Genomic DNA, 144179 nt, shown 5'->3' with positions numbered 1-144179 from the left:
TAAAGCACATGGGATTGGTGGTAATATACTAGCACTGATTGAAAATTGGTTAACAGACAGAAAACAGAGAGAAGGAAGAAATGGATCTTTTTTGGGGTGGCAGGCAGTGACTAGTGGGGTACCACAGGGATCAGTGCTTAGGCCCCAGCTATTCACAATATATATCAATGATTTGGATGAGGGAACCAAATGTAATATTTCCAAGTTTGCTGACGACACAAAACTAGGTGGGATTGTGAGTTGTGAGGAGGATGCAAAGAGGCTTCAAGGCGATTTAGACAAGTTGAGTGAGTGGGCAAATACATGGCAGATGCAGAATAATGTGGATAAATGTGAAGTTTGGAAGGAAAAACAGCAAGGCAGAGTATTATTTAAATGGTGATAGTTTGGGAAATGTTGATGTACAAAGGGACCTGGGTGTCCTTGTACACCAGTCACTGAAAGCAAACATGCAGGTGCAGCAAGCAGTTAGGAAGGCAAATGGTATGTTGGCCTTCATTGCAAGAGGATTTGAGTACAGGAGCAAGGATGTCTTACTGCAGTTATACAGGGCCTTGGTGAGACCACACCTGGAGTATTGTGTGCAGTTTTGGTCTCCTTACCTAAGAAAGGATATACTTGCCATAGAGGGAGTGCAGCGAAGGTTCACCAGACTGATCCCTGGGATGGCAGGACTGTCGTATGAGGAGAGATTGGATCGACTCGGCCTGTATTCCCTCGAGTTTAGAAGAATGAGAGGGGATCTCATTAAAACATATAAAATTCTGACGGGCTAGACAGACTGGATGCAGGGAAGATGTTTCCCCTGGCTGGGGGGTCCAGATTGAGGGGCTACAGTCACAGGATACGAGATAGGACATTTAGGACTGAGATGAGGAGAAATTTCTTCACTCAGAGGGTGGTGAACCTGTGGAATTCTCTACCACAGAAGGCTGTGGAGGCCAAGTCACTGAATATATTTAAGAAGGAGCTAGACAGATGTCTAGACACAAAAGGCATCAAGGGGTATGGGGAGAGAGCAGGAATATGGTATTGAGATAGAAAATCAGCCATGATCATATCGAATGGCGGAGCAGACTCGAAGGGCCGAAGGGCCTACTCCTGCTCCTATTTTCTATGTTTCTATGTTTCTATAATCACCATCCTGATGCAATGGGATGATTGCCATATTAGCCAGCTCCTCAGCTGGTAAATGCTTTTCATTTTAATGCATGCAGTTGTCTGCATTGAGAGTTTTGCTTGTTTGAACTTGTCAGGGCCATTTACTGATACCGTGGTAGAATGCTTGAGGTTCTAGCATAGCTGACTTGAAATTATCTCACTTTGGCAATCGGAAAAGCACGGAACGTTCGGCCTCGTCTCTTCTTTTCTGTCAAAATGGCTGCACGCCATATGTCTAACTCTTTTGTGGCTTCTCGAGGTTTTACAATACCTTGCCTTGCAGAGCTGATCAATTTAGCTTCTATGATTAATAAGGTTCAGATTCCAAAAAATTCTTGTAAAGGCAGGATTATGTTGTAATGCTACTGGATTTAAAGGAGAAGACGTTGACATCTCTTTATGATATATGCCCAGACATAAATAAACTTTATATTTATTGAGAACGGCTGACATTTCCAACTTATTCAAACCTATACTTTAAAATACCCTGCTTCTATATCTATATATATGAAGTACAGTATCAGATAATGTTAGCAAAATGAGATTCTCATACTGCCAAAATCAATCCCATACAATTAATTATTTCTCATCCAATTGGATGAATTACATTAACACACCTCCCCCCTTTCATATAAACACCTAGAAATTGGGCTGCAACCATTTATCGGCGCTAGGGGTGGGATGGGGGCTGGGAAGGGGGGGTAGTTCTTTCCACCAATGAAGGTAGGGCCATTTATAATGCAAATTAGAAGAGTGCATTGATACCCCTTTGCAGATTTTGACTATAGATCCATTTTTCAATGCATTGTGGGTGTTGCCACAGTTTGGCATTCTTGGCCATTTTTTCCACGGAAAAGCCACTGGCATTTCGCCGCAATTTACGCGTGTAAACGCTTTCGGTGAAGTTACGATGCGGGAGTGGGATTAACTCCGAGGCATTTCCCAGCCCTGGATATAAGCGGTTTTGATAATATGTATTGTGAGCAAAAACTGCCTAAAAGGGCGTTAGCTTTTCAGGGCGGCCTCCATGCTGAGTGGTGGACACATAGAGAGATGGGAGGTATTTAAAATACAGGATGGGCAGTCGTTTCGCACAGATCCCAAACAATGACCAATTCGATAGCAACCTCTGGCCATTCGAGAAGGTATCAAGCACCTTGGTGTTGACCAACTCTTTTGACCGCCACTAGTCTTTGAAGAAAAACTTTTAAAATTCGGGACACTGACACCAAAGAAGGAGCAGTAAACTTGCAAAGGGGAGAGTACCTCTGCCCTGGGCCTAAGGACAGTATGCAGAAAGAGATTGTTCTTTTACGTTATGTAAGATACCCACCGAAGTGGGCGAACGCTCGTGTGTCCTTTACTTTTGTCACAGTATGCGAACAGAAGTTACACTCATTGTGCCAAGTGTCTCGCAACATACTCAGCGTTCCGTATGTCTCGTCTACTGCGGATTGAAGCAGCTTACGAATTGAATTGACCATCGTTTTGCCTAGTGCTAACTCGGCCCCGCTTTGGAGTTATTGAAGGAGTACGCGTGTAAGTCAAGGAGATCCAGTCCAGAACACAAGGACGTAGAATTACATAGAATGTACAGCACAGAAATAGGCCATTCGGCCCAACTGGTACATGCTGGTGTTTATGCTCCACACAAGCCTCCTCCCACCCCTCTTCATCTAACCCTATCAGCATTTATTGGTAGGGTATGACTTGTGTGTGCATTCCCACCACCCCTGCCAGGGTTGTCTCTTGGTAGTTTTCTTTCACATGTCTGGTGTTTATGACTTGGAGTATTTTGGGAGCTGGCATTGTGTCCTGGTTTTGGGATTTTGTGATTTTCCTGGATCATCTACACTGTAGGAAGCAAGGTGAACCATAAACACTGCACAAATCAGATACGATAAAGATAAAGATCTTTTTAATTGTGTCCCTCAGAACAGTTAAAAAACTAGAATGTCCTTTGTGCCCGAACCTTTCTGAATCATTGTACTGGAAAACTGGCGAAGAAGCACTTTTCTATAATGCTAGTTGAACTCTTGTGGTATTGCACAGGGGGAGTTGAGACCAAGCGTAGTGTACAGATAAAAGGGGTCAAAGAATATGGGGTAATTGGACCAGGGTAATTCAATAACCATTTTTAAAATCATATATTCTGTCCTTATTTATTTTTGTATAATAATTTGAAAAATATTATGGCAGTTTGGGAAGCAGAGAAGTAGAGTTGGTTCAACAAAGGAGTTTCTCTGCAGTACAGGCTCAGGAGTTAGGAGATGCAAAATTGAGGTGCCAAAGCGCCACCAGTGGCGGGAGGGTGTAATTGCAACGTGACAAGTTTACATAGGAATTTCTATTGTAAAAGTGGACATGGGAATGTATCATGGGAAGAGCTGATAGAGGAAGTGTGTGCAGATGTAGGATATTTAATATATTATTGAAGTACCTGTAAAATGCATACACCACCAATAGTTCCCCAAAACTCCCGTAGTACCAATCCAATAATACAGCTGCCAACGACATAGTGAACGTAGTCTGGAACATCAGTCTTGTTGATGGGACGGTGGGGAGATTCCACAGTTGCAGTGTGCAAGAAAATAAAAATGAGATACTTTCCATTACCCAAATGTACAATGATATTTTATAAACAAAATACTCCACCAAAAAAAAAATAAGTGCACTGTAATTGCTAAAGGCAACTGAGTCCTGTTCTGCCAGAACTTGTCTGCTGTAACAAATCAAAATTGAACAGTGCGATAATGTTTTTGAAACTCACCCTGCTCATTTTGTGCATGGAATGTGAGCTTCATTTCTAGCAGATAAATGATTCATTCAGGAATCTTCGGAGAGGGTAATTTTAAACCTAACTCTCTGGGCTGAAAACCCAGTGGATCGGGTGGAACGCCGATTTTACACGCCGTCCATTATTACTCTCTGCTGACTTCAATGGGGAGTAAAATCAGGCTGGGCATAAAACCAGCGTTGCCCCCGACCCCGTCAGTTTCTCGATGGGCGGGTTAGGTTAAAATCGCCCCCTTCAATACACTGGGAATAGTGTAAAATGCGCTGCTCTGCTGGCATGTGAATCCTCGTACCAGGAACAAGGGGTCAACTTTCCGCCTGGGCGCAAAACAACAACGACAACAACAACAACGACAACGCCTCACATTTATATTTATTGAATGGCGGAGCAGGCTCGAGGGGTCGTATCATAGAATCATAGAAAGGTTAGAGCAGGGAAGGAGGCCATTCGGCCCACCGAGTCCGCGCCGGCTCTATGCAACAGCAATCCAGAAAGTCGCACTCCCCCGCCCTATTCCTGTGGCCCTGCACATTTTTTTTTACTTTCAAGTACTTATCCAGTTCCCTTTTGAAGGCCACGATTGAATCTGCCTCCACCACTCCCCGTGGGCAGTGCATTCCAGATCCTGACCACTCGCTGTGTAAAAAAGCTTTTCCTCATGTCACCTTTGGTTCTTTTCCCAATCACCTTAAATCTGTGCTCTCTGGTTCTTGACCCTTCCGTCAATGGGAACAGTTTCTCTCTATCTACTCTTGTCTAGACCCTTCATGATTTTGAATACCTCCATCAAATCTCCTCGCAACCTTCTCTGTTCTAAGGAGTATGGACTACTCCTGCTCCTATTTCTTATGTTTTTATGTATATAGCACCTTTAAAGTGATAAAACATCCCAAGGTGCTTTGCAGGAGCGTTATCAAACAAAATTTGACACCAAACCACATAACGAAATATTAGGTCAGGTGGAAAAGCTTGGTGGAAGAGGTAGGTTTTAAGGAACATCTTAAAGGAGGAGAGAGAGGTAGCGAGATGAGGGGATTCCAAAGCTTAGGGCCTAGGCAGCTGAAGGCACGACCGCCAATGGCGGAGTGCTGAAAATCGGGGATGCACAAGAGGCCAGAATTGGAAGAGCGCAGAGGTCTCGGAGGGTTGTAAGGCCGGAGGAAGTAACAGGGATAGGAAGGGACGAGGCCATGGAGAGATTTGAAAACAAGGATTAGAATTGTAGAATCGAGGCTTTGCCGGACCAGGAGCCAATGTAGGTCAGCGAGCACAGGGGTGATGTGTTGTGTTGCAGGTTGGCTACCCGTTATAGAAATTTAAATCGGATAGTTTCTATAACGGGTGGTCGATCTGCAAAGCTAGTTTTACACCTGAGCGACAAGTTGAAAGTCTACCCCATGGAATCTACCCCCAGATTCCTTTGGCACCTTTTCTCATCTTACAGATAAAGAAACATTTTATTTGTAAGCTGAAGAGGAATTAAATAAATACAGCAAGTGCTGGAAAGAACCAGTATTTGAACAAGTAAAGGCAGATAAATGTTTTGGGTGGAGATCCTTCTTAAGTACTCAAAAGAATGGAGTGAGTATGATGGCTGGGAGTATATAGAATCATAGAAAGTTATGGCACAGAAGGAGGCCATTCAGCCCATCATGTCCTTGCCGGCCAAGAAAGAGCTATCCAGTTTAATCCCACTTTCCTGCACTTGGTCCATAGCCCTGTAGCACTTCAAGTGCACATCAAAGTACTTTTTAAATGAGTTGAGGGTTTCTGCCTCTACCACCCTTTTAGGCAGTGAGTTCCAGACCCCCACCACCCTCTGGGTGAAAAGATTTCTCCTCAGCTCTCCTCTGATCCTTCTACCAATTTCTTTAAATCTATGTCCCCTGGCCACTGACCCCTCTGCTAACGGAAATAGGTCCTCTCTATCCACTCTATCTAGTGCCATCATAATTTGATATACCTCAATTAAACTCCCCTCCGCCTCTTTTGTTCCAAAGTAAACAACCCCAGCCTGTCCAATTTTTTTCTCACTGCTAAAATTCTCCAGCCCTGGCAACATCCTCATAAATCTCCTTCGTACACTCTCTAGTGCAATCACATCTTTTCGGTAATGTGGTGACCAGAACTGTATGCCCTACTCAAGCTGTGGCCTAACCAATGTTTTATACAGTTCTAGCATAACCTCCCTGCTCTTATATTCTATGCCTCGGCTAATAAAGGAAAGTATCCCGTATGCCTTTTTAACCACCTTATCTACCAGTCCTGCTACCTTCAGGGATCTGTGGACATGCACTCCAAGGTCCCTTTGTTCCTCTACACCTCTCAGTATCCTCCCATTTATTGTGTATTCCCTTGCCTTGTTTTCCCTCCCCAAATGCATTACCCCTCACTTCTCTGGATTGAATTCCATTTGCCACTTTTCTGCCCACCTGACCAATCCATAATAAAATATTAAGCTTATCATGACTCACTAAACTGCAAGACCAAGGTTTCTGTGTTAAGACAGAAAGAACATGCATTTATATAGCACCTTTCACATCCTCAGGACATCCAAAGCATCTTACAGCTGATGAATTACTTTGTGAACTGTAGTTACTGTTGTGCTGTAGGCAAACGCAACAGCCAATTTGTCCCACAAATAGCAATGAGATAAATAACCAGTTAGTCTGTTTTAATGATGTTGGTTGAAAGACTAATGTTAGTCAGGACACGGGGAGAACTCCCCTTTTCTTCTTAGAATAGTGTCACAGGATCTTTTACATCCACCTGAACAGGGAGATGAGGCCTTGATTTAACGTTTCGTTCGAAAGACAGCACCTCCTACAATGCAACACTTCCTCAGCACTGCAAGTGAGGTGTCAGCCGAGATTATATGCTCAAGTCAGAGTCAGAGGCACCGCTGAGTCAAGTTGACACTGAAATTATATAACCAAAGCAGCCTCAATTTTATTAGAGAATTCCAGAACCCCATTAATAAGTTTCTACTCAAATTCGAATGTCTTTTTGAAGTATGCACACATGCTTTGGCCATGTAGTGATGCCAACATGGAAAACTCGACATGTCGTATGAATAAACGCACGCACAGAATAATGGTAAAACATTGAGGCAAAATCACAAAAACGTCCGCTTGGTCAGAAAAGATCAGAAATCCCCACCATCGTTAGTGACTGCCGGTCAGAAAAGATCAGAAATCCCCACCATCGTTAGTGACTGCCAGATGTTAATTCCAGCACAAAGTTAATGTTTAAGCCTTGTGCCTGTACTAAGAGGTAGCCACGTGAAGTCAATCCCAAAGGTGATATTTGTGCAACTGTCATGTAGCAATGAATTAACAGTGCATTTTAAGCTGCACTGACAGTCACACACTTTCCTAAATAACAAATCACCTGGATAGAAGCCATGAGAATAAGAAAATTTTACCCCAATTTGCATAACCAAAACAATCTCATCCTCTCTTCCCAAAATGTGGTGTGAACCGTAAGTGTTTGAAGCTAAGGACAGTGCATGTTCTGAAAAGAGGCGCTATATTCAGAGGTTTAACAAACTTTTCTTTTGTTTGGAAGAGGGACAAAAACTGAACGAATTTGCATTATTCTTGTTATGCTAACAGCCTGCACAAATTAGGTTCACTGTACATTGAGACCTTTGTGTTTGGAAATAAAAGATCACAGGTTTGCCCAATAGTTTTTCATGAGCACAATGATGCTTTAACAGGTGCAACATTAAAGAGTCAGAAGCAAAATACGGCAGATGCTGGAAATCTGAAATAAAACAGAAAATGCTGGAAATACTCAGCAAGTCAGGCAGCATCTGTGGAGAAAGAAACAGAGTTAATGGGCTCGATGTTACCAGGGCTGCGGGTTCGCGGCGGGGGGGCTATTGGGCGTGTGGGTAACGCACCCGGTGAAATTAGTCAGCCACCCGCGCGATCGCAGCCCAATTGGATCCACTTACCTGGTCTTCCGGGTTCCCCGCTGCTGATCTGCGCGTCGGGCGGGCTGCGCATGCGCAGTAAGCTCTGTCAGCTGGAGGAGCTCTATTTAAAGGGGCAGTCCTCCACTGACAGACGCTGCAACAAATAGAAAAAATGACAGCATGGAGCAGCCCAGGGGGAAGGCTGCTCCCAGTTTAATGATGCCTCACTCCAGGTATCAATACATGGGGTGAGGAGGAGGGGGAGGACAGAGATCTTCTCCCCGGCGGGCGGGAGGAAGCGGCCTGCCTCTGCCACCAAGAAAGCCTGGCTCGAGGTGGCAGAGGAGGTCACCTGCACCACCAACATATCGCCCACCTGCATACAGTGCAGGAGGTGCTCCAATGACCTAAGTAGGTCAGCCAAAGTGAGTACACTTACTCATTCCCCTACACTCCGTCTGCCACATCACCGCCCCCACCCCACATCTCCTTCTGCACTGCCAGCACTACTCTGTCACATCACCCCTCATACCCACTCAAAGCTCATCCTCATCTTACCTGCACTTACTCACCTCGCCAGTACTCATCCCGCCACTACCACTCAACCCAATCCTCATACAATCTCATGGCTCTATCTCATACTCACCCTCTCGTGCATCTCTTTCACGGTCAGCCTCACTCAACCTGCCACTACCTGTGCTGCAGCCACAGGGCATGCATCACATATGTGCAGTAGGCAGCGTAAGGCAAACGTGTCGTGAGCATGAAGGGGATGCACAAGGGTGTTTGAGGGTTTGTCATGGTTGTTACTTATATTGAATTTCTGACCAACTCACAGTACATATTATATTGGCACCACTACTGCCATGTCTTTGCGAATCTCGTCTGGTTTGTGCAATAATGCCCTTTCCTGAGGATCACAATGAAGACCCACAACTGATGCCACCCATTGTGTCACTGCAGAGTGGGTGTAGGTGTATTTGCAGGGCTCTTCTGTGCAGACGGCTGAGAGACGTCGGCGATGTCCCCGGTGGCACCCTGGAAGGATGCGGAGGAGAAGTTGTTGAGGGCAGTGGTGACTTTGACAGCGACAGGTATGAAGATGGTGCTCGGGCCAGCCGGGAGCAGCTCGGCATGAAAGAGGCTGCAGATGTCCACGACTACATGTCGAGTGACTCTGAGCCTCCGTGTGCACTGCTGCTCAGAGAGGTCCAGGAAGCTGAGCCTCGGTTTGTGGACCCTGTGGCGAGGGTAGTACCCTCTGCGACGCATCTCTCTCTGCGGTAGCCCTCCCTCCTGCTGTACAGGTGGATGTGTCACAGCACTGTGTTGTGGAGCTCCACGTGTCAGAGGTGGACGGCGAGGCTGGTGAGGCTGGTGATGCTGTTCGCCCTCCGAGGAGGTCATGACTGCAGCTACGGCGGCCCCCATCCAGAAGATGTACATCTGAGGGGGTCCGCAAGGTAGGTACATGTCTCTGGACCCCGGGGTAAGTGTGCAAGTTGGTGAATTTGATTGTCAGGAGGAGGGTGGTGGAGGCCAAACTTTGTCCCAAGTGACAGAGTGGTCTCCTGCAATGAGTGAGGGTCTCCCCCCCCATCTGTCAAATGGGCCTTTGCAGCTGCCACAGGCTGACAGCTGCAACACGTCCATTTGAACTGGGAGTATGGGAAACAGTCCCAGTTTTCTATAAAATCCCACCCCTCCTCACATAATCCCTTAATCAGGTCAGTTAATGACCTGAACAAGCAAAATAAATAGCTTCAAGTGGAACCCCGCTGGCTTTAATTGCCTGCGGGATTCCCACCAGCGGGGGCTGCGTGCGCACGCCGGCGCGTCAGTGGGGAACCCGGAAGTGGGCGGGTTGGAGCCGGGCTCCCGACCCACTCCGGGATTCTCCGATTTTCGGAGCCCCCCCCCCCGCCAGGAACGCACCTGATAGCGGGTGCTAAAATGATGCCCAATGTTTCAGGTCATCGACCTGAAATATTAACTCTGTTTCTTTCTCCACAGATGCTGCCTGACTTGTTGAGTATTTTCAGCATTTTCTGTTTTTATTAGAGAGTCAGAACCTTATTTAATCCTTAACTCTAAATTACATTCAAACTATTTTATCTCAGGTGAAATCTTCCTGACTTTTTATGCCTCCCTCCCCCTACCTGCCCCCACCCCACCCCCCGAACCCTCCAACTTTTTGGTGGTAAAACATTTCTCTTTAATCACTTCCTGCCTGTCTAATGGTATTAAAAGCTTTCCTCTACAATGTGGGAGAGAAAAATAGACAACTGCTGGCAAGAAATATATTTTAAATGTAGCTTTAGGTCTTTTGATAAGACACTCTGCCAACTATTTTGCATTGGTGTTATGAACTCAAGTTGCTTACCTGAAATTTGGCCAAAAGTTTGTCCCATCTCTTTCCAATAGACAGTCTTCTTCCCTGCCACTCTTCTGGCATCTAGCCCAGTTAATAAAGTTCCTCTGATGTATGTGGAAGAAATGTGTTGTTCTTCGTCAAGGGAAGGTGGAGTTTCCTGTAGAACATAACAGAAAATCCTGATTAGCAAAAACACCAGACGCTGATTTTGATACCTGAACATGTTTCAGCAAGAGATTAAACTAAACAGTGCGTGTAAATGTTCCTTAGGCACACTGTCAAATCAGAGTAACAGCTTCCTAACGTAGGCAAGCAAAAGTTGTGGGTGATTTTGAGATTTTAATCTCTCTGGCTTACTTATTGCCTGACTGTCATAATTATTGACTTATATATATGTTCAATTGTATGCCTTTTTAGTTAAGAACATAAGAAATAGGAGCAGGAGTAGGCCACACGGCCCCTCGAGCCTGCTCCGCCATTCACTAAGATCATGGCTGATCTTCTGCCTCAGCTCCACTTTCCCACCCAACTCCCACATCCCTTGATTCCCTTAGTGTCCAAAAATCTATCGATCTCAATCTTGAATATACTCAACGACTGAGCATCCACAGCCCTCTGGGGTAGAGAATTTCAAAGATTCACAACCCTCTGAGTGAAGAAATTCTTCCTCATCTCAGTCCTAAAGTCACCCAGCTTAACTATATTCTCTATCCTGTAGAGTTGGGGAAGTCGAACTGTATTTGTTTAATGTGTCAGATTTGATTCATGTAGATGTGACAACTGATCCATGTATGTAGGTCATGACTAGGATTCTCCATAAAAGCAATACTTCTTCCACTGCCTGTAAGAATTCTGGGAATTCCACCTTTTCCCTGAATATGGAAAACTTTGGCCATTGACTAAAATCCTAAGATGGAAGGATAGGTGAGAGGTCACCAGACAAATCAACAACACGCACAGTGGAATGTGGGAGAATTACTGCTTCAAGACATGTCTCTGTTTTAATGCAAAACCTACAGCAGGTGGTCAACGATCAGAAAGGCAGTAGGCCATTGAAAGAGGCAACTGCTCCAGACATGGTGGGGCTATGTCTTTGTTTTAAAGCAAAACCGATCAACACCTAAGACGTTGGATACAAAAGGAAGCCTTGTGTGGCAGGTACTCAACAAATCGGAATTAACAATGTCCCATCGAGAAAAGCAATTGCAACAAGATGAGAGACCATCAAAAGCCATCAAAGATTCTTAAGGATTTTGTAAGAACTGTTTAAACTGACATGCAGTGCCTCATTTAAGTGACGAAGACCATTGTAAGAGGAGGGGTATATAAGTGGAAACTCGAAACCCCTCTCTTTCTTGCTTTTTGCTCTTGTTCTGCCTCTCTCTTGTTTTGCTCGCTTGTTTTTGCTGTCTCTTGTTCTGCTCCTCTTGTTTTGCTCTCTTGTTTTGCTCTCTTGCTTTTCACCCGAGCTCTCCAGGGAGGAGAGCAGCTTCCAGCGAAACCAACAAACCCTACATGAGAGAACCAGTCAGCCAGACCTGCAAGTGCAAAGGATTGGTGAGCCTCGACCATATGTGTGCACATGCAAACACACATACGTGCACACTTATGCACATGCACACACATGCACACACACACAAAGCAGAGATCACTGGATAATAATCTGAAGAGATTTTTTTGCTCCTTTGCCAGAACCACTGATGCCAACTACAGTGGCTCTGCTGCCCATTTTAAATCAGCTAACTCAGTATAGGCTGGGAATTGAACATCCCATCAGCCATCGGGAATGTTCCCACTGTGTTTGCTTTTAATTGCTACACAATGGCTTTTGGACAGGTTCCGTTCACTGCGAGATGCTGAGAGTACATTCTGATAAGCAATGGAATACAAATCAGCTTCATAAATCTCAGCTAGTTTAAATTCACTGTGTCGGTAATGCCCAAGTAAAAGCTAAGTTTGCTTAGATTGAACTCACATACTGTTTTTAAGATGAGCTATCATGCTGTAATTTTGCCTCAAATTTCAAATCTGTGATAATTTTTTCTACCTTTTCTGTGCATGTATATCTGTGTACTTAGAATCACACAGCACAGAAGGAGGCCATTTGGCCTATCGTGCCTGTGCTGGCTCTTTGAGAGAGCTATCCAATTAGTCCCACTCCCCTGTTCTTTCCCCATAGTCCTGCAATGAGGAAAGTTGGATATTTACCATGTCTAACCAACTGCAGGAATTATCAAGAAGGCAAACAGATTTTTCTATCTCCAAAAAACACTATAGAGATAACTTTAGATGCTTACACCACTGAACAACCGCTTCCATTGCTGATGCTAAAAGTGCAAATTGCTAGATCCCATCAAAGGCTTTGAAGAAATTAAAGGACGATGACTAATGTTCAAGAGTTGAGTTCGGAGGCTCATTACATAAAAAGAGCGCCAATGGAACAGCCATGTCGAAAACCATACCAGTGACTGTGGATTAGGCCAAAACTTTCAAGATGAGCAGCGTAACTTTAGAAATACGGATTAAGGATAAAGGGAAACACTCTTCTCTGAGGTAAGATGAACGCAAGGACATTTCAAAGAAGAAGGAAAATCGGATTCAGGGTCACAGACATTGAAGAGAGGGCATAGGATGGGATAAGTATGGAGGCACGCAACCTGAGGAAGATGGGAGGATTCGAAGTCTCACTGGATACCAGACAGAGGAGGATCTGACAGACACAGCAGGGATAAAACTGAATTTTGGTTATAGTGGACAAACAGAATGACGAAACGGAGGCTCTTCCAAAATAACAAGAATAGAATTGGAGGGGGAAAGATAGTCAAAAAAGATTGGCGTTGTCTTTAGGAGAGCTAGCAACAGGACAGAAAAGAGCTGGAAATAGGATTCATAGAATTTTCTAGAGGCAGCTTTGGCAAGGGTAACAGTAGGAGTCAGTTGCTGGAGAGGTCAAAACTACTGCTATTCATTCATGATCCTTATATCTGTGCCAGTGAAATGATTGATGATCTGGGAATTTCACTGTCTGCATCTAGGAAGGTACTAAATACTTAAAGTGATTGATGTTATTCTAATTGGTAGCCATGATGTGGAGATGCCGGTGATGGACTGGGGTTGACAATTGTAAACAATTTTACAACACCAAGTTATAGTCCAACAAATTTATTTTAAATTCCACAAGCTTTCGAAGGCTTCCTCCTTCATCAGGTGACAACGAAGGAGGAAGCCTCCGAAAGCTTGTGGAATTTAAAATAAATTGTGGAATTTAAAATAAATTGTAAATTCTACACTGTTCACCTGACGAAGGAGGAAGCCTCCGAAAGCTTGTGGAATTTAAAATAAATTTGTTGGACTATAACTTGGTGTTGTAAAATTGTTTACAATTCTAATTGGTGAGGAACATTTCATACTTCACTTTTCGATCATCAGATCTATTACTGCATCGTAGTCCAATCATATGTGTTAGCTTGTAGAAAAAGTCTGCCTCTTTAAGAGCACTGCGATCACTAAACCCATAAACTGTGTAAGGAACATTAATCAAAGGGTAGCAGATGAACCCGTAACCTTAACCTCTTCACCTTAACCCTTTCACCTTCACCCTTTCACTTTCACCCTTTCACCGTAATTCCTCGTCAAAGAAGCATTATAGAATTTCACTCTCCACATCTAGGGCAGTACTAAATACCTAAATTTGGCTCACCTGAACAGTTTTACATCAACCAATGCAAACACTACCAACTGCCTATTAGAATTCATATAAGCTACTTAGTGAATGAGTCAGACCACAAATTCACAAATTAACATTTCTTTATTAACACTTATGATAATACAATTGGCAGCATCTTATTATCAAATAATAAGAGTACTCAAAGTACTTAAGTACTTTCCCACATTACAACAGTGACTACACTTCAAACAGTACTTCATTGGCTGTAAAGTACTTTGGGACGTCCTGAGGTCGTGAGAGGCGCTGTGTAAATGCAAGTCTTTCTTTCTTAGGTAGATATCATTAATTGACAGAATTAATATCTGAGGTTAGAAAGGCAGGTTAAGAGTATGGTAGTAAAATCATCATCAGCTGGGCTCTAATGACAAGTTAGCAGCTTTTAATAGCGACTCTATTGGCTGAATTAAAATCTAGTCAGTTCAGCTCATTGCTCGTAAGCTTGCAGTTTTAGCAATGATTCCAGAAATTTGTACAACCCCATTGTTCCGAGTTGGTGCAGTAGAGCTTCATGTCTCACCTCCCTCCAGAGTGTGTGTGCTTGTTTCCGGGGAATTGGCATGATGAATCTCAGTTGGTCATTGTGGGTTTTCTTCTTTCTCCTTCTGACGTCTGCCTGTGGAACTAGACTCACCTCTGTTCTCAGAAATTTAAGTCTCACGTACGAGTGACGCAATGAATTATTTGCCTATCCCTAGCTAGTAGAGCACTTAAACATAAAGGGCTCGGTTTTAACTCCCCTCACCTAGCAGAAACCAGGTGGGGAGGTGTGACATAAGGGTGAACTGTATGAATTATCACAAGTGTTGTCAGCAGCTAAATGTGTTTACAACGCGCAAGACACCTCAAGGCCACCAGCTGTTTGACTTGGCCGTCCGCCACACGTACACTTGTTTACGCCCGAGTATAAGTATCGAGGACTTTCCAGACTCGGAGGACTTAGCCGAGGACTGGGAAGTGCGTACGGTGCCTTGGAAAACTACAGGCTCAATTACCAGCCTTCAGGGGTCCACAACGGGCAGAAGGACGTGAGCTTGTGATTGATTGTTTGTTTGTCTGTTACAGTACTTGTATGTTTTAGGTGTTACAATAAAGTAGCACCTTTTGCTTTCGCCTGTGTACTACATTGTCTCAGATCCGGAACCTGTGTTTAAAACAAAACACTACAGGGGGGGCCAATTAAACTGGAGTGTGGGCCTTACCCACTTCGTCCCTGCCCCGATCGGGCCAACTGCAATTTTAGGTTGTAGGCCCAGAAGAGGTGATTTAAAAACATTTTTTTTTTAGTTTCCTCATGGAAACCTTGCACCACCGTTGTCCCGGGCTTCCTCCCCCCACCCCTTGATGGGGATTCCCATTCAGAGCCCTCCGACGGGCTTTTTTAAAAATTCGTTCGTGGGATGTGGGCGTCGCTGGCGAGGCCAGCATTTATTGCCCATCCCTAATTGCCCTTGAGAAGGTGGTGGTGAGCCGCCTTCTTGAACCGCTGCAGTCCGTGCGGTGAAGGTTCCCCCACAGTGTCGTTAGGTTGGGAGTCCCAGGATTTTGACCCAGCGACGATGAAGGAACGGCCGATATATTTCCAAGTCGGGATGGTGTGTGACTTGGAGGGGAACGTGCAGGTGGTGTTGTTCCCATGTGCCTGCTGCTCTTGTCCTTCTAGGTGGTAGAGGTCGCGGGTTTGGGAGGTGCTGTCGAAGAAGCCTTGGCGAGTTGCTGCAGTGCATCCTGTGGATGGTACACACTGCAGCCACAGTGCGCCGGTGGTGAAGGGAGTGAATGTTTAGGGTGGTGGATGGGATGCCAATCTAGCAGGCTGCTTTATCTTGGATGGTGTCAAGCTTCTTGAGTGTTGTTGGAGCTGCTCTCATCCAGGCAAGTGGAGAGTATTCCATCACACTCCTGACTTGTGCCTTGTAGATGGTGGAAAGGCTTTGGGGAGTCAGGAGGTGAGTCACTCGCCGCAGAATACCCAGCCTCTGACCTGCTCTCGTAGCCACAGTATTTATATGGCTGGTCCAGTTAAGTTTCTGGTCAATGGTGACCCCCAGGATGTTGATGGTGGGAGATTCGGCGATGGTAATGCCGTTGAATGTCAAGGGGAGATGGTTAGACTCTCTCTTGTTGGAGATGGTCATTGCCTGGAACTTGTCTGGTGTGAATGTTACTTGCCACTTATCAGCCCAAGCCTGGATGTTGTCCAGGTCTTGCTGCATGCGGGCTCGGACTGCTTCATTATTTGAGGGGTTGCGAATGGAACTGAACACTGTGCAATCATCAGAGAACATCCCCATTTCTGACCTTGTGATGGAAGGAAGGTCATTGATGAAGCAGCTGAAGATGGTTGGGCCTAGGACACTGCCCTGAGGAACTCCTGCTGCAATGTCCTGGGACTGAGATGATTGGCCTCTAACAACCATCTTCCTTTGTGCTAGGTATGACTCCAGCCACTGGAGAGTTTTCCCCCTGATTCCCATTGACTTCAATTTTACTAGGGCTCCTTGGTGCCACACTCGGTCAAATGCTGCCTTGATGTCAAGGGCAGTCACTCTCACCTCACCACTGGAATTCAGCTCTTTTGTCCATGTTTGGACCAAGGCTATAATGAGGTCTGGGGACCGCTCCCGCCCATCGGCCATGTGGTGATTGCTGCCGGGCGGGTGTCCGAACTTGTGTGTAAATGAGACTCGGGAGCTAAAATCTCTCTGGCCCTCTGCATGTGCATTTGTTGCCCCCACTGGCACCAACCCCCTCCCCCAGCCCCCCCATGCACTGATTCCGCCCCGAATTAAAATCAACGCCTTTAAAGTATCTGTGAACTCTTGCAACCTCCCATCTTTTCTTTTGCTTCTTTCTTTCTCTCTCTCTCCCTCTTTTACTGATCTTTTTGTGTCAAAGCACCAGCTTTTATATGTGATTCTTTTGAAGTGAAAGGCTCTATTTTTGCCACCTATTCATACACTGACCAATCATGAGTGATACACCCATGGCTAAGATTTTTTTTATTTGGTGAGAATATCGTAGACATGCACATGACCAGCACTCATAATGAGCTCATTTTTAATTGCTTGATTAAAGCCAGATCTGTTCTTTAGTTCTGAAAACTCCTTTCATTATTTCCGACTTTAATCACCAATGATAAAATAATCCAGATAAGGATTAAGTTTCTCTGAGGTGTCATTGCAACAAGACTTCTCTTTTTCTCTGGCTTTAAGTTACAATGATAAGACAATTTAGATAATGTTTTTGGTCACTCCCAGATTTCTTAGCTTGTCAACAAAAGACGGCTCTTCATTCAACCTGGACAAACCTGGGTGTGCCTAACTGTGAAAAAAGCCTTTATCCTCACTGTGCCATCTAGACCATAATAAGACCATAAGAGATAGGAGCAGGAGAAGGCCATTAGGCCCTTCGAGTCTGCTCCGCCATTTAATGAGATCATGGCTGATCTGATCTTTACCTCAAATCCACTTTCCCGCCTTTCCCCCATATCCTTTGACTCCCTTGCTGATCAAAAATTTGTCCAACTCAGCCTTGAATGTGGAATACTTGAATCTGGAAGTATTCACCATTTTTAGCGTTAACTCTTTCTATTTTCCTAGAGTTCAACAGGATTCCTGAAAACTCTATTTCAAGGACCCTCTCTGGGCATTATTAGGTATTGCTGCCACATACCTGGCATCCTGATCAATCTAAAACATTCGGAATTAAACTTTACTCCTGCTCATAAATTCTAAATCTACTGTTGGAGCTGCCAAACACAACTTGCAAACAAACTCACATTTATATAATGCCTTTCATGACCTCAGGACGTCCCAAAGAGTTTCACAGCCAATGATGTACTTTAAAAATCACATTTCCATTAAAAAATACACTTTCAAACAATGGTTACAAAATGTTTTAATGAATCTTTCCCTTGGAGGGGCTGTTGATTCCATAGAAGTGAGAAGCAACACTAGTATTCCAGCTGAATTCTTTTTGCAAAATTTTAGTACTGCAGGTTTATCACTTACCAAATCCAATCCTTTCTGCCCAGGCATTTATATTATTAATTATTTCAGTGTCTCATCAGGAATGTTACACACAGAGCATCATCAGTCAATCTATTTAATATCATTATTTCACTGCGATCATATCTGGTGCTCAAATTTATTATTTTTAGTTTTAGCGCTGAGATAAAAATATGACGCCCTTATTGTGAAGTGCTTCTCCTGCAACAGAGTCTGATGCTTTCGGAATGCAAACTAGCCAGGGCATCAAACAGTGGGATTTTTTTGCTTCTCGGCCTTTTGGACAGGGGGGGTGAACACCTGCCTGATCAGCCTGGACCAGGAGAAGGCCTTTGACAGAATATCCCACACGTACACGATGGACGTGCTCTCCAAAATGGGGTTTGGGGAGGGAATCCGCAATTGGATCCAACTGCTCTACACAAACATCAGTAGCGCCGTTTCAATCAACGGGTGGGAATCAGAAAGCTTTCCGATCAAATCTGGAGTCAGGCAGGGCTGTCCTCTCTCCTCCGTCTTGTTCGTGTGCTGCTTCGAACCCTTTGCCGAGTCCATCAGGAGGGATGCGGGCATAAGAGGGGTGACGATTCCAGGCAGCGGAGGCACTCAAGTCAAGGCCTCCCTATACATGGACGACGTCGCCGTCTTTTGCTCAGATCAGCTGTCGGTCCGCAGACTGATGAGCATCTGCGACCAGTTCGAACTGGCCTCAGGGGCCAGGGTAAATCGTACCAAGAGCGAGGCCATGTTCTTTGGGAACTGGACCGACCGATCTTTTGTCCCCTTCACCGTCAGGTCGGATTACCTGAAGGTGCTGGGGATCTGGTTTTGGGGGGGCCGGGGCGTGCACCAAGAACTGGAAGGAGCGTATTTCCAAGGTGAAGCAGAAACTGGGACTGTGGGATCGACGATCCCTCTCGATCGTGGGAAAAAACCTGGTCATCAGGTGCGAGGTGCTCTCGGTGTTGCTGTACTTGGCACAGGTCTGGCCCATACCTCGCTCCTACCCGTGACAGTCACCCGAGCCATCTTCCACTTTATCTGGAGATCAAAAATGGACCATGTCCGCAGGGATACGATGTACAAATCTCTGGAGAAAGGGGGGAAAGGCGTGCCCAACGTGGCCCTCATCCTGATGGCCACTTTCGTGTGCGGCTACATCAAGCTGTGCGTGGACCCTTGGTACGCAAACACAAAGTGCCACTACGTGCTGAGGTTCTACCTGCTCCTGGTGTTACAAAGGATGGGCCTGGCCACGCTGCCACGGAACGCTCCGTCCAGTTGGACCGTTCCGCCCCACCTGTCCTTTGTCAAAATGTTTATGCAAAAAAACACTTTAACCACAAGGCGATCAGCAAGTGGTCCGCACGTAACGTCCTCGAGACCCTGCGGGAAAAGGATGGATCCTGTCGGTTGGTTCCCCGAGCAGACTGTCAATGTCATTTGGCAGAACGCCTCATCGCCAGAGCTTTCAAACAAGCACCAAGACCTAGCTTGGCTGGTGGTGAGAAGGGCCCTTCCCGTCAGATCCTTCATGCACTCCCGGACTCTCAGCGCCACCGCGCGCTGTCCCAGAGGAGGCTGCGGTGGAGACGAGACCGTCACCCATCTCCTTCTGGAATGTGCCTTTGCAAAGAAGGTCTGGAGAGACATGCAGTGGTATCTGTCCAGGTTCGTCCCGAGCAGTTCCGTAACACAGGATTCTGTGGTCTACGGGCTGTTCCCGGGGACGCACACTGAGACGGACATCAACTGCTGCTGGAAGACCATCAACTCAGTGAAAGACGCCCTTTGGTCTGCCCGAAACTTGCTGGTCTTCCAGTACAAGGAGCTGTCCTCGACCGAGTGTTGCAGACTGGCACATTCCAAGGTCCAGGACTACATGCTCAGGGACGCACTGTGGACGGGTGCGGCCGCCGCAAAGGCTCTGTGGGGGAAGGCAACCGTTTAGAGCCTTCCCGTCACTGTATACCGAGGGGCTGCAATCAGGGAAAAACCCCCTCGGGCAGAATGTAAAATTCAAATTGATGTAATAAAATGTAATGTACCTGTAATTAATCTGTAATGAATCATCTGTATTGATTGTGATGCAATCAGGCACCCCAGAGTGTCATGAACTGTAATTATGTCCAATGTGTTCATTGAACTGTACTTGATGTAACCTGCAAATTGTACAATCTGTATTGTGCATGTTTAAAATGTGATATGACAACTGTATTGTATGTATTGTTGCAAATTTTATGAATAAAGTCTATTTTTTGAAAAAAAAAAATTCAGTTCCATCAACTGCTGCTGGAAGACCATCAACTCGGTGAAAGACGCCCTTTGGTCTGCCCGAAACCTGCTGGTCTTCCAGTGCAAGGACCTGTCCTCGACCGAGTGTTGCAGACTGGCACATTCCAAGGTCCAGGACTACGTGCTCAGGGACACACTGAGGCTGGGTGCACAACCACGAGACAAGGCTCCTCACTGGCAGCGTAGACTCGTAAAATCCCCTCCCCCCCTCCCCATCATCGTCTCGAAGTACATCTTCTGGTTAAAAATCGATCACACTGCCTGTACCTCAATGACTTGAAATTCAAGTGAAAGAAGTTTCACGTCACTGAAATGTGAGCAGTGTGATCACCATCACAGTGATAGGCAGCCTCGGTATGTGATCTGTACCAATGAAACTGACCACAAATTAGATCAGAAGTGTTGATTCTTTCTCTTACATAGTTTCCCCCTTGTAGTGACTCCAACATTATTTGTGCTGTAGAAGGAGAACATTCCTGATCGTGTGCCTTTAGCAATGCTGAGCGCAAAGAATGTCTGTGCATTCCTCCCATCCAGCATTGTCCAAGGCGTCGGACGCTGGAACTTTGTTGAAGGCCTGAGCAGCAATTGATCACAGAACCATTGACTCCGATCGATCACGGAACCATTGACTCCGATTAATCACGGAACCGTTGATTCCAATCGATCACCGAACCATTGATTCCAATCGATCACCGAACCATTGATTCCAATCGATCACGGAACCATTGATTCCAATCGATCACCGAACCATTGATTCCAATCGATCACGGAACCATTGATTCCAATCGATCGCAGAACCATTGACTCCGATCGATCACGGAACCATTGACTCCGATTGATCACGGAACCGTTGATTCCAATCGATCACCGAACCATTGATTCCAATCGATCACGGAACCATTGACTCCGATCGATCACCGAACCATTGATTCCAATCGATCGCAGAACCATTGACTCCGATCGATCACGGAACCATTGACTCCGATCGATCACCGAACCATTGATTCCAATCAATCACCGAACCATTGACTCCGATCGATCACCGAACCATTGACTCCAATCGATCACGGAACCATTGACTCCAATCGATCACGGAACCATTGATTCCAATCAATCACCGAACCATTGACTCCAATCGATCACGGAACGATTGATTCCAATCGCTCACGGAACGATTGATTCCAATCGATCACCGAACCACTGATTCCAATCGATCACCGAACCATTGATTCCAATCGATCACCGAACCATTGATTCCAATCGATCACAGAACCATTGATTCCAATGGCGACACCGGCCTATTGAAAAATAGCTGGGAAGTTATTTTGGGCCATTTCTTCCCCCCATATTGCAGATATTTCCCCCTCTAATTTCCTGAGGCGGGCTCCAGTTGTGTCAATATAGTTGAAGGTGCCCACCTGTTTTGTGTAAATAGCCCGGCACCAGGAATTCTGACAGGGTGAAGGACGGCCTGGGGCCAGTGGGCAGAAATCTCGCCTCGCCATGAGGGCGATGACACTGCGGCTCATGAGGAAATTTGGGATTGAGGCTTTTAATATAACTCCAGTGCAAAGTTGGCCAATATCAAATTTAGGCCAATCAGCTTGAGGAGATGATCTCACAACACCTTGGCTCAACATCAGTTGAAGAATAGTTGCAACCAGTGAAAAGTGAACATTGACAAATTCACAGGAAGTCTAACTAAACACCTAAGAGTTTTTGGAATCATAGAATCATACAGCACAGAAGGAGGCCATTCAGCCCATCATGCCTCTGCCAGCTCTTTGAAAGAGCTATCCAATTTAGTCTCAGTCCCCTGCTCCTTCCCCATAGACCTGCAATTTTTTCCTGTTTAAGTGTTTATCCAATTCCCTTTTGAAAGTTACTATTGAATCTGCTTCCACCACCCTTTCAGACAGCGCATTCCAGGTCATAACAACTCACTGCGTTAAAAGAAAATTCTCTTCATCTCCCCCTTGGATTTTTTTGCCAATTATCTTAAATCTGCGTCCTTTGGTTACTGACTCTCCTGCCAGTGGAAACAGTTTCTCCCTAACTACTCTATCAAAACCCCTCATAATTTTGAACACCTCTATCAAATCTCCCCTTAACCTTCTCTGCTCTAAGGAGAAAAATCCCAGCTTCTCTAGTCTTTCTCCATAACTGAATTTCTATGGGCCCGACAACATCCCGGCTGTAGTGCTGAAGACTTGTGCTCCAGAACTAGCTGCGCCTCTAGCCAAGCTGTTCCAGTACAGCTACAACACTGGCATCTACCCGACAATGTGGAAAATTGCCCAGGTGTGTCCTGTCCATAAAAAGCAGGACAAATCCAATCTGGCCAATTACCGCCCCATCAGTCTACCCTTAATCATTAGCAAAGTGATGGAAGGTGTCGTCGACAGTGCTATCAAGCGTCACTTATTCACCAATAACCTGCTCACCGATGCTCAGTTTGGGTTCCGCCAGGACCACTCGGCTCCAGACCTCATTACAGCCTTGGTCTGAACATGGAAAAAAGAGCTGAATTCCAGAAGTGAGGTGAGAGTGACTGCCCTTGACATCATAGCAGCATTTGACTGAGTGTGGCATCAAGGAGCCCTAGTAAAATTGAAGTCACTGGGAATCAGGGGGAAAACTCTCCAGTGACTGATACCTAGCACAAAGGAAGATGGTAATGGTTGTTGGAGGTCAATCATCTCAGCCCCAGGACATCGCTGCAGGAGTTCCTCAGGGCAGTGTCCTAGGCTCAACCATCTTCAGCTGCTTCATCAATGACCTTTCCGCCATTGTAAGGTCAGAAGTGGGGATATTTGCTGGTGATTGCAGTGTTCAGTTCCATTCGCAACCCCTCAGATAATGAAGCAGTCCGTGCCCACATGCAGCAAGACCTGGACAACATCCAGGCTTGGGCTGATAAGTGGCAAGTAACATTCGTGCCACACAAGTGCCAGGCAATGACCATCTCCAACAAGACAGAGTCTAACTGCATCGCCTTGACATTCAACGGCATCACCATCGCCAAATCCCCCACCATCAACATTCTAAGGGTCACCATTGACCAGAAACTTAGCTGGACCAGCCACATAAATACTGTGGCTACAAGAGCGGGGCAGAGGCTGGGTATTCTGTGGCGAGTGACTCACCTCCTGACTCCCCAAAGCCTTTCCAACATCTACAAGGCACAAGTTTGGAGTGTTATGGAATACTCTCCACTTGCCTGGATGAGTGCAGCTCCAACAACACTCAAGAAGCTCAACACCATCCAGGACAAAGCAGCCCACCTGAAACATTCGCTCCCTCCATCACTGGCGCACCGTGGCTGCAGTGCATACCATCTACAAGATGCACTGCAGCAACTCGCCAAGGCTTCTTCGACAGCCTCTCCCAAACCCGCGACCTCTACCACCTAGAAGGACAAAGGCAGCAGGCACATGGGAACAACACCACCTGCACGCTCCCCTCCAAGTCACACACCATCCCGACTTGGAAATGTATCGCCGTTCCTTCATCGTCGCTGGGTCAAAATCCTGGAACTCCGTACCTAACAGCACTGTGGGAGAACCTTCACCACACGGACTGCAGCGGTTCAAGAAGGCAATTAATGCTGGCCTTGTCCACGACGCTCACATCCCATGAATGAATACAAAAAAAAATTCCCTCATCCCTCGCACTATTCTGGTAAATCTCCTCTGCACCCTCTCCAAGGCCTATGACTTCATTTTGACTTATCATTTCAAATGATAAGTGTTAGCAAAATATTAACGTTAAAACTTGGAATTTGGTGCCAACTGAAGCTTTGTAGGTTCAGATCATGCACAGAGCTCCACTATCCCTGACCAGTGAACAATGTGGATCTTAGATTGTAATGTGGGTTTGCTCATTCTGCGTTGCTGCGAGAAGGTAATGATTTCAAACTTGTGCCTGTCATTGGAACTGCTGCCTTAGAGATTGCTATCAAGTGTAGTCATCAATATTACACACATACTACAGTCAGATTTCACAAGCTTTGTACTTGATCAGAAAGGACTCCTTAAGCCAATACAGTTTTTTTGTTTTTGCCTTGCACTAACTTATCCCATTAGAAAACTTCCAAACATGTCAATCAATGGCTGCAGAATCATTTTCCGAATCATGCAATCAGCTCAGCAGAGTTGATAAAGACAAGCTTATTGACGTGTCTGATCTTAGTCAAACTTCAAATGAAATTAGTGCTGAACTCAATGAGTTGCCAGAAACTGTGAGGCAAATTTGCCACCCCCAAAATCTGAATTGAATCGAAAATGTAGTAAACAGCGAGGAGGATAGCAACAGATTTCAGGAGGACAAAGACAGACTGGTGAAATGGGCAGTCACATGGCAGATGAAATTTAATACAGAAAAGTGTGAAATGATGAATTTTGGAAGGAAGAATGAGGAGAGGCAATATAAACTAAATGGTACAATTTTAAAGGCAGGAACAGATAGACATGGGGGTTCACATTCACAAATCTTTGAAGGTGGCAGGACAAGTTGATAAGGCTGTTAAAAAAAGTATATTGGATCCTGGGCTTTATTAACAGAGGCGTAGAGTACAAAAGCAGGGAAGTTAGGCTAAACTTTTATAAAACACTGGTTAGGCTTCAGCTGGAGTATTGTGTCCAATTCTGGGCACCACAATTTAGGAAGGATGTCAAGGCCTTGGAGAGGGTGCAGAGGAGATTTACTAGAATGGTTCCAGGGATGAGGGACTTCAGGTATGTGAGAAGACTGGAGAAGCTGGGGTTGTTCTCCTTAGAACAGAGGAGGTTAAGGGGAGATTTGATAGAGGTGTTCAAAATCATGAAGGGTTTTGATAGAGTAAATAAGGAGAAACTGTTTCCAGTGGCAGAAGGGTCAGTAACCAGAGGACTCAGATTTAAGGTAATTGGCAAAAGAACCAGAGGGGAAATGAGAAGATTTTTTTTTGACGTTGTGAGTTGTTATGATCTGGAATGCACTGCCTGAAAGGGCGGTGGAAGCAGATTCAATAATAGCTTTCAAAACAGAATCGGATAAATACTTGAAAGGGAAAGCATTGCAGGGCTATGGGGGCAGAGCAGGGAGTGGGACTAATTGGATAGCTCTTTCAAAGAGCCAGCACAGGCACGATGGGCCAAATGGCCTCCTTCTGTGCTGTATGATTCAGGAAATTGAAATATTTTCAGATTCATCACAAAGTGAGTTTGAAGCTGCAGTAAATGTAGATTATTTCCTACCTCCATAATTGAAATTGTTTCCATTTAATGCCTTGCTCAGCTGCTCCTCTCACATATCCAGTTCCAATTTGGCTGAGCTCGAGTTTTGTTACGCTCCGCCCCCCTCACATTGAGAATAAGTTCGCTGGCTTGTCGCTGGACAAAGCATTTAACCAGCCACAGAGAATGCTGGCTAGCCTGTCCTATGTTACATAATCTCTATGAAAGGCACTGCTGTAATAATACTTAAATCATAACCAAATTTCTGTTTGCAGCTGCAGTCAGTCTACTGTGCAGAAACTCATCTGATCAAATACTGTTAGAGCAACATTTTGGCATAAGGAAAACCCTTATTAAGTCAGCAGCAGCTTTGGAGTCCAAGTGAAGAGCAGGTAAATGAGTTTTCCAGACTTATATGCACTGTAATGATGGGATTTAAAAAAAGGAATTGTTACATGATGATGTGAATTTGGTCATTTTTGTCAGGGCTGAATTTTCTCAAGAGCATGTTGAATTAAAAATTTGCATGTCAGTCATTTCATTCCAGGCCAGCTTGGATCCTTGTTCTAAATGTGACAGAAAGGTTTGGAATGGTTTAATTTTTTCACTACATGAGGACAGGTTAAAACCTGTGAAGATAAGCCCCCCGCCCGTGAAAGTGTCCTTTTCCTGTGTATGTAATCGGCCGGGTTTCTGGTCATCCCGCTCATTCACCATTGGGTACAAGTCTGCTATGTTCTGAGCTGTGAGCTGAATCCCAAGTCTCTTAACTCTTTACTCCCAAGTGCAGGGAAACTTCTACCTCTGTGGGATTTCTGCTTCTGTTTGTTTCACTTGCTGTCACACTGAACTAAAGATTGACACCGAAACATAGGAACAGGAGGAGGCCATTCAGCCCCTCGAGCCTGTTCCGCCATTCAATTAGATCAAGGCTGATCTGTATCTTAACTCTGTCTACCCACCTTGGTTCCGTAACCCTTAATACCCTTTTGCCTAACAAAAATCTATCAATCCCAGTTTTGAAATTTTCAACTGACCCCCAGCCTCAACAGCATTTTTGGGGGAAGAGAGTTCCAGATTTCCACTCCCCTTTGTGTGAAGAAGTGCTTCCTGACATCACCCCTGAACTAATCTTAAGATTAAGTCCCCTTGTTCTGGAAATAATTTCTCTCTATCTACCCTATCAATTCCTTTAACCATCTCAAAAATCTCAATTAGAAACCCCCTTAATCTTCTACACTCGAAGAAAATACAAGCCTAGTCTATGCAACCTGCCCTCCTAATTTAACCCTTTTAGCCCCTGAAGTATAAAAGTCCTGAAACTTCAGGAATAACTTCATTAGGGCAATATTAATCTCATGCAACTCGAATATATGCTTCAACCAAAAATAAAAGAAAGCGGTTTAGAGATAATTTTTGGATGGCAGGTTTGGGAACGAACACTGAAATTTCACTCTCGTGTGCCGGTAGTGTTGGCACATGCTGGGCTCAGAAGTGGTAAAAAATCAGAGGCGGGCTGACTGTGACTGTTCACATCAACGTTTACCCCAGCATAATTTGAAAGTACTGCATACATAATTGATCAACAACAACTACTTGCATTTATATAGCGCCTTTAATGTAGCACAAACGTCCCAAGGCGCTTCACAGGAGCGTAATCGAACCAAGCTTTGACACCGAGCCACATAAGGAGATATTAGGACAGGTGGCGAGGCGGAAAGGTTTAGGGGAGTGAATTCCAGAGCTTAGGGCCTAGGTCGCTGTAAGCACGGCCGCCAATGGTGATGCGATGAAAATCGGGGATGCGCAAGAGGCCAGAATTGGAGGTGCGCAGAGATCTCGGAGGGTTTTAGAGCTGGAGGAGGTTACAGAGAAACAGAGGGGGAGGCCATGGAGGGATTTGAAAACAAGGATTCAATATCTTTGGTTTACATTCAATGCAAGTCCAGCAATTCTTTTCAGTCAGAAACATCTTATATTTGCTACCACTTCCAAAGGATAACTAAACTCTAGAATAAATTTACCTGAGCCATCTATTGGTTTGGACCAATATGCCTCCGTCTGCTCCAAGTTAATGTTTATGTCAAAGAACTAACTGAGGTTGACAGATATATCCTGATTTTTTTAATATATTGTGTTATGTTTAATCCCTGACAGGTTTGAGCATGCCAAACTACAAGTTAACTTATTTCAAATTGAGAGGGAGAGCCGAGACTGCTCGTTATATTTTTGCATACAGTGGAATAAAATATGAAGACGACACAATTGAAAGATCAGACTGGGCCAATTTAAAACAAAGTAAGTAGCACAGATTAAAAATGACCTCTGAAACAATTAATAATTTGAGACTTTACTTTTCCACTTTCTCCCATTGCATTGTCTCTTCCCATAGATGGAATCAGAATTTGGATTCCACGTTGAAATCCATCCTGCCCTGGATGGGTGGACTTTGTGTCAAAAACCAATGTTCAGAAACTAAATGAATTAAAAAGTTGCTTGATGGCAGGACTATATTTTTGAAATGATAATTTGACAGACCAGAGAGCAGGTAAATTTCATGTCTCTGCTGGCTGAACAATCAAAGGGAGATTACTGCCGAATGACAGTAATATCCCAATGTAAACATCTTTCTTCACAAGGCGTGAGTTCTGCTGTGGGTTACAAAGGCATGGCTTTCACTGGAAAGGATTTCCATGACTAAAAGCACCGCACTGAATACTCAGCATTAGTCTTGAGGTCTGAACTCTGTGGATTGGAAGTTCATAGAATCCATATACAACGTCAAGCTAGATATTCAGGAGATAAGTATATGAGGGAGGACGGAATACAACAATAACAACTTGTATTCATATTGTGCCTTTAACGTAGTAAAATGTCTCAAGGCGCTTTACAGGAGCGATTATCAAACAAAATTTGACACCGAACCACATAAAGAGACATAGGAAAGGGTGACCAAAAGCTTGGTCAAAGAGGTAGGTTTCAAGGGGTGTCTTAAAGGAGGAGAGAGAGAGGTGGAGAGGTTTAGGGAGGGAATTCCAGAGCTTAGGGCCCAGGCAGCTGAAGGCACGGCCGCCGATGGTGGAGCGAAGGAAATTGGGGATGCGCAAGAGGCCAGAATTGCAGGAGCGCAGAGATCTCGGAGGGTTGTAGGGCTGGAGGAGGTTACAGAGATAGGGAAGGGCGAGGCCATGGAGGGATTTGCAAACAATTAGAATTTAGAATTTTAAAATTGAGGCCTTGCCGGAATAGAAGGTCATGCTGATAGGGTGAGATGAAGTAAAGTGAGAGGAAGCTCATGTGGAGCATAAACGCCGGCACAGACCGGTTGGGCCGAATGGCCTGTTTCTGTACTGTACATTCTATGTAATTCACATGGGGAAAAACTGTTGTAGCCGTGGCCTGAGCTTCAACCAGCGGCAAGTGAAACTGCTGAAAGATGTGATTCGAGGCGGGGGGGTGGGGGGAGATCAGTTTTTCTGGTGGCTGGGGTTATTTTACTAAATTGCTACGAGGATCATATTTGTCATAATGTTTTGAAGAGTATCTCGCCCCTCCATCTATTCTTTTGTTATTAAACGTTTGGAATGATAGCGAGGTGGATTGGATAACAGCCAAAAATGTAAATATGGCGAATGGTTTCAGTTTTTATCTCTTGTGCAGAACCAACTGTGAAATCAATTTGGCCTTGGTTCCAAATTGTTGTCGTGTTGGGTCCTGTTTTTGGAGGAGGTCATAAAAATCTGGATCCCACAGTACAGTGAAGTAGCAAGGTATTACGCAGTAAGTCAGAGTAGGGGCACCCCATACTCCCAGGCACTTCCCTTCACCGCTTGATTTGGAGGATTAAGAAAAGGAAAAAGGTGAGTTTTTAAAGTAAGGCAATCCAGAGCAGGCTGAGCTAAAGTGATTTGGGCCTAGTAGCCCAATAAACCCACTCTTTGGAACAGAATCCAGAGAGAGCAGAAACCTCAACAAATAATTAATATACAGAATGCTGGAGTTGCACCCTGTAGTTTGAAAGAAAAATGCTGATTTATTGGTGATTTTGTTACAACTACACAAATGTTATGACATCATGACCGCGGCGTAGGGTCTGACAAAAGGGAAACAGCTGAAAGATGGGATTGGAGGGGGAGACTGTCATGGTGTCTGGGATTTAAATGATACAAAATCGTAAATCTTGGAGAGATAGATGTGTCTAAAGCCTAAATTCACAGATATGTTTTCCACCATTGGCTTTACCGCTGGTGATCTAACAATTCAATGATTCACTTTAAAAACAAAGTAGTTATTTTGCCTCAGCCAGATCCCATGCTACCAATTCACTTGAGAAAAAACAATTACTACCAGCATCAGTGCTTTTGTTGCATAAGAAAATCTAGCCTTTATCAAAAGCAAAAATAATTGTTTTGTTAAGCTCTGACTATAGTCTTGGCTGTCACCTTTGACCTCCCTCTCTTAAATGGTGCACTTTGTAACCCAGAACACACTCAGCACCAATTAGGTAAATTACCAGAACATCCGCATGAATTAGGCGATTAACTTCGTATTTCATTGTGGGAGTGAATGGAGAGCCCCGGGGTTTGATTTGTAAGTATTAGGTAGCTGTGGTGAAAGAATACGACATTCACAGACACCACGAAGCAAACCGCAGAGAGAAATATAATAATTGCCCAGTAAAGTTACGTGAGATACATTTTCTGAATCGTTTAAAAAGCAGCGACGTTTGCTAATGCTGGCCGTGTAAGTGATATTGTTGTTGTTTATGCTGCATACACTTGATCACTTCAGTATATTCTGTATTGGGAACTGCTACATTGCTCTGTGCTATAGGCATCTCTCATTTATCTAACTACACACATTTGAAATCAGATATTGGCCCCTCTCCAAAAACAGATTCCTATTAGAAATAAGCATGTGCGTAGGACCGCAGAACAAGTGTAAAGCCCAGTTTTGTTTTAACTTCATGTACATTGTGGGAGAAAAAAATCCTGTCTTTGAAGAATTAAATTCAATCAGTGGGGATTTTCTGTCAGCCTCAGATCAGCTTGAGACAGGAACGCTCTGAAAACTATCACTGTCACACTGTGTTGTTGGCCACTGAGGGAGTATGTATAAATCTAACAGCTGCTACAGTTTGCTTTATAACATGAGTCATCGATAACAACAACAACTTACATTTATATAGCGCCTTTAATGTAGTGAAACGTCCCAAGGTGCTTCACAGGAGCGTAATCAAACAAAATCTGCCACCGAGGACACATAAGGAGATATTAAGACAGGTGACCAAAAGCTTGGTCAAAGAGGTAGGTTTTAAGGAGCGTCTTAAAGGAGGAGAGAGAGAGGTAGAGAGGCGGAGAGGTTTAGGGAGGGAATTCCAGAGCTTAGGGCCTAGGCAGCTGAAGGCACGGCCGCCAATGGTGGAGTGAACAAAATCGGGGGATGCACAAGAGGCCAGAATTGGAGGAGCACGGAGATCTCGGAGGGTTATAGGGCTGGAGGAGGCTACAGAGATAGGGAGGGGCGAGGACATAGAGGGATTTGAAAACAAGGATGAGAATTTTAAAATCGAGGCATTGCCGGAATAGAAGGCTATGCTGATAGGGTGAGATGAAGCAAGGTGGGAAAAGGCTCATGTGGAGCATAAATACCGGCACAGATCAGTTGGGCCGAATGGCCTGTTTCTGTGCTGTACATTCTGTGTAATTCACATGGGGAAAATTCGTTGTAGCCTTGGCTCGAGCTTCAATCAGCGGCAAGTGGAACAGCTGAAAGATGTGATTCGAGGAGGGAGGCAGGGAGGGGCGAGGGATTTGAAAACAAGGATGAGAATTTTAAAATCGAGGCATTGCCGGACCGGGAGCCAATGTAAGTCAGCGAGCACAGGGGGTGATGGGTGAACGGGACTTGGTGTGAGTTAGGGTACGGGCAGCAGAGCTTTGGATGAGCTCAACTTTATGGAGGGTGGAAGATGGGAGGCCGGCCGGGAGAGCATTGGAATGGTCAAGTCTGGAGGTAACAAAGGCATGGATGAGGGTTTCAGCAGCAGATGAGCTGAGGCAGGGGCGGAGACGGGCGATGTTACGGAGGTGGAAGTAGGCGGTCTTGGTGATGGAGTGGATATGAATTAGGAAGCTCATCTCAGGGTCAAATAGGATGCCAAGATGGCAGCATGGGCCAAAAATAAGGAGCAAATACACGTTAAAAGTAGAGCTCTGTGTTTTGCACCTTGTGTGACGATTATACAGTATCAGTAACAAAGATATCGGACGTTTTTGGAAAAAGCTACTGAACCAAAGGGGCAGGAGGGCATTGTGGAGACAATGGTGTGAAGAGGCAATAGATCTTGAAAGAAACTCTGCTTAAAGGAGCAATGCCAATGTCTGGTTGGAAATTAATGTGTAACTGAGGGGCACAATGATGTGACCAGCTACTTTGCGGAGGCGTCGTGCCACCCTCACAGCCCGTTCTGTAGTGCTGCTGTTGGTGGAGGCTGTTCTTGGCTGTCCCTGTAGCCGAATCTTTGTGAAGACGCCCACAGGTGAAGAGCCTGCTGACAATAACTGCTTAGCTGTACACAAGAGGACTGGCCACTTGGGTAAGGGATTGGCACCTGTACCTAGCATTAGCCAACACCTCAGGAGAGAAGGGCAGCAGGTGTCAGTTTGGCTCGGGTGGTAGCACTCTCACTTCTGAGTCAGGGTTTAGACCTCACTTCAGCACGTAATCTTGGCTGATTACTTCAGTGCAGTACTGAAGGCGTGCCGCATTGTTGGAGGTGCTGTCCTTGAGACGAGATGTTAAACCATGGACCCAGCAGGTAGCTGTAAAAAGATCCCATGGCACTATTGAAAGATGAGCAAGGGGAATAGTCCTGGTGTCCTGGCCAACATTTATCCATCAACCAATACCATCAAAACAGATTAGCTGGTCATTTATCTCACTGATGTTTGTGGGGTCTTGACTGTGTGCAAATTTGCTGCTGCGTTTACCTACAAAGTGATTCATTGGCTGTGAGGTGCTTTGGGATGTCCTGAGGATGTGAAAGGTGCTATGTAAATGCAAGTCTTGCTTCAAAATTCCATTTTGTTTTACATTGACTGCTATATCCCCAGTGAATGATTATGTTACTTTAGAATTGAAGAGTGGAGAGAGATTATCATTTTGTACCAAGGCTATTTTATTCTATTTAATCGAGAGGTTTGCCTGGATGATAGCATGTCTAATACTATGAATGCTCATGGAGAGATTGGATTCAACTATCACACTAATCTGGACTCTGTGTGGTTTGCATTCCAGCTCTGCTTTTTAAACAACTTCCAATACTGAGGGTGGATGCAATAGAAATCAACCAGAGCACTGCTATTGGGAGATATCTGGCCAGAGAGACAGGTAAGGTTAGCCTTGGTGTTTCCTCGTCGTTACAGTCTCGGTGGGAGTTCAGTGTGATCTCCTCTCTAACCCGACAATTACACTTAAATATTGCATTTTCTTTTTGAATCTTTCTTAGGCCTAGCGGGAAAAAGCAACCTGGAGCAAGCTCAAGTGGATGCCATCGTGGACACAATAAACGATTTCATGAATCTGTTCCCCTGGACAGAAAGGGACCAAGATGTGAAAGTAGGATTGAGTTTTGAACTTTGTAAGACGGTGCAGTGTTACTGATGTTGACATAAACATAGTATCTCAGATATCAGCTGTGACTTAGTTGGTAGCACCCTTACTTCTGAGTCAGAAAATTGTGGGTTCAAGTCCCATTCTAGGGACTTGAATATATAATCTAGGCTGACACGTCAGTGCAGTACTGAGGAGGTGCTGTCTTTCAGATGAGACGTTAAACCAAGGCCCTGTCTGCCCTCTCAGGTGGATGTAAAAGATCCCACTTTCAAAAAAGGAGGGGAATTCTCCCTGATGTCCTTACCAATATTTATTGCTCAACGAACACCTAAAAACAAATTATCTGGTCATTATCTCATTGCTGTTTTTGGGATCTTGCTGTGTGCAAATTGGCTGCTGCGTATCCTACATTACAACAGTGACTACACTTCAAAAAGGTACTTCATTGGCTGTAAAGCGCTTTGGGATATCCTGAGGTCGTGAAAGGCGCTATATAAATGCAAGTCTTTCCTTCTCTCTTATTTCAAAAGTAACGAGTTCATGTTTCTTCGTCTGTACCAAAAATGTTGACCCATAACATTTTCAGCAGCAACTTTAAAAATACATCATTTTAAAAAAATATATAGCTCGAAGTGCTGCAACACCAGATTTATAATGATTTAGCTTCAGTGCTCGGATACCTACTTCCAAAGTAGTGCCCCAAGTAATATTTGAGGGGAGGGAAGAGATCAAGAATTTTTTTTTCAACTGCTGATTGTAAAAACTTTAACATGGATTGTTCAGAGCTTCCCGACATCGAACCATCCGAGTCTCCCACATTTTTAACTGGAAGAGTCCCTCGAGGTGCTGTTGAGTGCATCCTGCAGAACGCTTGTATGTGTCACTGTCGTATGGCATTGAGGCATTAACGTCTGTAGTGAGGCAGGACATCTTTCAACCCTAACTTACTGCAAATGCATACGGGTATAATTATGGAATAACATGAAAAACAGGCACCCGTTATTATACATAGAATTACAAAGAATTAGGGCTAGCCGCACAGAAACAGGCCATTCGGCCCAACTGGTCTATGGTGTTTATGCTCCACAAGAGCCCCCTCCCACCTTATTTCATCTCACCCCATCAGCATATCCTTCTATTCCTTTCTCCTGCATGTGTTTATCTAGCTTCCCCATTAAATGTATCCAAGCTATTCACCTCAACTACTCCTTGTGGTAGCGAGTTCCACATTCTAACCGCTCTCTGGGTTAGGAAGTTTCTCCTGAATCCTTTATTGGATTTATTAATGACCGTCTCATATTTAAGTCCCCTAGTTTTGGACTCAACCACAACTCCATCATCACTCCATCCCCTCCCCGGCCACTGTCTCAGGCTGAAGCAGACCGTTTTCAGCCTCAGCATCCCATTTGGCCCTGAGCAGAGCTTCTGAACCCATATCCTCTCCATCACAAAGATCGCCTGCATCCGTTGGTGGTAGAGAAAGTGTTCGCATTAAAAGGTTTCTACTGTATAACATGTACAGACTCAGCAAGATGGTTTATCTGCACGAGATAATTACTTTCTCCTTTACAGCAAAAGAGGACCAAAGATATTTTAGCCAATAACGTCCCTACACTGTTGGAGGGTCTTTGCAAGCTGTTGGGAGACCGTACTTGGTTTGTTGGCGATTCAGTGAGTATAACTTATTGAGGGTCATCATGAAGTCTACTAATAATAATGTTAATAAACTTCACGGGCAGGGGATTCTCAGGAGCGACACAGGGACAATTTACCGAATGTCCACTCCTGATTGGGAGCCTCGCCCACTGAGAGTGCTGATCAGGTTGTCACGGCTGTCGCCTCATGATTTTTTCTCTGGTGGAAGAATCTGTCCTCGGGTGTCACTCCATGGAGAACAAGGAAAAATTCAGCAAGCAAAACAGTTTACTGTGGCCCATCTCCCCCCGCCTGACTTTTCAGTTAGTTTATCTAGTGAGTAACTTGGCCATATAGACCAGGAGTGTCCCAGGTTCTACTCCTGGTCTGTGCTGAATGTGCTGTTCTCAGTGTGGAAGGTGGTAGGGGAACTAGAACTGGCCTCAGCTCCCCTGGATTAGTAACGGGTAAAGCCCTGCTCCATATTGGTATCCGTTGCCAGCTTTGCGGGGGTATGCAGTGTGTGAAAGCCAGGAGAGGATAAGGACAGGATCAAGATCAGGATCAGGATATGGCTTCACTGTGATGTCCCATTGCCATTTAATCACCTACCAATATTCAAATGTCTAGACTCACACATGAAGATGCCTGCTTTTTGGGATGCAGTCTATCAGTAATTTGAGACATGACATGTGGTAAGTGTAGCATGCTTGGGAGGAACAGGTGACTTTGGACCTATGGTTTCCAAAGCCCTCCATCAGTGGGGTTTTCCTCACCTCATGTCTGGATCTGTTATCGACTAATTGATGGAGATTGATTGCTATGATTAGTCAACAAATCCATTATCACTGTATCATGCGACTACCAGGATGGAAGGCAGCGAACTAGATGGACCTTGGTCTTTTCTCGTCTAGCGATTATGAATGGCCAAATCGGTGATTGGTGCTTGAGAAACCGTGCCTTATCAAGGAGTCAATGCCTTTGGAAGATGGGAGAGGAAAAATTTGCAGATAAAAAAAGAGGCCATTATGATTTAACGATTGTTAATGTGCAACTCTGTAATTCTGCAAAATACTGATCTTTTTAAAAAAAAATCTGTTTCTTTCTAGGTTACCTGGGCTGATTTTCACTGGGCTGTCTGTTCTATCACCCTCACCAATCTAAATAGTGACATCTTGCACAACTATCCCAAAATGTTGGCTTTGAAAGAACGAGTGGAAGCCCTCCCCAGAATTGCATCCTGGATAGAACAGAGACCAAAAACTCCATTGTAACGTTATGGCATTGATCTTAAAAACACTTTTATTACAGTATTTAAAATTGATGTTTTAATCAGACTAAAGTATAATTCTTTAACCTGTATTTTCAAGTATCAAATGTATCAGCCTTTTTTCTGTAATAATTGCGGTAGATTTCAAGGTTATAAGCTTTAAGTTTCTCATTTGTTGGCCTTTCATCCGAACATATTAAATTATGAGGACAGTTTGCATAGACTAGACTTGTATTCCTTTGAATAGAGAAGATTAAAGGGTGATCTAATTGAAGTGTTTTAAGATAATTATAGGATTTGATAGGGTAGATAGAGAGAAATGATTTCCTCTGGTGAAGGAATGCAGAACAAGGGGGCATAACCTGAAAATTAGAGCTAGGCCATTCAGGGGTGATGTCAGGAAGCACTTCTTCACACAAAGGGGAGTGGAAATCTGGAACTCTCTCCCCCAAAAAGCTGTTGAGGCTGGGGTTTAATTGAAAAATTCTAAACTGAGATTGATAGATTTTTGATGGGCAAGGATATTAAGGGTTATGGAACCAAGGCGGGTGGATGGTAATAAGATAGAGATCAGCCCTGATCTAATTGAATGGTGGAACAGGCTCGAGGGGCTGAATGGCCTACTCTTATGTTCCTATGTTCCTATATACACCTGACTTCAATTGTATTTCCAATGTTTTGGATGAAATGGGACAGATGCTGTCAGGTGGGCCTTTTTTGCAGTCATGACCGGGAGTCGCGATTGTTTTGTTGCCTTCCTGGTGCCAGAGTGAAGGACATCACAAAACAGATTGGAAAAACTTCTGGGAAGGGAGGGCGAGCAGCCAAAAAGCTGTGGTCTAGGTTGAAACTAGTAACATAGACAGAAGTAAGTTTGAGGTCTTGCAGAGGGAGTTTGAGGAGTTAGGCACGAAGTTGATAAATAAGAGCTATAGGGTGCTAATCTCCGGATGGTTCCCGTGCCCTGTGCTGGACACGTTAGAAAGATTAGAATGGTCAATGTGTGGCTGCAGGGCAGGTGCAGGAAGAAAGGGCTCACACAGAAGGAAGAGAATAAGGCTCAATGTTCCAAAGAATTGGAGTCAGGATGGTGTGCTAGGTATGCGAATGTACAAGCATTCAAACCAAATTTGGAGAGTTGGAAGCATTAATAACTGTGGAGGGATGTGATACAGTAACAGAGATGTGGCTTAAGTTTGGGCAGGACGGTGAAATTAATATTCCTGATTACAACATTTTCAGGAGAGATAGGGAGGGAAAAAAGCAGGTGGGATGGCAGTGTTAGGAAGAGAATTGGTCCAATTCTCGCTGTACAATGCAGGCCAGGGAATAGTGGAGATGAGACAGAGGTTGTGACCAGATAATCAGTTTTTATGTAAGATATGCGAGAACAACAGGGGAATAATATTGGTTGATGTTAACTATCCTAAGGTAGACTGGAATAAAGAAAATGCATGTGGTCAAAGTGGGAAACACTTTTTACACTTTCCTAGATCAGTATGTTACTGCCTGCAGTAACTTTGGTAGAAGTTAGGTGTCACCTTTGACTCAGTGGTAACACACTTGCTTCTGAGTCAGAAAGTCATGGGTTCATAGTCCCACTCCAGACACTTGAGCGTATAATCTAGGCTGATGCTTCAGTGCAGTGCTGAGGGAGTGCTGCACTGTTGGAGGTGCCGTCTATCCTCTCAGGTGGACGTAAAAGATCCCATGGCACTATTTCAAAGAGCAGGGTAGTTCTCCCTGGTGTCCTGGCCAGTATTTATCCCTCGACCAATATCACTAAAAACAGATGATCTGGACATTATCTCATTGTTGTGTGCAAATTGGCTGCCATATTTCCTACATTGCAGCAGTGACTACACTTCATTGGCTGTAAAGGGCTTTGGGATGGCCTGAGGTCTCTGAGCTCTCTGTGAATGGTGACTTACACATTGAAATCTTGCTTTAAATGTGTAATTAGTTCTGACCATGAAAGATTCATTGAGATTGGATGTGTCAGCAACTATTTGGAGGGGCAAAATGACCATTGGCATTCCTAAATAAAATGTGAAAAATAATTGCCAAGAAAGCATACTGTGTTCTTTTTAAATCCAATGCTATTGGTTAAAAGTTTTTTTTTCCCAATGTAATTGTAATCGTTAGAATATTCAATTATTGTCTTTAATTTTCCGTATTCCTCAAATGGAACAAATTTTGTAAAGTACAATATGGATCTTTAATTTTAATTTGGCCAGTTTATCTAAAACCTGTGCTTTCAGAATTAATGTAGCTGCCAACTTTTTAAAAAAGTGTCATTGGTGCTGCTTTTTGCATATTATGTGGCATAATAACAGGGCATAGCTGGAGACAACTAACAAGTACCAATAGCTACAAATTTAATTCTGATGGTAGCAGAAAGGCAACGGAGAAATTATACTGGGTACCTACAGGAAAATCAGATATGCCCATTGTTGAATTAGCTTGGGAAGTTATGGCTAACTTTGGACTTGAACTTCTGCGTTCAATGCACAGTTTCAAATTATTGCACTGTCTGGAAGAGTTCCACAGGCAAAGACCATAGAAGCTTACAACGCAGGAGAAGGTCAGTCGGCCCATTGTGTCTGTGGTGGCTCTTTGCTACACCAATCCAAAACTAATCCCGCTTTCCTGCTCCCTCCCTGCAGCCCATCCTCTGCTTCAAATATATATCCCTTTAAAGATGCAATGGTCTCTATCTCAACTGAGAATGTAGGATCAGTAAATTTACCTTTACACAACGCAGTGAGCTCCCCACATAACCATCTTCTCCCTAGCTTTAGATTAAGCTCCTCCACTCTTTCCTCGTACCCTTTGTTCCAGCATAGATTACATCAGAGTTGTCCAATATATTAGCCACTAGCCACATGTAGCTAATTGGGAATCCAGATGTGGCTAATTGCATTTCTGATTAGTAAATAAAAAGTTTATCCATGGCCTATGCATGTGTATTTTAACATTTTTGTGCATTTGTAAGTAAAATGGCAAGCAGAGTGTGTGAGTGTGTTTTGATCCTTGTGAGTGTTTTACTGAATGGTAGTAGATGTTTAAGTAAATATACACACGTGAAGTACATTTACCTGTATTATGTGACTGAATTAAGCAGTTTTCTACTAAAGCTGCTAGCCAGCAATTTCTAATGGACAACGCTGAATTGGATACGGTCATTCATCCAAGCAATTTAATGTCTGTAACTGAAAATAGTTTGCTATCCATATAGAATAAAGACCGTGGACAGCTTTATGTCAATTTTTCTTCAGTTATGAATGTTTTTTTTTGAGTCCTAAAGATAACATGCTATTTTCCTGCCAACTTGACCAAGCATTTGTCTGCCCACTTCTGCCAACTGTCTTTATTTCAGCAAGAGAATTAATCATTTAGTGCAGCAGATGTCATTGGCAAAGAACATTTTGATTGCATCCATCAGTTCGTTAAGAGCTCAATATAGGCAGCACGCTATCAAAATTTGCAGCTAAGTACAAAAATAGGGAGCATGGTTAATTGTGAAGAAGACTGTAACCAATCTCTGAAGGACCGAGACACATTAGTAGATTGGGTAGATAGATGCCATGTGAAATTTATTGAGAAGTGTGAGATGATACATTTTGGGAGGAAGAACGACTAGGGCAGAGGTTTAGGGGTTGAGTTACAAGTATCTTTAAAAGTGGGAGGACAAGTTGATGGAGTGTCAAAATGGTATATGGGACCCTAGTTATTTTAAATAGGGGCAAAAAGCAATGATGTAATGCTCAAGTACTTTGCTTTATCTCAAGGTACTGCATGTGAATTTTGCCTCTGCTGGGCTAATGAGAGTTTTTCCAATGTTGGAACTTTTATTTTATTCATTCATGGGATGAGGCATCGCTGGCTAGGCCAGCATTTATTGCTCATCCCTAATTGCCCGCAGTCAGTGTGGTGAAGGTACTTCCACAGTGCTGTTAGGTAGGCAGTTCCAGGATTTTGACCCAGCGACGATGAAGGAACGGCAATATATTTCCAAGTCAGTATGGTGTGACTTGGAGGGGAACGTGCAGGTGGTGTTGTTCCCATATGCCTGTTGCCCTTGTCCTTCTAGGTGGTCGAGATCACGGGTTTGGGAGGTGCTGTCGAAGAAGCCTTGGCAAGTTGCTACAGTGCATCCTGTAGATGGTACACACTGCAGCCACGGTGCGGCAGTGGTGGAGGGAGTGAATGTTTAGGGTGGCAGATGTGGTGCCAATCAAGCGGGCTGCTTTGTCCTGGATGGTGTCAAACTTCTTGAGTGTCGTTGGAGCTGCACTCATCCAGGCAAGTGGAGAGTATTCCATCACACTCCTGACTTGTGCCTTGTAGATGGTGGAAAGGCTTTGGGGAATCAGGTGGTGAGTCACTCGCTGCAGAATATCCAGCCTCTGACCTGCTCTTGTAGCCACAGTATTTATGTGGCTGGTCCAATAAGTTTCTGGTCAATGGTGACCCCCAGGATGTTGATGGTGGGGGATTCGGCGATGGTAATGCCGTTGAATGTCAAGGGGAGGTGGTTAGATTCTCTCTTGTTGGAGATGGTCATTGCCTGGTACTTGTGTGGCATGAATATTACTTGCCACTTGTCTGCCCAAGCCTGGATGTTGCCCAGGTTGTGCTGCACGCAGGCATGGACTGCTTCAGTATCTGAGGGGTTGTGAATGGAACTGAATACTATGCAATCATCAGCGAACATCCCCACATCTGACCTGGGATGGTCAATCAAGCTTGATTTTCACGAGAAGGGATTCTTGCTTCGCAGTTGATAGTGTGTCGTTCATTAAACCAGGGGGCAGAGTCAACACTATTGTTTAACCATTCACAGGGGATGTGCCATATGCAATACTAAATATGACTAGTTTTATAAGGTAGAACATTTCTTGCTATGTTTTGTAAAATACATTATTTTAAACAATGCAAGAAAAGTCAAGGACAACAAAAAGGCCATTCTTTCCATCCCACCACTTAGTATCCAATTATATTTTGACTGCTCCAATGTTTTTGTCTCCATCACTATACTTGACAGGTTATTCCAAACATTTACTACTCTGAGTGAGGTTTTGCATCAGTAATATTCTACGCAATTGTAACATTGTAGATCAATCCCAGTTAACTGTGATACAAGGACAATCAGATGCACTTAACTTTGAAAATTATAAAGTAACTATGCTGGTGGCCTAGTGGATAAAAGTAGAAAGCATGTGGACTCCAGTGCACTGGGGAATCAAAGAGGGGTTTTACGGTTCTCCAACCTTTGTAATCCCTCTTCAGTTCCTCAATGTTTCCCGGGGTCAACAGTTTCACGTTCAGCTTCCATATCCCCCTGCCCACTCTCTGATCATCCTGTAGGTGACAGTCGGCCAGGAGGAGGCAGTGGTCAGAGAAGAACACCGGAGTGACCTTGGTGGATTTGGCCTTGAGCTTCGGGGACACAAAGAGGAAGTCTATCCTGGAACGGACGCACCCGTCTGGTCTGGACCAGGTGTATTGAAGCGCTGCTCCGTCTGCAGGGTTGCTGAAGACGTTGCACAGCTTGGCGTCTTTCACCGCTTCCATCAGGAGTTTGGAAGTGGTGTCCAGTTTGCTGTCGGCTCTGCCGGATCGTCCAGCTGCATCGATGATGCAGTTGAAGTCACCGCCGAGAATGACCGGCCTGGACGTCGCCAGCAGCAGTGGGAGCTGCTGGAAGATGGCCAGCCGCTCATTCTTCAGAGCCGGGGCGTACACGTTGATCAGTCGGAGCGGAGCGTTTTTGTACATTACGTCTGCCATGAGGAGGCGACCCCCCACCACCTCCTTTACTTCGGTGATGGTGAAGTTGCCTCCTCACAGCAGAATCCCCAGGCCAGAAGCACGACTATCGTTGCCTCCCGACCAGATCGACGGCCCGTGGGCCCAGCGCTGCGACCATTGCCGGTAATTGCTGAGGTGCGGCTGGCCGCACTCCTGCAAGAACAGCAGGTCGCTCTTGACCTTGACCAGGTCGTCCAAGGTCAACACACATCGCGTAGTGCATTTAACGCTACGCACATTAATGGATGCGACTTTCAGACCCATTTTAACAACAGTTTAAAGTCCCACCCAACAGACCGTTTGCTGTTTCCAGCTCTTGGTCGTGTCTCTGCATCCAGGTGATCTTTGCAAAGTGTTCCACGTTCCCTGAGTTAAGGTACGAGTCCTGTTCTGCCTCAGAGAGGGGGTCGTAGTTCCGCCTGGGTGATATTGGCGGCTTGGTGTCGGGGGGGGGGGAGGGCCCGTGCGATCCTCGATCGGCTGGGGCTCCTCGTTGTTGCTGCTCCCAGTTTCCGGCAGCCGTTCTTCGCTCTCTGCGGTGCTGCTCCCAGTTTCCGGCAGCCGTTCTTCGCTCTCTGCGGTGCTGCTCCCGGTGTCCCGGAGCTGGAGGGTGTTGGAGGCGTTATCGCTTCCAGTGTTCCGGGGATGGGGGGTGTTCATCCCGTCGCTGTCGCCTTGTGTATTTTTACGCTTTCGATGTGAAGCTTGGCTGCCTCGCTCCTGATGTCCTTCCTCGTCAGACGCGGGGTAGTCGCTGTCGTCCGACTGCGACTCGAGCACTCTTTTACCCCTGGTTGTAGTGTCAGTTGGGGCTTGTTTCCTTTCTTCTGGCTTTCTTTTCCTGGTTTTTTTGTTAACTATCTGCCATTCTCCCTCTGCTGTCTCCTCATCCATGGACTCTGTCGTCTGGTGGGGAGGCTCGGAGTTGGATGTCGAGGTCTGGCAGTTTCCAGCCTGACTCCTTCCTCGCTCCTTGTTTTCCTGGGTCAGGATCTTTTCGGAGGGGGTCGTGGCAGGGCGAGGGTTCTTGGTCTTCTTTGGGGCCGCCTTGCTTGTTGCCCCTTCCTCCGCCGCTGTGTTGCTCTTGGCCGCCTGGGCGTAGCTGAAGCTGCGTTTGGGGCAGGCCCTGAAGAGATGGCCACCCTCCCCGCACAGGTTGCAGCTCTTGCTCTCCTTAGTCTGGTGCCCTTCCTGCTTGCAGTTCTTGCAGACGGTTGCAGTGCAGGAGGCAGCCACGTGATGGGATTTGCCGCAGGTGCGACAGACTCTGGGTTGCCCCACGTACATGATGTACCCTCGACTTCCTGCGATGGCGAAGCTGGGGGGGGGGGGGGGGGGGGAGGGCGGCGGTGTGTGGAGGATGTTGCCATGGGCGTCCACTCTCAAAGTTGCCGTGATCTCTCTCTTACTGGTCCAGTTCCCAAAATGGTCGTTGACGTCAACGCTGTTCTCCACCCCGTTGACATATCTGGCGAGGAACGTCAACACATCGACGACCGGGACTTGTGGGTCGTACAATCAGCTTCCGATTCCTCTGCCAGCCTATATGGTGCATAACTGGCTTAGCCATCCATTGCCAGGTCTGGCTGGACCACATCAAACCCTACCAGGCCTCACACTCCTCTGCCAAAACCAGGAACAGCCTGGAGAGCAAAGATAACCTCCAGCTTCTTCTCATTACTAACTGCCTTCTTAAACCACTATCCCCTCCACCTTCACCTCCAAACAAGTGCAGGGAACTAATGGATTTCACAAAGTGGATAACTTTCATCTAGCTTGGAATAAGCAGATGAGCTCATGTCAGAAAGGTAGCAAATTTCTTGAGTGCTCAGGACAGCTTGCTGCAACAATATGCCATCGAACCAACAAGGGGATAGGCCATATTAGATTTAATGAGTAATGAGCCAGATTTAGTTAACAGGCTAACGGTGCGTGAACATTTATCTAATAGTGATCGTAATATGACCGAGTTCAACGTTGTGTTTGAAAGGGACAAACCTATCAGCTAAGATTCTAAATTTAGATAAGGCCAACTTTAGAGTACTAAAGGAAGTGGCCCTGGAAATAGTGGATGTATTGGTGGTCATCTTCCAAAATTCTATAGACTCTGGAATAGTTCCTACAGATTGGAGGGTGGCAAATGTAACCGCACTATTTAAAAAAGGAGGGAGAAAAAACAGGGAATTACAGACCAGTTAGCCTAACATCAGTAGTGGGGAAAATGCTAGAGTCTATTATAAAGGATGTGATAACAGAACACTTGGAAGGCATTAATGGGACTGGACAAATTCATCATGGGTTTATAAAAGGGAAATCATGCTTAACAAATCTACTGGAGTTTTTTGAGGATGTAACTAGCAGCATAGATAGGGAAGAACCAGTGGATGTGGTGTATTTGGATTTTCAGAAGGCTTTTGATAAGGTCCCACACAAGAGGTTAGTGTGCAGAATTAAAGCACATGGGATTGGGGGGAATATACTGGCATGGATTGAGAATTGGTTGACAGACAGGAAACAGAGAGTAGGAATAAACTGGTCTTTTTCCGGGTGGCAGGTAGTGACTAGTGGGGTACCGCAGATATCAGTGCTTGGGCCCCAGCTATTCACAACATATATCAATGATTTGGATGAGGAAACGGAATGTAACATTTCCAAGTTTGCAGATGACACAAAGCTGGGGTGGAATGTGAGCTGTGAGGAGGATGCAAAGAGGCTCCAATGTGATTTAGACAAGTTGGGTGAGTGGGCAAGAACGTGGCAGATGCAGTATAACATGGATAAACATGAGATTATCCACTTTGGTTGTAAAAACAGAAAGGCAGATTATCTGAATGGTGACTGATCAGGAAAAGGGGAGGTGCAACAAGACCTGGGTGTCCTTGTACACCGGTCGCTGAAAGCGAGCATTCAGGTGCAGCAAGAAGGCGAATGGTATGTTGGGGTTCATTGCAAGAGGATTTGAGTACAGGAACAGGGATGTCTTACTGCAGTTGTACAGGGCTTTGGTGAGACCACATCTGGAGTACTGTGTGCAGTTTTGGTTTCCTTATCTGAGGGAGGATGTCCTTGCCATGGAGGGAGTGCAACGAAGGTTTACCAGACTGATTCCTGGGATAGCAGGACTGACGTATGAGGAGAGATTGGGTCGATCAGGCCTATATTCACTAGAGTTCAGAAGAATGAGAGGTGATCTCATCAAAACATATAAAATTCTAACAGGACTAGACAGACTAGATGCAGGATGTTCGCGATGGCTGGGGAGTCCAGAACCAGGGGTCACAGTCTCACGATATGGGGTATGGCATTTAGAACAGAGAAGAGGAGAAATTTCTTCACTCAGAGGTTGGCAAATCTGTGGAATTCTCTACCACAGAAGGCAGTGGAGGCCAAGTCATTAGATGTATTCAAGAAGGAGATAGATATATTTCTTAATGCTAAAGGTATCAAGAGATATGGGGAAAAAAAGCAGGAACAGGGTACTGAGTTAGACGATCAGCCATGATCGTTTTGAATGGCGGAGCAGGCCCGAATGGCCTACTCTTGCTCCTATTTTCTATGTTTCAATGGGATGAGACAGAGACTGCCCGCACTCAGTAAACTGGGCAAATCTGTTAATGGGTAAAATTGCAGAAGATCAGTGGGCGGTGTTCAAAAAATAATTTAAACATGAACACAGAACCAGTTTACACCCCTAAGCCGTAATAGCTCTACTTGCTAAAAAAGATAGCCAGAGATGACAAGAGAGGTAAGGAACATGAAACTAAAAGAAAAAGCATACAGAGTTGCAAAATATAGCACAGATCCTGGCAACTGGGAGAGATACAAAAAACAGCAAAGGGTGACAAAAACAAGATAGTAGCTACAAAAAAGGAGTATGAAAAGAAACTTGCAAGGGATATCAAAATCCCTTGATAAAGTCCCTCCTAAGAGTCTGTTAGCTGAAGTTGAAGCTCATGGAATGAAGGGCAAATTTTTAACCTGGTTAGGAAATTGGCTGAGCAGCAGGAGATAGTAGGGATAATGGGCAAGTATGCAAATTGGCAGGATGTGACTAGTGGTGTCCCACAGGGATCTGTGTTGGGGCCTCAACTATTCACCGTATTTATTAACGACTTAGATGACGGAATAAAGAGCCACATATCCAAGTTTGCCGATGACACAAAGATAGGCAGCATTGCAAGCAGTGTAGATGGAAGCATAAAATTACAGAGATATTAATAAATTAAGTAATGAGCAAAACTGTGGCAAATGGATTTCAATGTAGGCGAGTGTGAGGTCATCCACTTTGGACCTAAAAAGGATAGATCAGAGTACTTTCTAAATGGTGAAAAGCTCACACAGTGGACTCAAAGAGACTTAGGGGTCCATGAATATACATTAATATGTCATGGACAGGTACAGAAAATAATTAAAAAGGCTAATGGAATGCTGCCCTTTATATCTAGAGGACTAGAATACAAGGGGGTAGAAGTTATGCTACAGCTATACAAAGCCCTGGTTAGACCACACCTGGAGCACTGTGTTCAGTTCTGGGCACCGCACCTTAGGAAGGATATATTGGCCTTGGAGGGAGTGCAATATTGATTTACTACAATGATACCTGGACTCCATGGGTTTACATAAATTAGGATTGTATCCCTGGAATTACAATTAAGGGGTGATTTGATCGAAGTTTAAGATATTGAGGGGAACTGACAGGGTAGATAGAAACTTTTTCTGCTAGTTGGGGAGTATAGGACTAGGGAACATGGCCTAAAAATTAGAGCCAGGACTTTCAGAAGTGAAGTTAGGAAACACTTCTACATGCAAAGGGTGGTAGAAGTTTGGAACTCTCCACCACAAACAGCAGTTCATGCTAGCTCAACTGCTAATTTTAAATCTGGGATTGATAGATTTTTGTAAACCAAAAGTATTAAGGGATATGGGGCTAAGGCGGGTATATGGAGTTAGGTCACAGATCAGCCATGATCACATTGAATGGCAGAACAGTCTTGAGGGGCTAAATGGCCTACTCCTGTTCCTATGTTTGTCACCAAGATAGATACCATCCATTCAGCTGTGCCTGCTGCTCCTCTTGCCCACTAAGCCAAACCTTTTCCCCAGTCCTCCGGCGCAGACTCGATGGGCCGAATGCTATAGCCTTCTTTGGTTCTATACTCTGGACCCGAATCCCTTCTCTCTCTAGTTTCTCTCTCATCTCTTCACATCCTTTCAGAGCTCAGCTCATCCACGAGAGCTACCTCTTTGCTTGCAAGATTCCATTCCCACTAAGCTGCTAACCACCCAACTTCCCTTCCTGGACCCCATGCTAGCCGACTCTGTAAATGGTTCCCTCTGCTTAGGCATTGTTCCCCTCCCTTTCAAATCTGCCATCAGTAACCCTTCTTCAAAAAAAAAACCTCAACTTCTCTACTTTTGCATATCCAATTTCCTCTTCCTCTCCAAAGTCCTTGAATGTGTTGTTGCCTCCCAAATCAAAGCCCAAGTGCTGCCCCAACTCCCCACGTAAATCCCTCCAATCAGCTTTCTGCAGTGACAACAGGCACTGGAGGGATTGTGAGAGGTGGCAGAAAGGTAGAGCTAGGAGATGTCAATGTATACATGGAAGCTGATCCCAGGCATCATTTAGGGAAAAGACGTCACCAAGTGGCAGCATGACGACGAGGAAGAGGAGGGGTCCAACAGAGCAAATACCAGCAAAATGCACATTTTCTGGCTCTTCTGTGGGAGACAACAGGAGCTCAGCTGTTGCCGAGGAAGCAGAACTGAAGGATGGCTTCCAAATTAGGCTATGAATCAGCAGAGCTGAGAGAGAGAGATTGCCTCGCTGTGTGCAAGATTTTCTTGAAGGGGCAGCATGTATTGATGAGTTTTTCTCCTCCAACCAAAGGGATGGGAGGGAATTCGAACTTGCAATAAAAAGGATATATGCTTTATGACCCAGAAAAGAAGTGCTGTAAGAAAATACCTTAGTATTGGAACCTATATTATTTCGAAACAGCAGAATCTTTATTTGCACTTAATCCCTCCTTTCCATTTAGTAACAGTACAACAGGTCAGGTAAACAAAGAATAATATGGCCCCATAAATGGTAATTACCACTATGAATATACAAAGCAACACAAAACTAAGGGGCTGAGAAAACAAATTAAGAATCCTACTTATGGGGCCCATTGATGCCCATAAGTTTTACCGTATGAGGTAGGAAGTCCACAGAAATATTAAAATGACCACAAATTGAGACTTTCTTCTCTCCATTCTTGAAGGATGTGTTTATAAAATCCACAGCTGGTAGATTTATCACATTTTCTTAGCAGGTTTACAGTTCCAATAAGCACTACATTTCTTATCAGAGAACAATGAAAGACAATTTATTGTGGTACACAGTCCAAATAGAATTAACTGAATCAGAACAAACAAAAAATGTCTGGTCTGAGAAAATCACTGTAAAGTTGCAGATGTCTGGAAAAGGGGTACAGAAAGCATTGAATTGTAATGCTGTAGTACCTACGTTTCACCACTAGAGGGGAACCCTACCATTTAGACTGCTTAAGTAAGGCCTTCTTGTGGCCTAAATGTGGAACTACAGCAATACAATATTAATACAAGTCTAAATTTGCTTTTGGTGTGTTTGGATACGGTCAGATTCTGGACCAGTATTCTCTCACAAAAATGTTCCCACTCCCATTTCTTCATTAAAAACTGGCCTGCTACATCACAATACAATAAAAAATGATTTGTGGCTCTCATTCATTGACTATTTTACTGCTTCCAATTACAGTACGACAGGTTCCTTTTCCGGGTCGTGTTCTATACAGAATTCAGTACAGTCTGTCCCAATACTTATGGAGGATGTGGGAAAGGGCAAGTCATCGTTACAATCCTAATGAAGTCTTCAACAGAGTTGCCATATTAAGTGGAATGCTCCCCTCAATTCCTTAAAAACAGAAAGGAATTCACATTAAAACAAACTTGCCAACATCCACTTCCAACAGCAGTTTCACGTACAGACAATGCAAAATTCTGGAAACGCCAGTTTACAGATATGATCTGGAATTCTGTAAAACTTTGATTAGCTTCTAGAAGCCAGTCCAATAGCAGCAATGGGAAGGGCCTGGGGTACAAACAAAACCTCTCAAAAAAAAAAGAGGAAGGGAAGAAAGAGTCGGGATGGTATCATGTGGTTGGTACACTGCCATTTTACCACCGAGAAAGGGCTTCCAATCCAGCCCAGGCACCGGGGATGAGTGTCATTCCTCTGATTATTGCAAGGACCTTTACAGGAGAATATATATTCTCTTGAAGGAAATGAAGTCCCAAAAAAAAAACTAAACTTGAAGAAGTAGTTTTACGTATGTAGCAAGGCTTAATAATTCTGTGTGCAGCCAGATATTACATTGTTAAAATGAAGGCTTTTTTTTGATACTGCTAGCTGGCAAATTAACAGAAACTGGGGTACAACTTGCATCGAACAGAAAGAAAAGCACATTGCGGGATATTCAACTACATGACGCACCTGTTTCTGTTGAAGTCATATCCTGTTCTAGCTTCAGTTTATGTTCACCAATTTTAAGCATGGACTCTTCAATAGTCCCTTTGCTGATCAGTTTTACAACATGCACTATCCTACAAACAAAAAACATACAGCAAGAGTACGATTGAGTTTCCTTGTATCTTTTCATATTCTTCCTTTTCAAATACTGATTCAATTCCCTTTTAAATTATGCAATAGTTTTTGCTTCAATGGCCATTTGTCATTCTAATAACCGCCTGTGTGTAATCATTTCTTCTAACTTCCCCCTTTGTTCTTCTAGTGATAAAACAGAGTCTGTGCCTCTCTGCTAAATCTAATGGAAGGTTTGGAGAACAATTGCATTATCCACGAGAGATTTCACTGTTTCTGGTTAAACCCCTCTTGCTTGCAACAAACCTGTTAGTGAATAGAAGGCCCAACCCGCCACTGTAAATATCAAGCTGCTCTGACCTAAAATTTGGAAGCTTGAAATATTTTGAACACTTGTCTCATTAATTTGGTCATTAACATTTTCTTCCCATTAAGGTTTCTAACTTTTTAAAACTCAAAAGTAAGAGTAACTATTTCTCTACTGATGATTATCCTGAATTGCCAGAAACACCCATTAATATCAGCGCCAATTTCAGAATTTTAAGTGTAGAGCCAAACATGGAATTTTGAAAACAGAAAGTTGCCCAAGCACATATATAGTGATAGAGCAGTCCACTACAATAAATTATAAATTTACACAGCTCCCAGTATCATATACCCCACACTTTAACTGTTCGTTTGGGAGAGGGCTCTGGGAATACACAACATCTAAATGGTCAATGACTCAAGACAGCAGTATGTTGTGGCCTCTTCAAATATCATCTTTTCAAACAGATGACCCAAGCAGCTTGATCCCCTTAGGATTGAATGAGGCTGTAGCCATGGCAGAATATTAACAGCTGTTAAAAAGATGCTACTTTGCAACCACAGATGTGTCCTGGTACCATTTTGTAATCAATGTCACACACAGTAGTCAGAATTTAGACCTCTAATTGTGTAAGTCAACTTGGTTTCACCAGCTGTCTAATAAAATTTGTATTCTTCAGTGTCCTGCAGTAAAAGACAGGTCTGGGGGGGGAAGTTTTAAAAAATAATTTCAGATGAGAAGAAGCCACTGGATGGATCATGAATTAGAAAATGAATCCCTTCAAAACTTTACTCTTTAAACCAAATAAAAGTTGTCTCAAGTTCGTGTCTACATGCATCATCCTCAACCTAGAGACAACTAGATCATGGATTACATGAACCCATGATTTAGTACAAAGGTTAATTCAGGTAGGTGGAGGTATATAATGCAAACCATTTCTCAAGAGTGATGCACAATGCTCACCAACATACAAAATGCTATTCAAAATACTAGGCTGAAAAAAATGAGGCTGTGTCTTTGTCCTTATGCTGGAACTATTAAGATTGCCCATCCTGCAGAATGTTGGAGAGAAATATTCAAATTTCTTCAGGAGTTGCCTAAAGTTTCTTTTCCCCAGCCTGTGCAATTTTGAGGGAATCTAGGTTATTTAACTGGTCTAGGGCATAGAACCAGACTTGTGTTCCTTATGGCACTGAAAGCCGAAATGCACTTGCTTTTGCCTGGAAGGAGTATATAGTTAATTATATGTTTAGTTCATGATTTAAATGAGACGCCAATTTGTACACATTTTAAATAGTTCATTTAGTGCTGGAAAGGGGTTGGCAGCCACATCAAAACACAATTCAATTTCTTTAAAAGGGACCACTAGCAGTTCTTCCTCTTGTTAGCAGTTAAAGTGCAACAAATTGTTGTATCACTGAGAATTATCCTGGCTTTTTAAATGTGTCTTTAATTTACACGGGTAATCTATTTTAATAACGTGTCAAAAATAAAGCAAAGGTTAGTGAAAATAGTTATGTGACTAGTGTGGAATTTTTTTTAAAACTCTGAAAAAACCAAGGTTATTACTCTGCAGTGAGGTAACAAAGTCTGGAACACATTTCTATTGAGGATATAAGGTTTAAAAAAAAACAATGCAATAGCCCATGACCTCTGTAGCGCTTTACACCAAAGCCAAAACTACAACGAAACAAAAAGCATCAAAATTAATTGCTACCTTTAATATAATCCAGCATGAATCAGTTGATAAGAAGAAAAATATATTAAGAGTACACCTGAAGGAGGATTACAATTTGGGGGAATCTAGTGTATTTTGTTGCACTCCAAGCCTCAGAACACCCACCGTAACGCCTGCTGCTATAAACAAAAGCTGCTGGGCACTGCTCTCATGCAAAAGGAGTCCTGGAACAAGTCCCAGTCCAAGCAGACCAATCAGAATATCACTAACTTAACCATTTAAACCCTGAACCAGATGGGCCAGAAACTTAACACTCAAAATCAGGGGCAACCAATCAAAATTGGGGACACTTACGTCTGCCTCAATTGCAACATTACTGTGGAGCAAAGTATCCAATCTCTTAATCTCACAAATCCTCCAAGAGATCAGATTTTTGTATTGCAAGATGAATGCCATTTATAGAGTGCTGTTTTGGCACTGATGCAGTGTCCTCCACAGCATCAACCAGAAGCAGATAGGCAAATGTGCATCGATGCACTGGTACGAGTGTGCATCAACTGCAGGATAAAAGCAGCTGTCAAAGAGTGAGCATCTGAAGTAACCTGTTATTCAAATTTTAAAGATTGAAAAGGGCTATCACTTTTCAACAGTTAAAATGACACCAGTATAGTATGTGAACAGCATTCCAGGTGTGCAATTGAGTTCATGTTGGCAAAGTGAAAACAGAGTTAAAACTACTGTAGTTCTTGATTCAGTATAAAAGTGGCATCATTCCACTCTCAATCTTTCATAGAATCATACAGCACAAGAGGAGTCCATTCGGCCCATCGTGCCTGTGCCGGCACTTTGAAAGAGCTATCCAATTAGTCCCGCTCCCCTGCTCTTTCCCCATAGCCCTGCAAATTTTCCCCCTTCAAGTATTTATCCAATTCCCTTTAGAAAGATATTATTGAATCTGCTTCCACCGCCCTGTCAGGCAATGCATTCCAGATCATAACGCGTTGACAATTGCGTAATTCCCCCCCACCATGTCACCTCTGATTCTTTTGGCAATGACCTTAAATCTGCGTCTTCTGGTTACCGACCCGCCTGCCACTGGAAACAGTTTCTCCTTATTTAGTCTATCAAAATCCCTTCATGATTTTGAACACCTCGATCAAATCTCCCCATAACCTTCTCTGCTTTAAGGAGAGCAACCCCAACTTCTCCAGTCTCGCCACATAACTGAAGTCTTTCATCCCTGGTACCATTCTAGTAAATCTCCTCTGCACCCTCTCCTCTTCTCACCCTTTTCTTGCTATTCTAGTGGTTAAGAAAGTTTGTGGGCAGGTCTATTCCAGTCCAAAGCACAAATTAAAGCTTAAAAATGATCAACTAGTTTTAATAGAGTCCCTTGTGCTTGCTCTTTATCTCTCTCATTGGTCAGCAAAACAAGGAATGGAGAAAAACAGCTACTGACAGAATGGGATGCTGCTGGTGGTGAAGGAGGAGGATGGCATTGGAGGGGGGGGGGGGGGGGGCGGAGGGGAAAGGACATGGCGAGCATGAAATTGGAGGAACTGAAGACTGCAGCTTGAACTGGGATGGGGGAGAAGCAAATAGTAGGTACGGTATCGTAGTTGGTACAGCATAGGAGGTGGCCATTCCTCTTATCGGCCTGTGCCATAAACTAAGAGGGAGGGGAGAAGAATCCAACAGGAACTGTAATGAAGGGGGAGGGGGAACTAAAGCATTAAAGTGATATGAAAATATTAAGGAACTTTGGATCCGCCTATGGCTTTTTAACATGCAATCCGTGGACTCTGGTGATATGCAACTGAGTGGCCAACAAACAGAAAACATTTGAACATTCCTGCTCTAACCATTCCTTTACAAATCTTTGTAGCAATAGAAACTACAAACCAAGAAACTATGTATGTAACTCCATTTAGTCATAATCTGAAAGTTAACTTTTTATTGCTAAGCTACCAGAACTGTAGAAAATTCAGATGAAAGGACTAGTCACCTTTTTCTTTCCACTCACACTAGACCCTCTCAGAAAGCAGGCAGCCACTCAGTTTTCAGACCTCTGGCAATGGATCTCTAAAGCCAGCTACCGGAAAGCATGCAAGAGCAGTATGGGTTGACTACCTCAGATTGCTCCTCTGGAGAAATATCTCAATCTCTTAGATGGTCCACCTAATATATGGAGAATCACAGGAATGAACCACTGTCCTAATGCTGTACTAGAAAGCCAAAATGTGTTGCTAAGCTATGAAACAAGCGTTTCTGACAAGGTCTAGACTTTAGGAATAGTGGACATTAATTTTATCTTACTTTTTCTGTCCTACTCTGTGACATCGATCTTCTGCTTGTTTATCATTATATGGATTGCAGTCGATATCGTGGAGGATGACAATGTTGGCTGAGGTGAGGTTTATACCCAGGCCTCCGGCTTTGGTTGATAACAGGAAAACAAAAATATCCATATCTGTATTAAACTGATCTATCAAGTGGATTCTGAAAAAGAAAGTCAGTTGAAAAGTCACATGTAAAATCAATTACAACTTAAAATCCAAACTCTGTTCATAAAACTTAATCCTTTCAATACAGAATTATGAAGTGCTCAAATTAATAAGTAGGCAAATATCACTTCAAATTGAGGGCCTGCGATTCAAAGCTTTAGAGGAAGAAGAAAAAATAAAACTCTAGCACTGAAATATGAACTTATTTTTGAATAGGAATATCGAACTGGGCTTTTTAAAAAGCACAAAAGAATATGCCAATCGTCTACTTTCAGGAGGTTCAGGCTTCTTTCACTGTGTAACAGACCTCCCATACATCATCTCAACTTGGAGCATCTCAAAGAAATCCATGCCGTGCAAAGTTAAAAGCATCTCATTCCCCTCTTCACTGCCAAAACATGGTTGAGTGACAACCATGTTTTGGCGATGAAGGGAGGAGGGGGCACACTAATGTCCTGAGGCTAGAAAGCAGAGAAAGGAAAGAAAATAAAGGATTCAAGACCATCTAACTATTAATGGTACGTCTAGCCATCCAAGTCATCCAGAGTAAAGACACTGACTAATAATTGAAAAGCCTGTTTGGATCTACAAATGAGGTAACTGGAGCCTCCAATTTGGAGTTTTATATGTCATGACATGCCCTCCTAACCAATGTAAGGAATCTTGCAACACCAGGTTATAGTCCAACAGTTTTATTTGAAAATCACAAGCTTTCGGAGGCTTCCTCCTTCGACGAAAGCTTGTGATTTTCAAATAAAACTGTTGGACTATAACCTGGTGTTGTAAGATTCCTTACATTTGTACACCCCAGTCCATCACCGGCATCTCCACATCATGGCTCCTAACCATGATTCACTTAGAGCAATTTCTAAAGAAGTCTGAAGCAAAACACTTATCTTGGAGATTTTGAGGGAGATATCTGGCACAACACAGTGGTATTTTTGGGCATTTAAGAGTCTGAATCTTTCTCTCATTATAGGAGACCCTTGTTGACAGTACTCCTGAAATAGACTGACCCAGCAATGGACAATGTCTTCTGTGCAAAACAAATCTTTCTCTAGCTTGGAACATGCTTAGGTCGAATCCCAGTGAGTAAAGATGTAAAAGAATTTGAAATGTGACATGGGCGTGTTAAAAAAAAGCACTTCAATGAAGAGACATATTGATGCCAAAACCGTAGCTATTGGAATTAGATGAAGCAGAAAAGACTGAGGAATTTTCATGAGCACAAACAAGACTTTGCTGAGATGAACAGGAAGAGAGGAATGTAAAAACTGTAGACTTGACTGTGGTAAAGCATAAAGTTCCTTAAGAAACACTGCTTAAATGATTTCCCCAGTGAATAATGGGCCTATTCTGATGGCTGTGGAGGATAAGCTAATGAGGAAAAATGTGAACTACAGAAATACAAATATAAATACACCACTAGTTTTTATTTTAAAACTTACATGTAACAATATTTTGTGTTCCCCTATTTCCTTAAAGCCAAAATGAATGTTTCCAACCCATGAGAGTTAGTTATTTAAAGTCACAACTGCAACAATTAGTATGTGTTACAATTTGTTTGAACGAGAGTTGCTGACGTGTAGGAAATACTAGATTAAGCCCCAAAAGGTTGATGTAGGGTTAAGCAACATATTTCATACACACAATACATACATCTGAAGCATGCATATACATAACTTTACCTGTCAGAGATTTGGGTTTTGCCATCCAACCGAAGATACCTGTGCTTATGGTGCCTCAAGAGCACTTCTAGAATGTCCAACATCATAGTAAACTGGCTAAAAAGAACAACTCTGGAACCCTGATGGAGAACAAATTAGACCAGTTTATGACACGTACTGAATTGAAGTAGAACTGGTAGATAAAAATGCGATTGCAAAGTTTGTGCAGTTCATTAATCAGACGTCCAAGATGGTTATAAAAACACACACTTGCACATTTGTTTTATTTTAGAGCGAGTCTCCTACAGTGTTAACTACAGGTAGTCTGGGGTCTGAAGTGTACTGGTGATGTTTAGTTCCTAATTTGGCCTGTCCCTTTAAGGCTACAGCTGAAGTATTTTCTGTGGAGTCAAGGTTATTGTAGGTGCTTGTAAATTGCTCAGGTCAATTAGAGCTCAGTAAATTGCTTGTAAATTTCAGGATACAGATCAATGAGTGGCTTTCTCTCTTTTAAAAGGATTTTTTTCATCTGTAGTAAAGTGTAATGTCGTGTGTGGCAGATATATAGGATTCATAATTTAAGACACCTGATTCACAAATTCATCGCCGTACAGTCCTTTATTGCAGCAGGATTAAACAACTAATGGGGAACCAAGCATTTTGCCATTGGTGACAACAGGATTAACTGAAGTTTTATGGGTCCATTTTACGTCCAGTGTTCTCTGCTACACATTTACTTACATCCCTTTTGTTTTCCTGGTGAGTTTGAAACTCTGCCATTACTGCAGGGGTAATTTTGTTTCAAGGTGCCAATTTATTTTGCCATGTGTAAGGAAATGACAACCACGGAGACTAAACTATTCAGGTTTTGTATTCTAAATTTCCCTGCAATTCTGTTGTCACAATATTATGTACTGAGAGAAAAATAACTCCTTTGTTTTTAAGGGCAATTGAACCACTTTCAGTTAGAAATTAAATAATATCTGGATATAACTAATCAGGTAATGAACTAATGTAAACGGAACATAAAATGGATTAGATTTCCTGCATCATCAGGCAGTCTTAATATTAACTTCAATAAAGATTGCGACTTTCGCATACAATACCAGTACCTCAGCTGTTGCGTGGAGTGCTTTCTTCTCTCCTGGTTTTCTATCATGGAGATTCTGTGTAGACTATCAATTAGTTCCAGCCAAAATACTCATTTGAGGGAAGAGGGGAGGAGAGAAGAGGGGAGGAGAGGTCCAACAATGCATCTCCAAACCCAGAGTGTTCTTATGCAAGTTCCTGAACACCACACATTGGCAAGCTCAGCAAAAATATTTGCTGTATGCATGTTCCATTCAGTTTACACAAGAATACAGTAACAGCATAGCAAATATCCATAAGCTATTCCAAATTTAGCCCGAGGTGTCCATAAACTGAAATTGATAGGTTCTTCTACAATTTTTTAAAAAAATTACCTGCTCCTTAAGTTCTGCAAGTATATTCTCCAGTCTTTGGAACTTTCCTGAATCCAAGAGCAAGTCCATTTCTAACTGAAAATTCCTAATGCTGCTGTACTCTTGACACAGGTTGTGCAACTCAAAATCTGACATCACCTCCATGTCTTCAAAGATGAGATCAGGGTTGGCATCTCTGTGAGTGGGCTCCTAGAAATGGTATGAATTAGCAGCAAAATGTGAATAGATACCCACCTTGTTGCATCTTGATCATGTAGCCCTCACACATTGTTCAAGTACTGCCTAGTTTGATAGGTTTGGCAAAGAAATGGGCTCCAATCTCTTTGAAATTTGGCAAGAAATACGGCTTCCTTTTTAACTGTGGCTATATTTAATACATATTTACATAGTCAATCTACAGAACTGTACAGAAATCACCCTATTTTCCAATAATCTCATTCAAGGTATTTACATTTCTATGTAAATTCTATGCAAGCTCATCTTCTCTACTTTGCCGGAGGTAGCTAGTTATGGTTTAATTCTTAAATCCGGTAAGTAATAAGGAATGCTATGAAACTGCAGTGTCCTTGGCTTCCAACAGCAAGCTTACCTTCTTCATCAGCTTGGCCATTTTCCTGAGCTTTTCCGCAGTGTAATACTGCCTATGGAGCAGTGGGTGGTTTGCCATTTTTCTAAGCTGCATCATCACATTACACAACTCATTTTTTTCTGTGATACAAACATAGAAGTTAAACACAGGACAGTCAAATGAGTAGAATTTGGAAAATATTAGGCAAAAAAAAGTAAGTTCTGAGGATACAAAAAAACCCTCTATATTCAGAACTAACTTCATGTGGCCTCCAAACACAGATGAACAATTCAACTACCAATTTGGGGCACCAAGGAGAAGCATGGCATGGGTTTGCACCCACAATCTCCAGTATGCAGAGCTCCATAACCCAACTAACCCACAATGGGACATATCCATAGAAAGGGAGAGAAAATCCAAAAGGGGCACTTTTGTGGGATGGGGGGGGATGTTCAGGTTGCAGTGCAAGACGCGCAAGGAAAATGAAGTAGAGAAAGTAACTTAATAAATCAAAAAACTGAATTGTTCATTTATTGTCAGGATTGATATTTCTCAAACAAATTACATTGTGTGTTGATTTGTTTGAACAACTTTTCACCATTTTCATTCACAAAGATGATATCGATTTTAGTAGTTAAGTACAAAAAATATATAAATACAAACTACCGTCACTGTTCTTTTTTGCAAGTCACGTGGCATGATGTTTCTTTAAGTTGCTTGATGTTGTAAAGCGACATTCGTGGTGTTCCTTAAAATCATCCACATATTATTGTCTTAAAGGCACACCATCCCATGTTACTTTCACCAGAACAGTCCTAAGGCACAGCCTTACCAGCTGTAAATGATGGATACTAAGAATAAGGATATAAGCTACTGTATAATGCTACCTAAGATAACACAACTTTTAATAGTAAAAAGCCCTGGGGCACACTGCGCTACAAGTGTTTTTGATGTTTATCCATAACACAATATGTAGTGAGATGAGTAAACAAAGCTAGGCAGATTATAAAATAATTTCCCTCTCGTTAATGTGCCAAAAGTGTGTGTATTGTTAAGCTCACGTCATCCTTTTCCTCTACCTGGGAAGTAGTGCAGATTTTTGAAAGCTTTTAAACTATACTCAAAGTACCATATGACAGTAATGCAGAATAAATTTGAAAAACTAAATGACATTTAATTAGGACTGACATACAACACACAAGCCTGTCATTAGCGGATACAGAACGTACCATTACTGTTGATCGATTTCTTCAACCTCTGGTAGAGGGCAGTATATGACTGTTCCTGTTTATCAGACATTGAACACATCTCTACACGATCTTGTTTGGGTGGCAGCTGCTGCAAGACCTAAACATCAGATTTAGTACATTTAAGTGAGGAAAAAAAACTTTCAAAACAAGAAATAGGGACACAAGAGATTGATACTGGCCATTCTCCAATTTAGGCAGTTGGCTTACAACCTACTAAAACATACAATGATACCTAAAGGATTCTGGAATCTGCTGTTCTATCCATATTTGGAGCTTACATAGAGTGCATTTGTGCCTACTTTTGCTAAGAAAACTTTCACAAATAGGTTTTGTTACAATAAAGTAGCCTGTTTAAGATGTTCAAACTGGTTATGGTCTTTTTTTAGATTCGTTCAAGGGATGTGGGCGTCGCTAGCGAGGCCGGCATTTATTGCCCATGCCTAATTGCCCTTAAGGTGGTGGTGAGCCGCCTTGAACCGCTGCAGTCCGTGTGGTGAAGGTTCTCCCACAGTGCTGTTAGGAAGGGAGTTCCAGGATTTTGACCCAGCGACGATGAAGGAACGGCGATATATTTCCAAGTCGGGATGGTGTGTGACTTGGAGGGGAACGTGCAGGTGGTGGTGTTCACATGTGCCTGCTGCTCTTGTCCTTCTAGGTGGTAGAGGTCACGGGTTTGGGAGGAACTGTCGAAGCTTTGGCGAGTTGCTGCAGTGCATCCTGTGGATGGTACACACTGCAGCCACAGTGCGCCGGTGGTGAAGGGAGTGAATGTTCAGGGTGGTGGATGGGGTGCCAATCAAGCGGGCTGCTTTGACCTGGATGGTGTTGAGCTTCTTGAGTGTTGTTGGAGCTGCACTCATCCAGGCAAGTGGAGAGTATTCCATCACATGCCTGACTTGTGCCTTGTAGATGGTGGAAAGGCTTTGGGGAGTCAGGAGGTGAGTCACTCGCCGCAGAATACCCAGCCTCTGACCTGCTCTTGTAGCCAACAGTATTGTATATGGCTGGTTCAGTTAAGTTTCTGGTCAATGGTGACCCCCAGGATGTTGCTGGTGGGGGATTCAGCGATGGTAATGCCGTTGAACGTCAAGGGGAGGTGGTTGGACTCTTTCTTGTTGGAGATGGTCATTGCCTGGTACTCGTCTGGCGCGAATGTTACTTGCCACTTATCAGCCCAAGCCTGGATGTTGTCCAGGTCTTGCTGCATGCGGGCACAGACTGTTTCATTATTTGAGGGGTTGCGAATGGAACTGAACACTGTGCAATTATCAGCGAACATCCCTATTTCTGACCTTATCATGTAGGGAAGGACATTGATTAAGTAGCTGAAGATGGTTGGCATAGGACACTGCCCTGAGGAACTCCTGCAGCAATGTCCTGGGGCTGACATGATTGGCCTCCAACAACCACTACCATCTTCCTTTGTGCTAGATATGACTCCAGCCACTGGAGAGTTTGCCCCCTGATTCCCATTGACTTCAATTTTACTAGGGCTCCTTGGTGCCACACTCTGTCAAATACTGCCTTGATGTCAAGGGCAGTCAACTCTCACTTCACCTCTGGAATTCAGCTCTTTTATCCACGTTTGGACCAAGGCTGTAATGAGGTCTGGAGCAGAGTGGTTCTGGCCGAACCCAAACTGAGCATCGGTGAGCAGGTTACTGGTGAGTAAGTGCCGCTTGATAGAAGGTATCGTCGACATTGCTATCACTTTGCTGATGACTGAGAGTAGACTGATGGGGCGGTAATTGGCCGGATTGGATTTGTCCTGCTTTTTGTGGACAGGACATACCTGGGCAATTTTCCACATTGTTGGGTAGATGCCAGTGTTGTAGCTGTACTGGAACAGTTTGGCTAGAGGCGCAGGTATTTCTGGAGCACAAGTCTTCAGCACTACAGCCTGGATGTTGTCGGGGCCCATAGCCTTTGCTGTAGCCAGTGCACTCAGCCGTTTCTTGATATCACGTGGAGTGAATCGAATTGGCTGAAGACCGGTTTCTGTGATGGTGGGGATATCGGGAGGAGGCAGAGATAGATCATCCACTCAGCATTTCTGGCTGAAGATGGTTGCAAACGCTTCAGTCTTGTCTTTTGCACTCACGTGTTGGACTCCGCCATCATTGAGGATGGGGATGTTTACAGAGCCTTGTCCTCCAGTTAGTTGTTTAATTGTCCATCACCATTCACGACTGGATGTGGCAGGACTGCAGAGCTTTGATCTGATCAGGACTGCAGAGCTTTGATCTGATTCCGCTCTAGGTGTCCAATCTTTATCATGGGCTACATACATTTAGCCTCAGGGGCTATGTGAATATTTAAATCAATATTCTCATTAATTTACATACATTGCAAGTTGCTGTTACCAACAGATCTTGGTGTTTTGTTTTAAGAATTAAAGCTACTACTAGCAGCAAATGCAATACTTGTGTCATCAATAACGGAATGCAATTGTAAAGGTAAAAAGAGACGTAGCTGACACATTCCCATTGGACAACAGCAGATGCTTGTATTCTATATAAAAAGTTTTATTTTCTTTAAAGGTATTTAAAACCTGGAGTGGACTGCAGAGTGGGGTTCTACAAACAGCTCTGGCTGGATGGGGAGGAAGAATGACATTTGCTGGATTCTGGCTCCTGATCAATTATTCAGTGACCTCTGCTGGAAAGTATAGAAGAGTGGACATCAGATGAGGACAGGATTGGGCTAAATTCAGAGGCCTTGGGCTAACAGCCTGACAACAGTCACTGTCTAGGCTCAAATGTTGAAAATGGACAATTGGGAGAGGTATAATATCTCATGAAGGCAAACCACAAAGGAGCAGGGCATTAAAAACAAAAAGGGGAGCCAAACAAAAATACAGGTGGCCTTTAAGCTGAAAGAATTTTTTTTTAAAAAAAAGTTGAAGCAATCAACACATCAAATTACATGTAGAACTGCATTACCTCACTCTTTACCCTCCTCAAAATAAACGGCTTCATGATCTTTTTGGCATGAACAATCCTCCCTTTTTCAAAAGTACTTTGTTCCTCCAAGATTTTCTACAATACAAAACATTCAGTGAACTGTAGAGCAAAAATATCAAGATGAGAATGGTAGTTGTGTCAGATATGTTGGTAAACTCAAGTACACTTGTACTTGAATCGGGTCAGAAAAAAATATGAAAATGGTTATTTGAGAGAAAATGAGTGCATGGGCTATAACAGGCATTATTTACAGAGCCTATGAGTAAAAACAATCACATTTATATATCACACCATCGAAAATATCAACTAGTTAAATTGGCGAGTACTGGGTTAGAACACTGCCCTCAATCCAGTCTAGACTGATAGATGAAAGTCTCCTTTTTTGGCAGCATGAGTCCTACGTGAAGTGAGTTTAGGTACTTCCGAATGGACACCAACTCAACACAAAGCTACACAAATTAGCACTAAATTGGCAATCTCACTTCAGTCCATGTAAATCAATGGCTGCAGTAGTAAATGGGAATGTCATATCGACGCTGTAAAGGGTGTTCCAAGTTTGACTGGAGCATAGTGTGAAGTGCAGAGATTTTACTCTGAATCAGGCCCATCACATTCCTGACTGGCTCTGTTCGATACTGACATTAGATATATAAAGTAGGAAAGGTCAAGTTTTCCAGAGCTTGAGTACAAGAATTCAATCCATTAGTATTTAAACAGCCTGGGTAATTCTTGTGACTTTTTCTAGTCTTCTAAAGCTTAATTTAGATAAAAACAATTTTATAAAAAAGAGATTATGTCACTAAGTATTTCTTCTGGGTGCTGCATCATCCATATTACCACATCCTAGAGTATAGCAACAGAACATGGGCAACTGTTTCAGAAAGTACTTCTGCAATGTAGGCTCCAGGCGTGGGGACTGTAGTAGCACCCCAATCATATCGCTGGATAATATCTACAGCGGCCAGTTTCACTTTAAAACAACTGCCCATGCACAGGCTTGTACCTGTGCAATTCTTTTGACGTTTCTGTATGTGATTCTTTATCTGGCAGCAGTGGCGTCACCAATTGCTGGGGAAAAGTCACTTCGCTGACCTGCAATGGGCAGCTCTAATCTATGGCCAAAGAAATGGACTTGTCCACTCCGGACAGCAAAGCCCACTTGTATTTATATTGATGTCTGGGGTTGTGCCTGCCAAAACTACCCACTTTGGTGACTTGCAATCCATCTGTACTAACAACAGATTCACATTGTATACTTAGCTGGTTGGTCACCAGTGTTGGAGATCCCATTGGTGGCAAAGCAACAACATAAATGTTGCAAGAGATGCAGATTGTTTTTAAATCAGGTTGCTAGAGTGCAAATATAAATCGAGGCATAAACAAATTCTGGTCTTATCATTAGACCGGTGCTCTAGTGCTGCAAATGCCTTGTTCTAAAAAAAATACATATACACATACCGTCCAAATATTCCTAAATTAAGCTATAGAGATACTATGTGAACAACTGCTTCATAATAGGTTCTTATGCTTTGATAATTACTCTTAAAACTGTCTAATGCTTACCGCTTTAGAGGAAAACATCCTGCGGATCTCACTGGTACTACTGCTGAACATGTTTGGCATGACAAAATTCAACAGAGACATCAATTCTAGGAGATTATTCTGCAGTGGAGTCCCAGTTAGCAGTAAGCGATGTTGAGCCTAGTAATTAAAAATACAATTCAATCAGAATTTCAAAGCTATTATATAGATGACTCTCCCCATCCAAAAGAATTTTCATAACTTTTTATTCAGTTCTTTGGCAAGTACATCCACAAATTGAAAGAAATCATGTGGAACAAAATTATTCTAAATTAGCAGATACTCAGGATTACTAACAGTATAGAATTGTCATTATTAAAAAAAAATCACTACACAGTAACAAGTGGAGCTGATGCATGGTATTATACTGGACTAACGACTTGGAACAGCAGACGGTGGAATAAATGGCACTTAAAATGTTTTAAAGCTTACATTAAATGTCATGAGATGTTGATAACGAACAGAACTCATATTCTTCAGCATGTGTCCTTCATCAAAAACTGCATAATGGAGTTTCAAACGTCGAAAAAGACTACGATCATCTGCATTACTGATGGCGCAGCTATATCTGTGGATTCGAGCAATAAACAAACTGATTGTACTCATCCAGCAAAATGGTAAGCTATTCAATAGTGACTTTTCGCATTGAAAAAATGGCTTTCAAAATGATTCTTTAATTTTCAGTTTGTTCCCTTTTTTTCGTCCCCACATATTGACGATGATTAACACTAAGCACAAAATGGGGATTATAGAACTTCACACAAACATGGCAATCCAGTTAATTTGGGGTGGTTGAGGAGCAATGTGAATACAGAAACTAAATCAAAACTTGGGTCATTAGAGCTCTCATGTAAAATCTGCATTGAATGCTCAGTATCTTACTGCTGTGGGACCTCACATCCACTCCTAGAGGGAGCACTATGATGTTTGTACCATTTTTAGCCACCAGCAATCCAAGATTGAGTTTGTCCTCCCTCTAGTGGTGAAGAATAAGTACAGCAGCAAAACACTTGACATTGACATTGTTCACATTGCCTAAACTTTCGACAGACCAAGTTTTCATTCTGTATTTATAAACTCGTCCATATAGACACTTATATTCAACAAACTTCACTGCCCACATGTCATCAGGAGGTAGTAGGTCTTCCCCACTATTCAACAATCCCAGTGTCTGTTGCAAAAGCGTATGCAATAAGAATTCCATAACTTACGTGGTTACTATTACACTGAAGTCCACAAACTTGTGAAGAATATCAGATCTGAGAACCCTCCGGTCTTCTAATGATCCTAAACACCAAAAACATCAATTCCATAGTTAATAAATATTATAGAGTTACATCGAGTCTACAGCACAGAAACAGGCCATTTGGCCCAACTGGTCTATGCTGGTGTTCATGCCCCACATGAGCCTCCTCCCACCCCTCTTCATCTAACCCTATCAGCATATCCTTCTATTCCTTTCTCCCTCGTGTGTTTATCTAGCTTCCCCTTAAATGCATCTATGCTATTCACTTCAGCTACTCCTTGTGGTAGTGAGTTCCACATTCTAACCACTCTTTGGGTAAAGAAGTTTCTCTTGAATTTCCTATTGGATTTGTTAGTGACCATCTTCTTTCTATGACCTCTAGTTTTGGAACTAGTGGAAACATTTTTTCTACATGTACCCTAGCAAACCCTATTATCTTAAAGGCCTCTATCAAGTCGCCCATCAGCCTCCTCTTTTCTAGAGAGAAGAGCTCATGCCTCTTCAGCCTTTCCTCGTAAGTATATCTTCTCAGTTCCGGTACCATCCTTGTGAATCTTTTTTTGCACCTTCTCCAATGCCTCTATGTCCTTTTTAGAATATGGAGACCAAAACTGTGCACAGTACTCCAAGTGTGGTCTAACAAAGGTTTTATACAAGTTAAACATAACTTCTCTGCTTTTCAATTCTATCCCTCTAGAAATGTACCCGTGCTTGGTTTGCTATTTTTAAAATAATGGCCTTACTAGCCTGCGAGGCTACTTTTACTGATTTGTGTATCTGTATCCCTGGATCCCTTTTGCTCCTCTACCCCATTTAGACTCTTATTTTCCAAGGAGTATGTGGCCTCCTTATTCTTCCTACCAAAATGTACCACCTCACACTTACCTATATTGAAATCGATTTGCCAATTATACACCCATTCTGTAAATTTATTAATGTCTTCCTGTATTTTGTCACATTCTTCTTTTGTACAGGAAGTAATTAATATTTTAACTGATAAAGTCAAACAGCTAAGCTTCATCATTAAGCCAGGGATTAGTGCTGTATGTGCATCTAATATATATCTTGTTCTATTTTGCAGTAAGTACATTGGCTTAAGTCTTGTTTATGAAAGGGGTAATAAACTTGCTGATATTGTTTCAAAAATACAATCCAAATAAACTGGTGTTTATTCTAATCACTTTTGGTTGATCATGTGGCAAAAACACGTATATTTTTTGCCCTAAAATTAAAAGCCGATTTACAGTATTTGCTTAAGATGGAAGTGTTTATTTTTCCCACTTCCTCCCAAAACATTTTACCAGTTTTTAAAAAAAAAACTATATTAATTTGAAACTCATGTATGCATGAACTTCCTGTGGTCACGATTTTGTGTCATTTTTATACTGACATTTAATATTGAAATTCCCTATGTACTCTCTCAATTGAATTTCCCAGTGTAAAAAGTTGCCCATCGCCGTTTGCTGATTAACCAATTGAATGATGCGAGTTGTTGCAGTGCACCCTAGGTATTGTAGTTTTACAGGAGGGATGAAAACTACAACTCCCATAAATGCATTCTCATTCTCACACAAAAGTTGTAAACAGGAGCTTTAACTTCTTGCCTCAGGTGAACAATTGAAAATCTGATAATGTAGCAAACTGTAGTTCCATCGGACAGGGAGCAGGCCTGCATAGGAGAAGCTTCTTGGCAACATGTTTAACATAATTGATATTTTCATTTGATGTTTGTGGGATCCTGCTATGCACAAGTTGGTTGCCATGTGTGCCGACACTCTGTCTGTCCTCTCAAGTGGGCGTAAAAGAACCCATGTCACTATTTTTCACAACTCCATATTTGAACCCCTCCAATCAGGTTTCTGCCCCTACCACGGCACTGAAACAGCCCTCAAAGTCACAAATGACATCCTATGCAGTTATGAACGTGGTAAACTATCCCTCCTCATTCTTCTTGACCTGTCTGCAGCCTCTGACATGGTTGACCACGCCATCCTACGCCAATGCCTCTTCTCAGTCGTTCAGCTGGGTGGGACTGCCCTTGCCTGGTCCTATTCCTATCTATCCAGTCGAAGCCAGAGAATCACCTGTAATTGCTTCTTTTCCTGCTCCCACAGCATTACCTCTGGAGTCCCCCAAGGACCTATCCTTGGCCCTCTCCTTGTTCTGATCTACATGCTGCCCATCGGCGACGGCATCCAAAGACACATCAGATTCCACATGTACGCTGACGACACCCAGCTTTACCTCACAACCACCTCTCTCGACCCTGCCAGTGTCACCGATTTGTCACACTGCTTGTCTGACATCCAGTACGAGATGAGCAGAAACTTCCTCCAACTAAATATTGGGAAGACTGAAGCCATTGTCTTCGGTCCCCACCACAAACTCTGTTCCCTAGTCACTGACTCCATCTCTCTCCCTGGCCACTGTCTGAGGCTGAACCAGACCTTTCGTCACCTTGGCGTCCTTTCTGACCCCGAGATGAGCTTCCTACCCCATACCCACTATCACTAAGAGCGCCTACTTCCACCTCCGTAACGTCGCCCGCCCCTGCCTCAGCTCATCTGCTGCTGAAACTCTCATCCACGCCTTTGTTATCTCTAGACTTGACTATTCCAATGCTCTCCTGGCCGGCCTCCCATCTTCCACCCTCCATAAACTTGAGCTCATCCAAAAATCTGCTGCCTGTATCCTAACTCGTACAAAGTCCCGTTCACTCATCACCCCTGTGCTCGCTGACGTACACTGGCTCCCGGTCTGGCAACGCCTCGACTTCAAAATTCTCATACTTGTTTTCAAATCCCTCCATGGTCTTGCCCCTCCCCGATCTCTGTAACCTCCTCCAGCCCTACAACCCTCTGAGATCTCTGCGCTCCACCAATTCTGGCCTCGAGCATCCCCGATTTTAATCACTCCACCATTGGGGGCCATGCCTTCAGCTTCCCATGCCCCAAGCTCTGGAATTTCTTCCCTAAACCGCTCCGCCTCGCTCTGCTCCTTAAAACCTACATCTTCGACCAAGCTTTTGGTCACCTGTTCTAATACCTCCTTATGTGGCTCGGTGTCAAATTTTGTTTGGTAACGCTCCTGTGAAACGCCTTCGGATGTTTTATGACATTAAAGGCACTATATAAATGCAAGTTGTTATCTTAACAAAGAGCAGGGGAGTTCTCCCTGATATCCCAGCCAATATTTATCCCTCAACCAACACCTAAAACAGATGATCTGGTCATTTATTTCATTGTTGCTTGATGGGAACTTGCTGTATGCAATTTGGCTGCCACATTTCCTACACTACAACAGTGACTACACTTCAAAAGTACTTAATGGTATAAAATTTAATTTAGACTTTTGAGGCCAACTTATTGGACAGAAATATGGAGACAACACAATGTGATTTCACTAGATTACATTGGTTTGAAGATTCTTCCCAAATCTGCCCAACTGGGAGTTATACTTTGCACGACCAGCAATTTTTGCACAGGAATCATACTTGCCTGTGTGCATTAATTACACTTCAAACGCTAACTTAAAAAGAATAAAAGTACTAATTTAATAACAGGTATCACAATATTTTGCACTTCGTGAGGAACTCCTAAATCATGAGAAACTCAATGGAATTTTCAATGAATGAAGTGGCAGTATAGGGACAGACCTTTAGTCACAGGGTTAAAATTTAGGTACAAGAACTTAATGAACATTCAGACTGCATAGCAGATAACAATGATTATGTATGTGTTCTGTTCAACATACTATGCAGCAGATAGAAAAAGGCCACAAGCTCAAATGTTAAGCACAGCACATGTGTAGAACAGGACTTCAAAATATCAGTCAGTCCCAAAAGTTTCTAGCTGGCAATTTAAATTGAGTGGTGGTTAGTAGCCGAATAAGAAAATACTTGTTTTACAGTGTAACAGTATTTTAAACATTTTTGATATGAAGTGTAAAATAGAGCTTCTCATTAAAAAAATACCAGTTTGTCTCTGAGCTAATGCAGTAGAACACTAATTGCAAAAGTGTATACAAAAGGTCTCAATTAAGAGGAAAATGCATCTTTTTCTGTCCTCCGTTGTCAATGGAAGTGCATAGAAGTATCTATGCTACCCTGAAACATGACTGGTTTGAAAGTAGGCTATTGTTTTCTTTTCTCCTCGACAGTTGAAGATTACTTAATTACATACAATACACTAATATGCTACATTTTCTTGGCTAATTTTTATGTCCTATGACTTGTAGGGTTTCATCTAGCACCATGTGTCCTTCCTTGCACAGTTTTGATGCTTCCACAGTTCTTGAGCAAATTTCTTCAACAGTTTTCCTCATATCTCACTCAGATCGCTTGGATTCTTCTGAATATATCAACATGCTGCAGAAAATGTTGCGTATTAAGAGGCAAATTAGGAAGATAGCTTATTGCAGCAAAATATGTCAGGAAATGGTGCACCTAATCCATGTGTCTATATATACAAAAAAAAAGTTTATTTGGTTTAAAAAGTAAAAAACAGTAAACTTTAAATTATGGGATTGGAAGGAGAGATCGTGGTATCAGATTTATGGTATTTTATTTAGATTGAAATCAGGGTATGGTTGCAATTAATATATACAAACAAAAGCTTAGTAGTCCAATCCTGTCATATCAGTCTACTCTATTAGGGCTTTTATGGCATACAAACCTTACCATAATACAGAAGGACTTTGAGTTCAGGGCACCACTGCTTAAGTTCTCGGATCCAGTTATCTGAGGAAAAGTTAAATTAAAAATATTCAGTGTATGAACATGTTTATTTAAACTATAGTTGAATCATGTATATCTGCCCAAGGCATTATGAACAGTCATCTCATTAAAAAGATAATTAATTTTTTCAGTAAGTCACAATATGTCAAAGTCTCACTAGCGTAAGACACACAGATCAGTGGAAAATAGACAAAACCACTGCACAGCAAAAAAGACAAATGAATTACTATAGTTTTTTTTTTGATAGGTGGCCACTTAATTTAGCATTTTGAATTTTAATGTTACCTAGGGTAGAGGCGGGTACAATGATAAGATGTGGTCCTTTATCTCCTTCCTGGTAAAGGTAGGCGAGGAATGATATGGCTTGTACTGTTTTCCCCAAGCCCTGCATACAAATAAGATGTTACATTATTGAAACGCAAAGAAACTACTCCCTCATAAAAAAAGATGTTGGCTTCTTAGACTACTTTATATGCAGATCGTTGAAATCTAGCATATCAATATTTACTGTGTCGAAAATATCCTCAGGGTGAAGCTATAACTAACTCTCCGAAAACAATGCTGACTTGCATATCAAACATCACAGCAATACGGGAGAGAAAAGAATCAAAGCCACATGCTTTGATTGTAATCCTTTGAGAACAGAATATTCTTTTGCAGTTTTCAACTATAAAAAGCTTTGTAATCCAGACAAGGAGGGGCAAAAATGTTTTCTGTAAATTGTGAACATAATGCAGGGTGAACTAAGGTTTAGCAGTTCAATTCCCATCCATAGGGCCAAGTTTGAATCCAGTTACTCATCCTATTTTATCTTTGAAGATTGTTATACAAATGGGAACTATTTGAGTTTTGACAGGTCATGGGCAGAGCTGCTGAGTGACAGACTGGGAGTAGAGTAACATATGGGAATATAGGCGGCATATTGTGCCCCTCCTTTCTTTCCTTTCTCAATTCACAGTAGGGGTGGCTCTCAAAATCTTCCAGGTAAGGATATCATAGTTAACGTGTATACAAATGGGACATGGAAATAAAGGAGCCTAGAATGCCTGATTAAGTAATGTGTCAGAGGATGAACCATCAACTAGGGCTAACAATGTAGTAGTTACTCACAGTCAACTGGCACAATATTACAAAGAATCTTTTGTACTTACCATTTCATCTGCTAATATACCATTCACCCGATGTTTATTCAGCAAGACCAACCAATTTAATCCAACTAGTTGATATGGTTTAAGCTCCAAGCTGTAGAACAGAACATAGCAATGAGCAGACAAGACACACACTTGTTTAAAAAACTCCTGCATATAGCATACATTTCCTACAAGAATTAGACTTGTAATGATTTCCTTGTCACACTATTTTTGACAACATCTATATTGTTAAAAAACTGTATCCTTCAACTCACCACGAACAACGCATGGGAGATCTGTCATGTATATAAACATATGTGTATCAAAAACAATACATTAGCACATGTAGACCTCACATTTTGTTATGGATGCAACACAACCTTAAAGAAAAAAATCAGTGGCCAGAGAGGGGGATGGAGTCAGTGGCCAACATACTGAGTTTCTGGCAGGGGTTGAAGACGATGGCTTTGGTGTACCCAATGTTTAGCTGGAGGAAATTACACTCAATCAAGACTGGATGTTAGAGAAGCAATCTGATTGCAGAGGAGGTAGAGCTGGGTATCATCAGCATATATGTGGAAGCTGATTGCATTTCTCTGGATGTTATTACTAAGGGGCAGCATGTTAGATGAGGAAGAGGTGGAGACCAAGGAAGGATCCTTGGGGGGCTTCTGAGGCAATGATGCAGGAGTGCAAAGAGAAGTCATTGCAAGAGATGTTCTCAGTTTGAATGGACAGGTAAGGGCGAAACCAAGTGTGGGCAGTTCCACGGAGATGGATAGGGGAAAGGTGCTGAAGGAGGACAGCATGATCGACTGGGTCAAAGGCTGCAGATTACAGGTCATACAATTAGTGGTTAGAAAACCATTTGTTGAATAAAGTAGTTATTTTGCATCTATATTAGTGATTTCTTGAGGTTTGAGAAATAACCTATGAAAACAGCATGAAAATAATTCTGTTTATCTATTACTGGTACAGGAAAGGAGTTCTCATTTGAATACTTCAAAAACAAAGATCTCAATTCATTTTTACATTTTCAATGAACAAAAAAGTTTGATTTAGGGAACAAAAACCAGAAAGGATGGGATATTGTCTAAATTTGCAGATTACATCAAATTAGACGCAGTAGCCAATGATGCTCACCAATGAGAGTTAATCCGAGGGGATCTGGATAGCCAAGTGTATAGTCAGAGATATCAAATAGAGTTCAACACTGATACATGCAAAAGAAGAATATGGATCTTCATTTTGGTTTCTATTTAACAAAAGATTGGACTCGGCATGGGACATGGCTTAACAGAAGTCTATTTCCTGGGTATGGAGAATTTGGATCCAGGAAAGTACTTCTGTCAGGAAGGGGATTCGAGGACAGGGGAGACAATTTAAAAGCAAAGGTGTTAAAAAGAAAATAGGAAAACCTAGGCAACACTTTTTTTTTTTAAAAAAGGTGACAGAGTTGTGGAACAGATAATCAGCAAGGGCGGTGGAACAGAAAACCATGGAAGGTTTTAGAAAAAAGCTAGATGAATTGGATTCTAGGACTAATAATTTTGTATCCCTTTCCCTAATAAATAGGGAGGAAACTGATAGGAGATTTGGAAGGGTATGAGAGGACCAATGTTTTTTCCTGCCCAAAATATTGCCATGTTACATTGTTTTAAAACAAAAGCGGAACAGTAGAACATGGTGTGTTTTTTTTGACAATTGCACTATGTTCACGTTTAACGATCTATGTCAATCACAGTAATATTTACAATATCATAGTAAAAGTACACATGCAACCACCAGAGGGTGCTCTTGGATTACAACTCAACAGAATAGGATGAGAAAGTCTGCTACCTCAATACATTTTAAAGGTTTGTTTTATCCAGTGAAATGTAACTTTTATTAGACTTTCAAGAGCACAAAGTACACCAATACTCTTACTGATGCATTGGTTTACTTTTTTCTTTTAAAAAAGAGTACATTTTGTGTTCATCAGATTGAGGAGTATGTTAGACCCTGTATTAGAGACCTGGCATGATGTCTCATACTCTCTGATGGGGTGGGGGAGAAATTGCTGGAGTCAAGTTTATGGTAAATGTGATTTTTTTGTGAATTTATAGGATAAATGTTATTAGGGGTTTACGATGGGGTGAGGAACCGCCATGGCAGAGGGGAAAAAGGACAGAACAGAAGTGTGGCATAGTACCATACATACAAGATAAACCATGAACATACAGCAGAATCTATCAGGCCCCTGTACTGCCAGTGAATTCAGTAGTGATCAAAAAAATAGCAGACTGAACAATATGCAGAACAGAAAGGTACTGTTGGAAGCAGTAAATAACACAGGGTTTTCACTAGCGCAAATCAAACCAATTGATCTTTAAACTATCAGAATGAGTGAGACATTCTATTGCAGATTGTCTCACTCATTCTGATAATTTAAAGATCAGGCTGGCACTAGCAGGATTATATGCACTTTTGGCATTGGACAATAAACCCTTGGCTCAGGAAGGCATTAAAAGGTCAGTATGCAGGCATCAAGGTGCCAGCTTGGTTCTGTGGCAGCACTTGCACCTCAGAGTCAGAAGATTGTGGCTTCAAGCTCCATGTCAGAGACTTGAGCACAAAATCAAGCACAGTATTGAGGGAGTGCTGCGCTATTGGGGGTGCCGTCTTTCAGATAAGACATTAATTCAAGGCAGAGAATGAACGCAAAAGATCCTATGGCACTATTCGAATAGCAGGAGTTCACCTGATGTCCTGGCCAACATTTATCAGTCAATCAACATCATTAAAATATTAATCTCATAGCTGTTTGTGGGACTTTGTGAGCAAAATGGTTGCTGCGTTCCCCTACACTACAACAGTGATTACATTTCAAAAGTACTTCACTGATTGTGAAGTGCTTGGGGCATCCTGAGGTCATGAAAGGCACTATGGAAATGCAAGTTCTCTCTTTTATCATAGGATAACACAAACCTAAAAAGGTTTCAACACATCTAATTAATTCTGATTAAAATGCCATAAGAGCACTTGTTTCAAACTAATTGAATTCTACAGATGACATTTCAGTGATCTCTTACAACCTATCAACTGCTAATGCTTATCCTTACTCTCTCCTGCCCCACTGGATTTATGGGGTTTACCCCACAAATTTACATCTTTGGAGGAATTTGTTTCTAATCTCCAGTCTCTGATTTTGTCCTTGTGTTCTAGCTCTGTACTTACAATCTTGTTAAGTAACTAAAGTAGAACTACATTATTTGTGCCAAAAAAATTTCCAAAGGCCTGTATTTTGTCATCTCAATTTTTCTCCAATAATAAAAGTTAAATCCTTTGAGCATTTCCTCATAACAGTTTTAAGTCCTCATTCTAATATTCTTTCTCCACATCCTCTCTAATGCAATGCCCTTTTGAGACTAGAGCTTCACATTCAGAGATTCTAAGTGGATCCCAGTGTTTTGGCTTATAATCAAATACCTTTAAGGTGCATTCCAATACTTGGTCTTTGTGATGATCACCTTACAATGACTGGACAAATTCAGTGAACAGTTGAGGATTATACCCAAATCTTTCTCCTTTTCTATTTTTCTTAACACCTATTCACTCTGTACACTTTCAGATTTCCTACACCAATATGCACTACCATACGTACCCAAATCACATTTCATTTGCCATTCTTTAGCACACACACTTAAATTTATCTAGATGCGGTTGAAGGTTATATTCCCTACCAAACGGGCTGGAACATCCCCATTCATATTGGACCAGGTTTTGCCAGCAGGGCATCTAACAGCATCTGATAGTTAGACTTGCACCTACACGCTTCAGCTTAAAACATTTTTGCCCACTAAGTTGCTGAAAGTGCGAGCTGATAATGTTGCAGCGAGGGAAACAGGGCATCTGGAACCTGAGTGAACAGGGTATCTCCTTAACTAATTAGATTGAAGGATTGAGAAATAAACACGGGAAGGAATGAGAAGGAGGGTGGATTAAAGGGGGTGAGAATTCAATGTCAAATCAGGTACAGAATGAGAAATAGAGGGAAAAAAAAAATCGGGTTGAGAGAAAAAAAAGAGACAAAAGGAAAAGTAAGAATTATTTTTTAAATTTAAAATCTCCCTGAAAAATTCAAAACCTGAAGGAATGAGACTCCACACTTGTAAGAGTTAATTTTCTGTGCCAGAGGGGTTGATTGGCAGTCATTAACACTCATCACATCGTTAAGAGTACTTACATTTGTAATTACTAGCCCCAAATATCTGGTGGGTTTAGTTCATATCTACTACAAAATACAGCATCTTCACAACATTCAATGCATGTCAATGGTGAGGCAGACAGCGAAATGCCATTTTCGCGAAGCCAACTGCGGAGTGGCGCAACTTGGACAGCAACTTTTGGATATTCACATTTAACCATAAGACCATAAGAGATAGGAGCAGGAGAAGGCCATTCGGCCCTGCGAGCCTGCTCCGCCATTTAATGAGATCATGGCTAATCTGATTTTTACCTCAACTCCACTTTCCCGCCCTTTCCCCATATCCTTTGACTCCCTTGCTGATCAAAAATTTGTCTAACTCAGCCTTGAATGTATTCAATGGCTCAGCCTCCACAGCTTTTTGGGGTAAAGAATTCCAACAATTCACGACCCTCTGGGAGAAGAAATTCCTCCTCCTTTCTGTCTTAAACGGGCCCCTTATTCTGAGACTATGCCCCCTGGTTTTAGATTCCCCCATGAGGGGTAACATCCTCTCAGCATCTACCCTATTGAGTCCCCTCAGAATCTTGTATGTTTCAATAAGATCTCCTTTCATTATTCTAAACTCCAATGAGTATAGACCCAACCTGTTCATTCTTTCCTAAGACGACAACCCTTCCATACCCAGAATCAACCTAGTGAACCTTCTCTGAACTGCCTCCAATGCAAGTATGTCCTTCCTTAAATAAGTAAGGGCACCAGAACTGTGCGCAGTACTCCAGGTGTGGTCTCACCAGCACCCTGTACAGTTGTAGTATGACTTCCCTGGTTTTATACTCCATCCTCCTAAAAATAAAAGGCCAATATTCAGTTTGTCTTCCGGATTACCTGCTGCACCTGTATGTTGACTTTTTGTGTTTCATGTACGAGGACACCCAGATCCCTCTGTACTGCAGCATTTTGCAGTATTTCTCCATTCGAAAAGTATTTGGCTTTTTTATTTTTCCTCCCAAAGTGGATGACTTCACATTTTCCCACATTATATTCCATCTGCCAAATTTTTGCCCATTCACTTAACCTCATCGCAACTTGCTTTTTCACCTATTTTTGTATCATCAGCAAATTTGGCCACAAGGCACTCTGTTCCTTATAATTGGGCAATTATAAAGGAATGAGGGCGGAATTGGCTAAAGTGGACTGGGTAAACAGATTAGATGGTGGATAAGCAGCGGCAAACATTTAAAAAGATATTTTATGACTCGCAACAAAAATATAACCCTGTGAGGAGGAAAGACTCCACAAAAAGGGTGAACCAACCACGCATCTGCTCCTCACCTGAAGTTGCTGCATCATTTACGCATAAATAATAGTGAGCGCCATTAGCCTCACTGTTACCTTGACAGTAAATTCTGGCCCATTATTTAGTGTACACAGGGAACTCAAAACAGACCCCTGCAGTACTCCACTACTCACTGCCTCTAGGATAAAATCCTTTCCATTTATGACCATCTATTTTTGAACCAGCTCACTAATTTGCTGTTCAATTCATGTGTAACTTCTTTAAAGCTCAGATAGAATTTTTAACAAATGCCTTTTGAATCCAAGCAAATTATAACCAGTAGTTAACTTTCATTCACAAAATTATTAATGCCACAAAATATTTCAATATTTCATGAAGTTTAATCTATTTCTTGTAAAACTATGTTGTTTTCCCAGTATGTCCTCTATAATCTTTACATAAATACTGGATGCACTTTTAAAGGCAATATCCTCCATTACCTAATCCAGATTAACACCAACAATTTCCTGGTTCATGATTTGCTATTTTCTAAATATTGGGATAGCATTACCAAGACACCAGTTCTCAAGTGTAGCTCCTAAAAATATCAATGCCTCACCTAAATCATTTGAAGTTTGTGAGGTGCATTTTAAATAGTCCAGGCCCCTCTCACTACTTATCTATTTTCTCCATCATACGTTTCTGATCTCTACATGCATTTAAATTGCTTTTTAGCAGGTTATGGGTTGTATTAACAAAGTGTTATCTGTATTCAAGGCATACAAATTTTGAGGGGGAAAAACCCACCTTTTGCTAAGAATGTCTGGCTGCTCAATGGTCCTGTGACTTCCACCATCTTCTGTTATTTCTGTCACTTGCATTTCTAATCTTTGGGAGATTTCTGCACATCTGTTCATAAGCGTAAGTACCACTTCCCGTTCCTTGATTACTGTTTTGCAGTTCCATATCAAATCTTCAGACAAACCATTTGACCGATCAAACTTTCTAAACTGAAAGAAAAAAAGACTCCAATTATTACCCATGATAGATAGTGCTACTAAATATTCTGCTAAAAACATTGAAGAAAATGTTTCCTTTATTTTGCTGAATTTTGTATTCAAGATGAAGGACCTAAAAGCATTAGGAACAAATCACGTTTTCCTCCCACTTCGGTCACGATTATCAGGTTATAGAGCATGGTTGGATGCAAGTTGCTGTACACCTTAGCCCCCAACCAAAGCATGTCCTAGTGTCCAGCATACATTTATCCACACATTGTGTCACCCATGACTGAGTGGGAGCACACTCAACTCGGAGTCAGAGGTTGTGGGTTCAAGTCCCATGGCAGAGGATTGAGCATAAAATCTAGGCTGATACTCAGTGCAGCACTCCCTCAGTATTGCACTGGTCAGAGGTGCCATCCTTTAGATGAGTCGTTAAACCAAGGTCCCGTGTGCCCTTAATTTGTCCAGGGAGGAGGTGCAATTGCATCTCAAGGTCCGTACAGCAATAGTCTGAACATTCTCGAGTTGCAAAGATTGGATGGAGAGTGAAGGAAGGACAAGTGTTGTACAAACCCTGAACTGGAACCTTGCTTCCCACTTCCTCTAATATGTGGAGGGCCTCCTCCTCAAAAATAGAGAGGATGCAGCTTTGCTGGTTCTCCTTCTGTGGGCATTTTCTCCCTATTGTTATGTGCTGTCTTATCTTAGAAGAGCAGAGTAGTTGACATTGGTGGCATAAAATATCCTGCTTCCTGTTGGTATTGGAAGGACAGAAACATGCAATGTGCTAATGCTGTTCATGGAAGGAACTGGCAGGAGTGTGCCCTGTGCAGGCTTCTACTGAAGACCCTCTGGATAAGGAAATCGCTGGGACGAACACAATGTAGCCTATTGGGAAGCTGAAGAGAGTGAAAGAATTTGTGGGTTGGAGAGAACAGTTCATGCCAGTAATGATTGCTACAGTGCACAGCGCATAAACATGAGGCACAAATATGAGGAGCCCCGGCCTTGATACTCTGGTGAAACCATTGACTTTTCTGGCACTGAACTCAGGTCCTTTGCACAGTGCTTCTGGCATTCACTTGCACAGTGAGGATTTTGATTCCAGTAGCAATCCAGTATGTACGTGATTACACACACACAAAATAGATGTAACAAGAACAGCTGCTAATAACTAAACCAATTTACAACAGGAATACAAGTACAGACACATTCAGGAACCAATTGGAGTTTGATGATAATTTGTTTAGTTAAGATCGGCATGCAAGTGGATTTCACTATTGTGTAACTTGGAATTATTTAACCATACAAAATCCGGACTAAACCTCAAAACTTGAGAAACACCTACAGCCCTGGTTGACAATTTTCTTCCTACTTGGTTCACAAATTAATGAAGGGAAATAATCAATCATGCGTAAAATGTAAACTCCGATGTGTTTCGTGCCCAAAGGGGCTGGAAGAGAGGAGAGCAGTTTAATAACGAAGAAAACACGGGGGAACAATTTTACTTCTTTGCTGCAACGGTGGAGGATCTTCAACAGCAAAGGGCTTCTGCCCACCCATGCCTGCGCTCCTGACCTAGGATGAGGGTCATTTACATATAGAGGACAGGTGCTGTATTGATGTAGCACACCTGCCTCAAGTGGTACTGATGGGAAATTGTTGTGGTGCCATGCCACAGCGTAGTGTGGCCAGCAATGCCAGCCAAATTTATGATGAATTCCCCCCTCCCCCACTAACTTTACAAAGTTTCTGTTTTGAGCAAGGTAATTGATTGCTACGAGCGATTGCCTTGGTCAAAGCAGTCATTTAAATGATACCACACACCCCCACCCCAGCACAGTCTATAGTAACAGTGCACACTTGATTTTTCTCCCCTGTCCACCCAAGTTATGCTGGTTTACTGGTGAAACACTCAAGACAATCAGCCACATAACTTCCAATTTCTTGATTTAATACAAATGTCCTAAATCATTGTTTCTGATTGGGCCATTCAGCAGTAACAGTGGGGAATCCACATTTAGCTAAATGACTTTGGCAATGAGCTATAAACCATGGCCTATCAACAGTAGCCAAAGTTTGCCAAAAGGATTAATGTGGTCCACATAGAATTCCAGGGCTCTACATATACGTATATAGTGGAACCGTTGGTCTTACTTGCTGGAAATGGAAATGGGCAACTCGGTGAGATCTGCAGCTGTATAACAGTCTACCTTTTTCAATAGGGCTAAGTGACTACCAGTGCCTGCACCTCATTGGAGTAATGTGCACAATTCTGGTCACTGTATATGAGAAAGACATCAAGGTACTGAAGATGGTGCAGCAAAGGGTAACTAAATAAAAGCTCGTATTAGGCATCTAAGTTACGAGGAAAAGGCTGCAAAATCGTGGAATTTTTAACACTGAAGAGAAGGCTCAAGGGTGATCTTAGGGAAGCATTTAAGATCCTAAAGGGCATAGACAAGATAAACAGTATTTTTGAAGAGTCCCAAATTCTACAACAAGAATAGCCTCAAATTTAGAGGAGAGAGGGTGAAAACACAGTTTAGATTTAACTATTTTAACTAGAGGGTGGTGAATGTAGAGTGGACTGCCAAGGGAAGAAGTTAGGGCTGACTATCAGCAAATTCAAGAAAGTTGGATAATCACCTGGAGAAAAAAAAAATTGACAAGGGATATAATGAGTATGATGAGATATGCTATTTCTTCAACACTGGGATCAGCCAGCTGAACCACAATGGTCGTCTCTGGTCCTGTACTTGCCTAAAGACTAAATGAGTTTGGGTAGACTCACCCAGATTGCAGGGGACATGTGGTCACAGCTCAAAACTATCCATAACTCTGCACTGATTTTCCTATACCATGGGGATGGTTAGTGTGAGAGGTAAAAATGCAAAACAATTATATTAATCATGGACTAAATTGGCTCTAATTCACAGGTGGCCATTTTATTAAGGTTCTCAGTTGGCAGCAGAGAAAAGAGTGAAGCTTCTAGATTTACATTTGTGAAAATTTACCATTTTGGAGAGAACTGAGTACCTATGCAATCCCCTGCAATTCTTGGAAATTCAGTTATAGACCTCCCAACATACAGAAGCCATCTCTAATTCCAACTCCCACCCATTATCACTCAGCAGTGCCCAACTCCTTGATCCAAAGCCCTGACTGTTCTTTACAGGTACAGTTTAGTAGTGGTCATACAGAATGGCTGATTGAATAGTTTCAACAGAGTACATGGGTGACCATTCAATAGAGGATAATTCCCACTGACAGATGGATATTAACTTTCAGTAAGAGCTGCAGTTGCTATAAGCAGGTGACTAAACACAGCTTCCACTGTGTTCACAATAGTACTGTGTGGGAGCGTCTTTTATGGTCGGGCTGAGGCACGTTTCTGGGGTAGAATCATTCTTCATCTAACCGTTGCTGTACCTGACCTTGCTTGGTGTTGACACTGGGTGCAACAAGGCAAAATACTCAACTTCCCAGCAATATTTTTCATTGCAAAGAATGCAAAGTGAACCAAAAAGTTTAGAAAGTTTGAAGTTATTGCATTGTTACTTCTTACTGATACTCTGCAGATGCTAACAACTTGATCATTCTGAAAGTGATTCGAAAAAATTAGCAAAATATTAATCCAATCAATATGTAGCAGCAGTGTCGAGCTGCTTTGCTTCACACCAACACAGTAGTTATAATCTTAGTTGGCTTCACTTCGACAAGTGCTCGAGGGTTCTGTTTGTGAACAGATGTAGTACCAATTGTATCGAGCGACTTTCATCATACTCGTTGTCCTGTACATTTTATCTACTGTGGAATAACGCAGCAACAACAACTTGCATTTGCAGGAGCAATTATCAAGCAAAATTTGACATTAAGCCACAAAGAGATATTAGGACAGGTGACCAAAAGCTTGGTCAAAGAGGTAGGTTTTAAGGAATGCCTTAAAAAGGAGAGGGAGGTAGAGGAGGAGAGGTTAGGGGAGGTAATTCCAGAGCTTAGGGCCTAGGCAGCTAAGGCATGACCACCAATGGTGGAGCGAAGAAAATCAGGGACGTGCAAGAGGCCAGAATTGGAGGAGCACAGAGATGATACAAAAATTGGCCGTGTGGTTGATAGTGAGGAGGAAAGCTGTAGACTGCAGGAAGATATCAATGGACTGGTCAGGTGGGCAGAAAAGTGGCAAATGGAATTCAATCCAGAGAAGTGTGAGGTAATGCATTTTGGGAAAGGCAAACAAGGCAAGGGAATACACAATAAATGGGAGGATACTGAGAGATGCAGAGGAACAGGGACCTTGAAGTGCATATCCACAGATCCCTGAAGATAGCAGGGCAGGTAGATAAGGTGGTTAAGAAGGCATACGGGATACTTTCCTTTATTAGCCGAGGCACAGAATGTAAGAACAGGGAGGTTATGCTAGAACTGTATAAAACACTAGTTACGTCACAGCTTGAGTAGGGCATACAGTCCTGGTCACCACATTACAGGAAAGATGTGATTGCACTAGAGGGTACAGCTGAGATTTACAAGGATGTTGCCAGATGAATTTTAGCAATGAGGAAAGACTGGATAGGCTGGGGTTGTTTTCATTGGAAAAGAGGAGGCTAAGGGGTGATTTAATTGAGGTGAATAAAATTATGAGACACCTAGATAGAGTGGAAAGGGAGGACCTATTTCCCTTAGCAGAGGGGTCAATAATCAAGGGGCATAGATTTAAAGTAATTGGTAGAAGGATTAGAGGGGAGTTAGGAGAAATGTTTTCACGCAGAGGGTGGTGGGGTCTGGAACTCACTGACTGAAAGGGTGGTAGAGGCAGAAACCCTCATCACATTCAAAAAGTACTTGGATATGCAATTTAAGTGCCGTAACCTACAAGGCTACGGACCAAGAGCTGGAAAGCGGGATTAGGCTGGACGGTTCTTTTTCGGCCAGCAGAGACATGATAGACCAAATGGCCTCCTTCGGTGTCGTAACTTTCTATGATTCTATCTCGGAGGGTTGTAGGGCTGGAGGAGGTTACAGAGATAGAGGAGCGAGGCCATGGAGGGATTTGAAAACAAGGATGAGCATTTTTTAAAATCGAGGCGTTGCCAGACCGGGAGCCAATGCAGGTCAGTGAGCACATCAGGATATGGGCAGCAGAGTTTTGGATGAGCTCAAGTTTACGGAGGGTGTAAGGTGGGAGGCCGGCCAGGACAGCATTGGAACAGAAGTAACAAAGGCCTGGATGAGGGTTTCAGCAGATGAGCTGAGGCAGGGACGGAGATGGGCAGCACCAGTTTATGCCTGGACACCTGATTTACACTCCAAAGATGCTTTACACTGCAGTTTGATCTGACCCCACCATTGAAGCAACCAATTCACAACTACGTTGTTTCTCAAAACACAGACATATCCCATCAATTTGCCAGTGGAGTGGATACCACAAAAATGAGGTCTCTCCTCGTTAGTGATCATAAGGTTAAAAATCAGTTTCATAAATATCGATTGGATTTATTCGAAGAGTGAATGCTATGGGAGATAGTTATTGCAGCTCATTATTTAAACATACTGGCAACATCAATTTTCTATCATTACAACGTTCAAGGGTGCAGTTTTAATTTATAGGCCAGTTAAAGTCCCCTGAGCCAGCTTAGTCTCAGTTCCCTCCAGATAACAGAGTCCCCATCATGCATGCACCTCTGATACACATTTCCTGGGAATGATGCCAAATTTTATAATGTGCAGCTGCAGAAAGCTCAAATCAACCATATTTAAAATGTCACACCTGGTTCAGTGTCAAGTTTCTACTTCACTCACAATTATATTTAATCAAACTGTTATTTGGCAAATTGATTGTAATTTGGCAATGACAATCAAGACACTTCTTTAAGCAGGTATTGTCAATATTCCCAAAACAAACATACAAGGGATAATTTTACAAGGCTCTTGGCGTTGAGCCTCATTAAACAGAATATGAATCAGAGATAGGGATCCATCAATATGGGGCTGATTCTGTGATCCGCTCTCCTCTCCTAGCACGGTTCGATGCTGGGAGCCTCGCTTCACAAATCACAATTACGGGGGCACAACAAACTTGCTAGCAACATACTGGGCAAAGATTATAAGAGCTATTCCTTTTAAATGCTAAACTTTCAGCATCTCTTTTCAAATTGTTCTACATTTAAATTAGTCTTGGACTACCTGTGAGCAACACAAGATTTATTAGTACATATATAATACATTAAAAATCTTATGTCTGCACACACTTCCGGTCTACAAAACTATTTCCTGTCAATTTCCCCATTATAAATTCCTATGACCACATTTAAAATAGAACCTGCCTAGAGAAACAACCTATACTCCAACCAATGATACTGCTCTGCTTTCCAAACTGACACAAGTTAGGCTAACTATAAATAATGTCAAATCAATTATATAAAAAGGAAATAACGTATGACTTCACAATGGGTACTGAATAACATCCGTGTACCCTGGCTGAATCATTCCCTGGCCTCTAACTCTATCAACTGAAGACTATCCTTGGTCTCTGCATGTTCAATGCCACACGAAAGGCTAATTATGATGTAAATATACTAGCAGTTGCTAAGGGAGCTCCATGTCTCTAAATTGTGGAATCAGTACTTTAATAGATATGGTATGCACCCATACTAGTCTGTAGAATGGTGACAATGCATTCACACGTTTCATGAGTTGTGTTGCTCATCTTGCCACTAAGGAGCTCCCAATGCTGACTGCATAGTGAAGGCTCAAACCCACACTTGCTGGTTATTTAATGACCAACTACTAATTATCCTTCTGCAGGTCAGGAGTGGGAGAGGTCCCTTTTCAGTCAAGTTGGCTGCAAAATTCCACGCCTGGCAATGATTGGAACCCAAATGAACCACTAGGCAAACCAGCAACCGAGCCAGCAAGGTCCACAGTACACCAGAATGCTGATGACCGACAATGCTCATGTTGGGACTGAAAGCTGACAAATCCTCTGGACCTGATGGCCTACATCCTAGGGTTTTAAAAAGAGGTGGCTGCCGAGATAGTATATGCATTGGTTTTCATCTTCCAGAATTCCCCAAATTGTAGAACGTTCCCCGTGGAATGGAAGGTAGCAAATGTAACCCCGTTATTCAAGAAAGGAGGGAGAGAAAACACTGAACTATAGGCCAGTTAGCCTGACATCAGTATTAGGGAAAATGCTAGAATCTATTAAGGATGCAGTAACAAGGCACTTAGAAAATCATAATATGATTAGGCAGACTCAACACAGTTTTATGAAAGGGAAATCATGTTTGACAAATCTATTGGAGTTTTTTGAGGGTGTAACTAGCAAGGGGGAAACCAGTGGGTGTAGTATATTTGGATTTTCAAAAAGGCATTCGATAAGGTGTGACACAAAAGGTTGTTACACGAGATTAGGGCTCATGGGATTGGGGGTAATATATTAGCATGGATTGAGGATTGGTTAACAGACAGAAAACGGAGTAGGAATAAATGGGTCATTTTCGGGTTGGCAGGTTGTAATTAGTGGGGTGTCGCAAGGATCAGTGCTTCTTTACAATAAATCAATAAGATGAGGGGATCGAGTGTAATGTATCCAAGGTCACTGACGATACAAAGCTGGGTGGGAAAATAAGCTGTGAGGAAGAGGCAAAGAGGCTGCAAAGGGATATAGACAGGTTAAGTGATGAGTAGGTGGCAGATGGAGTATAATGTGGGGAAATGTGAAATTATCCACTTTGGTAGGAACAATGCAAAAGCAGAATATTTTTTATAAAAGGTGAGACACCAAAATAGCAGTGGTAGTCAGTGGGAATTGGGTGTCTTTGTACACGAATTACAGAAAGTTAACATGCAGATACAGCAAGCAATTAGGAAGGCAAATGGTATGTTCACCTTTATTGCAAGGGGTTTGGAGTATAAGAGAAAGAAGGTCTTGCTGCAATTATATAGAGCTCTGGTGAGACCACACCTGGAGTACTGTGTACCGTTTTGGTCTCCTTACCTAAGGAAGGATATACTTGCCTTAAGAGGGGGTGCAATGAAGGTTCACTAGATTGATTCATGGGATGAGAGGGTTGTCCTATGAGGAGAGATTGAGTAGAATGGGCCTATACTCTCTGGAGTTTAGAAGAACGAGAAGTGATCTCACTGAAATGTATAAAATTCTTAGAGGGTTTGACAGCAAAGAGGCTGTTTCTCCCGGCTGGGGAGTCTAGAATTAGGGGTCATAGTCTCAAGATAAGAGGGTAGCCATTAGGGCTGAGATGAGGAAAAATGTCTTCACTCAGTTGTGGACCTATGGAATTCTTTACCCCAGAGGGCTATGGATGCTCAGTCGTTGTGTATATTCAAGACTGAGATCGATAAGATTTTTGGACACTAAGGGAATTAGGGGATATGGGGAACGGGCGGGAAAGAGGAGTCGAGGTAGAAGATCAGCCATGATCTTATTGAAAGGCGGAGCAGGGTCATGGGGCCGTATGGCCTACTCCTGCTCCTAGGTCTTACGTTCTTAGATGGGACTGACCAATCTCTAGGGGTTGGGATTTTCCCCACTCAGCTTCAGGTGACCCTGCAAGCCAATACTAACAGGTAGTATGGTCCTAGCTGGACAAAGCAAAGCTTGCAAGTTCTGCTCTGGTTAAAATCCAGGAGTAACCCTCTGCACACTTGGCATCATCAAGAGCTTCTTATGGCAAGAAGGTAGAACATGTCTTCCTGCAACAGGAAATACTGCATTTTTTACCAGGAGATCATCAGAGTAGTTGTTGGCAGCAAACATCCCAACTTTTCCCTACAATTCTATTTTGGGAAGTGTAAGCAGCATTGGGTTATGTTGACAGCTAAAATATATTTTTTAAAGTTAATAGCTGCATTTTGTTTCTGATTATGCTTCCTTGCTAAGACTACAACTACAACAACCATTCAAGCTTTCAGTCACTGCTTTACAGATTTTTTAAAAAATTAGTTCTCAGTAGAATCTATTTATTATACAAACTAAATGAACTGGATGGTGGTCTGCCAGTTATTTAGCTAAGAGTTATGGTTTGTAACCAAAAAATAGTTGAGTATTTTCAGTTTCCGTAAGTGTAGACTCCAGCTGAACATACAAACAATGACGGACAGGAAAAGACCCACCGGCCAATTCAGCCTGTCCCACACAACTGCGATGCCTTGCATATCACAACATGTACACTCCTCACCCCACCCAAAAGTCATGTAATCTCCTGGGAGAGGCGAAAAACTGGATTTAAAAACCCAGGCCAAATAGGGAAAAAAAAGAGTCTGGAAAATTCCTCCGAGGCATTAGGTGATTGAAAAGTTTAATTAACTTTGAATTCTTGCAATTTCAATGAACTTTTTGAAAAACATATTAAAAAGTTATCAATACATCAGTTTGCTGTGGTATGAAACTGATTCAATAGAGACTTCAAGACATAAACATTGCCAAATCTATGTCCTTTGTTTACAATTAAAACTGAACAATGGAACAGGTTGCACTTCAAATATAAAAGAATGCAGTACAATAGTCCAAGCGTGCTATCTCTTCCTCCCCTATCACTTGTGCTGACCTAATCAGGCCAGCTTTAGGATCCAGCAGCTAAGATTATCTGAGGAAAGGAAAAGACACTGCTTTTAGGTGTAAACAGATGTTATGCCACAATTGGATAGAAAAAGAATAGGAGGACTCAAGGTGGCCATACTTCAGATGGAAATGAGTGTAATACGTAAAGTTGTTCAGTGTTGTCACTGGGCTTAAATCAATACGTGATAGAAGAAACTGTACTTAAGCCAATATACATGAACACTGTGTTACTGTTAATGCATCACTTCAAATTGCTCCCACTACCACCAGACTTGTAACCAGCAATATTTCACCCTAGTTATATAGCTTGCAATGCCCTCTACAAATAAAACCAATGTTTGCAAGGACAGAATCGACAACTGCATTGCTCACAGTTCAAGTGGACATAGTACAAAAAATCTGCCGGCCAACCAATGCACTTTACAGAAATTGGAACAATGACATCATGATAAGAAGGAATTGGGGTAGGGTTATAAGCTCTAATCAACTGAAGAATTTAGAAGGAGGTAAAAGAAAAAAAGTTTGGACAAAACGCGGGATAAAATCCACACCGAAGCCAAAATCAAAGGGAAATGGAGACGGTTTTAAAACTTTAATGGTACACAAACATACTACATCGTCTCACAAAGGCAAAGAAAGTAAAAGCAAACCTTTAGGACAGACTTTAATTCCCTGTTTGATGCTACTGAAAAACAATTGATACCACACCCTACAAAACTCAATGCTTGGCACCACTAAATAACAGCAGCGCAACGATACAAGAATCCTAAAATCAATTCAAACCTGGGAGCAGAGGCATGAAAGGGGTGAACATGAACTGAGGGGAAGTGAATAGGGCCAATGTGAACCCAGGAGGCAGGGAATACCATCAGTGTGAATGGGGAGAGGGGGGAAAAGATCGAAGGTGACCCCTTGTGAATTGGGAAGGGATGGTTAGAGGAGTGCCTCCGTGAAGGGGTGAGGGCAAAGTGACTGATGAAGCAACCCATGGAGAGTTTGACATGGTTGGTCCCGACAGTTGGATAATAAATCCAAATGTCACATATTTCCTGTAACTTTTTAAAATTAAAAATCTAATTGTGACGTTACAAAGAGTTTTTAAAATAGGCAGAATACACCACTTTTAACCATATTAAAAAAAATCAAAAATGTTCCAAAGGAGCATGCCCCCAGACTGCAAGAAATGTGTGTACCATATGCTATGCATCAGTGGGGGTAGGGAAGAGACACAGAGGTTGGGTGGGTGCCAGTTGGAAAAAGTGTGCACAAATAAATGTGCTGCCTATACTTGCACCCATGTTCCAAGGTGTCGCAACAGGACTTTCCTTAGAGAGCCACCTGGCCTCCCCTTGGCAACTTTCTCTTCCATTGCTTAATTTTGTGCTTGTTAAAAAGTGAAGGATGACAGCGCTGGGTATAGAAACATATTTCAACCAGATACGCCTACTGTCAGCATTTAGCCCTTTCAGGTCAGGGATTGCATTGCCAAGCTTGCTCTGCCCAAACACAAAACAACCACACTGTAAATAACTAGTGCATAAGCAAGGTAGGTTAATGGACAATATCTGCACTGGCCTTTGACCTCCTTCATAACAACTAGAAATCTACTTTTACTTTAGCACTTCTACATTGAAATCAAGAAAAGCAATTTCACATTTATAAAAATGATTTGTGTGCTTCACTTCTCCCCTCTAGTGCTGGCAGAGTTATCTGTCTGATGTGACAAATATTCTAAATGTCTGGCACAAACACTGACCCATGTATCAGTACCTGTCCAAACAGTTCTCCAGTTCCAGGCCACTCCCTCTACTGACTTTCTTGCTCTTACATGCAAAGTACTTCTCATTTTAATAAAGCAACATTAATTTCTATACATTTGATATTTGTTTCATTAAAATGCATTCACTATCTTGGTAAAGTATTGAAAGTCTTCATAAGCATAAAAATAAGGCAATAAATTGAAGACAAACTATATAGGTCATCCATCCATCCAATTTTCATTTGAGTCTTAGTTATGATTCTGTATTGCATTCAGTTTACAACAATAACTGAAGCAATGTGTATTGATTAAGATTTTATATAATTGGAGGTATGAATCATTAATGCCCACACAAGTATGGTTTACACAGTATAAAATACTGAAGTGCTGGTAGATAATCTTACAATATCCAGCCTTTTAACCCACTTCTAAGCTAACCACTTCTACGCTATTTAGATGATCTTATCTCCTATTCTTCAAACTTGCTGTTGTCTACAGTATGGATTATATCTCTTCATCCTTGTTTCATGTAAGTGTTGAGGAAAACTTCCTTTAGTAATTGGAGCAACAAAATGAGATACCCATGAGGGGTCAAAGCAGTACAAAGTAAGATTTGTTAAAGATTAGCTTCCCTATTATTTCAAATAAAGGTATTTCAAGAGGAGCACTGTAACACACATTTACATTGTCCTTTAGGAGGAAAATCCAAAACAACTTATTGTACCAACTGCATTCAGTGATTCTTACTGCTGATAATTGCAATGCAAACAAGTACTAAAAAATCCTTTGAGTTCAAATGATGTGCTGTCAGTGCAGTGTATAAAGAAGTTATTAGAAATCTGGACACTGTTCATGCATCAACTTTGCCAAGATAAACTGGCAACGTGAAAAGATTTGCAGAAGAGGAAGTGTAAAAAAAATTGTTGCTCATTCAGGTGTCTGACAGCTGCCAAGCAATAAGCAATAATGCTGTCATATTAGATTAGGCATGCTGCAACACTCCTACTCGCTACAACCTGGGCGAGGCTGCTGACAGTACATTTTGGAAACAAAGCCGAATTCTTAAACCTTCAAATGGCTTTTTTAGGTTTCTGTGGTATTTTGCAATCTTGGAGCCATCACTCATTCGGGAAAAACTGTTAGAAGCAAACAAGAACAAGGTTGAAAAGGCGCAGCATACTTAGCAGATGCTTTCTACCCAACACGCAGCTTAAGGCAATTTTTCTTTTGAAATGTCTGCAGAGCAATAAATCTTTGTCTAAGTGTACTCCCAACTCCTAGATTTATTCTTTTAACAAAATAAGAAATCAGAAAACAAAAAGAATTATTTTCAGGTAGATAACTTAATATTTGACAAATCAGAGGACGGTATAATTGTATTAAATTACAATGCTCAAGAATCGAAGGGATATTTAAAAGCTTTAGATTTTTTAGTTGTACATTATACCACACAATATATATTTTCCTTTTACATTCTCAGATGAATCCACAACAAATCTGCTACATAGTAAAGGTTCAACAGCACGGTCACTCTTAAAATAAAATGGCTACTCACCACTGAAACGCTCTGTCCTCTGAAAGCTCTGATTTCAGATATTGCTTTTTCTAAAAACGGTTTAATTTGTATTCTGTGAACTGACCGTACCCAGTGAAGGCATTGCAACCTTGTAATGTGATTGCAAGAAAGCCCTCCCTTTTCAAACACAAAACTAAAAAAAACATTGTTTCAACAAAATAAGAACCTTGCTTCTTCTGAGAGGTGCCAAAAGTATCCTTGACTGCATCTCGAGCCATATTGTTGCCCAGGAAGCTATCTGTTCATCTTCAAACACTTGAAATAGCAATAAAATATGTCCCATGATTTTCTTCTGCATGGTTTTCTAAAGCTAAAAAGTAAAGAACTGACTGGCAAGCACCTCATACCTAAATACCACTTCTTCTTTCACCTAGTTCAGTCACATACATCAAGTTTCTATGCTACCAGAATGAGTGACAGAATTACCAGCCAATCAGCTTGGGTTTTTAAGTACAATCATCCCATATATTATTCAAAGTAAGGTCATATGACTCTTATTCCAAATGCTATTGGTTCAGGATGAGCCTAGTGTTTGAATCTAATCCACAGTAAGGCTACCCAGTAAAGTCTCCCTATATGCAATACTTGTTGGCTAATTAATGTTTTTGGGGTTATTAAAAAAACATATGTAGTCTCACCAGTGCCTCCCAATTGTTAAAGGGCCGGAGTTCTGTAATCTTCTGAGCTTTTTTCAAAGAGCATTGAGGTACGAGAGTAAGTTCATCCACCGTAGCATCCTGCAAGAAGCTGACAATTTTAGTCCTATATTCATCTTCCACCTCTTCATCTGCACTACTGTAGTCCTCATCAAGGGAGCTCTCACCACCAGAAGGAAAGGATTCCTCATCTTCAGAATCGCTGCTTTCCCTTCGAACGATTCTGCCACCTTTTTGTCTTTTGTCATGTTTTTTGCTTTTACCATTCTGATCTTTTGTCACTTCAGTTTGTTTCAACTGCATTGCTGGCATCTCTTTTGGTTTTGTTTTAAAATGTGAGGCGGCATCTTTACCATTTATATTTTTAGGCTCTGGCATATAAGGCACTTCATCTTCTAAATATATAAAAGAAACAAATACATTTCATTTGGAACAGTTCAAATAAAGAGAGAAAAGTTATATTTAATTTAACTAAAGTCACATCTACAAACACTTTTATACATAATACTATCTTAAACAACTCACAACTGGGGCCTTAAACCTTAAGGCAGTTGGGTATTGAGCCCAGAAGTCAAAACATTTTAACATCAAAATTGAAATACCAAGAATTAGAGATGTGTAATCTATTATGGATATCAATACATTAAAATCAGTATTTTGCCTGTGAAAACTACAATCTTAGAAGAAAATAAGCTTACACCTAAATTCCTTTCTCCTTAAACTTAAGCTCTTACACTGGCTTAAAACATCTTTTCGAAAAGTGTAAACTTGTTGTAAATATATTATCTACAGGAAAAATCTTTTACAATAAGTAATTTTTATGATCTACTATTACTTCCAATTTAGAAAGTGAAGCAGCAAGTTGCATTACACTGAACAGGTATGAGAATTCTCAGCACTCTTTTAAGATATACAGAAAAAAAATGAACATAAATTCCCATACTCTAATGTGAATCTGGATGCAAGCAGAAATGTCCATGTATTAAAAGAGCTGCAGCCCATGGTTCCTTTTCAAAGCACAGCTATTGTGGCAACCCTTATCTCAATTAAAATGTTAAAAGGGTAATTCATTTCATTAAGAAATGTCACTTTCTACAATATGAATCAGTTTTAAAAATATTTTTACAAACCTATGAACAATTACTACTATAAAAACAAAAATACTTGAACTGGAGGGGGGGGAAAAAAAATCACTTTTGAAAAAAGGTACATTGCATCCAGGTGGGGTGGGGAGTGCATGTATTGGGTTGCACAAGTCATCACAACTGGGCGGAACATGCTGGATAGACCAGTAGGTCTTTTCCTGCCTGACATTTTTCATATGTTCGTACATTTAATGTGGTTTCTAATTATAACAAGCATTCTTAATTTTGCACTTTGATAGATGCTCCTCGGCTTATAAATAGGCATGATGTGGAGATGCCGGTGATGGACTGGGGTTGACAATTGTAAACAATTTTACAACACCAAGTTATAGTCCAGCAATTTTATTTTAAATTCACAAGCTTTCGGAGGCTTCCTCCTTCCTCAGGTGAACGATGTCGTTCACCTGAGGAAGGAGGAAGCCTCCGAAAGCTTGTGAATTTAAAATAAAATTGCTGGACTATAACTTGGTGTTGTAAAATTGTTTACAATTATAAATAGGCAAACACCACTTCATACCCCAAACTATAGTCAGGTTGCAGCTGATAAACAACTTTGTAGGAGAGTTGGAACTGCATTTAATTTACATTTAAGGACATAACATCAGTTAGATTTTCAGAAATATGCTGGAATCATAAATAACAAATATTGAGGAAATTTACAACACCAAGGTTACAGTTATACAGCACTATTGCTTTCAGACTGGTAACTGTAGAGTGCAAAGTTCAGCTTGCAAGACTGGAGTCATACTGTGGGCTGCATCTGACTACTGCTAACACTGCCGGTTAGGAGAGAATTCTACAGCATGTATGCTTATATGCATATATAGTTATTGTTTCAGTATTAGGAAAGAGTAGGCAACAGCATTGGCTCTCTCATAACGTAATTCCAAGTTTGTAAAGTGCTCAGGTCACGCTCTCCACCCAGTGCCAGACGACCTCCTGGAGAGGGTTTCAGTATCCGCCTTTATTGTGGGGGGCTCATAAGTCTTTCAGAACCAGATTCCCAAATTTTACTGGCACTTTTGCATCAGTATGCACCCAAAATCATTGCACATTGATAGAAAACAGCCATATAGCTACAGCCTATAACTGCACTGTTAACTGTCTGTAACTACATCAGGGAATTTTAGTAGTAGGAATAGTGCATAGTCACCCACCCCATATAAATCACTGGCTCCCCACCCCAAACGATCTTCATTACTAAAATCCTATTGACACCTTTTGTAGGCTACTTCTGCTCCTCCCTTTCTGCCCTGCAAAAAGTCATCGTCTCTGGCAAATGTCAATACAAAACAGCAAATGTGAAAATTGAAGGACAGCCTACAATGGTCTGCAAGCTGATTGATTCCTTTAAAACTGACAAAAATCCCTGATGACCTACAGTTCTCCAGCACAGCTGTTCTGCCATAGTGGTTAAATGCAGGGCACATAAAGTCCCTTCAAGTTCCTTAATTTAAGATTTTCATTATCATATTGGTGCTGCGCCCCTTGAAATTGTAATCACTATAACCCTATAAAATTCCAGATAAAATTTAAATTTAGTACTGCCAATTAAAAATATACATGCAACAACCCAGAACATGCTGATAAATTATGTGAGTGATGCTCATTCTCCTCATACTAAATTTACTTAAGGCAACGTACTTCACATTGGGACAAATGTAAAAAGCAGCAAAATATTTCAGCCCAAAAAGCTGTGAATTAACTGCATCGAGAACGTATGAAAGCAAATATTCAAGTTATGATTACAAAAATGTTGCCACATCAGCTTTATTTTAAAAATACTTTTCCAGCTTTGACTTTAAACAAAAAGGTATGTTGCATAGGACAAATTGTATAGGTAACCTGTACCTTGATTGGCAAACACCTGTAAGGCTTCCAAGGCCTCCCAATAGGACCAGTCATGTTCTTCCAGGACTTCCCTTAGTTCCTAATAAAGTACAAAATATAAATTGCAACAGAAACACACTTAACAGAAAACATTATATTTACAATGTTGATTTTTTAAAAAGTCAATAGAATTTCTATATTAACAAAATGTACCACTTTTAATCTAACACTACACTCATCACGCTTGCACAGCGAGGTAGATTGTAACAATCAATACCTACAGGGCTCCTTTAACTTCACCACATCTTTGAGGAAAGATATCAGCCATGCTCTTGGTACAAAAATTCTAGGGTTAACATGCTTCAGAAATATCAATAGGAACAAAGCAACAAAAAATTTAAAAAAAAAATGTTTGATGCTAGTCACATGCATTCAGAATTAATAAAGCTGATTCAACACTCAAATGACTAGCTTGCTACAGATTAGATACACAATAAATTATCTATTAGCGTAGTTTGATCTTCCCACTCCACTGTTTTAATATATATGCATATTGTGCTATTAATTGGTCATATGCAACCCAATTTTAGTTATTTCAGTAGATTGCTTTAAATATAAAAATAAGTGATTTCTCTCTCTAGACTAATCAGATATAAAACAAGTTCTCAAGAAGAGGTAGGCTGTGTCAAAGCATTTTTGAATACATATGAACTGTATATGACCCAGCTTTCCTGCAGCTGTAAATCAAATCATACATAGGATCTAAATGGACAATTTTCACTGACCATATACAGCGCTTCCTGACAGATCTTGCATTTGATGCCAACTGTGCTGTTGAGGACAAAGTTCAAAATGGCACTTCTCAATGATGTTAACATTTAAAAAAAATATCTCTCCTGTAAGGTATGCGACTTTTACCTGGGATGGACTTCAGTTTGAAGTGCCCCAAAAGCAAGTGGGAAGCAGAGAAATGAGCCTCACAAACCATACCACAGATAAGGAAAGAAACCAGGATAGTATACCAATCTCACAGAAAAGTTAGTCTACTTGTCACAGTCTAAATCAATAGGTTTTACTCTCATTCATGTGACTATAGACATCACTTTCCTCCTACCTTTGTATTTAAAAAAAATACCTGCAAGTCTCAGCTGAAGCATGATTACAGCATTTTCCTAGGATAAAGAAAAAGCTAGTATCAAGTGAGCACATGCTCTACCTAGGTGCCAACATTTCATCAGCGTTGGGTAGCATAGTAGTTTAGCTGATGACTTTTTGTGGAGAGATTGTACAACTGAGTGGCTTGCTAGGCCATTTCAGAGGCCGATTAAGAATCAACCACATTGCTGCGGGTCTGGAGTCACATATAGGCCAGACCGAGTAAGGACAGCAGGTTTCCTTCCCTAATGACGATCTGTACTAAAAGCAAAATTCAATCCAGTTGCTAAAATACCTAAACTACATCATCCTACATAAAGTCTGCTAGTAATTATCACTCACAATTCCTGGTTTCAATACAATCTGACACCCAAGGGCTGCTGAAATTGGATTCAATTAGTAATAATGATTAATAGATTGTTGTTGTCAAGATCTCCATAGTGCAATTAAAGCTAAAGTGGAGCGGATACGCACATTTTCAAATTGAACGGCATCCCATGTGCTTAATATGAGAATGAAAAAGTCAGTAACTTTACAGAAGAAAATTAGATTTTAAAAAATCCCTACATCATTGAGAAGTGCCATTTTGGGCCTCAAACTCAAAGCACAACTCAGCTGACATCAACTGCAAGATCTGTCAGGAAGCACTATATATGGTCAGTGAAAATTGTCCATTTCCATCCTGTATATTATGAGATTTCAGTGCTATAAACTGTCAAACACCACTTACCCAGACCTACATGTATTACTTGCACCCACTGAATGTTAACTTGATTCACGGTTACTTTTATTAATACAAAAATATTTTGAAGAGGCAAAAAAAAATGAAGAACCTGCCCATCATGTTTGGTGAAAATTTTAAATTTACAATTTCATGTGGGTTTGTGTGACTAGCAGACCCTGGGTTGTGACTAACTATTTTCAGTTTGTTCAGGTTTTGGGCGACACTGGCAAGATTGCATTCATTACCCATCCATAGTTGTCCTAACTATAGCCCGGCTTCAAAGGACGACCACATAGTGTGGATTAGAATCAAGTGTCGGCCAGGGCATGTTCCTTTTCCTGAATCATTGGTGAACCAGTCTGATTTTTCTAATGACAATCAGACAGCTTTCATTACTGAACCCAATTTCACTACTTGCAATGATGGGATATGAACTCACATCCTCTGGGTTGCTAGTCCAGTACCACAACCATACACTAATATACGTGTAGTGTAGTAGACAAAACTTGATAGTCACAGTTATTTTTAGCAGTCCAGAGTATTAACCAGTGAGGAAAATAACTGATTAAAAAAGGCCTTTACCCAATTTTAAATAGTAGGTGGGGAATTAGTGTTCACAGAATACAAGTGCCTCCCATTTGGAGTGGAGAAAGTTCTATTTTTTGAACTTCAACAAACACTTGAGCAACATCGTATTGTACAGACTTATTTGAAATGGTCTGTGAGCTGGGCACTTCGATGTAATAGATTCATCATTGAACATTTCAGAACAGATTTTTTTTTAATGAATCTGTCGTACACAAGTGACATGTCCTGGTAACAGGTTTATTTAGTGTTGTAATACACAAAGATTAACATTCTTTTCAAGTTTCTTGTAAAAACACAGCAGCATGGATTTCCACTACCAATTTAGTGCCAATCTGTAGGTAGCTTTATACAATGAGCTTATATCTACTGGGAACTGAGGTGAAACTGCACAAACCCATTTTAGAAAGGTCACTTACAGCCACCTAACATGAAATTCCACCTCATCAGCCTAGATTGTGCCTAGAGTTTAAAGGCCTGCAAGCTAACCCACTTGGTTTGCGATCTCACAAAATTCAGGAACCTCTTTATAAAAAGAAAATATTTTTAAAATTGCTTTTTTCAAGAAAACTAACTTACCTCTTTGTCTAAATCTGGAAACTTATTGTGAAGCTTTGTCAGGATAGACTCTTTTTTCTCACAATCTTCTATTGAATCTTGTGACTCAAGCTAAATTAAATGGCAAGAGATTATAAATATTATGCAGTCACAAATAAATAACAAAGCTGAACAAATCAATGATGGTTTGGTGACATCTGTAAACTTTAATCATCTATATTGCAACTCTATTCCTACATATAGACTTCCTCACTTTTAAAAAAGGTTCAAATAGACACATACAAATGTGAATTTATTCATCCCATGAAGAAATCACAACACACTATCCCTTTACAGCCTTCAGTTGTGTGTCCATTGGAAATAACAGACACCCAGCAGACCAGCAAAATCATAAACTTTTCAGCACTGATAATTACAACTATTTACAATTCAAAACAGTCATGTATCATGCTTAAACCTCTTTCAAACTCTACATACAAATAAGAAATATATCTTAGTATAAAAACTGGTCAGCAAAAGTGCCTGTTGTCATGAATTGTTAATTCAACTCTTGCTGAAAGCATGTGAACTGATCCAAGTAGTTGCCTTCCAGAAGATGTCTAAAAGAACCATCAGCATATTTGCCCAAGTGGCTATTGTATGTGCGGAGTAAGTGCTAGCTTTCTATTGTGGGTCCTGGCTTTGCAGGCAAGGCTACAAGGAGAGATACACTCTATAATCCAATCACTAACTGTTGCTTTGCTGAGGTTTTATTTCATAAAGGAAGCAATTATCTGGATTGACAATGGTCCTACATCTTACCTACAAACATTGATGCCCTATGCGCAGAGTGATTTTTCAATTTATGGAACTTCAGCATTATGATTTCCCGAACAGTCAAAACTCACTTTTGTTTAAAAAAAACTTTAAAACTGTCCTGCCACATGCAGTGAAGCTACCCTTAACTTTAGGTTCAAAAAGTCATTGTGCTAATACGATTGCAAATGATGCAAGTTCTTCTCCCCTCTTTCCAGCAATTCTCCTCCACCCTCCTCTGCTGAAGGTACTATTGCTCTACAACACCACACAGCCACCAGCACTTTGTCCAAGTGTTCAATATTTATGTGCAAGCGTCGAGAGGCTGCAGGCTGGGAGCATCACAGCCAAATCAGATCCTGTCCTCAGCCGACATTCAGATGCAAGAGTGGCCTGTGACATTTTAATTAATGTACGCATATTCACACGGTCTTCGAAATGATGTTATAACATCCAAGAAATTGAGAAGCTAATGATTAAATCCCTGAGTAAAGATTCCTCAGCCAAGGCGTTGCTCTTTTCTCTTTCAAGAATAATGACAGTACTACTGAACTGGTGCTCACGCCAGGATCCACAACCAGTGCAGCCTCAGTCTCACAGCCAACCTGGACTTACACCTGGTCTAGATGCGTGGCAATTACACTGATGCTGGTAAAGTTGTCTGAGCTTCAGGTGCTCTTGTAACTCAAAGGAAGGGTCAGTTAGTGACAAACGTTTGAGGAGTATCGTTGGGTAGGCTCCCCTCCACTCACCCATTATCTTCTGAACTATACAAATTGATGAGACGTGGCTAGATTGCTGTTTCTGTAAGGATGTAGCTTTGCATTTGCTCCCTGCCTAATCTCACTTCCCTCTAGGACCTGAAGGTAGATAATCATCTTGGCACTAAACTAGAGGCAGAGGTCTCTCTGCGACTAGCTGATTAAAACTTCAATATTTTGGGGTTTAAGGTCTCTTTCCACAGAATGAGTTACTCAAACCAAGCCCTTGTACAGAACCAGGGATAGGCTTCACATGCTGAAAAGTTACTTGGCTAGGGTTCAGTTGCTAGAAAGAATCTGTAAATCTCTACAGCAATTTTAAACCCGAGTACATCTATTGCTACAGGAGCTGACCAGGGTCTTTCCCTTTAAGGAGGGACAATGTGACGTTAAAAAAAATTATACAAGAAATGATCAAGCAAATTTGTGCAATTTAAATAACTTCAACAGAATTTCCTTTGAGCTGCATGAGAGGACAACTAAAAAAAAAACAGAAAAAATAACTTTTCCTATTGGAGCAGACAACAGAATTGTTGGGAGGACAGCATAAGAAATGCAGGGGGGAAAAAAAAAATCACATGAATATGAAAATTGAGACTTTTTACATTCGCAGTATCTTGATTTCCCTGACCCCATTTATAGGAACAGGAATAGGCCATTCAGCCCCTCAAGTCTGTTCCGCCATTCAATTAGATCATGACTGATCTGTATCTTAACTCCATTTACCTACCTTATTCCATATCCCTTAATACCTTTGCCTAACAAACACCTATCAATCTCCGTTTTTAAATTTTCAATTGACCCCAGCCTCAACAGCTTTTTGGGGGAAAGAGTTCCAGCTTTCCACTACTGTGTGTGAAGAACTGTTTCCTGACATCACCCCTGAATGGTCTAGCTCTAATTTTAAGGCTTTGTTCTGGACTTATCCACCAGAGGAAATAGTTTCTCTCTATCTACCCCATCAAGCCCTTTAAATCATCATACACACCTCAATTAGATCACCCCTTAATCTTCTTTACTTGAGGGAATACAAGCCTGGTCTATAACCTGCCCAAATAATTTATGGCAGCTAATGTGTGAAAGCTGAACAAAAGATGCAGGGAAAAAAAGTAACATTTTGGGCCAGTAGCATTTTCAAATCTTTCCAAATTAGAATCACAAATTTAAGAACAGCTGTATGTTGCTGTTTATTTTGTTAAAAGTCAATATATGCACTTATTTCTCATGAAGATAGTTATTACAAAATAATTAGGCAATATAATACGTCTGCCTCACCTCCTTCAAATCAAATGGAGTGGGCAACCAAAGTGGGTTTATTGTATCTGTTAATACATCACATTACCTGGAAAAACAGGGTCAGACTACAGACAGGTACAAATACATTTGGCTGATTGTGGTTAGAATTACTAATACAATTATATCAACAATGTCAAAGCAACGTCTGCAGCTCACTTTAAAATGGAGGGCACAAGTCAACACTGCATTTGTGAATTACAGGTGGTCTCCAAATCTCAAAATTCCCAAACTAAGCTGAACTTTGGTCAAAATGGAGCTAGTTTAACTTGAAATGGCTTTCCAGTTCAAAGTATTACTTTACCACTGCTGATGCAGCCTAACAAATAGCACCATGAACCCATCTGGCAAAGAACTGTGATCGTAGAAATGAACGTTTAGTTCCTGACCAATTTTACAACATATCGATAATCCTCCACCACACTAAATATTTCAGGAGTTACTTGTTTATTTTACAGGCTATTTTTAATTGTCTATAAAACCCTTCAAAGCTTCCATGGATTTATAATGGGTTCCAAGTAAACCAATAAAGCTCTTTAGTACACTGAACTAAAAAAACCTACAGTGCCACTGCATCTTCAGAATACACACAATCCTGTATAGCCACACATGTTTGTTAGGCAAACTTCACAAATTACAGATCAGTGGAGTAAATTCAGGATTTCCAGACAAACTAGGTGGCTACTACAGTCCTGGGGAGCACATTACAGAAGTTCTCTAGATTGAGCTCCTTTGCACCTCCAGCATTGGCAGTAGGAGGATGCTCAATTAGATTTGCTAGTTGGTAAAATGGTACCACCTAGGTAAAAGATCTTTACCTCTTCGTTAAGGAAAGCATAAGGTTGGCAGGGGGGGAGCTTAAGTCCATCTCCAATGTGTCAACTGTTTCAGAAGTGGCGGCATAGGGGGTATTATTATCCTTTTTAAATATTTTTATATCTGAAACCAAGTTCAACCATTTTATATGAACAGTTTAACAGGTGTTCCTACACCCACTGTTTATGATAATCTGCAACTTTGGAGCACAGCAGTCATTATGAAGAATTTTAATGGAGGAGCCTTCTGGAGATTTAAATTGAAAACCTACACGATTGGGTTTCTTCTTCTTGGTGGAGGAAATAGGGAGATCATCACTTTCGTCAGAGCTGCTGGTTTGGGACATTTCCAGTTTCCTTTTCCGAGGGGTGGCTGAAAACACAAATACAAGATTTTGAAATAAGAGTATAATTTCCCACTTTCGGTGCAGTCTGTTTTATTATCTGACTATACGTCAACATACATATAAAAATAATGAGGTAGTCATCCAATGAAACCTGAAACCCTCTCCATCTCGATTATCGGTGGTGTTGCTCATGCCAAGCTGAAGGATACTCAGAAACTTTGCTCTGTTAGCATAAAATGTATTACCAGGGCCACTGATTTATGATGGTTGAATAAAATTGCTTTATTACTTGGTATTATGAGATTTTTGGAATCAACCTGATTGTCTGGTTTTGTGAAAACTAGATCAGTAGCCTTTATTATTGCATGCTCCTTTATGCATGTGTTCAGTTTTAGTTCTACCTTTCAAAGTGAACACACAGCAAGATGGAGTATAATGGGTGCCAGGCTAGAGATGAGTACCTGGCAATTAGCAGTAGTGGGAAGAGACAATTATGTTCAAAAATCACAAAATTACCATCTCCAGTTTTGCATCAATCAGTTGGGTCAAATTTGGTAAATGTGACAGAAATTTGTATTATAGTGTGCAACAGGAAATGTGCGCTAGACAGAGAAAAAGTTCTAATTTTATTATTTTTTTTATATATAACACATGATGTATTTCATTCCATAAATTACATACATCTGCCTACACTATCTCTCTTTCGTTATCTACCTCTTTTTGAAAGCAAATAAGGGAGACAAAGATAAGGAAGTTGAGAACAAGCAGCTCCAGGTTTACACAGAAGCTAAATTATTTGAGAAGATGTCAACCAATTTTTGATGCAATAAATGCATTCTGGGAATGATTATGACTTTGTAAATTTGAAAACTTGCCAAAAATGTAAAACTTCACTGACAAGGTATTAGTTTACGCCACAATGAACGATTTTAGAAACTTTATCCCATTGTGCTAACAGTAGAACCTCAGCTGGCAATGGGAAAAAAAGAGGTATGGTCCCAGGATGAGACCTACAGATAAGCAAGGGTAGGGAAAGACTGCATGATTGTCATGGCCCTATTTGAGACCCAAGTCTTAAAAGGTGACACTACCCTGCCCTTATTTTACTAGTTTGGATGATAACCTATTCATTTCTAAATGAAGGATGAATGAAGTATCATGACTAAATCATATTTCACCCTCTAGTGCAATCATTATGATTACATCATATTCACCCTATAATTCGATATACATATGCTATACAAAGTTTATACATGCCTGCTAAAGTATTTTATATTTTAATAAGAGCTATAGCACAAGGTTTTGCCAGGACAGCTCTAAAAGATTAACTAGCAGTTTTAATTAAGAAAAAAATACTGTTAAAAGGATACGGCCAAGTTGTGGAAAAGTGCTCAGAAAGATTTGTGTTTTAATGCTTCTAGCGGAAATTCAATTATTAAACGTCCTTACGCCCCTAAAAGCCATTTCAAATCTCAAACATACTGGCATCCCCTAAACTGACGTTAGCCACGAGGTAGCATCATCAACCGGCACCCTTTTAAATCCTGGACATTGATTAGGAAGCCAGAAACTCAAATCATTACCAGTAATCTCACCCTATTAGTTTGAAGTCAGTTTAGGCAATCTTAATTGAGTTCCTAGGGGCACTAACCCACATCATAAAACCTCCTGAAATTGGCAGTCTCAAAGAATGGACTTATTATTTCAGCTCTTCCAAACATTTTACAAAAAAGTGGTGACAAACAGATCCAATATAAATCATGGGATTTAAAAGCAGTAAACACAATCGGGAGCCCAAATTAAAAATGCACAGAAAGTAAAAATGTGTGTTTTATCCTGAACTGCTTGCCCAAAAGAAGGCATCTGGAAGATAACGAATTACAGGCAAATTAATTGGGATTCTCAGTTCCTGTACAAGGCCTGATGCTGGTGACTTTCCCATTGAAGCAATGAAAATATGAAGGGGTCGGGATATGCTTTACTCAGGAACTAGGAGTGCTTAATAATTGACGTCTTTAACTCAATTCTTAACTCGGTGGGGGTGGGGGTGTGAAAAGAGAGAGGTTATGGCAGCCCAACAATCCAAACAATGAACGAGTAGACTGCTCTGACCAGAAGCTTCTAATGAAAAGACTAATGCTTAACTGGGGGGAAAAAAAAGACTGAAGGTGTGCCTTTCTCTTTAGTTTCCTTGGGAAAATGAAAGCTTATAAACATATAGCTACTAGATAATTAACAATTCCAAGAATCCTGAGCCATCATTTTATTTCACAAACTTCATGTTTTATCTTCAGAACCTTAACAGTCCTTGCAGAATGGCAAATACAAACAAAATATACCACCAGTCATCCTACAGAGGAAATCTGGTTTTAAACTTGAATTTAGATTAATACCAAATTAACTAGGGATTCGATATAGAACTGGTAGCATTGCTTATGCAGCAGAACAGTCTTCAGTTTATTTCCTGGGCTACCAAGATATATTGTCCAATCCAATTTTAAATGAACTGAAGTTTACTCATAGAATACTCATTGTAATTATCTGCAAGTTCATTCAATAAAGCTAGAAGCAATAATAATGATTCCCATGCCAAAACTGGGAGAGTCAATAGACTCGCTTTACCTTGGGTCTCATCCAAACATCTATCCTTCATAATCCACTATTTTCATTAAATCATATTGCAAAGGTTTCTACTTAAACTGCATAGATTACATTTACAGAGCTCGTAGATAAGCTTTTTCTGTTACCTGCTGATTTGAACGCCTCAATAGTTTTGTACACCCATGAGTTTAACCTCTGGCAAAAACAGTTTGCTTGAATCAGATCTATATTAAATGGACACTATACTGAAATGTTCCTTTCAGAAAAGCAAGGATGGGACAACAGCACTTGGAAAACTCTGGTCATGCAGCTTATACCAAATGGATTCTCATAGCAATGGCTATCCAGGATGAATTCATCAACAGCAGCTACAGTTAAATCGTCTCCAAATTATCAGTGTGAATTATGAAGAATTACACAATTTATAGCTTACCAAAAATGTAATGAGAATAAGCACTGTTCAGCCTGCAGACTATTGCAGTGGGCATAATAAAAGCTTTGCAAATTGGATGTGAAAAACTGTTGTGCTCAATATAGCACAAATCAGATTCTGTAATTTGTTCTGAGATGAGTTTTTTTTAATTGTCACATTTATATTGCTGACCTGTTTACAGAAGCAGTACTGCAATACAGGGTACAGTTCATTTGGCTGTACAAACTGACCTATTTATATTGTGGAATAGTTTCTCCTGTACCCAGTTCCACAATAAAACTGCATATGTAGTTATTTTGAAATCAGTTACATTTTCCTGGGATTTGCTACTTTAAAAAATAATTTTTCAGGATGTGGACAAGGTCAACATTTATTGCCCATCCCTAGTTGCCCTAAGAAACTGGTGGTGGGCCCTTCCCCCTACGATAAAGGCTTCTCTAGCCTGTATGGAGTAATTCAGTAATTCAGACACACACCATCCAAAAAAAGGTCTAACTCTCAGCCGCTTTGGATTTATGTTGCTGGAACCATGAGCTAAACCCCCCGTTTTGGTGATGCACACCATAGCTTGTTTACATTTCAGGATTGCTACAATCAGGTATAACAGAAAATGACTTGCAGTGCATTTATAGCAAGTCTCAATTTAAATGCACACAAGTGTGCCAGGTGAAAGATGTATATTCTTCCAGGTACAGTAGAAATATAAAGTTCTATAAAGGCCATTTAACTCTTTAAATGAACTTTACAGAAGTATAATGCATTTGTATTGTAGCTGAAAGCGAACATCTGTCATTTGGCACATATGCTCTCACTTAAAAGCTCATTGTTTAAGGTGGACAAGTTAGAACTGTGTATGTTCATGCCTACAGCAGACTACAACGTCAATGGAACATACAAGTAGATCAACATAGTTGTTTTTTTAAACTTAAAAGATGGCAAGTTATGTCAAGCTACCCCAAACAACTCTGAATATAGAAAAGAACAATCTGGACTAAGATTTTAGTTATTGTTATATATCCCAAACTATATTTCTGTAGAGGGAGTTCAAATTCATGTCCCTTTTTTAAAAAAAAAATCTTTGCAAGTACTCTGCAAGTCCAAATAGAAAAAGGCACTCCTGTAAAAAATATGTATTGTTCAATATTCAACCAATAAAGCTCACATTAACTAAAGATCCTTCAATACAAGTTCTTTAATATCCTAAGAGGCAATAAGCTATGTAGGCATTAATCATATGTACACTAATAATTCATTTCTTGTAGTTTGGAAAGTGAACTGGATTTTCTAGGGTAAGAAAAAAAAAGAATTTCAGTTTCAACGGTCACCACATTGAAGTGAATATACAAATCAAGTTTATTTAAAAAGGACAATTTTTGTGGGTTTGATACTCTATAGTTCATTATATTTGCCAATTTGCATAGATGACTATAAACTAAGCTGTTATTGTCACAGTAAAAGATCAGTTTAGCATTTCACAGGTAAGTCAACTGTATAAAAGGTATTGTACAAACTGCATTTGGTTTGCGCACAGCATAATAGCGTACATTTTTACATTGCATTAAAGGCCGAGAAGGGAACTATACACTACCCACTAAAAACCTAAAGTTGCTTTGTCACAAGTCCCAACACACCATCTAGCCAAAAAGCAAGACCAAACCTGTGAAGCGCTACTTATCCATTTGTATGAAGACAAAAATCGTGTGATGTAGTGTACCTTGAATCACATGCAAACTGGAATTTAATTGCCACTTTCAAAAAGGAGTGAACAACTTATTCATAATTGTAAACAATTTTACAACACCAAGTTATAGTCCAGCAATTTTATTTTAAATTCACAAGCTTTCGGAGATTTTCTCCTTCCTCAGGCAAATGTTTCAAGAGCTCCTTGAAGCCTACGCATTTATACATATAGAACAATACATGTAGAACAATACCATGTATTGTTCTATATGTATAAATGCGTAGGCTTCAAGGAGCTCTTGAAACATTTGCCTGAGGAAGGAGAAAATCTCCGAAAGCTTGTGAATTTAAAATAAAATTGCTGGACTATAACTTGGTGTTGTAAAATTGTTTACAATTGTCAACCCCAGTCCATCACCGGCATCTCCACATCATAACTTATTCATAGTGTTGGAGGAAATCTAATCAGTTTTTCTTCCACCACACTGCTCCCTCCTCAACTGCTGTAGTTAAATATCATAATCCACATTTCTCCCAACCTTCCTTCCTCTAAAGTTTAACACAAAATACACTTGTACTTACAGCTTTTAGCTGTAGTTACCACATTGTTGTGATTGTTATATGTTAGCCACAAAGAGAAGTGCTACTTCACTTTTAATCATTGCTGGATTAGTTTTGATCATTATTGAGCACCAGCAAGTTAAGCAGTCATAACAGAAATGTGAAAATACACACAATCTAAAGCAGCTCCCAAGGCACCAAATTATAGTCACAAAAGCAATGTGACTAACACACACGCACCTTCAAGCTACACCAGACCAAGTGAAAAAAGGCTCGAGGGGCAGGTTGGTATAACACTGATATTTTACCACTTACATATTCAAATGCTGCGTTACCAAGGGTCCTGGTTGGGGTATACCATCCATCTATTCTAGTCTGTGGCTGTGTATTTTTAGGGATACATTGGTATAGAGATAAGGGAGACTTGTGCTCATTATATCTGAGGAAACGTTCTCAAGTTGAGAGTATTTCTTCTGGGGCCAATCTGAGAAGTCACTAACTAAGGACTTCATGGACAATAAGGCTTAAATTACTGCTTGCCAGTGCTACGAATCAGAATTGGTGAGGCCTTGAAAAGCTTGGTTTTATTCCTGTCACCTTACTATCCACAAAAGTACGAGAAACTTTCAATCTATCCCAGACTTCAGTCTTGAGTAACTAGCCACATATCTTCTTGTTGGTGCAGCCTGGAGAATGGCTCACAGTTGTTGACAAAGGAGGCGCACTTTCGTATAAGGATTTCAGAAAATCACTAGGCTTCAACATTTGGTGTTTAGCTTTTTGGCCTGCTGTCAGCAAAGGTTTTCAAATGCTAATCAGTGGTTGCTACCTCTCAAAGTGGCTCCATGTTTATCCTGATCTTGACAATTCTTCTACTGTTGCATTAGGAGGGGTCCATTTGACAAATGGACTTCCCCCAATGACAAACCAATTTTTATATGTGGAGGCTGAACTAATCAGAAGAATATAACAAAATGGAATGGCTATTTATCCTTCAAGTTTTTTTTAAAAAAAGTCAACCATTATCAGGACTGTAGAATACAAGGACATACTTTCACAATTGATCAGTTACAAGCTACTCAAGAGATTTGGGGAATCTTTGTGCTTTATGGAAAAGCCATCAATTAGTGTGGTAAATGCGATGTAGGTCTTTCCAAATGGGTACTGGTCAGAATTTTGTCACAGTAAAAAGCTTAAATAGGATTAAATGTACCAAAGATATGTTTTATGGAATAAACTGGAGTCAAATTCCTCAAGATGCTTACGTGGTTGAACACTTTAAATGAATTGGCACTTTCATTAAGACTTAACCCATTAAAAAAAAATATGCAGAAAGTGGTCTTACCTTCTTCTCCAAACAAGATTAATCCTGAAGCAACAGCTCCATCCAGTGTACTTGTTGATTCAATCACCTAGCAGAGGGTGGGGGTGGGAGAAGGAAAGCAAGAGAATGGTAGAAAAAGAAAAATAGCTTTTCAAAGCAAATGCCAGTGAATCCATTCAGAATTTAATTTCATTTTGAACATATTAGATGTATACAGAGCTCCGTACATCCCCATGGTTCAGTGGGTTTATTCAGTGAGTAGCTGAGCCGTTCATGCTCGGCAGGTCCTAATTTTGATCCTTGGTCTATGCTGAGTTAGACCTCTGCTGGGCAGGACCAGGTGAAACAGAATTGGCCTCAACCCTGGTTCCTGCTCCTGATCTAGAGAGATCCTGCTGGAAGAGCACAAGCCAATGTTGGGCGAGTATAGAATTGGGTTTGGCTGTGGTATTCTCCACAGTTGAACAACCTGCTAACATTTGCCATAAATGCTCACACACGAATAGTGCCATTTTAAAAAAAATTCATTCAGGGGATGTGGGCGTCGCTGGCAGGGGAACCACACCAGAATGAGTCAATGCCTTCACAAGTGGAGAGGGGAGGCAGTTGGCTAGAAAATGAGGAAAAATACACAAATTAATAGAAAAGTCAAAAGAAGCAACAGTGTATTATATTACCTCACTTAATTTCCATTAACTACAGCAAAAAGTACTGAAAGCTTAGCATTTACTCTCAGCTGGCATGTTGTTTAGAAGTACAATGATCTAACATTACCATACCCTCAAGAATTTGCCACCAACTGCTGCTGTTTCACCACCAGCTATTTTTGTGAAATGTGACAAGACAGAAGATTAAATAGAACTTGGTCTTCACATGCCCATGATAAATAATCCCTTATTCACATCTAGATATATTCACGTTAGTCATGCAGGCTATACTTATGAAGCAATTTCTTTCCCATACAACTCAATGTTACACTCATTTCTGGTAACGCTCCAATAATCTTCCATTGCTTTTAGATCCTTCTTATAACAGGGTGCACAAAACTGTACACAAGAATCAAACAGCAGCCTAAATAAAGTCTTGTATAAGTCTGCTTTTGTATGTATGCCTCAAGATACAAAAATCCAAGGATTCAGTTTACCCTTATAACCTTGTGCACTTTCAGTGGTGCCTTTAATGCTCAAACTACCTGCGCACCATGATCCCTCTGCTCTTCTATTCCCTTCAAAATCTTACCACTTAAAGTGTACTTCCTTTCCATAATCTGACTTCAAAATGCATTACTTCACATTTCTCCACATTGAACTGCATCCACCACCGATCCACTTCTCCAGTTAGCATATCTATGCCCTTGTCACAATCTACCAACCCCCAATTTGCTAACATTTTTTCCATTCTCAGGATGTGTTCATGCCTAGTTGAAACGAGATGGTGGTGGTTTTGATACAACTGACTGGCTTGCTGGGCCACCACAGAGGGTAGCTAATATTCAACCACGTTGATGTGGGACCGGAATCACATATAAACCAGACTGGGGAAGGACAGCAGGTTTCCTTCCATGACTGACAGTGAACCACAGTTGGGCTTTTACGGCAATCAGACAGCATCATGGCACTCTTATTGATATCAACTTAGATATGGAGGCTGGTTGATACATTTCCTTTGTCAAAACATGTTGTTACTTCCTCAATTAAATCTGTTAGGCACGACTTGAGTTTTACAAATCTATGCTGGCTGCTGATGTCTCAGCAATTCTTAATTTTATCCCATATTATTGCCTATAGAACCTACTGCTGATGTCAGCTTGACTGATCTATAGTTACAAAGTTCAACCCTTTCTTCATTTCTTTAACAGTGGCCACCCTCCAGTTATCAGAATGAAAGAAAGGCACTGAGCATTAGGGAGAAACACACCTCACTCAATGGTGCTAGTGAGGTTTCTTAATGTTGTACTGCGACGCCGAACCTGAAAATGGACCTTGGCAAACAGCTGATATTAAATTTTTACCCAAATACTCAGCCTGTGAAAGTAAAAACTTCCAATTATTTTTCTTCTCCAGTTTCCTCCCCTTCTTTCCTGGAAACGGTGACTTGTACTGAACTTCAAGTGGAAGTGCATCTGTCTCACACCTCACCTAGACGGCTACTCTACAGATGCATCACAAGAGAGCTAGACCATGTTCTTACTGCACTTTTTAAACAAAGGGTCATTGGATAACAAAAACAGGAATGCATGGTTATTTTTTTCTCCCCCCTTCCTCCGTTGTTCAGGACATAGAGGCCAACCTAAGTGCCCAAAAAACCGCCCTGGGTGAAATCAGCACAAACCAAGGATTGATTAAGAAAGGGAAGTTAGATTATGAAAAGAAATTAGCAAAAAATATAAAAACAGATAGCAAGAGTTTCTATAGTTATATAAAAAGAAAAAGGGTGGCTAAGGCAAACATAGGTCCCTTAGAGGATGAGACCAGGAAATTAATGGTGGGAAACATGGAGATGGCAAAAATGCTGAACAAATATTTTGTTTCAGTCTTTACAGTAGAGGACACTAAGAATATCCCAACACTGGACAAACAGGGGACTCTCGGGGGGGGAGGAGCTAAATACGATTAAAATCACTCAGGAGATGGTACTCAGTAAAATAATGGGACTCAAGGCGGATAAATCCCCTGGACCTGATGGCTTCCATCCTAGGGTCTTGAGGGAAGTGGCAGTAGGGATTGTGGATGCTTTGGTGATAGTTTTCCAAAATTCCCTGGACTCAGGAGAGGTCCCGGCAGATTGGAAAACTGCTAATGTAACACCGTTATTTAAAAAGGGTAGTAGGCAGAAGGCTGGAAATTATAGGCCAGTTAGCTTAACATCTGTGGTGGGTAAAATTTTGGAGTCTATTATTAAGGAGACAGTAACGGAACATTTAGATAAGCATAATTTAATAGGACAAAGTCAGCATGGCTTTATGAAGGGGAAGTCATGTCTGACAAATTTGCTTGAGTTCTTCGAGGATATAACGTATAGGGTGGATAAAGGGGAACCAGTGGACATAGTGTATTTAGACTTCCAGAAGGCATTCGACAAGGTGCCACATAAAAGATTATTACTTAAGATAAAAAATCACGGGATTGGGGGTAATATTCTGGCATGGGTGGAGGATTGGTTATCGAACAGGAAGCAGAGAGTTGGGATAAATGGTTCATTTTCGGACTGGCAACCAGTAACCAGTGGTGTTCCACAGGGGTCGGTGCTGGGTCCCCAACTCTTTACAATCTATATTAACGATTTGGAGGAGGGGACCGAGTGCAACATATCAAAATTTGCAGATGATACAAAGATGGGAGGGAAAGTAGAGAGTGAGGAGGACATAAAAAACCTGCAAGGGGATATAGACAGGCTGGGTGAGTGGGCAGAGATTTGGCAGATGCAATATAATATTGGAAAATGTGAGGTTATGCACTTTGGCAGGAAAAATCAGAGAGCAAGTTATTTTCTTAATGGCGAGAGACTGGAAAGTACTGCAGTACAAAGGGATCTGGGGGTCCTAGTGCAAGAAAATCAAAAAGTTGGTATGCAGGTGCAGCAGGTGATCAAGAAAGCCAACGGAATGTTGGCTTTTATTGCTAGGGGGATAGAATATAAAAACAAGGAGGTATTGCTGCAGTTATATAAGGTATTGGTGAGACCGCACCTGGAATACTGCATACAGTTTTGGTCTCCATACTTAAGAAAAGACATACTTGCTCTCGAGGCAGTACAAAGAAGGTTCACTCGGTTAATCCCGGGGATGAGGGGGCGGACATATGAGGAGAGGTTGAGTAGATTGGGACTATACTCATTGGAGTTCAGAAGAATGAGAGGCGATCTTATTGAAACATATAAGATTGTGAAGGGTCTTGATCGGGTGGATGCAGTAAGGATGTTCCCAAAGATGGGTGAAACTAGAACTAGGGGGCATAATCTTAGAATAAGGGGCTGCTCTTTCAAAACTGAGATGAGGAGAAACTTCTTCACTCAGAGGGTGGTAGGTCTGTGGAATTTGCTGCCCCAGGAAGCTGTGGAAGCTACATCATTAGATAAATTTAAAACAGAAATCGACAGTTTCCTTGAAGTAAAGGGAATTAGGGGTTATGGGGAGCGGGCAGGAAATTGGACATGAAGCTGAGTTCGGATCGGTCAATGCCCTGTGGGTGGCGGAGAGGGCCCAGGGGCTGTGTGGCCGGGTCCTGCTCCGACTTCTTGTGTTCTTTAGATTTGTGGTTGGGATCAGATCAGCCATGATCTTATTGAATGGCGGAGCAGGCTCGAGGGGCCGATTGGCCTACTCCTGCTCCAATTTCTTATGTTCTTATGTTCTTATGAAAAATGGTGCCCTCCTTTAACATGAGGCACCTCCAGCTATTCAGCCAGTGCCAAGTTTCAAATTTCATTAACTGATCTAAAATCACACATGCTGTACACATTCTACTGACCTGCATTAGTTCAGCATTGGTTTTATTTGGAAATATTTCCGTCAGTTTTTGTAGCTTCATAGCAGTAGAGTCCCCCAAATCGGTGTTAAAATGAGACGAGCCACTGCAGCCCAGGGAAGACCCATTTGCTTTCGGAGAAAGTTGCTCATCCTCCTCTGATACAAAGTCAACAACACCATTTCTGAAAGAAGTTCAATGGTATAATCACATCAATAACCTGGATAAGACCTTTACAAATAACAGTAATATTACATTAATGCAACAAAAAATGGATTGTACATAAAACCACAACACCTTTATCCATCGTTTGCCTCAGATCTAAAGGAAAGACTCAACCAATACAAGTTTAAAGGAATTAAAATATTCCCACAAAATGAGTGGAACATTATGGCTTGGGTTACTGCCTCTGGTTTACAGCAGAAACTACAAAAGTATGTGCCCAAATCCAACTCGAGTAACTACATCAACCAGTTATTCTCAAAATAGTCAATATTTAAATTTTAGCCACCAATCTGCTATGAGAACTGGCAAATGGGAAGAGAAAAACATACACTAAAATCCATCAAATATGTGAAGGGAAGTGGTAAAAATGAATAGAAGTCAGCATGAACAGGTTAGGTATTATAGTGAAATCTATATAAATAGACACCTGCAAAAAAAGACACTTATTGAGACACCAAATAACTTGTATATTTTACCATACAAGAGGCACTCTGAAACCACAGACAATCGCAAATTCCGAACTACGGACAGCATTCAATGCACCAAGCCCTCTTACAATTTAAAACATGGAATACAGCCTGTTGCAAAGCAGCTGTATCTGGAACTTTCACTGAGTCAGAATCACTGGCACTTCCTCTTACAGCTTGCTTCCTTTCTGCCTCCAAATTCTCGGGAGGTCAGTGTATGCTGGTCAGCATGAGGTAGTAGTGAGTTTTGTGAAAGAAATGGCTTTTGTGGAATAGGGAAACTCTTTACTCAGCATGCATAGCAGCAGAGAAACCACTCTGTCTCCGGGATTGAATGCTCGCATGGCTCTGTCCCAGGGATAGAGTGGTTTCTCCGGGATTGAATGCTCGCATGGCTGTGTCCCGGGGATAGGGCGGTTTCTCTGGGTTTGAATGCTCGCATGGCTCTGTCCCGGGGATAGAGTGGTTTCTCTGGGTTTGAATGCTCGCATGGCTCTGTCCCGGGGATAGAGTGGTCTCTCTGGGTTTGAATGCTCGCTCGGCTCTGTCCCGGGGATAGAGTGGTCTCTCTGGGTTTGAATGCTCGCATGGCTCTGTCCCGGGGATAGAGTGGTTTCTCTGGGTTTGAATGCTCGCATGGCTCTGTCCCGGGGATAGAGTGGTCTCTCTGGGTTTGAATGCTCGCTCGGCTCTGTCCCGGGGATAGAGTGGTCTCTCTGGGATTGAATGCTCGCTCGGCTCTGTCCCGGGGATAGAGTGGTCTCTCTGGGATTGAATGCTCGCATGGCTGTGACCCGGGGGTAGAGCGGTTTCTCTGGGTTTGAATGCTCGCATGGCTCTGTCCCGGGGATAGAGTGGTCTCTCTGGGATTGAATGCTCGCATGGCTGTGACCCGGGGGTAGAGCGGTTTCTCTGGGATTGAATGCTCGCATGGCTCTGTACCGGGGATAGAGTGGTTTCTCGGATTGAATGCTCGCATGGCTCTGTCCCGGGGATAGAGTGGTCTCTCTGGGTTTGAATGCTCGCTCGGCTCTGTCCCGGGGATAGAGTGGTCTCTCTGGGATTGAATGCTCGCATGGCTGTGACCCGGGGGTAGAGCGGTTTCTCTGGGTTTGAATGCTCGCATGGCTCTGTCCCGGGGATAGAGTGGTCTCTCTGGGATTGAATGCTCGCATGGCTGTGACCCGGGGGTAGAGCGGTTTCTCTGGGATTGAATGCTCGCATGGCTCTGTACCGGGGATAGAGTGGTTTCTCGGATTGAATGCTCGCATGGCTCTGTCCCGGGGATAGAGTGGTCTCTCTGGGTTTGAATGCTCGCTCGGCTCTGTCCCGGGGATAGAGCGGTTTCTCTGGGATTGAATGCTCGCTCGGCTCTGTCCCGGGGATAGAGTGGTTTCTCTGCCACAATGGATGCTGGGTAAAAAAAAACTAATTCTACCGAAAAATTTACAGTACATACAATGACCATTTTGAAAATAAGGACACCTGCAAAAAAAGACAGCGTCTGCCGGTCCCTAAGGTACATAAGAACATAAGAAATAGGAGCAGGAGTAGGTCAATCGGCCCCTCAAGCCTGCTCCGCCATTCAATAAGATCATGGCTGATCTGATCCTAACCTCAAATCTAAATTAATGTCCAATTTCCTGCCCGCTCCCCGTAACCCCTAATTCCCTTTACTTCTAGGAAACTGTCTATTTCTGTTTTAAATTTATTCAATGATGTAGCTTCCACAGCTTCCTGGGGCAGCAAATTCCACAGACCTACCACCCTCTGAGTGAAGAAGTTTCTCCTCATCTCAGTTTTGAAAGAGCAGCCCCTTATTCTAAGATTATGCCCCCTAGTTCTAGTTTCACCCATCCTTGGGAACATCCTTACCGCATCCACCCGATCAAGCCCCTTCACAATCTTATATGTTTCAATAAGATCGCCTCTCATTCTTCTGAACTCCAAAGAGTAGAGCCCCAATCTACTCAACCTCTCCTCATATGTCTGCCCCCTCATCCCTGGGATTAGCCGAGTGAACCTTCTTTGTACTGCCTCAAGAGCAAGTATGTCTTTTCTTAAGTATGGACACCAAAACTGTATGCAGTATTCCAGGTGCGGTCTCACCAATACCTTATATAACTGCAGCAATACCTCCCTGTTTTTATATTCTATCCCCCTAGCAATAAAAGCCAACATTCCGTTGGTCTTCTTGGACACCGTTGGTGTCTGTAACTTACAAGTTTCACTGTACTAATGGACTAGTGAAACACAGACTTGACTAAATTTCCAATGCTGTTGGCTTCTCAAAGTGACATGTCCTATCAGACATCATGGGGAGGGGACTGTCATCCGCTGGCTGTGCCTCAAATACCAATCAATAATCACGTCAGAGCAGCATTGATAAAGGGGTGAGAACATGGTGGTTGCCCCCTTAAGTGTAATTGGCACATTGCTCAAGGGAGGAAAAAAGGAACACATTTACTTCCACATGAAAACAAAGGCACTTCATCCACAATTACTATGCATTGTTAACATCCACTTCATCTATTAATTTCATTTTAAAAGCATCAATTACAACTCTTGTAGTTTTTCAGACTGGAAAAGACCACTTTGGCTGATAAGCTCATTCCTTTTTCATGGATCAGCCGCACATATTCAACTAGTGCGTGCCTTCTTGCCCGCCACATGGTAGGGCCTGGGTTCAAATCCAGGCCAACGCAGGACTCTTTACCTTTACAAAGGGTAGTGGAAATCTGGAACTCCCTTTCTCCCCGCCCTAAAGCTGTTGAGGCTGGGTCACTTGAAAATTTCAAAACTGAGATTGATAGATCTTTCTTAGGTAAGGGTATTAAGGGATATGGAACCAAGGTGGGTAAATGGTGTTAAGATACAGATCAGCCATGATCTAATTGAATGGCAGAAAGGTTTGAGGGCCTGAATGGTCTACTTCTGTTTCTATGAAATTCTCCTTTCCCTCAATCCCTTCTCTCTACGGAAATGTATGCAATTTTCCTGAAGTTATTTATAACATCTGCTCCAATGGCTCTCCCTGGTAACTTAATCAACAACTCTCTTACTGTGTGTGTAAAAGGGTTCTGCCCACCTTCAGTGCTTGCTCTAGTTGGGCTTCATACAGGAACAATACAATCTCACGTGATTTGTACTTATCCTTTACGAATGCAAACTAGTATCACATTTCTCTTTTTTTTACTGCAGACTGTGCTAACTAGTTCATAGAAATTATCCATTATCAAATCTGCTAAATTTATTTCCTGATCAGCATGCTGTACCACTGTTCCATTTAACACATATTTCCTCTTTTGGCTCCTTGGTCACCTACTAATTATTTCAGTTATCCACTTTGAATTATATCTGCCACATTTTGGTTGAATCATTATTTGTTTTACCTTATTAATTACTTTATTAATCTGTAAACCTTCAGATTTTGATTAAGATACTGTTGCTCAAGTTGTTAATATACATTACCAACAGGGCTCTCATGACCAACTCTGAAATTAATCGCTTGTAACCCCTTTCCAGCCTAAAAAGTTCCTATATTTATCTGCTTGCAGATCCCCATTTGCCCATTATTGAGCATCTGATATTTTTAAAACCAGAATTTTCCAAGCTGAAGTCCTTCTATGATTACAATAAGCAGAAATATCTCATGACTATGTCTGCACCAAAACAAGATTTATCTTGCATCAAATTGGAACAATGTTTGGAAGGATTTTTCTCAGTACTAGATTCATGTAAATCAAATTGCCACATGTCCAGCAACACATATCCAAGAGCTTATGTGTCACAATCCATATGTTATATTTCCCTTGACTGAAAGACCCAGACTGGCTGCTTCATTCGTAGCAACTTGTCAGCCTGCAGCCTGACTGCTAACTAGTTTGAGCACCTTGTACGAACAAAATGATTTACTTCAGGTGTGATAGAGACCCCCATTTTGCCACATTATAGGTCAACTCTGGAAAAGTATTTTCAAGTTACTTGCCATACAAGTTAAGTCTAATGGCTGTAAAGTTATACAAGGTGAAAGTTGGAGGTGTGCACATGGTTTATTGCTATGAGAAATATGAATTCAAGGGGCCATGCTCTGAACTCTGCTGTATGTGCATGTGGATGTACAGAAGTAACAAGGCCAAACCACAAACTACTCAAATGAATTCCTGAGCCAGGTTGACTAGAATGTTGCCTATCTATACATTCTAAGTCCAGCATTTCGTCATCCGTATCAATGTTTAATTTATAAGCAAGCTGATGTCTCAGAAATTTTTCATAATTAGAATTTTGGTTTTGGAGAAAAATCATTCTACGCATTTGAGACTTCTGCTTAAACAGAGTAGTGATGATATAATCAGAGACACTGGCTTGAAGTAACCCAATGCAACGATTTTAGACAGCTATTTTAATAGAAGAGTCAAATCTCAAAAGTGCCTTGTGATGTATTACTACATTAAAGACATTACATAAATGCAAGTTGTTGTTGGTTGGAGGTGATCAGACATGATGGACATACATAGAATTTTGCCTATGCAATATTCCCCAAATATCTGATGTGCAACATCTCCTTGAAGATTTTAATGATTTTAGAAAAGAGGAAGAGACTTGAGATTTTTTACTTGGGTAAAATCATGAAAATGCAAGATAAATGGAGGGAGACTACTGGGCCCTGGACACACAGATTTGCATCATCTAACAAATAAATGTAAAACGATCTAGGTGGTTGTAATGGATTCCAACATTTTCTTTGATTCTGGAAGCTTGGCTCAATTCAAGCCTAGACTAATGAGATGAAAGACTCAAATGAACTTGATCGGCCTCAAAGTAATTTCTAGCAAGCCTAAATCACAATACTGTCCAAAGCACTCACTGGGGCCCACTCAGATGGACCAAAGACTATTGGTGTGGGAAACAGAAATGTAATGCTGATACAGTGGAGAATGCTTTTCTGGGGCAAAGGCACATCGTTGGGAGTAGCATATTTGTGACTTGAGGCGGCTCAATACATTTATTATGTGAAGAATACAAAAAAGTGTTTCCATTCCCCATCATTCAACCATTTCTAAAAAAAAATTGCAAAATATTTTCTATATTCCACACAGTTGCGCATCAAAATTCAGTAGCCTACTCAAGATAGAGACAGGCTGTAGCTTTAAGAAAAAACACCTGGCTTTCAACCTCAAAAGGAGTTATAAAAATGAATAGAATAAAATAAAAAGTAAAGCTGACAATTTATGCAATATCTAAAATAATGACTTTGCTAGGAACAAAATCAATGCAGACTTTGGTACATCACCTCTAGGTATCAATTGGAATTTACAAAAGACTTTGCATTCTCCTCTCTCATCTCCCCAATGTAAGGTAATGAAAATAGATGCTGGAGAATAGCAACACAGGAAGGATAGTGTAAGAGAGATATGTGCAAAGGTTTTTCCTTTCTTAAATACCAGCAAATCATGATGAACAAAATAGGACAAGAAACGTGCATTTATCTACAGTTCAGTTTGCAATAGAATCACTACCTTAAAATTTAACTCAAGTCAGCTGATTTTGAGTGCCAATATTTCTGCAATTCTGTTTAAAATGTCACGAGACAGTATTTAAAATTGTGCAGCATGCAGTCAGATAAAATTGCATTAATCTCCACTCAGTAATGTTTTATCCAATCAACTCACAGAAATGTGCAATAGAGTCTGCCATATAAAATATTGTTGCAGCTTGTAATAAAGCACAGATGTACCATATTGAAATTGATACATAAAAATGAAGGAAAACGCTTATCTCCCAAAAAGTCAGTTCTATAAATTTAACAGTACGAGTTTGAAATTCAGTCGATGCCTAAAGCACTAGCAAGAAGAATCCTATTGTAATCCTGGACATGTTTCTACTAGGATTTTAGCCACCTTGATATGTTTGAGCAGTTTGGATTTTCTCACAGCCAGTTTGCTTCCGTAGTATTGTATTTAGTTCTTTAGTAAAACATAAATGACAAGAGCAATGCAATGTATTTAAATAGCTTTTCTTTAGTTTCATTCCCTTCTATAATTTAAGTACACATTTTAAAGTTAAGCAGAGCATGGCAGTCAAGAAGTCATCAAATAAAAAAAGTTAAGAATCAGATCAATCAAGTGCCATTCAACGTGGATGTAATTTTTCTTTTAAGAAAAGTATTTGAAATCTATCTTGAATCACATTTACTCTCCTTGTGGTTGGCTTGCAATCCACATGCTTCAAAAGTACCATTAATGTGGATGTGAAAATCAAAGATTGTAGATATATAATTCATTGTTTTCTAATCTGTCCCCAGTCACCCATTACATAAGAAGCAGAGTTGGCCAGTTCGCCCCTCATGTCTGATTCAATCACGGCTGATCTGTACCTCAACTTCATATCCCTTGATATCCTTACCCAACAAGAATCTATCAATCGCAGTATTGATCATTTCAATTGACCCAGCATCCACAGCCTTTTGGAGGAAGTGTGTTCCAGGTTTCCACTACACAGTGTGGAAAAAGTGCTTTCTGATTTCACTCCTATATGGCCTAGCTCTAATTGTAAGGTTATGCCCCCTTGTTTTGGATTCCCCCATCAGAGACTATCATTTTAAACACCTCAATTAGACCATACCCCCAACCTCCTTAACTCAAGAGAATACAAGCCAAGTTTTTGCAACCTGTCTTCATAATTCAATTCTTTAAGCCCCGGTATAATTCTAGTGAATCTGCACTGTACCTTCGCCAAGGCTAATATATCTTTCCTGCAGTCAGTGCCCAAAACTGAAAGCTGTACTCCAGATAGGGTCTGACCAAAGCTCTATACAACTGAAGCATTCAATCCCAATACTAAATTAAAGAAAAATTGATGATCAAATTTAAAAAAATAGATTAAAGCCTGTTTTGCAGCCATCCAAATCAAGCTCCAACAATTTTTAAAAGTTAGATACATAGAAGAGAAATGCACTGAATAAGAAGCACATGCAATATTTCCTAATGAGGAGTCTGATCACTTCTGAACAATTATTCTTTTTAAATTTTCCAACCTTCTTGAAGTTTGTATCCTTCGTAATGTAGGGCAAACAATTAAAAGATCTGCCTTCGGGACATTACTAATGGCACTTTCAACCCACGACAGAGATGAAGAATTGCAGAGGTCGACTATGATACTTAAAGTATGGAAAAACAATAAAATTGAAATAACTTTTTAAAAAATAAAATCACAAGTAAATCCTTGCATTTTGTCACGGCACATCCCTTTCGCCATGCCCTTGACCTCACTAACCTTACTATATTAGAAAATTAGCCGCTGAACACTTTTCCCTCCCACACACTACGGATACAGCGTTTCCGGGAACAGTAACATAGTAGTCATGTTACTGGACTAGTAATCCAGGAGGCCTGGACTAACAAGCCGGAGCACGAGTTCAAATCCCACCACGGCAGCTGGGGAATTTAAATTCAATTAATTAAATAAAATCCGGAATAAATAAAAACTAGTATCAGTAATGGTGGCCATGAAACTACCGGATTGTCGTAAAATCCCATCTGGTTCACTAATGTCCTTTAGGGAAGGAAACCTGCCATCCTTACCTGGTCTGGCCTATATGTGACTCCAGACCCACAGCAATAAGGTTGATTCTTAACTGCCTTCTGAAATGGCCCAGCAAGCCACTCAGTTGTACAATCGCGCGACAACAAGTCATAATAAGAATAAAACCGGACGGACCACTAGGCACAGGCACGACAAAGACAAACCAAGCCCAGTCGACCCTGCAAAGTCCTCCTCACTAACATCTGGGGACTTGTCTGTGGGACAGCTCTCCCAATTATGGCACTAGTCAAGCAACAGCCTGACACAGCCACACTCACAATCATACCTTTCAACCAATGTCTTAGACTCTTCTATTACCATCCCTGGGTATGTCCTGTCCCACCAGCAGGACAGACCCACCAGAGGTGGCGGGACAGCGATATACAGTCAGGAGGGAGTGGCCCTGGGATTCCTCAACATTGACTCCGGACCCAATGAAATCTCATGGTATCAGGTCAAACATGGGCAAGGAATGTTGCTGATTACCACCTACCACCCTCCCTCAGCTGATGAAATCAGTACTCATGTTGAGCATCACTTGGAGGAAGCACTGAGGGTAGCAAGGGCACAGAATGTACTCTGGGTGGGGGACTTCAATGTCCATCACCAAGAGTGGCTCAGTCGCACCACTACTGACCGAGCTGGCCGAGTCCTGAAAGACATAGCTGCCAGACTGGGCCTCCGGCAGGTCGTGAGCGAACCAACACGAGGGAAAAACCTACTTGACCTCGTCTTCACCAATCTACCTGATGCGGATGCATCTGTCCACGACAGTATTGGTAGGAGTGACCACCGCACAGTCCTTGTGGAGACAAAGTCCCATCTTCACACTGAGGACACCATCCAACGTGTGACGTGGCACTACCAATGTGCTAAATGGGATAGATTCAGAACAGATCTAGCCGCTCAAAACTGGGCATCCATGTGGGACTGTGGGCCATCAGCTGCAGCAGAATTGTATTCCAGCATAATCTGTAACCTCATGGATCTGGCATATTCCTCACTCTACCATTACCAACAAGCCAGGGGATCAACCCAGGTTCAATGAGGAGTGTAGAAGAGCATGCTAGAAGCAGCACCAAACGTACCTAAAAATGAGGTGCCAACCTGGTGAAGCTACAACACAGGACTACATGCATGCTAAACAGCAGAAGCTACATGCTATAGACAGAGCTAAGCAATTCCACAACCAACCGATCAGATCAAAGCTCTGCAGTCCTGCCACATCCAGTCGTGAATGGTGGTGGACAATTAAACAACTAACGGGAGGAGGAGGCTCTGCGAACATCCCCATCCTCAATGATGGCAGAGTCCAGCACGAGTGCAAAAGACAAGGCTGAAGCGTTTGCAACCATCTTCAGCCAGAAGTGCCGAGTGGATGATCCATCTCGGCCTCCTCCCGATATCCCTACCATCACAGAAGCCAGTCGTCAGCCAATTCAATTGACTCCATGTGATATCAAGAAATGGCTGAGTGCACTGGGTACAGCAAAGGCTACGGGCCCCGACAACATCCCGGCTGTACTGATGTAAACTTGTGTTCCAGAGCTAGCCACGGTTCTAGCCAAACTGTTCCAGTATAGCTACAACATTGGCATCTACCCGACAATGTGGAAAATTGCCCAGGTATGTCCTGTCCACAAAAAGCAAGACAAATCCAATCCTGCCAATTACCACCCCATCAGTCTACTCCCAATCATCAGCAAAGTGATGGAAGGTGTCGTCGACAGTGCTATCAAGCAGCATGTACTCACCAATAACCTGCTCACCGATGCTCAGTTTGGTTTCCACCAGCACCACTCGGCTCCAGACCTCATTACAGCCTTGGTCCAAATATGAACAAAAGAGCTGAATTCCAGAGGTGAGGTGAGAGTGACTGACCTTGACATCAAGGCAGCGTTTGACCGAATGTGGCACCAAGGAGCCCTAGTAAAATTGAAGTCAATAGGATTCAGGGGAAAACTCTCCAGTGGCTGGAGTCATACCTAGCACAAAGGAAGATGGTAGTGGTTGTTGAAAGCCAATCATCTCAGCCCCAGGACATTGCTGCAGGAGTTCCTCAGGGCAGTGTCCTAGGCCCAACTATCTTCAGCTGCTTCATCAATGACCTTCCCTCCATCATAAGGTCAGAAATGGGGATATTTGCTGATGATCGCACAGCCTTCAGTTCCATTTGCAATCCCTCAGATAATGAAGCAGTCTGTGCCCGCATGCAGCAGGCCCTGGACAACATCCAGGCTTGGGCTGATAAGTGGCAAGTAACATTCACGCCAGATAAGTGCCAGGCAATGACCATCTCCAACAAGAGAGAGTCTAACCACCTCCCCTGACATTCAACTGCATTACCATCGCTGAATCCCCCACCATCAACATCCTGGGGGTTCACCATTGACCAGAAACGTAACTGGACCAGCCATATAAATACAGTGGCTACAAGAGCAGGTCAGAGGCTGGGTCTTCTACGGTGAGTGACTCACCTCCTGACTCCCCAAAGCCTTTCCACCATCTATAAGGCACAAGTCAGGAGTGTGATTGAATACTCTCCACTTGCCTGGATGAGCACAGCTCCAACAACACAAGCTCAACACCATCCAGGACAAAGCAGCCCGCTTGATTGGCACCCCATCCACCTCCTTAAACATTCACTCCCTTCACCACCAGCGCACCGTGGCTGCAGTATCATCCACAGGATGAACTGCAGCAACTCGCCAAGGCTTCTGCGATAGCCCCTCCCAAACCCACGACCTCTACCACCTAGAAGGACAAGGGCAGCAGGCACATGGGAATATCCCGACCATATCACCGTTCCTTCATCGTCGCTGGGTCAAAATCCTGGAACTCCCTACCGAACAGCACTGTGGGAGAACCTTCACCACACAGACTGTAGCGGTTCAAGAAGGTGGCTAACCACCACCTTCTCAAGGATAATTAGGGATGGGCAATAAATGCTGGCCTTGTCTGCGACACCCACATCCCATGAATGAATAAATAAATAAATCATCTCCAGTCACAAAAAACTAGCAGCTTTTTGTGGTGTTGTTACAGTGAAAGGTTATGCTGTTACAATGGAGTGGCTGTTGTGGTGTCTAAATTTTCATTTGTTTCTCTCCCCCTTGCTTTGGTCCTTCAATTCTCACTTGTTACTCTTACTCATTCTTTAAACTCACTTCCTCTCACTCTTATTACCCTCAGGAAGTACTTGGATTAGATGAGTGAGCAGGCAGGCCTTTCCAAAACTAGGAACATTTTCTATCTTTCAAAGAAAGAACACCATGGGGGAAAAATTGGATAAGGGTCAGTTTGGGGCAGGGGCAGGGGCAGCGCGATGCGCAAGTACCCCACACCCAACAGAACCTACGCAGGCAGGATGTAAATTTGACCGACCTGAGGACTTACCTGCAATCAGCCTTCCTTTCCAGGCCTTGCACATGGAATCAATGCAATTTGCACTTTCCACCACCAGAGGGAGCGCAATCTCTTAAAGGGAGGATATTCCTTATTTGCTGAAAGTAACAGTCCACTGTCTGCACGGAGTCCGAATGGAGATCAGACATCACACACGTAACACACAGATGCAGGTCCCATCTGTTTGTTTACACACTGATGTTATGTTAAAACAGAGAAACTCGTGGATAGCACGTTTAGCGAGTTGGTCACACCGCAGGTAAAGGGTATACAGGCAGGAAGTGAATGGGTGACCACCAGGAAGAGTAAGAGATGCAGGCAGGTAGTGCAGGGGTCCCCTGTGGCCATCCCCCTCTCAAACAGATATGCCACTTTGGATGCTGTTGGGGGGGATGACTTATCAGGGGAAGGCAGCAGCAGCCAACTTCCTGGCACCACGGGTAGCTCTGCTGCACAGGCTGGGAGGAAAAAGAGTGGCAGAGCTATAGTGATAGGGGACTCAATTGTAAGGGGAATAGACAGGCGTTTCTGCGGCCGCAACCGAGACTCCAGGATGGTGTGTTGCCTCCCTGGTGCAAGGATCAAGGATGTCTCGGAGCGGCTACAGAACATTTTGGAGGGGGAGGGCGAACAGCCAGCTGTCGTGGTGCACATAGGCACCAACGATATAGGTAAAAAAGGGGATGAGGTCCTAAAAGCAGAATATAGGGAGTTAGGAGGTAAATTAAAAAATAGGACCTCAAAGGTAGTAATCTCAGGATTGCTGCCAGTGCCACGTGCTAGTCAGAGTAGAAATAGGAGGATATTTCAAATGAATACGTGGCTAGAGGAATGGTGCAAGGGGGAGGGATTCAAATTCCTGGGACACTGGAAACGGTTCTGGGGGAGGTGGGACCAGTACAAACCGGACGGTCTGCACCTGGGCAGGGCCGGGACCGCTGTCCTAGGAGGAGTGTTTGCTAGTGCTGTTGGGGAGGGTTTAAACTAAAGTGGCAGGGGGTTGGGAACCTGAGCAGGGAGAGAGAGGAAAGCGTAACAGGAAGGGACAGAAGGTATGGAGTAATAGGTAAAGTGTTAAAAAAGGAAAAAGCAGGAACTAAGCGTCACAAAACAGATTTGAAAGTTCTTTATCTGAATGCACGTAGCCTTCGTAATAAAATGGACGAGTTAACGGCACAAATAACTACGTATGGGTATGATCTTGTGGCCATTACAGAAACATGGCTGCAGGGTGACAACGACTGGGAATTAAATATGCCAGGGTATTTAACAATCAGGAAGGACAGGCAGGAAGGAAGGGGAGGTGGGGTGGCTATGTTAATAAAGGAAGGAATCACTGTAATACAGAGAAATGATATTGGGACAAAGCATCAAGATAATGAAACAGTTTGGGTGGAGATAAGGAATAATAAGGGAAAAAAAACATTAGTGGGCGTAGTATATAGGCCTCCTAATAGTTGCAACTCTGCTGGAAGAAGTATTAATCAGGAGATAGTCGGGGCATGTAATAAGGGAACAGCCATAATTATGGGGGATTTTAATTATCATATTAACTGGACAAATCAAATTGGGCAGAGCAGCCTTGAGGACGAGTTCATTGAGTGCATCAGGGATGGATTTCTTGAGCAGTATGTAACTGATCCTACAAGGGGGCAGGCAACCTTGGACCTGGTCCTGTGTAATGAGTCAGGATTAATTAATAATGTCCTAGTTAAGGATCCCCTTGGAACGAGCGACCACAACATGGTTGAATTCCATATCCAATTAGAGGGTGAGAAGGTTGATTCTCAAACAAGCGTACTGAGCTTGAATAAAGGAGACTATGATGGTATGAGAGCGGAATTGATTAAAGTGGACTGGGAAAATAGATTAAAGGGTAAGACGGTACATGAGCAGTGGTGGTCATTTAGGGAGTTATTTTACAACTTTCAAAATAAATATATTCCACTGAGGAAAAAAGGGTGTAAAAGGAATGACAGCCACCCGTGGCTAAGTAAAGAAATCAAGGATAGTATCCGACTAAAAACAAGGACATATAAGGTAGCCAAACTTAGTGGGAGGATAGAAGATTGGGAATTCTTCAAAAGACAGCAAAAAGTAACTAAAGGATTGATTAAGAAAGGGAAGTTAGATTATGAAAAGAAATTAGCAAAAAATATAAAAACAGATAGCAAGAGTTTCTATAGTTATATAAAAAGAAAAAGGGTGGCTAAGGCAAACATAGGTCCCTTAGAGGATGAGACCGGGAAATTAATGGTGGGAAACATGGAGATGGCAAAAATGCTGAACAAATATTTTGTTTCAGTCTTTACAGTAGAGGACACTAAGAATATCCCAACACTGGACAAACAGGGGACTCTCGGGGGGGAGGAGCTAAATACGATTAAAATCACTCAAGAGATGGTACTCAGTAAAATAATGGGACTCAAGGCGGATAAATCCCCTGGACCTGATGGCTTCCATCCTAGGGTCTTGAGGGAAGTGGCAGTAGGGATTGTGGATGCTTTGGTGATAGTTTTCCAAAATTCCCTGGACTCAGGAGAGGTCCCGGCAGATTGGAAAACTGCTAATGTAACACCGTTATTTAAAAAGGGTAGTAGGCAGAAGGCTGGAAATTATAGGCCAGTTAGCTTAACATCTGTGGTGGGTAAAATTTTGGAGTCTATTATTAAGGAGACAGTAACGGAACATTTAGATAAGCATAATTTAATAGGACAAAGTCAGCATGGCTTTATGAAGGGGAAGTCATGTCTGACAAATTTGCTTGAGTTCTTCGAGGATATAACGTATAGGGTGGATAAAGGGGAACCAGTGGACGTAGTGTATTTAGACTTCCAGAAGGCATTCGACAAGGTGCCACATAAAAGATTATTACTTAAGATAAAAAATCACGGGATTGGGGGTAATATTCTGGCATGGGTGGAGGATTGGTTATCGAACAGGAAGCAGAGAGTTGGGATAAATGGTTCATTTTCGGACTGGCAACCAGTAACCAGTGGTGTTCCACAGGGGTCGGTGCTGGGTCCCCAACTCTTTACAATCTATATTAACGATTTGGAGGAGGGGACCGAGTGCAACATATCAAAATTTGCAGATGATACAAAGATGGGAGGGAAAGTAGAGAGTGAGGAGGACATAAAAAACCTGCAAGGGGATATAGACAGGCTGGGTGAGTGGGCGGAGATTTGGCAGATGCAATATAATATTGGAAAATGTGAGGTTATGCACTTTGGCAGGAAAAATCAGAGAGCAAGTTATTTTCTTAATGGCGAGAGACTGGAAAGTACTGCAGTACAAAGGGATCTGGGGGTCCTAGTGCAAGAAAATCAAAAAGTTGGTATGCAGGTGCAGCAGGTGATCAAGAAAGCCAACGGAATGTTGGCTTTTATTGCTAGGGGGATAGAATATAAAAACAAGGAGGTATTGCTGCAGTTATATAAGGTATTGGTGAGACCGCACCTGGAATACTGCATACAGTTTTGGTCTCCATACTTAAGAAAAGACATACTTGCTCTCGAGGCAGTACAAAGAAGGTTCACTCGGTTAATCCCGGGGATGAGGGGGCGGGCATATGAGGAGAGGTTGAGTAGATTGGGACTCTACTCATTGGAGTTCAGAAGAATGAGAGGCGATCTTATTGAAACATATAAGATTGTGAAGGGTCTTGATCGGGTGGATGCGGTAAGGATGTTCCCAAAGATGGGTGAAACTAGAACTAGGGGGCATAATCTTAGAATAAGGGGCTGCTCTTTCAAAACTGAGATGAGGAGAAACTTCTTCACTCAGAGGGTGGTAGGTCTGTGGAATTTGCTGCCCCAGGAAGCTGTGGAAGCTACATCATTAGATAAATTTAAAACCGAAATAGACAGTTTTCTAGAAGTAAAGGGAATTAGGGGTTATGGGGAGCGGGCAGGAAATTGGACATGAAGCTGAGTTCGGATCGGTCAATGCCCTGTGGGTGGCGGAGAGGGCCCAGGGGCTATGTGGCCGGGTCCTGCTCCGACTTCTTGTGTTCTTTAGATTTGTGGTTGGGATCAGATCAGCCATGATCTTATTGAATGGCGGAGCAGGCTCGAGGGGCCGATTGGCCTACTCCTGCTCCAATTTCTTATGTTCTTATGTTCTTAATAAAGGTTGCGCATGACTAAATCCCATCTTCCAATCCGCACGCCAAACCTCACCAATCTGAGTTGGTACCAGGCCTGCGAGAGTGCATGCACCAAGGTTCTCTGCTGATGCACTAGAGACCTTTGGTGCAAGAGGTGGACAGAAGGAGAGCATCCTATATCCGTAGTGGGGGCAAGAGGCCCTCCAGACATATACTCAAAAGGCAGTGGGGGACAAAATCAATGCCAAGCGTACAGCATCATGAACATGGATGCCGTGCAGGAAGAAGTTCAATACTTTGACACGAGTGGTCAAGGTGAGTGAGGTCAACTGTCAAGTGGCATCTCCTACCAACTGCACCATGCACTACACCCCCCCAATACCAATAAACTCTTTCCATCAGTACTCAACTCTTCCAATCAGATGCTTCCTCTCATCCTTACATATTACCATTGTTTCAAGCCGCCCACCCACAACTCACAGGCCACACACACTGGCAGCTATTCAACCAGGACAGGCACATCACCCAGACACACGTCCTGCTTTCTTGCGGGAGAAGGTGGCGCATTTCAAGAGGCAGCAAGTGGCAATGGCATTTAGCCCCTCGAGCCTGTTCCGCCATTCAACGAGATCATGGTGGACCTGTGACCTAACTCCATATACCCGTCTTAGCCCCATATCCCTTAATACCCTTGGTTCACAGAAATCTATCAATCTATCAATCTCAGATTTAACATTCACAATTGAGCTAGCATCAACTGCGTTCCAAACGTCTCCCACCCTTTGCGTGTAGAAGCATTTCCTAACTTCATTCCTGCACGTCCTGGCTCTAAATGTTAGGCTATGTCCCCGCATCATAGTATTCAAGTCTAGGAGACCTCCAAAAACAGCTACAAACGTCTTGGCAGCCAGAAGCAATAATCCAGCCATTAACCTGTAAATCCTGCATGTTCCCTTTAATGAGCACTGGTGGGGGGTTTCCTCTAGGCATTCTAAGACACGTTCAGATGGTCGGGGTTAAGACTGTGCGTTGAGTTGAGCGTTAGACACCATTTTGGGACTTATCACTTGAAATCAGCGTTGCACACTGATTGAAGCTATTTTCTCCCTACTTTACACGATTCCTGCATTTGTTATCTGCGCTAACTCCTATACCAAGATGGCGCCTGGCACACGTCACGCAGGAAATGTGCGTGCGCATCCAAGACGCCAACTTGGATGCCGGAGGTGTCGTGTAGTGCGGAAACAACAGGCGCTACACGGCCCAATTTAGCACCCCATGTAGCAGAAACAAACTGTAGCAAAGCACTGATTAAATGGTCATACAGAAAAGAACAATCAAGCCAAATGGACAGACGTACCAAGGCAAGCAGATTGAAAAGCCACAATTTAATTCAGGAAAGCCCAGCTAATTAAAGATTGATCAATAAGCCCAATACTGACAGCCCTGTGATGACTCAGTAAGCTTACCAGGAAGTAATAAAATAATACAAACCAGGAAGGTCAGAAGTTCAATTCCCATTCTGTTCAAAAATTAGCTAATCTCTCCCTAACCCAGGAATACTGGGCCTCAGTATTCCTGGGCTAGGGAGAGGAAACAGCCAAGTTTCCCCACTTCTAAGTGTTATTTAGTGACCGATGTTGGAAATGCATGCGTGGACAACAGGCACGGATAATATCGGTCTGATATGATGCCTACATCCCTTCTCTGTGCTCGTCAGCACTCATTGTCAAGGCTCACACGCGCACAATTAAAAGTTGAAGAACCAGAGAACTGCCAACACTCGTGAACCAAGGGGACAAAGCGTTCAAAATAGGATGGTAAGGGAGAGAAATAACTTTCAGTAATTTCATCCCAGATTAATAAAATCAAGCATAAACCAGCTATAATTTCTAGGTAAATATGGCACACAAGTAAATTAGTGAGAAGACACCGTATATAAAAATGTTACTTACAATTTTTTTATGCATCCCTCTGGCCTTCCATTCACTGCTGGATATGATAAACTGGTCTTGCTTGGTTCTTCATTTTCAGATTCAGAGTCTAGAAAGAGGACTCCCTTTTCTTTTCTTCTGAAATACGATAAAAGGTTCGACTGCTTTCCTTCTGGTGTCTCTGGTATAGTGGTCACTAAGTAAAAAGGAAAAAAATGTTTTAAAAAATTGTAACGAAAGTCATGGTAGGCTGTGTTAGGATTGAAATCTTTTCGCAACATGAAGCAATGCACTGTTCTATTAAAATTTTCACTTCTCAAAATGTATTTTAAAAATTGATAATAGTTTATGTGGTTAACTATTCTCAGTAATAAGCATGGCTGCTGTAACAAAATTTATTGAAACGTCAACCTACATTTGCAAATTCAATCCTTTTAGGAGCAACAATCACTCCTTTCGCCAAGTCCCAGTGGTGACCACTATGGTGAGCATTAACCTGTAGGCCATTTTATTGCTACTCCCAGTCAAATATTAAGGGGCAGCTTGCACCAACACCACTTCAGATTACTGCCAGGAAGAAAATGTAACCATAGACCTCAGCAAAGTATTGCAATCAAAATTTTCACAACTGTTAGACTCTGGCTGTTTCCACTATATCAACACTGATGGGTTTAATAATCCTAAAATGACAAAAGTTCAATTAACATATTTAATATTAGTGTACATTGAAGCCATAACAATTTGTAAGCATTAATAAATAATGTATTGTACAATTCAGTAACAAAGAACTTTTATTTACATAGCATCTTTCACATCTTCAAGATGTCCCAAAGCACTTCATATCCAATGAAGTGCTTTTGAAGTGTAGTCACTGTTTTTGAGCACACTAACGTGGCAGCCAATTTTCACACAGCAAGGTCCCTCAAACAGCAATGAGATTACCAACCAGTTAATCTGTTTTTGGTGGTGTGGGTTGAAGGAAATGTCAGCCATGACACTAGGGGACCTCCCCTGCTCATTAAATCTTCTACACCCACCTTACTTCTGCACTGAATCATCAGTCTAGATTATGTATTCTAGTCCTGGAGTAGGGCTTTAGGTCTTCAGGAGGTGAGAGTGCTACCACCGAATCAAGCTGACATTTTGAATTTGCTACGTACTAAGGTTCTAATTAAGTTATTTTGTGCTGATAAATGGAAATGTAATTCTACTTATATAAAATAACCAAAATACATTACAACTCACTTCTTAATTAATTTTAGATTACCATAATTGTTCAGCCTTCAGTGAAGAGAACCTGTAGCAACTGCATGAATTGTCCGTAGAATGGACAATACTCTGAGGCAACCAATTACACAATATTTAACATAAAGATACATGGGAATATTTGAAAATCAATAGATCCTTTAGAACATCCCAATTACTGTAAAATTAAGGTTTATTTCTTTCAATCTGTAATTTTAACTGTCGAAGCGTATGGGATACTTGGTTTTGTAAATAGGGGCACTGAATACAAAAACAAGGAAGTCATGCTAAACCTTTACAAATCACTGGTTAGGCCTCAGCTGGAGTACTGTGTACAATTTTGGGCACCACTCTGGAGGAAGGATGTCAAGGCCTTGGAGAGGGTGCAGAGGAGGTTTACCAGGATGATACCAGTGATGAGGGACTAGAGAAGCTGGGATTGTTCTCCTTTGAGCAAAGAAGGTTAAGGGGAGACCAAATAGAGGTATTCAAAATTATGAGAGGTTCTGTTAGACCAAGCAGGGAGAAACTGTTTCCTCTGGCAAGTGGGTCAGTACTCTGAGGTCACATATTTAAAATAATTGGCAAAAGAATTAGAGGGGAAATGAGGAGGATTTTTTTTTAGGTTGTTAAGATCTGGAACGCACTACCTGAAAGGATGGAGGAATCAAATTCCATAGGAGCTTTCAAAAGGCAACAGGATATGTACTTGAAGAGGACTCACGTGCAGGGTTATGGGGAAAAGGCTGGTGTGTGGAAGTAAATTGGATAGCTGTGTCAAAGAGCTGGCACAGGCAAGAAAGGCCGAATGGCCTCCTTCTGTGCTCTATGATTCTAACTGCTGGCAGGTATTGGGAAATTTCTGTCTCCTTGGTTCGACTAGTTTTTCAAGTTCATCAGCAGCTCAAGGCAATAAAACTCCTCAATTACCGTTACCACTACATTTACCCTATACCAAAATACATGAACAAATTTTAAACTGAAGTTAAGAACTTTAAACATGTTGCATGTGTTCTCTGTGGTACCTTATAACTCCTGTTATCTCTTTATTGTCTTCATTCCATTTTACCACTGCCATTTTTTTCTAAATATCTGTTCTGCATTTAAACTTCTTTTTTGTTTTGGTATTAAAGTTTGAAATGGTTTGCTATCTTGTTTGCTCAGCCTCCCTGCTCTCACTATCCCCTTTGGGAGATCAGAGCTACTTTGAAAAATATCAGCACTTGATTTGTGTAAAAAAAAACTGGAGTCGAACAACGATTTGAAGATTAATTTATAGATGATACGGCATGACAATCGGCACATTTTTCTGCATTGTGGAAGAGTAAATTCACCAGCAACCTCCAAAACAAAGGTGCACTCGGAGTTAAATTATCCCACCCATAATAATTTTAGCTGGTGTCCTACGAATAGTTCTTTTGCCTCCATGTGTCTGGGTCAGATCCAAAAACCCAGTTATTTATCCTCTACAAGGGGGAGTAAAGGCCCTATAAGATTAAAGCTTTTTAAATTTTTATTTCACCCAATTTTAGGATCTCCTCCCCCTCCCCCTCCCCCTCTCTCCCCCTCCCCCTTCCCCCTCCCCCCTCCTCAACCATGAATGCACATATGCAGCACAAATTATCTGTCCTATTTGGGGGGGGGGGGGGGGGGGAGAAGAATCTCAACTTTAGTTTCTTTCTCAGGCTTTATGCCTCTATTCAAAACTACATAATACCTGATATCTGCAAATATCTCCCAAATGAAAACATATACGGGATTATTTGAGATATGTTTCTTACAAATAATGTATAGCTATCCTATTGTCATGAATTAGTGCTCAAATGAACAATAAAATTTACCGATTTCTATTTGTTAGAACAGTAGTTTCTGGGATGCGATTTTAGACGCAATTTTAGTATCAGTCGTCCTTATTCTTTCTTGAGACATTGTGCATGTAGACATAATGTGTTTATAAAATATGCATCTTATGAGTGATATTTTTACAAACACTCAAATTGTTTACTGTGAAATACTTGGAGACTAAAACAGTCTGATTGCTGCATGCACTACCCTATAAATTCATTGAACTACTGGCAATTATAATCAAAAGGCATTTGATATGGGACTGTACAAGTAAGGAACACAGGAAAGTACAGGAGTGGAAATGACCATTTCATCTTATACAACCAGCCCTGAAGTTCAAAAACAGAATAGAAAATTCAATACCCATATCACTCAAGTGATTTTATCACCAAAATGCTGACCCAACTCCCTTTAAAAATTACTGATATCAGCCGCGATTGTTTCCCTGGGCAGTCCGCTCCAAACATTCATCATCTTCTGTGAAGTTGCTACACAGTCTACTCTGACAATTCATAGTCTTTTTTTTTTGCATCAGAACAATCTGTAATTATCCACAATTCAAATTAAGTAATTTTGAATTAACAGACTATATCCGATCTGTCCATTTATGATCGCCTTTTGCAGCGGCCGTGCAAACGTAGCTCGTAACCATTGGCAGCTAATACACCCGAATATACTTTCATACACCTATATCCTATAACATTCTTTCTTTAAAAGAGCCTGTTTCACATCTTCTGTCTTTAATGGCAGCAGTTCGTAGCCAAGCTTAGTTGAAGACTATTGGAGTGAAATTGGTCTTCGGCATTAGCGCAAAACAGGCAATAGCGAATCAGCAGCAGACTTACGCCCTTCCATTTTCTTCATTGAAGTCAAAAGACCAATTTCACCCCCCATGTTGCCATGATTCTGAAACTGGTCATCAAGCAAATCACAAGGGTTTATAACCCTTGGAGAACAAAAAGGTAGTGAGTAAATGATCTATCTGAAAAGTAGAAAATAGGAAATTCAGATCACCAATACACAGAAGTTAATTGCTTCAGATTTGGATAGCGAAGTCTAATTTACCAGCAGGTGGAAAGTAACAGTTGTTTTGAATTTTCCTTCTTTGCCACTGAGTTTTTCAGAGCCCCTGGCAGAGGTTATAGTGACCCGCTGTCAGAAAACAATATCTTTCAAGGAATAGTTTTCACAATTCGATTTCCAAAAAAAAAGTTAAAGTAACAAATTCTGCAGAGTAACAGGAATTTGAAAATTTCAGTTGTCTTCAACTATTCTGTCTCCCTTTCTTGCTCTTCAGTAAAAGGGAAAACAAGTGGCAAAGAACAGACAGAGGCAGGTTCTGAAAATCATCAATTGGATTCTACTCAATGTGTAGTCATTTGTGATGGAGACTATAATAGTACATTATTTGGATTTATGCACAAGTCTTTCATTCATCCTCATTTGTTTAGCTCTTCATAAAAATAGAAAAATGCTAACATTACATAGGAGGTGGGACAAAGGTGACGATCAGAAACACTACCCCTTGAAGCACTTTGCCACGACTGCATGATGTGCTTTTATCCCATTCCATTTAGTCTTTCAAAGAGCAGTCACGGGCTCGATGGGCTGAATGGCCTCTTTCTGTGCTGTAACAATTCTATGATTACAAGGCCTGTCGAGCTGCTTACTCAGGTTTTTGCCTCTGTGGCAGAATTACATGCTGCAACCTCTGTCCAGAGAAAAATTCTCTGATGACTCAAGTTTAGCCAGCAAGTAGCTGACCCATACAAACTAGCTTCAATCCATGGTTTTACACTGGGTATTTAGCCAAGTACCCATTTTCATAAAAGGTGAAAGCAGACCTAATCATCAGTTTCACATCAATAACAGGTAAAACAGTGGAATTGATGGTCAGAACTAAACTTGAGAATTACTTGCACAATGACGACCTAGTAACAAGTAGCCAACACAAAATTAAAAGAAAATCCTACTTGGCCAATTTCCTGGACACATTTTTGTTGAGAAAGTGACATACCAAGTGGATTGTGGAAAGCCTTAAGCTTTAAAATCAGTTTTTAACCAATTAATTCCTGAATTTTTTTCTGGGAGGTGAATCGGTTAAAACTGATTTCCTCCCGAGTTTGGAGGAAAGTCCTGAATTTTTCCATTATTTTCTTAGCAAAAATCAGGATTGGAAATGTGCACACATCACATCAGTAATGTCAGGACACACACAAATTGTGGGGGAGGGGGAACTGATTATCAGCTGGCAGCCAAAGACTTGCAGAATGACCAAGATCAAATATAAGCAGGAAGAACAGTGGCAAATGAAACTTAATAATGACAAGTATTGCACACCTAAAATCTACACAGTACATCTTTACCTTCATACCTGTCTACAAGCAAATTTATTTTCTGCACAGACTTTTTAAAAAAAGTATACAGAAAGAAAGCCAATCATCTGCAACATACAAATCAAAAGAAAATACTGTATTGTCCCAGAAGTCAGACTGCCTGATCGGATCAGTCGCCAGTTCCTCTAACGGAAAATTGGGAAGTCCAAGGCCATTATAGCCCTCCACTATAAACCCCATCCCTTTCCACAGCCCCACACACAGGCTGAACCAGACCTTGTGAAACCTTGGTGTTTTGTTCGATTCACGTTTCAAACCCCATGTCTCATCCAAGGCCACTTATTTCCATCTCCGCAACACTGACTGCTTCTGGCCTTAACTCAGCCCCTCCACCACAATGACTCTTCATCCCCCTATGCATTAAATTTAAATCCTCCTCCTCAGAACCCCCAGAGCCTTTCCCCATCCTATACCTACAATCTCCTCCAGTCTTTTACCACCAACTGAACCATTCGGCCCTCTGACTCCAGCCTTTTGTGCACCCGTCTCTCCTTTTATGCTACCACTGGGTTCGAAGCTTTCACCATCTTTGCCCTTTTCTCCAGAATTCATTCTCTAAACCCCGCTGCCTCTCCACTTCTCTTTCTACCTGAAAAAACCTACTGAAAACCCAGCTTTTCCATCCAGGTCTCAGTCGCTCCTAATTTCTATCACTATGGCTCTACAGTACGGAGTAGTTGAGGCAAGTAGCATAGATGCATTTAAGGGGAAGCTAGATAAACACATGGAGAAAAGAATAGAAGGATATGCTGATAGGGTTAGATGAAGTAGGGAGGGAGAAGGCACGAGTGGAGCATAAACACCAACATGGACCAGTTGGGCCAAATGGCCTGTTTCTGTGGTGTACATTCTATGTAATACATCCATTCCCTTATCTATCTCTATTGTGAAGCACCTTGAAATGTTTTCACCTTCAAGGCAGCACATAAATGACAGATTTTGTTGTCTGTCCAACCTTGAAATCACAAAGAAAAAAAGAACTAGTCATATAATGCTGGGTGCCTCTGATGTGCAACCTGAAACGTACAGGCATTTTTTCAATCTGCAAAGTCCCAAAAACAAACAAAATTTAAGCTCCGATTGCTCTGGGACTGTATTTACTTAATTAGATTTTGTGAGGGATAAAACTTAGAATATATTGTGCATTTCATGGTATAACACACCTGTCCTTGTTTTATCACTTCTGACTTGTGAACAGCTCCACAAGATATCTACTAGTAAATTGAAAAATCTTCTGTAGTGTGAGTTGCACTTTAAACGTATCTATAGCACACACAAATAATCATGCTTTTCTGATTAATTCCAGAGAAATTTGAGCCAATCAACAAAAATCACCACAAAACACTTATTTCAGTGTCTCAAGCTTGTACCTTATCTTTGCAACACCACGGGAGAGCCACCAGTAGGAAGAAAAAGGGACATAGCATATACTGCATTAATGGAGTTGAAAAAGAGGGGTATTAATATATTGAGCACTTAATCTCTCCTATGAATACAGAAAAGCAATCATTAAAATGCCGAACCAAATGGCCAAGACAATAAAGTGCAAATCAAATGAAGCCATACTAAACTGCATAGCGCTTTGTTTAGCCCACAAATTGAGTACTGTGTCCAGTTCTGGTCAGACACAAGGGAGAAATTGAAACCCTGGAGGTGAAGAAGAGTCAAACAACTTCGCTACAGTGCCACAGGACTGAGCTATATAGCTTTAAAGGGAAGTGACTATGAGCTGACATCAGAAATATACCAAGTTAGAAAATGATATAGAAAAGGCAAAACCAGAACATTACTTCCAAGTTAAACTATTACAGGAGGACAAGAAAGTAAAAGTTCACATTGGCAGAAGGCAAACTTAAGAGCGCAAAATTCTTCTTTACTTAAGGCACAACCAGGGAATGGACTTCTGAGTACAGAAGTGTAAGCAAAAAACAAAGAATTATTTAAGAAACAGCAAGATGTGGTGATGAGAGCGCTGTTTTTTTTTCCTGGATGGACAGAATAAATGGTCCAAGCAGCCCCTTTAGATAGGAGAAAGTTAGCTAGGTTTCCAATCCTGATTGCTGGAATTGCATGTAGGGTATAATCAGGGCAACTCACTCAGAAAGCAACTTAGTTTTGAAAAGGCTTACAATATGCAGAGAAATGGAGCGCCACAAATGGCCCTCTTCTACTGGACAGCAAATCCCCATCATTAAAGTACAATGCATACAGTACTTTGAATGAAAGGGAGTGTTCCTGTACATGTCAAGGTTTTTATTTTCAACTTCATCAGGCTGAGGTATTACAGCTTGGTATTCACAGCCCATATAGCTCTACAGAAGTTCACAACACTAAAAAAAAGAAAGTTTATGCTCAGATGATGTATATTTCTGATGTATACTGGAGAATGAATTGCTTTCCATCTCAGGCATCAGTATCAGAATCAACCACTGGGGTCAGGTATAGCAATTAGATGTGCTATTCTGCTACAACCTCTTACAAGCACCTAGTACTGCACCAATATGACATTTTTAAATTTCCCACAACACCAGCCAAAAGCTTCTTCAAGGGAGATTCACAATTTAATACCAACTTAGCAGTTTGACATTGTAGGCCATTTCCCATTCGGAGCTGGATTCAAAATGCCCAGACACATTTCACCTAGGACCATTACAGCTAGCAAATAGAAGATATTCCATCCCATCAGTCTGGACTGGACTTGGACCCGAGTTCATAGAATCTTACAGCACAGATGCAGGCCATTCAGCCCATCATGCCCGGTCGGCTCTTTGAAAGAACTACCCAATTAGTCCCACTCCCCCGCTCTTTCCCCATAGCACTGCAAATTCTTCCTTTACAAGTATACACCCAATTACCTTCTGAAAGTTACTACTGAATCTGCTTCTACCGCCCTTTCAGGAAGAGCGTTCGAGATGATAACTCACTGCATAGAAATATTTCTCACCTCCCCTCTAGTTCTTTTTGCAATTATCTTAAACCTGCGTCCTCTGGTTACCGACCCACCTACGCACCATTGGAAACAGTTTCTCTTTATTTACTCTATCAAAAATCCCTCATAATTTTGAGTTCCTCTATTAAATATCCTCTCACCCTTCTCTGCTCCGAGAACAATCCCAGCTTCTCTACTCCCTCCCCACAACTGAAGTCCCTCATTCCTGGTACCATTCTGGTAAGTCTCCTCTGCATCCTCTCTAAGGCCTTGACATGCGTCCTAAAGTGTGGTGCCCAGAATTGGCTGAGGTCTAACTAGTGATTTATAAAGGATTACCTTTATACAAGGAAGTGTCTAACCACCTCCCCATGACATTCAACGGCATTACCATCACCAAATCCCCCACCATCAACATCCTGGGGGTCACCATTGACCAGAAACTTAACTGGACCAGCCATATAAATACTGTGGCGACAAGAGCAGGTCAGAGGCTGGGTATTTTGCGGCGAGTGACTCACCTCCTGACTCCCCAAAGCCTTTCCACCATCTACAAGGCACAAGTCAGGAGTGTGATGGAATACTCTCCACTTGCCTGGATGAGTGCAGCTCCAACAACACCCAAGAAGCTCGACACCATCCAGGACAAAGCAGCCCGCTTTGTCCTGGATGGTGTCCCTTCATTACCGGCGCACAGTGGTTGCAGTGTGCACCATCCACAGGATGCACTGCAGCAACTCGCCAAGGCTTCTTCGACAGCACCTCCCAAACCCGCGACCTCTACCACCTAGAAGGACAAGAGCAGCAGGCACATGGGAACAACACCACCTGCACGTTCCCCAAGTCACACACCATCCTGACGTGGAAATATATCGCCGTTCCTTCATCGTCGCTGGGTCAAAATCCTGGAACTCCCTTCCTAACAGCACTGTGGGAGAACCTTCACCACACGAACTGCAGCGGTTCAAGGAGGCGGCTCACCACCACCTTCTCAAGGGCAATTAGGGATGGGCAATAAATCCCGGCCTTGCCAGCGACGCCCACATCCCATGAACGAATAAAAAAAACAACTTCCAAGCTTTGGTATTCTGCACCGTTATTTATAAGGCCAAGGGTCCTGTATTTTTTTTTTAAAAGCCATATCAACTTCTCCTGCCACAGTCAAAGATGTGAGAGAATTCCCAGGCGTCTCTCTTCCTGAATCCCCTTTAAAATTGTATCATTTAGTTTAGTTGGAGGCAAAACGCCACTGCATCACTAAGTCCTTCCAAAGGAACAAAATTCCTACCAAGTCCCTCAATCACCTCTCCACAGCCTGGGCTTTTGAACTTTGTCCTCTGAACCACTACGCATAGGGGATTCTCAAAAGATTTCCCAAGATCATCAGATTCTACTTTTTCCTTATTTCTTGACTTACTGACATATATAATTTCTGTTGCTGTGTGCACACGCTTCCTGCAATGAGGGCATGAGGAAGTCAAGGTAGTAACAGGCTTTTTTTTTTGGCTACCTCACTTTCTCCCGGACAGGTGAAACCACACATTGTGGGGTTATAGTAGCAAATCGCCAAAACCACAGGTTCACAGAACTACTTTAAAAGGCAGCTCAGTACTATAAATTAGGTATAAAGCATCTTAAAAGTGATCTTTGTACAGGTAATTCCACTACAAAAGTCACCCTTGCAGTCAAACACTCATTTAGTTTAGCAAATCATAAAATTCTGCTTTTTAGCCATCCATTGAATGTTACAGTAGGTGAAATTATCAGAGAACAAACATGTGTAGTAAGCTAGCTCAGTATGTGTGACAGGGTAATTGAAGGAGGAACAGTACATTCCAAATTCACACTGGCTAATAGCTTCCCTATATCCAGATTGCAAACGATGGCAGTCAAGGTTGAGGGGGTGCAAGGAAGAGGGGGGAAATGAATTCATACTCAACAAATGTTACAGCACGGCACTGAAAAGATGCCTGAGAAACATCATCTAGTTTGAGGATCTACGAGCGCTATGGATTATTTTCACCTCGATATAATGTACAACTCGTGCAGATTCGTCAAGAGTTGTTTTAAAAATGCACCATATTTTGATGCTCGCACTGTTAAAAAATAAATTGAATTCCTTCTGTTTAATGGGGTATCAGTCTCTCACCGTGATCACAAACCTCATTTGAAGGAATGCTGCCTCGATATTCACAATCCCTCTCAAGAGGCACGAGAATGTAATTCAATGCAAGTTGTGTTTTGTAAAAAGAAGAAAAAAACATAACATAAGAAACAGAAGGCCATAGGCCCCTCAAGCCTGCTCTGCCATTCAATAAGATCATGCCTGATCTTCAACCTCAACTCCACTTTCCCACCCTATCCCCATATCCCTTGATTCCCTTAGTCCAAAAATCTATTGCTCTCAGTATTGAACATACACAACAGCTGAGCATCCACGGCCCTCTAGAATAGAAAACGCCAAAATTCAAAATGAAGTGTCTACTCTTTCCCCCCCCACCCATAAAAATTGCTTCTCTTTGATCTACTTACAACACTGACTCTTGCTGAGGTACAGTGCGATGGGTGAGAGCAGCCCACCAATACCCTGACCCAAGTGGCCATTTTTCATGTATGGACACAGGCGGCGAGCGTTGGCAGCTTGTTTATACCACAGCCAGGACCAAATCCCTCCTCAACCAACGACCATACCCCCCACCAGGCTTTCCAGCAGCCGTGGCTGGACTGCAATCAGGAGCGAGAACACAGGCTGATTTTCCTCCTTCCTAACCTAATTGTAAGAGTATAATGCCACCCCCATCCCAGGACTGAGATCAGCCATCTCAGAACCGAAGAGGGGGTCGGATCTGGGACCTTCTGGTCTATCAAGCTGAAGTTAACAGTGTGCCCCCCTGGACAGTGCCCAGTAACAGGTAATGTGAGGCCAGGTTGCTGTCCTAATTAACAGGCCTGGTGTTAAACTGGACAACACTGATTTGGGGCACGATCTATGGGGTGGGGGGGAACATATGTGATGGGAGCTTGTGGGATAATATATGGAGGGGGGGGGACATGTGAGATGGGAGCTTGTGGGATAATATATGGGGGGGACATATGTGATGGGAGCTTGTGGTATATATATATATGGGGGAACATATGTGATGGGAGCCTGTGGGATATATATATGTGGGGGGAACATATGTGATGGGAGCCTGTGGGATATATATGGGGGGGAACATATGTGATGGGAGCCTGTGGGATATATATATATATATGTGGGGGGAACATATGTGATGGGAGCCTGTGGGATATATATGGGGGGAACATATGTGATGGGAGCCTGTGGGATATATATGGGGGGGGAACATATGTGATGGGAGCCTCTGGGATAATATATGGGGGGAGGAGACATGTGATGGGAGCTTGTGGGATATATATATATGGGGAACATGTGATGGGAGCCTGTGGGATATATATATATATGGGGGAACATGTGATGGGAGCCTGTAGGATATATATTGGGGGGAACATATGTGATGGGAGCCTGTGGGATATATATGGGGGGAACATATGTGATGGGAGCCTGTGGGATATATATGGGGGGAGGAGACATGTGATGGGAGCTTGTGGGATATATATATATGGGGAACATGTGATGGGAGCCTGTGGGATATATATATATATGGGGGAACATGTGATGGGAGCCTGTAGGATATATATTGGGGGGAACATATGTGATGGGAGCCTGTGGCATAATATATGGGGGGGGGCAGGGAACATATGTGATGGGAGCCTGTGGGATATATATATATATATATATATATGTATGGGGGGGAACATATGTGATGGGAGCCTGTAGGATATATATATATATATATGGGGGAACATATGTGATGGGAGCTTGTGGGATATATATATATATATATATATGGGGGCAACATATGTGATGGGAGCCTGTGGGAGATATATATATATGTATGGGGGAACATGTAATGGGAGCCTGTAGGATATATATTGGGGGGAACATAGGTGATGGGAGCCTGTGGCATAATATATGGGGGGGGGGCAGGGAACATGTGTGATGGGAGCCTGTGGGAGATATATATATATATATATGGGGGAACATATGTGATGGGAGCTTGTGGGATATATATATATGGGGGAACATATGTGATGGGAGCTTGTGGGATATATATATGGGGGAACATATGTGATGGGAGCCTGTAGGATATATATATATATATGGGGGCAACATATGTGATGGGAGCCTGTGGGAGATATATATATGTATGGGGGAACATGTGATGGGAGCCTGTAGGATATATATTGGGGGGAACATAGGTGATGGGAGCCTGTGGCATAATATATGGGGGGGGGGCAGGGAACATGTGTGATGGGAGCCTGTGGGATATATATACATATATATATATGGGGGAACATGTGATGGGAGCCTGTAGGATATATATATTTTCACATCGTTCACCTGACGAAGGAGGTAGCCTCCGAAAGCTTGTGAATTTAAAATAAAATTGCTGGACTATAACTTGGTGTTGTAAAATTGTTTACAATTGTCAACCCCAGTCCATCACCGGCATCTCCACATCATGATATATATTGGGGGGAACATAGGTGATGGGAGCCTGTGGCATAATATATGGGGGGGGGGGGGCAGGGAACATGTGTGATGGGAGCCTGTGGGAGATATATATATATATGGGGGGGTGCCGCTTCTCACCTGCCGCTGTTTCCCCATCCTCCACCCCCGGCTCTGGAAGAGTTCCAGCTCTGCCTCTGATGATGCGTCGTCGGTGCTGATCTTCTTCTTCCTCCTCCTCCTCCTCCTCCTCCGGGCCGCCGCTTTTCTTCTCATAGCGGAAACGGTCGAGGTTAAAAAAACTCATCTCGAACGGTTGGAAGAAATACGAAATTTTAAAAGGACAAATGGAACGCGGCGCCGTTGGAACCGGTACAAAACCGCCAGGTCGGAGCTCGAGCAGCCGATCCCGGGGTGGGGGGGGGGGGCGGCGGTGTGTGGGGGGGGATAACGACGATCCGGTTAATAACAGAGGCCGCTGGGGATTGGGGAGTGAGGTGGCCCCGGTGCTGGGTTTGCCGGAGGAGAGGAGTGGGGGGCTGGGCCTCGGCCTCGGCCTCAAGCCGCTCCGGTGCATCAAACAAGAAAATAATAATAGAAAGGGACTTTTTCCCGCGAACCGCGCCGTCCGTGGACACCCCAGCAACACGCACTCCGATTGGGGAGCGGGCCCGGGAGCGCGGCCAATCACCGGGCGGGATAAATGTGAGCCCGGCGGTGGGGTGGGCTGGTGACGTCATTGGGTTAAAGGCTTCCCACGTGAGGAGAGGGTTGCCAGGAGAGGTGAGTGAAGGCAAGTCAGCCTCAAGTCTGGTCAATGGCTCTCCCTGCATAGGGAAAGTGGGCAGAAGGAGGGAGAGCAGGTGGGGTGGGGGTTGGTAGTGTGGCATAGGGAAGGGGGCTTAGAGAGGGTTGGGGAAGTGTGATATAGGGAGGGTTGGGGGAAGATGGCGTAGGGAGGGTTGGGGAAGATGGCGTAGGGAGGGTTGGGGGAAGATGGCGTAGGGAGGGTTGGGGAAGATGGCGTAGGGAGGGTGGGGGAAGATGGCGTAGGGAGGGTTGGGGGAAGATGGCGTAGGGAGGGTTGGGGGAAGATGGCGTAGGGAGGGTTGGGGAAGATGGCGTAGGGAGGGTTGGGGAAGATGGCGTAGGGAGGGTTGGGGAAGATGGCGTAGGGAGGGTTGGGGAAGATGGCGTAGGGAGGGTTGGGGAAGATGGCGTAGGGAGGGTTGGGGAAGATGGTGTAGGGAGGGTTGGGGAAGATGGTATAGGGAGGGTTGGGGAAGATGGCGTAGGGAGGGTTGGGGAAGATGGTGTAGGGAGGGTTGGGGAAGATGGTATAGGGAGGGTTGGGGAAGATGGCGTAGGGAGGGTTGGGGAAGATGGTATCGGGAGGGTTGGGGAAGATGGTGTAGGGAGGGTTGGGGAAGATGGTATCGGGAGGGTTGGGGAAGATGGTGTAGGGAGGGTTGGGGAAGATGGTGTAGGGAGGGTTGGGGAAGATGGTGTAGGGAGGGTTGGGGAAGATGGTGTAGGGAGGGTTGGGGAAGATGGCGTAGGGAGGGTTGGGGAAGATGGTATCGGGAGGGTTGGGGAAGATGGTGTAGGGAGGGTTGGGGAAGATGGTATCGGGAGGGTTGGGGAAGATGGTGTAGGGAGGGTTGGGGAAGATGGTGTAGGGAGGGTTGGGGAAGATGGTATCGGGAGGGTTGGGGAAGATGGCGTAGGGAGGGTTGGGGAAGATGGCGTAGGGAGGGTTGGGGAAGATGGTATCGGGAGGGTTGGGGAAGATGGCGTA

The 144179-nt window shown here is 42.2% G+C and overlaps 3 protein-coding genes across 10 annotated transcripts in view; 1 reads left to right on the top strand and 2 right to left on the bottom strand.

Annotated features, from left to right (window-relative positions):
- Window positions 1-10339, bottom strand: part of LOC137330224 (PDZ and LIM domain protein 5-like) — a 274221-nt gene extending 263882 nt beyond the window's left edge. The window contains exon 1 of the mRNA XM_067994479.1: window positions 10261-10339. The gene's annotated coding sequence lies outside the window, so the exon portion shown is untranslated. The remainder of the gene's footprint in view (window positions 1-10260) is intronic.
- A 4578-nt stretch (window positions 10340-14917) lies between these two features.
- Window positions 14918-39288, top strand: LOC137330188 (hematopoietic prostaglandin D synthase-like). 3 transcript variants are annotated; one of them, XM_067994474.1, is made up of 7 exons: window positions 14918-15003; window positions 25775-25891; window positions 27657-27797; window positions 32799-32891; window positions 33010-33119; window positions 34689-34787; window positions 35861-39288. In XM_067994474.1, exons 3-7 carry the CDS (start codon window positions 27665-27667, stop codon window positions 36023-36025), a joined length of 600 nt encoding a protein of 199 aa, XP_067850575.1. In that variant the 5' UTR covers window positions 14918-15003; window positions 25775-25891; window positions 27657-27664; the 3' UTR covers window positions 36026-39288. The 3 variants fall into 3 exon arrangements, with proteins under 3 accessions (XP_067850575.1, XP_067850576.1, XP_067850574.1); XM_067994475.1 differs by lacking the exon at window positions 14918-15003 and adding an exon at window positions 25464-25481; XM_067994473.1 differs by lacking the exon at window positions 14918-15003 and having other exon boundaries at window positions 25661-25891.
- An 8534-nt stretch (window positions 39289-47822) lies between these two features.
- On the bottom strand, window positions 47823-143054 carry LOC137330132 (SWI/SNF-related matrix-associated actin-dependent regulator of chromatin subfamily A containing DEAD/H box 1-like). 6 transcript variants are annotated; one of them, XM_067994469.1, is made up of 23 exons: window positions 142523-143041; window positions 129415-129589; window positions 111674-111854; window positions 107226-107292; window positions 100531-100631; window positions 96616-96705; window positions 93594-93672; window positions 90580-90992; window positions 76824-77026; window positions 70573-70663; window positions 69707-69806; window positions 69365-69424; window positions 64652-64727; window positions 63873-64008; window positions 63423-63560; window positions 61839-61934; window positions 58876-58993; window positions 57668-57786; window positions 57079-57267; window positions 55637-55755; window positions 53761-53943; window positions 49352-49461; window positions 47823-48772 (listed from the first exon to the last, which is right to left on the bottom strand). In XM_067994469.1, the coding sequence occupies exons 1-23, from the start codon at window positions 142956-142958 to the stop codon at window positions 48711-48713; spliced, it is 3342 nt and encodes a 1113-aa protein (XP_067850570.1). In that variant the 5' UTR covers window positions 142959-143041; the 3' UTR covers window positions 47823-48710. The 6 variants fall into 6 exon arrangements, 4 of the variants coding, with proteins under 4 accessions (XP_067850570.1, XP_067850573.1, XP_067850571.1 ...); XR_010965015.1 differs by lacking the exon at window positions 47823-48772 and adding an exon at window positions 53450-53622 and having other exon boundaries at window positions 49378-49461; window positions 53761-53878; window positions 142523-143054; XR_010965011.1 differs by lacking the exon at window positions 47823-48772 and adding an exon at window positions 53450-53622 and having other exon boundaries at window positions 49378-49461; window positions 142523-143048.
- Between the last annotated feature and the right edge of the window lie 1125 nt (window positions 143055-144179).

Source organism: Heptranchias perlo, chromosome 1 (genome assembly GCF_035084215.1).
Source record: "Heptranchias perlo isolate sHepPer1 chromosome 1, sHepPer1.hap1, whole genome shotgun sequence".
In the NCBI taxonomy this organism is placed as follows: domain Eukaryota; kingdom Metazoa; phylum Chordata; class Chondrichthyes; order Hexanchiformes; family Hexanchidae; genus Heptranchias; species Heptranchias perlo.
The sequence above is the reverse complement of the archived record's forward strand: the minus strand, read 5'-3'. Positions and strand labels throughout refer to the sequence as shown.

What these genes read in the sequence shown, in the direction of transcription:
- LOC137330188 (XM_067994474.1), top strand. Translation starts at nt 27,665, where the DNA reads ATGCCAAACTACAAGTTAACTTATTTCAAATTGAGAGGGAGAGCCGAG. An exon ending in ATATCTGGCCAGAGAGACAG is followed by an intron (nt 32,892 to 33,009) that starts GTAAGGTTAGCC and finishes AATCTTTCTTAG; the next exon opens with GCCTAGCGGGAAAAAGCAAC. An exon ending in CTTGGTTTGTTGGCGATTCA is followed by an intron (nt 34,788 to 35,860) that starts GTGAGTATAACT and finishes GTTTCTTTCTAG; the next exon opens with GTTACCTGGGCTGATTTTCA.
- LOC137330132 (XM_067994469.1), bottom strand. Translation starts at nt 142,958, where the DNA reads ATGCACCGGAGCGGCTTGAGGCCGAGGCCGAGGCCCAGCCCCCCACTC. An exon ending in TTCCAGATTTAGACAAAGAG is followed by an intron (nt 93,673 to 96,615) that starts GTAAGTTAGTTT and finishes GTACTTTATTAG; the next exon opens with GAACTAAGGGAAGTCCTGGA. An exon ending in CACAGAGTAGGACAGAAAAA is followed by an intron (nt 49,462 to 53,760) that starts GTAAGATAAAAT and finishes TTTTGTTTGTAG; the next exon opens with GATAGTGCATGTTGTAAAAC.